We start from the raw sequence: 138993 nt of genomic DNA, 5'->3' as shown, positions 1-138993 counted from the left end.
GCTTTTGCACAGCAAAGGATACAGTCAACAAAACTAAAAGACAACCTACAGGATGGGAGAAGAGATTTGCAAATGACGTATCAGATAAAGGGCTAGTTTCCAAGATCTATAAAGAACTTATTAAACTCAACACCAAAGAAACAAACAATCCAATCATGAAATGGGCAAAAGACATGAAGAGAAATCTCACAGAGGAAGACATAGACATGGCCAACATGCACATGAGAAAATGCTCCGCATCACTTGCCATCAGGGAAATACAAATCAAAACCACAATGAGATACCACCTCACACCAGTGAGAATGGGGAACATTAACAAGGCAGGAAACAACAAATGTTGGAGAGGATGCGGAGAAAGGGGAACCCTCTTACACTGTTGGTGGGAGTGTGACCTGGTGCAGCCACTCTGGAAAACTGTGTGGAGCTCCTCAAAGTGTTAAAAACAGACCTGCCCTATGACCCAGCAATTGCACTGCTGGGGATTTACCCCAAAGATACAGATACAGGGAAACGCCGGGACACCTGCACCCCGATGTTTATAGCAGCAATGTCCACAATATCCAAACTGTGGAAGGAGCCTCGGTGTCCATCGAAAGATGATGGATAAAGAAGCTGTGGTTTGGGATCCCTGGGTGGCGCAGCGGTTTGGCGCCTGCCTTTGGCCCAGGGCACGATCCTGGAGACCCGGGATCGAATCCCACATCGGGCTCCCGGTGCATGGAGCCTGCTTCTCCCTCTGCCTGTGTCTCTGCTTCTCTCTCTCTCTCTCTGTGACTATCATAAATAAATTTAAAAAAAATTTAAAAAAAAAAAAGAAGCTGTGGTTTATGTATACAATGGAATATTCCTCAGCCATTAGAAACGACAAATATCCACCATTTGCTTCGACGTGGATGGAACTGGAGGGTATTATGCTGAGTGAAGTAAGTCAATCGGAGAAGGACAAACATGATATGGTCTCATTCATTTGGAGAATATATAAAATACTGAAAGGGAATAAAGGGCAAAGGAGAAAAAAATGAGTGGGAAATATCAAAGAGGTAGACAGAACTTGAGAGACTCCTAACTCTGCAAAACGAACTAGGGGTGGGGGAAGAGGAGGTGGGCGGGGGGTGGGGGTAACTGGGTGACAGGCACTGAGGGGGGCACTTGATGGGATGAGCACTGGGTGTTATTCCATATGTTGACAAATTGAACACCAATAAAAATAAATTTAAGAAAAAGAAGTTTCCCACTGGAAAAAAATAGTTTTTTAGTGTTTTCATTAGATTTTTCCACATGGTGGATGATGTCATCTGCAAATAGAGATAATTTTACATCTTCTTTTCCATTATGGCTGACTTTTATTTCTTTTCCTAGTTTTACTATACTGGGTGGAACCTCCAGTACAAGGTTTTTTGTTTGTTTGTTTGTTTGTTTGTTTTGTTTTGTTTTTTTAGTTTGATAAGTTCTTTATAGATCTTAGATACTAGCCCTTTATTTTTTTTATTTATTTTTTATTGGAGTTCAAATTGCCAACACATAGCATAACACCCTATGCTCATCCCATCAAGTGCCCCCGTCGGTGCCCGTCACCCAGTCACCCCCACCGCCCGCCCACCTCCCCTTCCACCACCCCTTGTTCATTTCCCAGAGTTAGGGGTCTCTCATGTTCTGTCTCCCTCTCTGATATTTCCCACTCATTTTTTCTCCTTTCCCCTTTGTTCCCGTTCACTATTTTTTATATTCCCCAGATGAATGAGACCATATAATGTTTGTCCTTCTCCGATTTACTTATTTCACTCAGCATAATACCCTCCAGTTCCATCCACGTCGAAGCAAATGGTGGGTATTTGTTGTTTCTAATGGCTGAGGGATATTCCATTGTATACATAGATCACAGCTTCTTTATCCATACAACTTTCGATGGACACTGAGGCTAGAATACAAGTACCGACATCCTTTGTTTGTTTCTGGACTTAAGGAAAAAATTTCAGCCTTTCATTATTAAGTATAATGTTAGCTGTGAGTTTTTCATTCATGTACTTTATAATGTTGATGAACTTCCTTTCTATTTTTTAAAACATTTTGTTTTAAAGTAATCTCTACTCCTAACAGGGGGCATGAACTCATGATCTGGAGATCAAGAGTCACATGCTCCACCCACTTCGCCAGCCATGCACCCCTATTTTTGGGTTGGTGAGTATTTTCATCATGAATGGTGTTGGATTTTGTCAAATGCTTTTCCTGTGTTTATTGAGATCGTCATGTGATTTCTCTCCTCCATTCTATTGATATGTAGTAAATACATATATGTCTTGAGCTGAGGACCAACTGAGTATTTGAGGCCCCTTGTTGTTATGAACTAAATTGTGACCCCCCTTCCCAAAAAGTGCTCAATTCTAACCCCTGTTACCTGTGAGTATGACCTTATTTGGAAATAGGGTCTTCGCAGATGTAATCAAGTAAACGCAAGCTCATGCTGGAGTTCGGTGGGCCCTAAATCCAATATGACTGATATCCTTATTAGAGAAGAAGACGGGCACATGAGTGGCACATTTGGTTGAGGGTCTGACTCTTGATTTCGGCTCAGGTGTGATCTTGTGCTCAGAAGATCATCCCCATGTTATACTCTGCACTCAGCGGGAGTCTGCGTGGGATTCTCTCCCCTGCCCCTCCCCATACATGCACTCTCTATCAAATAAATAAATCTTTAAAAAAAGAAGAGAAGAAACATAGACACAGACACAGACACAGGAATGCCACATGAAGGCAGACAATTAATAAGGTAAATAGTATATTAAATGGCAATGATCACTAAGGGAAAAAGTGCATGGAAAAAAGATAAGAGATGGGGGTGGGGGTTCATTGTGGATATAGGGGCCAGGGAAAACCTTGTTGAGAAGTAGGCATTTGGAATCCCTGGGTGGCTCAGCGGTTTGGCGCCTGCCTTTGGCCCAGGACATGATCCCAGAGTCCCAAGACTGAGTCCCACATCGGGCTCCCTGCATGGAGCCTGCTTCTCCGTCTGCCTCTGTCTCTGCCTCTCTCTGTGTCTGTGTGTCTCTCATGAATAAATAAATAAAATCTTTAAAAAAAGAGAAGTAGGCATCTGAGGAAAGACTTGAAAGAAGTGAAGGAATAAACCACATGGATATTTGGTTAAGAAAATATGAACAGGGATCCCTGGGTGGCGCAGCGGTTTGGCGCCTGCCTTTGGCCCAGGGCGCGATCCTGGAGACCCAGGATCAAATCCCACGTCGGGCTCCCGGTGCATGGAGCCTGCTTCTCCCTCTGCCTGTGTCTCTGCCTCTCTCTCTCTCTGTGACTATCATAAATAAATAAATAAATAAATAAATAAATAAATAAATTTTAAAAAAAAGAAAATATGAACAAATCTTTTTTTAAGATTTTATTTATTGGGATCCCTGGGTGGCGCAGCGGTTTAGCGCCTGCCTTTGGCCCAGGGCGCGATCCTGGAGACCCGGGATCGAATCCCACGTCGGGCTCCCGGTGCATGGAGCCTGCTTCTCCCTCTGCCTGTGTCTCTGCCTCTCTCTCTCTCTCTGTGACTATCATAAATAAATAAAAATTAAAAAAAAAAGATTTTATTTATTTATTCATGGAAGACACACACACAGAGAGAGAGAGAGAGAGAGAGACAGAGAGACAGAGAGAGAGAGACAGAGAGACAGAGAGAGAGAGAGGCAGAGACACAGAGGAGAAGAAGGCTCCATGCAAGGAGCCCCACATAGGACTGGATCCCAGGTCTCCAGGATCACAACATGGGCTGAAGGTGGCACTAAACCACTGAGCCACACGGGCTGCCCTTGAACAGATCTTTAAGAGGAAATAGATTGAATCCACTAAAAGAATTCCTCAGTGAATGCAAATACATGACCGAATGGCTTCCTGGAGAATTCTATCAAACATTTAAAGGAGAATTAACAAATTCAAAAAACAGAAGAGGAGGGAACAGGTAACCCACTCTATGAGGCTAACATTACCCTGATCCCAAAGCCAAATCAAAGACCACAAAAACAACTACAGATCACCATCCCTTATGAATATATATGCAAAAATCTTCAGCACAATCCTAACATACTGAATCCAGTAACACGTTAAAAGAATTGCATGCAGGAGTGCCTGAGTGGCTCAGTTGGTTAAGTGGCTGACTTGATTTTAGCTCAGGTCAGGTCATGATCTCAGGGTCCTGAGACAGAGCCCCATGTCAGGCTTCCTGCTTAAGGATTCTCCCTCTCCCTCTACCCTTCCCCACCAATCACATGCATGCTCTTTTAAATACATACATACATACATCTTTTTTAAAAAAGACTCACACACAGAATCACCAAGTGAGATTTGTTCTAGGAATGCAAATGTGGTTCCATATGTGAAACCTACCAGAGAATCAATAAAACAAAGGGAAAAAACCAATCATCTCAATTGCTAAGATACAGTTTCTGACAAAATCCAACACCCTTTCATGATAAAAACATTAAAAAACCCTAAGAATTGAAGGGAACTTCCTAGATAGGATAAAGGGAATTTATGAAAAACCGACAGCTAACATCATACTCAGTGGTAAAAGACTGAAAGCTTTCCCTGTAAGATCAGGAGCAAGAAAGGATGCCCACTTTCAACACTGATTTTCTTTTTTAAAGTCTTTATTTTATTTAAATTGAACTTGCCAACATATAGTACAACACCCAGTGCTCATCCGATCAAGTGCCCTCCTCAGTGCCTGTCACCCAGTTACCCCATCTCCCCATCCACCTTCCCTTCTGCAACCCTTTGTTTCCCAGAGTCAGGAGTCTCTCATGGTTTGTGTTCCTCTCTAATTCTTCCCCACTCCGTTTCGCCTCCTTCCCTCTACCTTTTCACTACTTCTGTATTCCACATGAGTGAAACCATATAATTGTCTTTTTCCTATTGACTTATTTCACTCAGTATCCACATGGATGTAAATGGTAGGCAATCATCCTTTCTGATGGCTGAGAAATATTCCATTGTATACAGAGACCACATCTTCTTTATCCATCATCTTTCGATGGACACCGAGGCTCCTTCCACAGTTTGGCTACTGTGGACATTGCTGCTAGAAACATCGGGGGGCAGGTGTCCCGGCGTTTCACTGCATCTGTATCTGTGGGGTGAATCCCCAGCAGGGCAATTGCTGGGTCGTAGGGCAGGTCTATTTTTAATTCTTTGAGGAACCTCCACACAGTTTTCCAGAGTGGCTGCACCAGGTCACAGTTCCACCAACAGTGCAAGAGGGTTCCCCTTTCTCCATATCCTCTCCAACATTTGTTGTTTCCTGTCTTAATTTTATCAATTCTCACTGGTGTAATGATATCTCATTGTCGTTTTGATCTGTATTGCCCTGATGGCAAGGGATGTGGAGCATTTTTTCATTTGGTCATTGGCCATGTGTAGGTCTTATTAGGGGAAATTTCTGTTCATGTTTTCTGCCCGTTTGTTGACTGGATTCTTTGTTTTTTTGTGTCTTGAGTTTGATAAGTTCTTTATAGATCGTGGACACTAGGCCTTTATCTGATAGGTCATTTGCAAATATCTTCTCCCGCTCTGTAGGTTCCCTTTTGGTTTTGTTGACTGTTTCTTTTGCTGTGCAGAAGCTTTTTATCCTGATTTAGTCCCAATAGTTCATTTTCACTTTTGTTTCCCTTGCCTTAATAGATGTGTCTGGCAAGAATTTGCTGTGGCCGAGGTCAAGGAGGTTGCTGCCTGTGTTCTCCTCTAGCATTTTGGTGGACTCCTGTCTCACACGTAGGTCGTTCATCCATTTTGAGTTTATCTTTGTGTGTGGTGTAAGAGAATGGTCCAGTTTCATTCTTCTGCATGTGGGTGTCCAATTTTCCCAGCACCATTTATTGAGGAGACTGGCTTTTTTCCGGTGGATATTCTTTCCTGCTTTGTCAAAGATGAGTTGACCACAGAGCTGAGGCTCAGTTTCTGCATTCTCTACTCTGTTCCATGGATCTGTGTGTGTCTGTTTTTGTGCCAGCACCACACTGTCTTCATGATCACAGCTTTGTCATACAGCTTGAAGTCAGTCATTGTGCTGCCCCCAGCTTTGGTTTTCTTTTTCAACATTCCCTCAGCTATTTGGGATCTCTTCTAGTTCCGTACAAATCTTAGGATTATTTGTTCCAACTCTGTGAAGAAAATGCATAGTATTTTGAGAGGGATTCAATTGAATGTGTAAGTTGCTTTGGGTAGCATAGACATTTTCAATATTCATTCTTCCAATCAATGAGCATGTAATATTTTCTCATCTCTTTGTGTCTTCCACAATTTCCTTCAGATGTCTTCTGTAGCTATTAGAATACAGATCCTTTACCTCTTTGGTGAGGTTTATTCCTTGGTATCTTATGGCTTTTGGTGCAATTGTAAATGGGATCAATTCTTCAATTTCTCTTTCTTCAGTCTCATTGTTACTGTATAGAAATGCCATTGACTTCTGGGCATTGATTTAGTATCCTGCCACATTGCTGAATTGCTGTATGAGTTCTAGCAATCTCGAGGTGGAGTCTTTTGGGTTTACTATGTCCACTATCATGCCATCGGCAAAGAGGGAGAGTTTGACTTCTTGGCCAATTTAAATGACTTTTATTTCTTTTTGTTGTCTGATAGCTGAGGTTAGGACTTCCAGTACTATGTTGAATAGCAGTGGTGAGAGTGGGCATCCCTGTCCTATTCCTGACTTTCAGGGGAAAGCTCTCAGTGTTTCCCTATTGAGAATTATATTCATTGTGGGCTTTTCATAGATGGCTTTTATAATATTGAGGTGTGTTCCCTCTCACCCTACACTGTGAAGAGTTTTAATTAGGAAAGGATGCTGTATTTTGTCAAATGCTTTCTCTGCATCAATTGAGAGGATCATATGGCTCTTGTGTTTTATTACTGTAATCTATTACTTTGAATAATTTATGAATGTTGAACCATCCTTGCATCCCAGGGGTAAATCCCACTTGGTCTTCAACCCTGATTTTCAACATTGTACTAGAAGTTCCATCTGGCACAGTCTGGAAAGAAGAGATAAAAGACACCCACATTGACAGGAAAAAGTATAACTATCTGTATTGGCTGGGGACACAATCTTATATAGAAATCCCACAAGGTCAACTAATATTCGATAAAGGAGGAAAGACTATCCACCGGAAGAAAGACAGTCTCTTCAATAAATGGTGCTGGGAAAATTGGACATCCACATGCAGAAGAAGGAAACTAGACCACTCTCGTTCACCAGACACAAAGATAAACTCAAAATGGATGAGAGATCTAAATGTGAGACAAGAGTCCATCAAAATCATAGAAGAAAACACAGGCAACACCCTTTTTGAACTTGGCCACAGTAACTTCTTGCAAGATACATCCACAAAGGCAAAAGAAACAAAAGCAAAAATGAACTTTTGGGACTTCATCAAGATAAGAAGCTTTTGCACAGCAAAGGATACAGTCAACAAAACTCAAAGACAACCTACAGAATGGGAGAAGATATTTGCAAATGACGTATCAGATAAAGGGCTAGTTTCCAAAATCTATAAAGAACTTATTAAACTCAACACCAAAGAAACAAACAATCCAATCATGAAATGGGCAAAAGACAGGAAGAGAAATCTCACAGAGGAAGACATGGACATGGCCAACAAGCACATGAGAAAATGCTCTGCATCACTTGCCATCAGGGAAATACAAATCAAAACCACAATGAGATACCACCTCACACCAGTGAGAATGGGGAACATTAACAAGGCAGGAAACCACACATGTTGGAGAGGATGCGGAGAAAAGGGAACCCTCTTACACTGTTGGTGGGAATGGGAACTGGTGCAGCCACTCTGGAAAACTGTGTGGAGGTTCCTTAAAGAGTTAAAAATAGACCTGCCTTACGACCCAGCAATTGCACTGTTGGGGATTTACCCCAAAGATACAGATGCAGTGAAACGCCGGGACACCTGCACCCCGATGTTTCTAGCATCAATGGCCACAATAGCCAAACTGTGGAAGGAGCCTCGGTTCCTTCCATTCATCGAAAGATGATGGATAAAGAAGATGTGGTTTATGTATACAATGGAATATTCCTCAGCCATTAGAAACGACAAATACCCACCATTTACTTCGACGTGGATGGAACTGGAGGGTATTATGCTGAGTGCAGTAAGTCAATCGGAGAAGGACAAACAGTGTATGTTCTCATTCATTTGGGGAATATAAATAATAATGAAAGAGAATATAAAGGAAGGGAAAAGAAATGTTGGGAAATATCAGGAAGGGAGACAGAACATAAAGACTCCTAACTCGGGGAAACGAACTAGGGGTGGTGGAAGGGGAGGAGGGCGGGTGTTGGAGGGGAATGGGTGACGGGCACTGAGGCGGACACTTGACGGGATGAGCACTGGGTTTTTTCTGTATGTTGGTAAATTGAACACCAATAAAAATTAATTTAAAAAAAAAAGAAAGAAAGAAATCCCGCAAGGAGTTCACAAAAAACTGCTAGAACTAATAAATGAATTATGTAAAGTTTTAGGTTACAAGATCAACATGCGAAAATCAGTTGTTTTCCTATACACTAGCAATGAGTAATTTGAACATGAAATTAAGACAGCAATTCCACTTACAATAGTCTCAAAAAAATTAAAATACTTATAAATTTAACCAAGAGAAATATACATCAAAACTACAAAACATTGATGAAAGACATTAAGGATGACCTAAGTAAGTGGAAAACATCCCGTAGGCTGCTGATCCACCTTGATTCAATTTCTGGAACGTTGACTATATTGGACCCCTTCCCTCATGCAGAGGGCAGCAAGTCTTCGTCTCTGAAATGCAGGCTTTTTCGATATCTGTACCTGCCCTCCGTCCTGGCAGGGTTTGGCCAGCAGTACCATCTGTGGACATACGAAAGTCTCATTCAGCATCGCAATGTCCACACAAAGGCTCTGCTGAACTGGGTTTGTGGCCATTCCCTGGCCATGTGGGGCTACCTGTGCTCTGGAACCAATAAGCTAGAGGAGGTTATTGTGCTGGTCAGGGAGAGGTGTCCTGATGATCCAGAGGACAGAGAATGGCTGCTCTGTATTGGGGTTGGGGAGAAGTGTGCCTGAGACCCAGACAATTTGAGGGGCACCCTCCTAGTGATGCCATGCAGGAAGGTCAGATTTAATGGAAGACGACAGCAAGTCCTTATGGACAGAGCCAGAAAGGCTCAGCACCCTTAATGATGGGGGCAGGGGTCACCTCATCCTCATCAGCTGGGAAGTCGGCTGAGGGCAAAGGGAACAGAGAGGGAATGGATGCAGATGAAAGAAATGAAAAAGGCCAACTGGGGCCTATGTCTAACATAGAGATACTCATGCCTATTTTATTTCTTTGTCATTTTACACATGTTTTAATTTGTATTAGCCAATTTTCTCCTATGCCACATTCCCCCTACTATTTTATTCCAGTTAAGTCGGTGGAAGTGACCTTTATCATGTAGCCCATAGCTTCCAGGACATCCACATGATTTTACAAACAGACTAGAGATGCAACAAACATCACCCTGAGATGGATGGGTTTGGAGTCTCTGCTGCTGTGGAGGGAGTGAGTGTCCTTTTATTTGTTTAAAGGACAGTCGCATTATGGTGGGCAGGAGACCGTTGTTGCTATTATTGCCCGAACACTTACATGAGGGATTAATGTATGTAAAGCACTAGAAAGAGTGGAACGTACTAAATGTTAGCCCTTAGGCCATCTTATGAGATGAGTATGAGAGTATGTGAGAAAAGTACATTTGGACGCCAAGCAGCACAGGGAAGGTCAGTGGTGGAGTCTGTGGCTTGGCTCCACACCACCCACTGTAACCTCCCTCTGGTGACCTTCTTCTCCTGTACAATTGCTCTTACCTATGTCACTACAACCTGATAGGAAATTTCTGGGGAAAGCATGAATCTAGACATCCTCCTGGGTTCCCAGGGCCAGATAAGCAGGGGAGAGAGAGGCATCGCCCGGGTCCCCGCAGGCCAGCAACAGAGCCAGCCAGTGAGGCCTGGATAGGAAGAGGGGAGCTGGGGTGGCCCCACACTGGCAAGGGGCAGCTGGCGCCTGGGCCTCTCCCCCCGTGGGAGGGAAGGCTCCTGGGCTTGGGCGTGCAGGGGGCTGGGCCATCCAGCCACAGGTGGGGATCCGGGGGCCTGGGTTCGAGGACCTGCGCCCTGCTCCGGCCCCGGGACCCTCCCGTTGCAGCAGTGGTCCCTGGCAGGGGCGCCCCTTCTCCCCCCACACCCCACGGCGGCCATCACCCCCAGCCCTGCCAGCCTCTGGCCGTACCTTTCCCGTCGACTTGACCCCCTTCCAGACACAGAAGTAGACCAGCACCCAGCAAGCCAGCAGACACAGGGTCACCTCCCAGTTGAGGGCCCCCGGCACCTCCAGGCCCCCGGAGAGCCCCAAGACTTTGTTCCTGGTGGAGGGAGGGTCCGTGAGGGGTGCAGGCAGCGGGCAGAGCAGCTGGGGGCGGCTCCGGGGGCAGTGCACCCCGTCCAGCCTCCCACCCTCCGGCCGCCTGGGCTTGGCCCACGCCTGGGGCCCGGAGGTGCTGCAGTGTGTGAGCTTGAAGCCCGGGCGGCCCCGGCCCGAGGCCATAGGGCTGGGAGCCCGGCCCCGCAGCACCCACAGCACCCACAGCACCCACAGCGTGCCCGGGAGCCACCCCCTCCCAGGCTGGCGGACACGATGGAGTGACAATGCCTGGGAGTGAGACATGAAGGATCCAGGTCCACCCATTCTCGCTCCTCTCGGGACTGTGCTGGTGGCTCCCCGAAGACAGGCCGGGCCCCAGTGTACACAGACTCTTGCCATATGTGGAGCCCAGAGCGGGGGACAGGCAGGGTCTGGCAGCAGGGACTTGCCTGATGGCTCCAGATGCTCGTGGACCCTGAGCAGGTGATCAGCGGGCTGGGGACATGCTGGGGGGCGGCTCAGGCAGGAGCTGGGCGGGGAGGGAGTCAGGTGCCAGCGGCCTCTAGCTGAGGGGCTCAGGGCAGGGGGGTAAGGGCAGCAGGGCTGAGGAGAATGAAGGAAACCCTGAGGAGCTATGCAGGGCACAGACAGAGGTGCAGGTGGTGTGGCCACCAGTGCAGGGGGTCAGGGAGGCACAGGTGGCCCTGGGGGCACAGGTGGCCCTCAGGATGCAGCTGTCCCGGTGGAGGTGGTGAGGGAGAGGTGAGTGCTGCAGCCATCGCAGCGCCGCAGGTGACGCAGGCAGCACAGGCTGCTGGCCCGGGCGGAGATGCCCTGCCGGGACCTGGGGCACCTGCTGTGGCAGGGCCCAGAACTCCCGCTGGGTGACACCCAGGGCACGGGCTGCTCCAGGGCCGGTTGCACAGCCGGGGAGCCAAGAAGCCAGCCGCTCCAGCTGTGTCCTGTCTGAAAGGTGGCTGGGGGCCAGGGGAGGAGACCTGAGGAGCTCTGGGACAGGGAGGGCAGGGGGACAGCCTTGGGGTGCAGAGGAAGGAGGGGCAACAGGGTACAGGAGGCCTGGAGGGGCCGGCCTGGTGCAGGGGGGCATCGGTGAGTGGCAGAGATGGTGGGAGAGAGAGTCTGATGCCCCAAAAGCAGGGGGCAGGCCTGGGGCGCACTGAGGGCTGAGAGTGGCCAGAGGGGAGCAGGCCCTGGAGCCAGGAGCCATCAGGAGGCCTGATGCGCAGACGAGATTGGTATGGGGGGGCCTGACCGAATGTCCATCAGCTTCCTCACGGTGCCTTTCCTGCCACCCGTAGAGGCAGAGGTGCCCCCAGGACCTCGCTCCACGTGTCCCGCCCCAGCAAGGGCCCCTTGGAAAGGAGTTCGTGGTATCCGGGAACATAGTCACTGAGTTGGTTCCCAGAGGGCCGGGGTGCGGGTGGGGGTGCAAGGGGGCTGGGGACAGTCCCTGTTGTGCCAGGGGATTGGAGACTCCCACAGTGTCGGTGCCAGGAGGTACACGTGGCCCACGGGGCAGGCCCCACGTGAGGGGGCAGACACACATAGGGGCAGGAGGACCCCATTTCATCTGATCTGCTTGCTCGATCCCTCGCGTGAGGCCGACTGGGGGCCGAGGACCCTGGCCACCTGCACATGGGCATGGCCTCTGTCGTGAGCAGCTTTCCCTGCTGGTGCGCACCAGGCAGCCCGTCGGGCCCCACTTTGTCCATAAGCCGAGGCTGGGAGAGGGGGCTCCCACCGACCTAGTGCCCCTCCTGGGCGGTGGGTCCTTCCCCAGGCACTGAGTCCTATGCCAGTGGCCCCTGGATTGTGGCCCTGAGGGCTCGTCCTGGGCACTGGGCCCTGTGGGCCCCGTTGGTTCCCCGGGGTTGGAGGGCAGGGGCTGCTTGCTGTTTGTTTCCTCGGGAGCCATGCGGGGAGGGGCAGAGGGGGAGAGACTCTCAAGCAGGCCCCACGCGCCACGCGGAGCCTCCCACGGGCTCGACCTCGCAGCTCTGAGATCCTGCCCTGAGACGAAAGCAGGAGTAGCGTGTCACTGAGTGAGCCACCCAGGCCCCGTGGACGAGGGTGTTTCTTAAGGTCTGTCACCACACAAAATAAAACTTAATCGCCTCGGACTTTATGTTCCGCTACTGCGTCTCCACGTTCTCTCTGCCCTGCCCGTGCAGCACCATTGCCTTCTGGGGAGGCCTCCTGCCTGAGGGTGTGGAGAGAGAGGAAGCGAGCTCCCAGGTGCCTGTTCCTCTTCTCACAGGGACACCAGTCCTGTCGGAGTAGGGGCCCACCCTTAGGACTTCGTTTAACCATAATGACTTCCTTAAAGTCCCTATCTCCATCCAGATGCAGGCCCATTAATGATTGGGATTTCAAGACAAGACTTTGTGGAGGCAGAGAGATACAGCTCAGCCCATAACCTACCCCAAACACGGCATTTTCAGTCTTTTAAATCTCTGCCCATATGCTCACTAAAATCACACCTCAATATGGTTTCACTTTCTTTTGATCTTTAATGTGGCTTGACAACCAGTCATATGACGTTGAGCCAGGGGTATCTCCTCTTCTGAGAACTCTCCATTCATACCATTTATCTGTGTTTTTAAATTCAAATAGGCACATTTTACTTATTGATCCGTGAATGCTCTTTACATATTAAAGATACCATATCTTGTCACCATTTGAAAACACTTTTCTTCCTCATTGCTTCCCTGCATCCTTGTTCATGTCTTTTCTACACAGAGGGTCTTAAAATTTTGAGATGCATTTCAGTGAGAGATTTTTTCCCATTATGATTTCTGTAGTTTGTGTCCAATGGAAAGACTTACCCAGTGTAAAAGTGTAAAATTTGTCATCCAAAACATCTTTTTTTACTTTAAAATGTTGGTACAGCAGGAGTTTATTTTGGTGTGAAAATTGCCATTGGTCTAACTTTGTCTCCTCCCCTGCCCAAGGTTAGTCTGGTGTCTCAACATCATTTATCACATAATCCATATATCCCTACTGAACTGAAATGTCATCTTCACCAAAGTCTAAGCCCACATCTGACTTTATTCTTGCAAATGTATTTCTCTGTCCAGTTCATGTTGAGCGCTGTGGGATGGCCTCCCTCAAGAATGGCCTGAACGATACTGTAGAGAAAATTGGGATTGGTATGGGAGAAGAGAGAGAGACAGAGACGGAGGAAGACACACAGACAGAGAGACTTGATCGGCTCAGCTTGGATGCCTTGGCAAGGGTGCAGGGGGAAACCTGAGGACAAGAAGGGGATGAGAGAGAAAAGGTTGGGGCCTCAGTGGGTAGATTAGAGGCCTGTAGCATTGGGGAACAGCATTCCCCTTCCTTCTTCTTCCTCCTCCCCTTCCCCCACCTCCCCCTTCTCCCTCTTCCCCGTCCCCCCTCTGCCCCTCCTCCCTCTTCCTCCTCTGCTTACTTCCTCTTCCTCCCCCTTCCTTCCCACCCCTCCTCCCTCTCTCACCCCTCCCCCCCTTGGAAGGCCTGAGGCCAAGACATTCAAAGCCACAATCAGGATGCTGTGCCCTCAGGCTTCTAAGGTGTCCTGTACTGTCACCGCCCCTGCCTGCAGCTCAGGTCTAACCTGCCTGCTTTATCAGTAGGATCCTATGGATGTAAAAAAGAGTCAGGGATGCAGGTCACTATATCCTGGGGAAAAACCTGCAACGATGCACACGAAACTGTTCCTCGTGGTTACCACAGACCCTGAGGTGATGAGGCATTTTTGCTTTCTAACAACACGCCTTGGTGTAAGGCATGAATGGTTTTATAGTGAGTGTGTATCCTAGTGGGCAAAACTGCAACATGTCTAAGCACCGGGAAGCATGAACACCCTGTGATTCGGGTTTTGCTGTCCTCCCTGGAACTCTGCACGCTCATACCTTCGTAGTTCCCAAAGAAGCCTGTAAGCTCCCAGCAAGATGTTCCCAGGGGTCTCTCTGGGTGGTGAGACCCCAGAGGGCATATTCCTGGTGTCACCTTATAAGTCTCTGGAAGTGCACTGCTCAGCCAATGACCGTGTTTAGCCTCCGTAAATAGGAAACAACGTCTTAGGATCAAACACCAGGACGGAAATGCGCGATGCGCCCTGCAAGGAGGGAGACGCGGCCCACAGAGAACACTCAGTGCACGGGTGGGCCACATGCCAGTCCAGACTCGTGCGTGACTGGAGTGACCCCAAGGCGTCAAGCCACCCAGCCTCACCCCAGAAGAAGGAAGGCTGCGGGCTGGCGAGCCGTGTGCCCTGGAGGCACGCTCTGGCCTGTGGGTGTTGAACGAGGCCCTGTTCACCTCCTTGTCCCTCATGCTGTAGCCGAGGCGGTGGGCACGGGAGTAAGCGCCGCTCAGGGCACAGAGAGCACCGGCCCCGCGGGCGGGCGGGCGGAGCCGGGGAGGATGCAGCAGAGGAGCCAGGAGACAGAGGCAACGCCCCCGGGGTGAACCGAGCAGCCAGGTGGAAAGGGCCTCCTTCGGCCCCCAGCGCAGCGAATCCTGACAGCGTGGCCACGACACAGGCATAAGGTCACAACCAGGGCCTGGGGTGCGAGGGCCACGGCAGAACTGAAGAAGAACAGGGCAAGCCTCGTGGCCCACATGCAGGAGCAAGAGTGCTGGGTCGGTGCGGGGAGGTCCCATAGACGTGGGCGAGGAGTTGAGGTCCGTGGAGCTGGAGCAGAGCGGCCAGGGTGCTGTGGGTGAGCGCTGGCCAAGGCGAGCAGGCAGGCGGTGGCGGCCAGCCCCGTGCGGGTTCCGTGGCCCATGAGGACTCGGTAGTGCAGTGGCTGGCAGAGGGCCGCAGAGCAGTGCGCAGGAAGCACTCCCAGGGGCCAGGACTCGGAGGAAGAACATCTGGGTGAGGCAAGCTCCGTGGAGCACAGGCCACACTGCCGCCAGCAGGCGTGCCAGCCCCGAGGCACTGTGTTGGAGATATAGGCAACGTCCAGCAGCGTCAGGTTGGCTAAGAAGTACATGCGGGGGTAGAGTCGGGAGTCCAGGACAGTAAGGCTGACGATGCCCAGGTGCCCAACCACAGCCTAGATGTAGACCAGCAGAAATATCTTGAAAAGCAAGGGCCTCGACTCTGTGCCAGCCAGCCCTTCCAGAAGAAACTGGGACCCTAGGGTGTCACTCCCCATCCGCATGGAGCCAAGCACAGAAACGGTAGAGTCTGACTCAGAGTCACATGAGGATCTAAGTCCCGAGATTCCAATTCACTAGAGGGAGTGGGGACGAGGGAAGGTCCAGAGACGAAGAAGACAGGTTCCAAGCTTAGGACAATGAGACTTGGAATGGAAGGACTGAGGTTAGGCTCGGGAGGCCGGTGGTGAGGTGAAGGCCAAGGGAGCAGGAATGGTAACCCCACACCCAGAGAGGTGCGTGACCTGGAAGCCCCGGTGTGCCCTCCTCCCGTGAGGGTGTCAGGCAATCCCCCAGAAACGCCTATCCGAATGCGGAGCCTAGACCCTGTAATCATCCGCAACGGTCCCCTTACTTCCCCAGCGCCCACCCAGCAGAGCCCCAACCCGGGATCAGTGATAACACATGCGTCGGGTCCCTCCATCTCCTGCTCTGGACCTCCCGGTACCTCCCATGTCACTTGGGGTCAAAGCCACAGTCCTGCCCGATGCGCCCTGGGCCCTCTGTGATACACTCTCTCCTCTCCTCTGTCATCAGGCAACAACTCCGGCAGCTCCGTGCCCCGAATCACATCTGCACATGGACACGCAGCAGAAGACACCCTGGCCCGTTGCCTGCCTCCGCAGGAGACGGCTCTGCCCTCCCGCCTGCGGTGATCTGACCCCGTTTCTCTGGCTGCTCTCAGGGTGCCAGCCCTGCTAGGCAATCGTTTCACATGTGAACGTACTAAATGCCACGGAATTTTCACTTAAAATGGCTTATTGTGTGTTAAGTCTTCTTGTAAGTTAATGGCTTATTGTATGTACAATACAATACAACAGTCCACCACCCTCAACAAAAAGAGAAGGCAAAATAAAGGTTTTCCCCACATACAGAAGCTGAGATCCTTTGTTGTCAGCAGAAAGCCTGCACTACGAGAAATGCTAAAGAACATTCTCCACGAGGAAGGGTGATACCAGATGGGACCTTGGATCTATGGGCAGGAACGCACAGTTCCAGACTTGGAAAGTACGTGGGTGAATATAAAATATGTTTTCTCTCTTTAAAATTTCTTTCGACCATAGCAAACCATTTAAAGCAAAAGTATTCACCACATGATGTGGGCTTTGTAACCTCCAGAGGGAGTGAAATGCACGACAGCAATAGCACAAAGCACAGGAGTGGGTAATTGGAGGTATACTGTTGTCATGTTCTCATCTTATATGGGAAAGGATTGGGAATTATTTTAACGCAGTCCATGATAAGGTCAAATATGTGTTAGAAAACCTAGAACCTTGGATATAAAATCTATACATATATAGAGAAATTCTAGAAATTACTCATCTGAAAGAAGGCATGTAAAGATGGAGAGGGGAACACAGAACACATGGGACAAAGAGAAGGTAAATAGCAGGATGGCAGATTTAAACTCAGCCGTGTCACTACTTACATTTCTTGCGAATGTCTACATGGTGCAACTAAAAAGCAGAGATTGCCAGACTGGATAAAAAAGGCAAAGCAAAACTATCTGCTAAGCATAAGAAATGTGCCTCAAATGTGAAGCACGATACAAGGAAAAAGATGGATAAAGTTATACAGCGACTCTCATCATAAGAAAGTTTGAGTGGCTGTACCTATAGGCAGAGTAGGCTTCGGGACAAGGGAGATGACGGGATGGAGGACGTTTGCTAATGATAAAGGGGCACTTTGTGAAGAAAACCTAAAACTCTAAATATGTGTGCACTACTAATAACAGGGCTCCAAAATACATGAAACAAAACTCACAGAAAAGAAAGGAGAAATAGATGAATCCACAATTGGAGAAACATTTTCAGACTCCTTTTACATAATTGACAGAACAATATTGCAGAAAATTAGACATAGAAGAGCAAATTAAAATCTAAATACATAGCGGGAAAGAAATAATGAAGATAGGAGCAGATGTGAATAAAATGTTAAATGGACAAACAATAGAGAAAAATCCATGAAACTGAAAGCTTTAAAAAAAATACCAAATATCTTCTCCCCTTCTGTAGGTTGTCTTTTAGTTTTGTTGACTGTGTCCTTTGCTGTGCAAAAGCTTCTTATCTTAATGAAGTCCCAATAGTTCATTTTTGCTTTTGTTTCTCTTCCCTTCATGGATGTATCTTGCAAGAAGTTACTGTGGCCGAGTTCAAAAAGGGCGTTGCCTGTGTTCTCCTCTAGGATTTTGATGGAATCTTGTCTCACATTTAGATCTCTCATCCATTTTGAGTTTATCTTTGTGTCTGGTGCAAGAGAGTGGTCTAGTTTCATTCTTCTCCATGTGGATGTCCAATTTTCCCAGCACCATTTACCTGAAATTTGGCATCAACATAAGAAGTTTAGCACAGCAAAAGAAACAGTCAACAAAACTCAAAGAAAGGGCTGGCAGGATATATTCAGGGTCCTAAATGAGAAGAACATGCAGCCAAGAATACTCTATCCAGCAAGGCTCTCATTCAGAATAGAAGGAGAAATAAAGAGCTTCCAAGATAGGCAGAAACTGGAAGAATATGTGACCACGAAGCCAGCTCTGCAAGAAATACTGAAAGGGATTCTGTAATACAGGAAGTTCAAGGGAACAATCCACAAAAACAGGGACTGAATAGGTATCATGATGACACTAAACTCATGTCTTTCAATAGTAACTCTGAACGTGAATGGGTTTAATGACCCCATCAAAAGGCACAGGGTTTCAGACTGGATAAAAAACAATGGCCATCTATTTGCTGCTTACAAGAGACTCATTTTAGACATAAGGACACCTACAGCAATTATATGGTTTCACTCATGTAGAATATAAGACGTAGTGAAAAGGACTAGAGGGAAGGAGGGAAAACCGAGTGAGGAACAATTAGGAAGACAAACCATGAGAGACTCCTGACTCTGGGAAACAAACAAAAGGTAGCAGAAGGGGAGGTGGATGGGGTGATGGGGTAACTGGGTGACGGGCACTGAGGAGGGCACTTGATGGGATGAGCACTGGGTGTTGTACTATATGTTGGCAAGTTCAATTTAAATAAAATAAAAAATTATTAAGGAAAATCAGTGTTGAAAGTGGGCATCCTTTCTTGCTCCTGATCTTATAGAAAAAGCTTTCAGTCTTTTACCACTGAGTATGATGTTAGCTGTGGGTTTTTCATACATTCCCCTTATCGTCTCTAGGAATTTCCCTTAAATTCTTAGGGTTCTTTAATGTCTTTATCATGAAAGGGTGTTGGATTTTGTCAAAAACTGTATCTTACCAATTGAGATGATTGGGTTTTTTCCTTTGTTTTATTGATTCTCTGGTAGGTTTCACATATGGAACCACATTTGCATTCCTAGAACAAATCTCACTTGGTGATTCTGTGTGTGATTCTTTTTTAAAAAATATTTATTTATTTATTTATTTAAGCATGGACGTCATTGGTGGAGAGCAGTAGAGGCAGAGGGAGAATCCTTGAGCTGGGAGCCTGAAATGGGGCTCTGTCTCAGGACCCTGAGATCATGACCTGACCTGAGCTAAAATCAAGTCAGCCCCTTAACCAACTGAGCCACCCAGGCACCCCTGTATGCAATTCTTTTAATATGTTACTGGATTCAGTTTGCTAGGATTGTGTTGAAGGATTTTGCACATATATGTTCATAAGGGATGTTGATCTGCAGTTTTTTTGTGGTCTTTGATTTGGCTTTGGGATCAGGGGAATGTTAGCCTCATAGAATGGGTTATCTATTCCCTCCTCTTTTGTTTTTTGAATTTGAGAAAGATCAATGTTAATTCTCCTTTAAATGTTTGGTAGAATTCTCCAGGAAGCCATTCGGTCACGTATTTGCATTTACTGGGGAATTTTTTTAGTGGATTCAATCTCTTTACTCTTAAAGATTTTTCAAGGGCAGCCCAGGTGGCTCAGCGGTTTAGCGCCACCTTCAGCCCAGGGTGTGATCCTGGAGACCCTGGATTGAGTCCCATGTCCCTGCATGGAGCCTGCTTCTCCCTCTGCCTGTCTCTCTGCCTCTCTCTCTCTCTCTCTCTCTCTCTCTCTTTCTCTGTGTGTGTGTGTGTGTTTGTGTGTGTGTGTGTGTGTGTGTGTGTGTGTGTCTTCCATGAAGAAATAAATAAAATCTTAAAAAAAGATTTGTTCATATTTTCTTACCCACATAACCTTCACTTCTTTCAAGTCTTTCCTCAGATGCCTACTTCTCTTTTTTTTTAAAGATTTTATTTATTTATTCATGAGAGACACACAGACACATAGAGAGAGAGGCAGAGACAGAGGCAGATGGAGAAGCAGCCTCCATGCAGGCAGCCCGATGTGGAACTCAGTCTTGGGACTCTGGGATCAAGTCCTGGGCCAAAGACAGGCACCAAACCGCTGAGGCACCCAGAGATCCCAAATGCTTACATCTCAGCAAGGTTTTCCCTGTCCCCTATATCTATTATGAACCCCCAACCCCATCTCTTATCTCTTTTCCATGCACTTTTTCCCTTAGTAATCATTGCCATTTAATATTCTATTTATTTACCTTATTTATTGTCTGCCCCTATACAAGAATATAAGCTCCATGAGGCAGAAATCCCTGCATGGATTCTTCACCACTGCAAGCCAACTGCCTAGCAATAGCAGATATTCAACTAATATTTGTGGAATAAGTGTATCAATATATCAATATAGCTGGAATTCAGTGAGGGAACAATTCCTGGATGAGGTGGAGCCTTATAGGTCATAGTAATGAATATGGATTTTAGTTTGAAGTGACATAGAAGGCATAGGAAGGTACCAAGAAAGGCAGTAAGATTATCTTATTTATGTTTAAGATCAATCTGGAAAATATATTTGAGGGGGACTATGTTGAATTCAGAAACCATTAACTTTATTGTCAATAGGTTTCAGGAGAGAGATGAAGATGCCTTGAAGTAGGATTTCAGCAGTGGAAATGGAGAAAAGTTGATGAATTCAAGACATATTTTGAATATAAATGAGACAGAACTAGTAAATGGATTAGATATGAAGGGGAGAAAAATGGGTAGGTGACAATGATCATCATTAAAGCCATCTTAGATGTTTTGGACAAGACCAGCCAGCAGCTGAATATCACCAACTCACAACACTTGATAGCACAAAGAACAGAATTAGTCAGGTGAGCCTTAACCAAATTTCTGATGCAAAATATTGTAAAATACAATGCAATGATTATTGTTTTAAGCCAGAATATTTTTAGGTAGTTTATTACACAGATCAGCTCATCAAAACAACACTCTCATCAAGAACAATTAGAAAAGCTAGTGAATTCTAAAATCATATTTTTAAATGCATGGACCTTCAGAAGCAGTAAGGATTAGAAGGGGTAAAATTCCAGAGAGGGGAGTACTATATGCTGAATATCTGTGTCCCTCCTAAAAGTCATATGTTGAAACCTAATTCCCAACGTGATGATATTTGGAGGCCGGGCCTTTGGGAGGTCATCAACCCATACGAACTAGGGGTGGTGGAAGGGGAGGAGGGCGGGGGGTGGGGGTGAATGGGTGACAGGCACTGAGGGGGGCACTTAACGGGATGAGCACTGGGTGTTATTCTGTATGTTGGCAAATTGAACACCAATAAAAAATAAATTTATTATTAAAAAAATGTCATAAGGGTTTAAGTCCCATGAAAGGGATTAGTCCCCTTATACAAGAGACCATAAAGAGCTCCCTCAGCCCCTCCACTATGTGAGGACACAGCAAGCCGATGGCTGTCTGTGAACAAGGAAGCAGGCCATCACCAGATACCAACCTTGCCAATACCTTGATCTTAGATTTCCAGCCTTCAGAACTCTGAGAAATAAATGTCTGTTATTATAAATCACCTGGACTGTGGCATTTGGTAATAGCAGCCTGAATGGACTAAGACAGAAATTAGTACTGACAAGTGCCGCTGTAACAAGTTATCTCAAAAATATGGAAGCAGCTTTGGAACTGCGTGATCAGTAGGGAATGGAAGAGTTTTGAAGTGCGTACTAGAAAAAGCCTATATTGCCACAGACAGACCATCAAGGACAATTCTGTTGAGAGCTCAGAAAGAAAAGAGGAGAACCATGGAGAAAGCCAGAGTCTTCATAATCCTGAGCAGGATATGGGTAGAATGTGGATAATAAAGGTCATTCTGATGTGGTCTCAGACAGAAATGGGGAATATATTATTGGGCACTGGAGGAAAGGCCATCCTTCTTATAAAGTGTCAAAGAGCCTGGCTGAATCACGTCCTAGTGTTTTGTGAAAGACAGAATTTACCAGCAATGAAATTGGATATTTAGCCGAAGAAATTTCTAAGCAAAGTGTTGAAAGGGCAGCTTGGTTCCTCCTGATTGCTTAGTAAAACTTGAGAAGAAAGAAGTGGTTTAAAGACAATTATTAATCAATAAGGAAGCATAAGTTAAAGATTTGGAAAATCCGGGCACCTGGGTGGCTCGTGGTTGAGCATCTGCCTTCAGCTCGGGTCATGATCCCAGGGTCCTGGGATCGAGTCCCTGCAGGGAGCCTGCTTCTCCCTCTGCTTATGTCTCTGCCTCTCTGTGTGTGTCTCCCATGAAGAAATAAATAAAATCTTAAAAATAAGATTTGGACAATCCTCTGCTTAACAACATTGCAAAAAATGACAACACTAAGAATGTGGCCAAGTGACCATTTGATTCGGAAATGAGTATGGATTAGCGATCTCAATATAAGCCAAGCACTATTCTTTAAGACAATGGAAGAATGACTTCAAGGGTGCTTCAGAAATCTTCAGGACTAACCCTCCGATTACAAGCCCAGAGTACAGGTTTGGGGGGCTTGACTGCTTCCACCTAGGATTTATTTTTTAAAGATTTTATTTATTTATTCCAGAGAGACACAGAGTGAGAGAGGCAGAGACACAGGCAGAGGGAGAAGCAGGCTCCATGCACGAAGCCCGATGTGGGATTTGAATCCGGGACTCCAGGATCACGCCCTCGGCCAAAGGCATAGGCTCAACCACTGAGCCACCCCGGTGTCCCTCCCCCTAGGTTTTAAAAGACAAGGTTACCCAGAACAACCTCAGGCATGCAATCCCAGCCCAGGGGAGCTTCAGGGCCCCAGCAGAGAGCAGCTGCAGGGCCATCCCACCAAGCGACGTGGTGACACTGCCATCCCAGTGGACCTGGAAGACAGAGCATCAAGCTAAAGATTATTCTTGAGCCTTAAGGTCTACTGGAATTTGCCCCAAATTTAGTGCTTTGGGCTTACTTGCAATCTGTCAGTCTTTTCTTCATTCCTATTTCTCCCACTTAGAATGAAAAGGTCTATTTTATGCCTATCCCACCATTGTATTTTGGAAGCACACAACATGTATAGTTTCACAGGTTCACCGATGGAGAGGAATTTGCCTCAGCTCATACTTTGAGTCTTACCCACATCTGATTTAGGTGGCATCTACATAAGACTTGGCCTTCGACTTTAGAGTTCTTGCTGTAACTGGTTAACATTTTTGGGGCAACTACAATAGAATGAATGCACTTTGTGTGCAAAGAGGGACATGAATTTCGAAGAGCCAGAGTAGAATGCTATGGTCTGAATGTTTGCGTCCCCCCAGAATCCATATATTGATCCCTAATTCCCAATGTGATAGTATTAGGAGGTTAGGTCTCTGAGAGATGATTAAGTCATAAGGGTGGAGCCCTCATGAAAGGGATTAGCGCCCTTATGGAAGAGACCCCAGAGAACACCCTCGTCCCAGCTGCCATGTGAGAACACAGTGAGAAGATGGTCATCTATGGACCAGGAAGCAGGCCCTCGCCAGACACTGAATCTGCCAGCACTTGATCTTGGACTTCGAGCCTCAAGAGCTGTGAGAAATACACGTCTGTTGATTATCAGCCACCCAGTGGGTGGTATTTTGTTAGAGCTGCCTGAACAAACTAAGACAGGGAGAAACGTTTAGATGTGAGCTGAGGAACTGCACCTGGTTTTTGCTTAAAGGATATGCTGGCTCTAGTTGAGGGAGAGATGCTGAGAATCTGAACTAGACACATACAGAAACCTACTGCTTAGGTTCAGAAGAAACATGAGACTTTCGGGTCCTCAAACCAAGAGCTGCTCTCCCCCAAGGCATGTGCATAGTTCTCAAGCTGCACAGGGTTAGAGGCTACAGACCTAAGCTGAGCAGTGGTGGGCATTTTCTGTAGTGTCACTGTGCTTGGGAAACAACGGCCTGCTAAGTGAGAGGCCCTGAAACACAACAAACAGAATTGAAAGCCCTGGAAGGAATGATGAATTTACACTGTGCATCGGCAACCACTTTTTCCCCAGGAAAAATTTCAGATCAATGCAGATAGAGGCTGACGGTTGCTGTTAGTGGGTAGAAAAATCAGCAGAACTTTAAGTGGTCAAGTGGAACTGAAGTGACAACATTGGAGAGTTGGAGGATATATTAGTTTGCTAAGGTGCCGTGACAAAGTACAACAAACTTACTGTCTTATAACAATAGAAATTGATTCGCTCACATTCCACAAGGTCAGAAGACCAAAATCAAGATGTCTGCAGGCCATTCTCTCTGTGAAAGCTCTAGGAAATGATCTGTTTCATGCCTTTCTCCTAGTTTCCGATGGTTGCCAACAATCCTTGACATTCCTTGGCTTATAGATGCATCGCTTCAATCTTTGCCTCCATCTTCACGTGGCCTTCCTCTTTCTGTGTCAGTGTCTATGTCTCTTCTTTTTTTTAAGATCTATTTATTTGATAGAAACTGCATGTAGGGGGAGGGGCATAGGGAGAGAATCCCATGCAGAGTCTCCGCTGAGTGCCGAGCCTGACATGGGGCTGAATCTTGTGAGCCCAAGATCACAACCTAAGCCGAAATCAAGAGTCAGACCCTCAACCAATGTGCCACTCACGTGCTCCTCTTCTTCTCTAATAAGGGTATCAGTCATATTGGATTTAGGCCTCACCATACTCCAGCATGAGCTTGCCTTTACTTGATTACATCTGCAAAGACCCTATTTCCAAATAAGGTCATACTCAGAGGTAATAGAGGTTAGAACTTGAGCATATTTTTTGGGAGGGGGGTCACAATTTAGTCCATAACAAGGGGCCTCAAATACTCAGTTGGTCCTCAGCTCAAGACATATTTATATTTACTACATATCAATAGAATGGAGGAGAGAAATCACATGACGATCTCAATAAACACAGGAAAAGCATTTGACAAAATCCAACACCCTTCATGATAAAAATACTCAACAACCTAAAAAATAGGGGTGCCTGGTGGGCTAAGTCGGTGGCCATGTGACTCTTGATCTCCAGATCATGAGTTCATGCCCCACGTTAGGCGTAGAGATTACTTTAAAACAGAACGTTTTAAAAAATAGAAAGGAAGTTCATCAACATTATAAAGTGCACGCATGAAAAACTCACAGCTAACATCATACTTAATAATGAAAGATTGATGGGATCCCTGGGGGGCGCAGCGGTTTGGCGCCTGCCTTTGGCCCAGGGCGCGATCCTGGAGACCCGGGACCGAATCCCACGTCGGGCTCCTGGTGCATGGAGCCTGCTTCTCCCTCTGCCTGTGTCTCTGCCTCTCTCTCTCTGTGATTATCATAAATAAATAAAAATTTTTTAAAAATCTAAAAAAAATAATGAAAGACTGAAATCTTTTTCCTTAAGACCAGAAACAAATAAAGGATGTCAGTACTTGTTTTCTATTAAACACTGTACTGGAGGATCCAAGCCGTATAGTCAAGCTAGGAAAAGAAATAAAAGTCAGCCATAATGGAAAAGAAGATGTAAAATTATCTCTATTTGCAGATGACCTCATTCAGCATGTGGAAAATTCTAAGGAAAACACTAAAAAACTATTAAAGCTAATAAATGAGTTAATAAATTTATTTATTAAAATAAATTTTAAAATTTATTTAATTATTAAATAAATAAATTGCAATGAACAATCTGAAAATTATATGGGAAATCTATTCCATTCACATACCATCAAAAACCTTAAAATATTTATGAGCAATTGAGGCACCTGGATGGCTCCCTTTGTTAAGCATCCAACTCTTGATTTCAGCTAAGTTTATGATCTCAGGCTTGTGAGATCAAGCCCCATATCGGGCTCCGTGCTGGGCATGGTGCCTGCTCAAGAGTCTCTCTCTCCCTCTCCCTCTGCCCCTCCCCTCTGCTCTCTCTTTCTCTATCTCCAAAAAAATATATGAGCAAATTTGTCAAATTAAATGAAAAACTTACTCTGAAAACTACAAAATACTGTTGAAAGGAAGTAAATAAGATCTAAATAAATTGACATCCTATGTTCGTGAAGTGAAGGACTTAATACTGTTAAGATGGCCATACGCCCCAAATTAATATAGGCTTCAGTGCAATTTTTATCAAAATGCCAGCTGAATTCTTTGCAGAAATGGACAACTGATTCAAAAATGCATATGGTGACTCCTGGGTGGCTCAGTGATTGAGCGTCTGCCTTCAGCTCAGGTCATGATCCTGGGGTTGTGGGATTAAGTCCCACATTGGGCTCCCTGCATGGAGCCTGTTTCTCCCTCTGCCTGTGTCTCTGCCTCTCTCTCTTTCTCTCTCTCTCTCTCTGTTTCTCATCATTAAATAAGTAAAATCTTTTTAAAAATTCATATGGTAAAGAAACCAAGAGTATCCAAAACAATCTTGAGAAAGAACAATGTGGGGACCCCTGGGTGGCTCGTGATCCCGGGGTCTAGGATTGAGTCTCGCATCAGGCTTCATGAGGGGAGTCTGCTTCTCCCTCTGCCTATGTCTCTGCCTCTCTCTTTCTCTGTGTCTGTCATGAATAAAAAAATAAAATATTTAAAATAAAATTTGGTTGTTTGCAGGTGCCTGGCTGGCTCAGTCAGGGGAGTGTGGGACCCTTGATCTTGGGGTTGTGAGTTCAAGCCCCATGTTGAGAATAGAGCTTATTTAAAAAAAGAAATCAAATTTTTCAAAAAGACAATAACAAATGTTAGCTAGGATAAGGATCAACTGGATCCCTCATGCATTGCTGGTAGGCGTATTAAAGGTGTGTCTCTCATGAATAAATAAATAAAATATTTTTTAAAAAATCTAAAAAAATCATTTGGCAAAATTCAACATCCTTTCATGATAAAAAATATCTCAACATATTATGTTATACAAGGAATGTACTTCAACATAATAAGGGTGATCTATGACAAGCCCACAGCTAGTATCATGCTCAGTGGTGAAAGGTTGAAAACTTTTCCTCTTAATATCAGAAACAAAACAAAACAAACAAAAAGAAAAAGATGCCCACTCTTAACAATTTTTTAAGACTTTACTTATTTATTTGAGAGAGAGAGTGAGCATGAACAAGCAGGGGGAAAGGCAGAGGGAGAGGAAAACGGAGAAGCAGACTCCCCACTGAGTGTGAAGCCCTATGTGGGGCTCAATCCCAGGATCCTGAGATCATGACCTGGGCCAAAGTCAGAGGCTTAGCCGAGCCACCAAGGCACTCTCCAACTCTTCCATTTCTATGCAACATATTACTGAAAGTCCAGAGCAATTAAGCAAAAAAAAGAAATAAAAGGCATCCAAATCATATAAAAAGCAGTAAAAGTATCCCTAAAGACCACCCTAATTATCCCAAAAACTGTTAGAACTAATAAATGCATTCAGTGATGTTGCAGGATACCAAATCAACACTACAAAATCTGTTGTTTCTATACGCAAACAGCATACTATCCAAAACATAAATTAAATAAATAATCCCACTTACGATCACATCAGCATGATAAAATACTTAGAATTAAATTTAACTAAGAAGGTGAAAGATCTGTACAGTGAAAACTATCAAACATTAATGAAAGAAATTGAAGACAACACAAATAAATGGGAAGATGACCCACGTTCATGGATTGGAATAATTAATACTGCTAAAATGTCCGGACTACCCAAAGCAATGTACAGATTTAAAGCGATCTCTATGAACTCCAATGGTATTTTTCACGGAATTAGAAAAAAACACTCCTAAAATTTACATGGAACTACAAAAAAGACCCCAGATGGCTAAAGCGATCTCGATCAAGAACAAAACTAGAGGCATCACACTTGCTGATTTCAAATAACATTACAAAGCTATAGCAATCGGGAGTCCCTGGGCGAGTGGAGAGTGTCAGAGGCAGAAGCAGAAGCAACCAAGATCCCGGAGCTTCTCCAAGGCTTCCCTCTGGGTTGCCTGTTCGGCCACCCCTTCCCCGCCTGGCAAAGGCACTGGCTTCCAAATTCCCACGCACGCAGTCATCCTTGGGCCACCCAGCTCTGGCCAGGGCCCCATGTGCCACAGGAGCGCTCAGAGCTTTGGCCTCTAGCATCTCTCCAGCAGCCACTTCTTGCAGGAGAACATCAAAGCCTACACCAAAGTTGGTGACATGGCAAAGTAGTACATAGAGGGAGCTTTTGTTGTTCCAGATCACGTGAGCACACATCTAATGATGTCGGAGCTGGAGCATAGGTGCGGCCAGCACTGGCTCCTGGATGGTTTTCCTAGGACATTAGTTCAGGCTGAAGCCCTGGACGAAATCTGTGAGCTGGATCTAGTGATCACTTTAAACATTCCATTTGAAAAAATAAATAAATAAATAAATAAACATTCCATTTGAAACACTCAAAGATTGTGTCAGCGGATGTTGAATTCACCCTCCTAGTGGAAGGGCATAGCCCCTGGATTTCAGTCCACCTTATGTACATGGGATTGATGACATCATGGGGGAGCCATTAGTCCAGCAGGAGGATGATAAGCCTGAAGCAGTGGCTGCCAGGCTAAGGCAGTACAAGGATGTGGCAAAGCCAGTCATTGAATCACATAAGAGCCGAGCAGTGCTTCACCAACTTTCTGGAGCAGAGACTAACAAAATCTCACCCTATGTTCATGCGTTTTTATTGAGCAAGACCACACCTATTCAGTCCAAAGAAGCACAGTGAGCCCACCCGGTGGAAGAGGCGGGAAAATGTTGTTCATTCCATTGTATGTGTAGTATTGGTGCTGTGCCCAAGTGAGAAGCTCCTGGGGGTTGCTGCAGTGTCGTTTCTAGTTTAAATGGTGAACTGAAACGAAAACGAATGAGGAGGATGAGTTCCCGAAGGGGCTGTTCTCTGCCTTTTACAAGAAGGCAGTCAGCCTACATGCGTCTAAGATGACTCTGCGTGTCTCCCACCCATCACAAGAAAGCAATACAGGCTGGATTTCAAATGGAATCTAATTCAGTAGCCTTTTCACACGTGACGGTGTCGGCTTCTGGTTCCCCCGTACCCCGAAGGCTGTTGAACCACAGCACCAGGAGGCTTGTCCCAAGTTCTGTGGTAGGTGCCCTTCCTGGTGACCATGCGATCGAAGCCAGTTGTTCTTTGTGGTTGCTTCTCTGGTCTTGAGTGACTATCCTCAACTTATTTTTTCTGTTAGGAGTGATACCTCTTCTGCATCCATGCACCATAGAATCTCTCCTTTGCAGACATCCTGGGATGAAAGGATTTGGCTTCTACTATTTTTGTCAGAGTGTATTTTTTTATATTTGTTTTCTCCCTTCCTAGGCTATGAAGTAATACAGATAGTTACTGCTTTTATCCCTCTCAGGTTCCTTTCTAATAAGAGCTGAGAGTGAGGGGAGGGTGTCAAATCGCTTCCTTTACCAGGAACTGAGTCCTGCAAAGGGTCTACTTACGTAGTTGGGATGCCTCTCATGAGTTGGCACTGCCTTTTTCTTTTATTGTGAAAAAAAATCCTCAAAGTCTTTGGGAGTCTTCAAAAAAATGGGGCTTACCTACATAAATGTTAAAGGATTGTGTCGTGTGTCTAGAAGCAATAAGAACATATGAAATTCCTGCACTAAAAGAATAGCTTATTATTCAAGACAAAAAAAATGTCTTTTGAAAAGCTGCTAAATATTGATGCTGGCAGTGTTTTTCTCCTGTGCGTGCCCCAATGATATTATATAAATAGTTGGTAAAGGGAAGGGAGCCAGTGGGTTGAGGAAAATGTTGCACTAGCTGTGCCCACACTATGACAGCTTGATGATTATGGGAAAACAAATTCTTAAAACTTTTTTTCTGGGCAGCCCAGGTGGCTCAGCGGTTTGGCGCCTGCCTTCGGCCCAGGGCGTGATCCTGGAGGCCCGAGATCGAGTCCCACAATCAAGCTCCCTGCGTGGAGCCTGCTTCTCCCTCTGCCTGTGTCTCTGCCTCTCTCTGTGTGTGTGTGCCTCATGAATGAAGATGAATGAGATGCTTTCTATGCGGTGGCCATTAAGTCTAGAAATATGGATAATACAATCTTGTCATTCTTTGTAATGTAATATCAATAAACCATTTATTAAAGAAAAAGCTATAGCAATAAAATAGTACGTAGTTTTGACATAAAAATCAACACATAGATCAATGGAACAGAATAGAGAGTCCAGAAATAAACGCCCATCTCTATGGCCAATCTTTGACAAGGGTGCCAAGAACACACACTGGAGAACGAATGGTCTCTTCAATCAGTGATGTTGGGAACTGGAGATCTACAGTCAAAAGAATGCATTTGACCCCTGTTGGATCCACCATACTCAAAAATCAACTCAAAGTGGATTAAAGACTTAATCATAAAACCTGAAACCATAAGACTATGAGAAGGAAATGTAAGGGGAATGCTCCCTCACATTGCTCATGGCAACAATTTTTTGAATGTGGCACAGGGAACAAAAGCAGAAATAGACAAGCGGGATTAGATCAATCTAAAACAAACCCTGCACAGCAAAGGAAACAATTTTCCAATATCCCCAATTATCCCTTTCCAGGGATCCCCAATAAGTGTTTTTTTAAGGCAATACAAGGAAGAGGAGAAAAAGAGAACAATGAAGAATTATTATACAATAGTAGATGATTAAAACAGGAGCAAAACTAAAAAAAAGAAAAAGAGTAACATAAAAGTCAGGATGGAGGATCCCTGGGTGGCTCAGCGGTTTCGTGACTGCCATTGGCTCAGGGCACGATCCTGGAGTCCCGGGATCGAGTCCTGTGTCGGGCTCCCTTCGTGGAGCCTGCTGCTCCCTCTGTCTATGTCAGGTTTGGGTGGCCCAATAGGCTTCCCCATTCATGTCCTTAATCCCATAATGACACAATTTCACATTTTATGTGATTGAATTTCTTGCAAGCTCTCTCCGACATTATGGCCGGGTTTTATATCGCTCCGGTTTATCCGTTCTGCTGTTGACGGGCATTTGGATAGTTTCCAGCCCTCGGCTATGATAAACGAAGCTGCTATTTAATTACCTAATTAGATCATCGTTAATTTCATGTTTTGTTATTTTCAGCTGAGAAGCTTGTACCTCCTTGGCTAAATTCATTCCTAAGTATTTTTGCTCTTTTTGGTGTTATTTTAAATTGAATTGTTTTCTTAGTTTCATGTCAAATTGTTCTTTGAGCTCCCTCTAGCTGTTCCCAAGAAGGCAAAATCCCACTCTCATGGGATTTTATGGGTATGGACGCTGAGGCTGCAAAAGGTCCAGTAAGGAGACGTCACATCCCCTGACACATCGGACGCCAGACAGCACCTCCGTCAGCAGACAGGACACCCCCCTCCTGTAGCACGTCACCCTTCAGTCAGCACATCCCACAGCAGAAACGAATTTCCCAGTCACACAGCACATCCCTCAGCGGACAGCGCATCACTCGTCGGACATGGCATCCCCCAACAGACAGCCCATTCCCCATCAGTCAGCACATCCCACATCAGACGGCACATCCCCTGTCATACGGGACATCCCCCGTCAGCACATCCCCCGTCAGACAGGTCATCCCGTCAGACAGCGCATCCCTCGACAGACAGGTCATCCCCCGTCAGACAGCTCATCCCCCGTCAAGTCATCCCCCATCAGACGGCATATCCCCTGTCAGACAGCACATCCCCCCACAGACAGGTCACCCCCTGTCAGACAGCACATCCCCCCTCAGACAGCGCATCTCCCGACAGACAGGTCATGCCTCGTCAGACAGGTCATCCCTTCAGACAGCGCATCCCCCGTCAGGTCATCCCCTGTCATACGGGACATCCCCCGTCACACAGTGCATCATCCCCCGTCAGCGCATCCCCGGTCAGACAGGTCATCCCGTCAGACAGCGCATCCCCCGTCACACAGTGCATCCCCCGTCAGGTCATCACCCGTCAGATGGCACATCCCCCATCACACAGCACATCCCCCGACAGACAGGTCACCCCCTGTCAGACAGCACATCCCCCCTCAACAGCACATCTCTCGACAGACAGGTCATGCCTCGTCACACAGGTCATCCCTTCAGACAGCACATCCCCCGTCACACAGCACATCCCCCGACAGGTCATCCCCTGTCAGAAACCCATTGCCCGTCAGGCAAAACATCCCCCGTCAGACAGGTCATCCACCATCAGCGCATCCCCCGTAAGAGAGCTCATCCCCTGTCAGAGAGCACATCCCCCATCAGACAGGCCATCCCCTGTCAGAGAGGTCAACCCCCGTCAGACAGCTCATCCCGTCAGACACCACATTCCCATTAGCGCATCCGCCTTCAGACAGCACATCTTCGGACTGACGCTTCCCCCGTCAGACAGATCATCCCTGACACACAGCGAATCCCCCGTCAGACAACATATTCCCCGTCAGACAGGTCATCCCGCATCAGACAGCGCATCTCCCGACCGACAGCGCATGCCCCGTCACACAGCGCATGCCCCGTCAGAGAGTTCATCCCCCGTCAGTCAGAACAGCCCCCACAGACAGCGCATCCCCGTCAGTCAGCACACCCCACATCAGACAGCACATCCCAGTCAGACATCCCCCGTCAGACAGGGTATCACCCATCAGGCAGCACATCCCACGTCAGTCAGCAGAACCCCCATCACACAGCACATCCCCGTCAGACAGGTGTTCCCCCGTCAGACAGCACATCCCTGTCAGGCAGCACATCCCCAGTCAGAAGGCACATCCCATCAGACAGGTCATTCCTCGTCAGCCAGAACATCCCCGTCAGACAGGTCATCCTCCGTCAGCTCTTCCCCCATCAGAGAGGTCATCCCTCCTTAGACGCCGCATCCCCCGTCAGACAGTGCATCGCCTTCAGGCAGCACATCCCCAGCCAGACAGCACATCCCCCGTCAGACAGGACATGCCCCATCGGACAGGTCATCCCCCATTAGAAAGGTCATCCCCGATCAGACAGCGTATCTCCCGTCAGGTCATCCCCTGTGTGACAGCGCATCCCCCATCAGACAACCCATCTCCCGTCAGACAGCACATCCCCCATCGGAAAGGTTATCCCCCATCAGACAGTCCATTCCGCGTCAGGGAGGTCATCCCCCGTCAGACAGTGCATCCCCGGTCAGAAAAGTCATCCGCCATCAGACAGCATATCCGCCGTCAGACAGGTCATCCCTCATCAGACAGCGCATCCACCATCAGTCAGCACATTCCCCGTCAGAGAGGTCATCGCCCGCAAGACACCACATGCACCGTCAGTCAATCCATGCCCCTTGAGACAGGTCATCCCCCATCGGACAGCGCATCCCCAGTCAGACAGCATATCCCCGTCAGGTCATCCCCCGCCAGACGGCATATCCACCGACAGACAGGTCATCCCCTGTCAGAAAGGTCATCCCACATCAGACAGCATATCCCCCGACAAACAACACATCCTCCGTCAGACAGGTCAGGCCCCGTCAGAAAGCATATCCACCATCAGATAACACATTCCCCATAGTCAGCACATCGCCCGTCAGACAGCACACCCCCTTCAGACAGGGCATCTCGCGTCAGACCGGTCCTCCCCCGTCACACAGCACATCCCCTGTCACACAGCGAGTCCACTTTCAGTCAGCAAATCCACCGACAGACAGTGCACCCCCATTAGACAGCGCATCCCCCGTCAGACAGCACATCACCCTTCAGTCTGCAAATCCCCCGTCAGCACATCCATGGTCACACAGCACATCCCCGTCGGGCAGCACATTCCCCTTCAGTCAAAAAATCACCCGTCAGACAACACATCCCCCATCAGAGAGCTCACCCCCGGTCAGACAGGATACCCCCCGTTACGCAAGGCATCCCGTGTCACACAAGTCATTCCCCGTCAGACAACATATCCCCTGTCAGGCAGCGCATCCCCCGTCAGACAGCACATCCCCCATTGGTCAGCACACCCCCCGTCAGAGAGGTCATCCCGTCAGACAGCACGTCATTCCCCGTCAGACAGCACATCCCCTGTAGACGGCGGCGGGGCTGCGGAGGACACGCTGGCGTAGACGGAGGGGAGGCAGGAGCCAGAAAGGCAAATCCCAGAGCACCAGAGGCTGGGCCCTGCCCTGCTTACGACAGGAAGGCTCCATAACGGTCGGTGACACGGACCGCGAAACCCCCCGTGGCGTAGGCCACAAACGTGGATGTTCTCATTGCTGCAGTTTCTTGTTTGTTTGTTTCTTTCTTTCTTTCCCCGCGGGCAGTATGAATGTCTCCCCTATTATTGGACTGAGGAACCAGGGTCTGATCCATTATTGAACCCCCTGCCATGACCTGACAACTTGGCCTCCTTCACCTCAAGGGAGACATGGGCCTGTTTCCTTGCTAAGGGATCGGCTCCCTGCCAGTCAAGGCACATTATGGTAGAAAAGGAGAAAAATGAGTCTTTTGTGTGTAAGACTCCAAAGGAGAAGGGGAGGGACAGCACAGGGCAGATGCAGGAGAGGGACAAGAGGAAGGGCCACCCGTTTCCAGATAGTGTTTCCAAGATTGGCCCAGAAGCGGGCCGTTGGGTGGACACGGAGAAGCCCACGGCCTCCACGGTATTCTCAGCGGCTGCACCACCTTCCGCAGAAGGTACGTCCCACGGCTGTGCTAACCGGTCTCCTGTAGGTCGGCCTCCCTCTAGGTTGTTTCTAATTTTCAGTATCATAAACTCTGCTGGGAGAAATGAATCACCGGGACATTTGTTGCTGTGTAACGTGTGACTTACAGTAGATTTTAGGAGGGGAAGTGTTGGGTCAGGGAATAAGCCCTTTGGTTTTCTCCCTCTCCTTCTTCTCGTCTTGTTTTGTTTTTGTTTTTTTGTTTTTTTTTTTTTACTTCTTCTCCTCTTAAATAAACTCCACATTCAATGTGGGGCTCAAACTCACTACCTCGTGGTCAAGACTCCGCCGCTCTAGCACCTGAGCCGGCCAGGAGCCTCGGGGGAACGGCCTGTGAAAGCATCTGACGCGTATGACCGAATTCTCCTCCAAAAAGCTAGCGCCAGTTCGACTCCAACCAACTGTGGAGGCAAGTGTCCACCTTCTGACCTCCCCCCTCCCTGTATTTGTCAGCTCAGGCCGCCATGATGAAAGACCACACGTTAAGTGGCTTAAACAACAGAAATGTATTTTCTCTCAGTTCTGGAGACTCAAAGTCCAAGAGCAAGGTGCCAGCACCATTGCTTTCTGGGGAGGCCTCCTGCTTGAGGGTGTGCAGAGAGAGGAAGGGAGCTCCCAGGTGCCTGTTCCTCTTCTCACAGGGACACCAGTCTTGTCGGAGTAGGGGCCCACCCTAAGGACTCCGTTTAACCCTAATGACCTCCTTAAAGTCCCTATCTCCATCCAGATTCAGGCCCATAAGGGGTTAAGATTTCAACACAGGACTTTGTGGAGGCAGGGAGATACAGCTCAGCCCATACAGGGACATTTTTAGTCTTTTAAATCTTTGCCCTTATATTCACTAAAGTCACACCTCAATATGGTTTCACTTTCTTTTGATCTTTAACGTGGCTTGACAACCAGTCCTAAGACGTTGAGCCAGGGGTATCTCCTCTTCTGAGAACGGTCCATTCATATCATTTATCTGTGTTTGTAAATTCAAATAGGCACATTTTACTTATTGATCCGTCAATGCTCTTTACATATTAAAGATACCAAATCTTGTCATCATTTGAAAACACTTTCCTTCCTCATTGCTTCCCTGCATCCTTGTTCACGTCTTTTCTACACAGAGGGTCTGAAAATTTTGAGATGTATTTCAGTGAGAGATTTTTCTCCCATTATGATTTCTGTAGTTTGTGTCCAATGGAAAGCCTTACCCACTGTAAAAGTGTACAATTTGTCATCCATAACATCTTTTGGCACTTTATTTTTTTTTTCTTTTGGCACTTTAAAATGTTAATAAACCAGGAATTTATTTTGGTGTGAAATATGCCATTGGTCTAACTTTGTCTCCTCCCCTGCCCAAGGTTAGTCAGGTGTCTCAACATCATTTATCACATAATCCATATATCCTTACTGAATTGAAATGTCATCTTCACCAACGTCTAAGCCCACATCTGACTTTATTCTTGCACATTTATTTCTCTGTCCAGTTCACGTTGAGCGCACTGGGATGGCCTCCCTGAGGAAATGGCCTGAACGATACAGTAGAGAAAATTGGGATTGGTATGGGAGAAGGGAGAGAGACAGAGACGGAGGAAGACACACAGACAGAGAGACTTGATCGGCTCAGCTGAATTGCCTTGGCAAGGGTGCAGGGACATACTGGAGACAAAGAAGCAGATGAGAGAATAAAGGTTTAGGCATCAGTGGGTAGATTAGAGGCCTTTTGCATTGGGGAACAGCATTTGGGTTTTTCCTTTACTTCTGTTTTTTAAATAAAAAAGCCTTTATTAATAATGCTGTTATGAATTTTTTTTTGAATATTTTGTTTCAAGAGATGGCATACACACAGATATGGGCAACTATACACAGTCCTAGTTTTAGTGGTGATAGAGATTTCAGGTTATTGAGCTCCTAATATTGTAGGGACTGTAATTCCTCCACGGCATATTTATCCAGATTTCTGTGACGAGAGCATATTACCTGGTTAAGGGATGAGGGAACATTCCTCTGCTATACAGTAAAGTGAAAGATAGGAGGAGAAAGGCCAAGATAGGGGGCGGCAAACTTGATGTCCAAAATCAAACGCAGGACCCATGTTCTCATGGGAAGGGAGGGTTTATCAGCCAGGACATAAGCACTGTTCAAAGGAGCCAAGGCTAAAAAAAACAAAAAACAAAACAAAACAAAAAAAAAAACAAAGGAGCCAAGGCAGAGATGTGACTGGTGAAAAAGATGTAAAACTAAGAGTCAGGAGCCAGAGTGAAACCAAGCTTGAAGGTGTCCATAAGGAGCCCCTGAGTGGTTCACTTGAGTAAGCATCCGACTCTTGGTTTGGCTCAGGTCATGGTTTTGGGGATGTGAGATCGAGCACCACATGGGATTCGGCATTCAGCGGTGGGTCTGCTTGATGATTCTCTCCTTCTCCCTCCCCCTCAAGCAAATACATAGATCTATTTTAGAGAGAAACAGTATGTAAAGAACAATGGTGAATTTATTGGAATTATTCAAGTCAGAAGAGAAAGGGAAAGCTGGTCTTCAACTTGCTTTTTACAGAAATATAAATTTCCAAAAGAATCAAAGCTGAAGTTGGAGAAAAAAAATGAGAGCACACAATTAAATAGGAAATATGAAAGCATTAAAATAAAGGGAGAAAACACTGATGAAGAAATGTATGCAGGAAACAAAACCCAGAAGCCACGTGTGAACACAAATGAATCAGTGTCTGGATCCAAGGAAGTGTCAAGTGATTTGTGGTAGAGACACCACAGAAGCATCCAACTGGGACTCAGGTGAGCAAAGCATTCATGAGTCAAATAGTAAATAGAGCAGGATGCAAAATCCAGAAACAAAAATCGAATAAACAACAAAGAACACCAATGTCTGATTTTACACAAAGGTGCTGAGCTCTGTTATGGATGGAAACATGATAAATAAGATAAACTACAAGCAACAAGTCAGGAAAACGTCAGTAACCCAAATGGTAGACTAAAGCTAATGCCTTTAAAATGCAAATATCTCCTAGAAATAAAGACAGAAGAAGACCAAGAGCCCAGCAGGAAGTTGTACAAATGGTGGGAACCAGGAATCCGCGGGAAAAGAATCAGAAGCAGCCAATTCGGGGCACAGTATTCCTGCAGGTGGGGGAGTCTGCCTTGTCTGCACTAGGGTCTCGGTTTTCGGATCCCCCAGGAAAGAGTGACAGGAGGACCCGCGCTCACAGAAAGCCAGCCGGAAGGAAGGTGACAGCACAAAGGAGCTTATTAAGGACAGCACAGTCTCAAGGCGGGAGAGGAGGCAGGCCCTGAGCCGGTGACTGCACCCGGGCTGGCGGGGGGGGGGGGGCTTTCTTTGTATGTATGGAGAGGTCACGGGTCATGGCTGGTGGCGGGGTCTCCGACCGAGGTTGCGTCCCATCATCTGAGGGGATCCTACCAGGTGGGGTGGGGGTGAAACCCAGTGTACATCTGTGGTAATGAAGCCATCAGTGACCCTGGCGCCGAGGTGGAAGAGGAGAGCACAGGGCCTGCACGTGTGGCTCCTGGTCTGTCAGCAGCCCTCCCCCTCCCCTCCCCCCCTTCCCCCTCATCCCCTTCCTCCTCCTCCCAGTTCCTCTGACTCCCCTCCTGCCTCTCCCCTCCTCTCCCCCCTTGGAAAGACGGAGGCACGACCTTCAAAGCCACAATCAGGATGCTGTGCGCTCAGGCTTCTAACCTGTCCCCTACTGTCACGGCCCCTGCCTGCAGCTCAGGTCTAACCTGCCTACTTTATCAGTAGGATCCTATTGATGTAAAAGAGTCAGCGGTGCAGGTCACTATATCCTGGGGAAAAAGCTGCAACGATGCACACGAAACTGTTCCTCGTGGTTACCACAGACCCTGAGGTGATGAGGCATTTTTACTTTCTAACAACACACCTTGGCGTAAGGCATGAATGGTTTTATAGTGAGTGTGTATCCTAGTGGGCAAAACTGCAACATGTCTAAGCACCGGGAAGTGTGAACACCCTGTGATTCGGGTTTTGCTGTCCTCCCTGGAACTCTGCACGCTCATACCTTCGTAGTTCCCAAAGAAGCCTGTAAGCTCCCAGCAAGATGTTCCCAGGGGTCTCTCTGGGTGGTGAGACCCCAGAGGGCATGTTCCCGGTGTCACCTTATAAGTTTCCGGAAGTGCACAGCTCAGCCAACGACCGTGTTTCACCTCCGTAAATAGGAAACGTGTTCGGATCAAACACCAGGACGGAAATGCTTCCAGGGCACAAGCAGGGCCCGGGGCGTGACGGCCACCGCAAAACTGAGGAAGAACACGGCAAGGTCGGTGGCCCGTGTGTGGGAGCAAGAGAGCTTGGACGGCAGGGGAGGTCCTGGAAGAAGTGGGTGAGGGGGCCAGCCCACGGAGCTGAGCTTTTCTACCACAATGTGGCTTGAACGGGACGGAGCCGATCCCTTAGCAAGGAAACAGGCCCATGTCTCCCTTGAGGTGAAGGAGGCCAAGTCTCAGGTCATGGCAGGGGGTTCAATAATGAATCAGATCATGGTTCCTCAGTCCAATAATAGGTGAGACATTCCTACTGCATGTGGGGAAAGAAAAAGAAAGAAGAAAGAAAGAAAGAAAGAAAGAAAGAAAGAAAGAAAGAAAGAAAGAAAGAAAGAAAGAAAGAAAGAAAGAAAAAGGAACCCAAGAAATCTGGCAGCCCCGGGTGGCCCAGCAGTTTAGCGCCACCTTCAGCCCAGGACATGATCCTGGGGACCTGGGACCAAGTCCTATGTCGGGCTCCCGGCATGGACCTGCTTCTCCCTCTGCCTGTCTCTCTGCCTCTCTCTCCCTGTGTCTCTCAGGAATAAATAAATAAAATTATAAAAAAAAAAAAAAAAAAAAAAAAAAAAAACAAGAAACCGAAGCAACGATAACATCCAGGTTTGTGGCCGTCGCCACAGGGGGATTTCCTGGGTCTGTGTCACCGAAAGGTGTGGCGCCCTTTCTGTCTTCAGGCAGGGCAGGGCCCAGCCTCTGGTGCTCTGGAACTCGCCTTTCTGGCCCCAGCCTCCCCTCCGTCTACACCAGCCCGCCCTCCGCAGTCCCGCCGTCTCCAGACAGTCTTTGGTGACCTCAAACAAGGTCAGTAAGTGCCACATTCCAGCCCCAGTGTTTTGGGGCCCTTGGAGCTTCCCGTGCAAACCCGGTTCTATCTTGGGAGGAGTCACACCTGCTGGCTCAAGGAGGCGGGGAAACTAGAATTCCGGTGGGGGGGGCTGCTTTCTGGGGGGCAAGCGGGGACCCTAGACCCACGGCCTTGAAAACGACCCAGAAAAGTACATTCTGGACTCAGCGACTGCACCTGGTGGATCCGGCTTGGTTCGGGCGAGACTGACCCCGAATTCCCCGGGATCCTGCCTTCGGTGGAGAAGAGCCTAAGCGTCCAGCAGTCACAGCCGAGTCCTTCTTTTGTGCGTCCCATGTCCCACCGCTGAAGGGTCTTCAGGAAGAGGACGACCTCGGGTGTTCAACGAAAAGAATTCAGAAAGCATGGAGCGGCGAGCTTCCGGGTGGGACCTCAGCCTTGGCGGCCGGCGCCTCCACCAGAAGGGGACCCTGAAGGCCGACCCTGTGCCCCAGGCTGGGGAGTGGGGGCCCAGCGACAGGACACCGTGCGGCTCCTCCCGTCGGGGCCCGTCTGCACCCGCCCGGCGCGGCTCCTGGGGTGTGTGCGCCCCGGGCCTCCGCCCGCACGGGCAGGGCAGAGAGAACGTGGAGACGCAGTAGCCGAACATAAAGTCCGAGGCGACTAAGTTTTATTTTGTGTGGTGACAGACCCTGGGAACCGCCCTCGTCCTCGGGGGCCTGGGTGGCTCAGTCGGTGACGCGCAACTCCCGCTTTCGGCTCAGGGCAGGATCTCAGAGCTGCGAGGTCGAGCCCGTGGGGGGCTCCGCGTGGCGCGAGGGGCCTGCTTGAGAGTCTCTCCCCCCTGCCCCTCCCCGCATGGCTCCCGAGGAAACAAACAGCAAGCAGCCCCTGCCCTCCAACCCCGGGGAACCAACGGGGCCCACAGGGCCCAGTGCCCAGGACGAGCCCTCAGGGCCACAATCCAGGGGCCACTGGCATAGGACTCAGTCCACGGGGAAGGACGCACCGCCCAGGAGGGGCACTAGGTCGGTGGGAGCCCCCTTTCCTGGCTTCCACTTATGGACAAAGTGGGGCCGACGGGCTGCCTGGTGCGCACCAGCAGGGAAAGCTGCTCACGACAGAGGCCATGCCCATGTGCAGGTGGCCAGGGTCCTCGGCCCCCAGTCGGCCTCACGCGAGGCACCGAGCAAGCAGATCAGATGAAATGGGGTCCTCCTGCCCCTATGTGTGTCTGCCCCCTCACGTGGGGCCTGCCCCGTGGGCCACGTGTACCTCCTGGCAGCGACCCTGTGGGAGTCTCCAATCCTCCGGCACAACAGCGACTGCCCCAGCCCCCTTGCACCCCCACCCGCACCCCGGCCCTCTGGGAACCATCACAGTGATGATGTTCCCGGATACCACGAACTCCTTTCCCAGGGGCCCTTGCTGGGGCGGGACACGTGGAGTGAGGGCCTGGGGGACCTCTGCCTCCAGGGGAGACGGGAAAAGCACCGTGACAAAGCTGATGGACATTCGGTCAGGCCCCCCCATACCCATCTCGTCTGTGCCTCAGGCTTCCTGATGGCTCCAGGGCCTGCTCGCCTCTGGCCACTCTCAGCCCTCAGTGCCCCAGGCCTGCCCCCTGCATCTGGGGCATCAGACCGTCTCTCCCACCATCTCTGCCACCCACCACCAACCTTGCCCCAGGCAAGACCCTCCAGGCCGCCGATACCCCTTTGCCCCTCCTTCCTCTGCACCCCAAGTCTGGCCCCCTAACCTCTCTGTCCCAGGGCCTCCCCAGGTCCCATCCCCTGGTCCCCAGCCACCCCTCAGACAGGATACAGCTGGAGTGGCTGGCTTCTTGGCTCCCTGGCAGGGTACCCGGTCCCGGTGCAGAGCGTATACTTGTCATCGCCTGGCGGGAGCCCCTGGTCCTGACGCAGCAGGTGCCGCATGTCCGGGCAGGGCATCACCGCCCGGGGCAGCAACCTCTGCTGCCTGCGTCACCTGTGGTGCTGCGATGACGGTAGCACTCGCCTCTCCCTCACCACCTCCATCGGGGCCACCTGTGCCCTCAGGGCCACCTGCACCCCCGGTGCCTCCTGTTCCCCCCAGGCCACCTGTGCCTCCGTGACCACCTGCACCCCCAGGGTCATGCAGGCCACCCTGACCCTTACACTGCTGGCCATGCCACCTGGGCCTCAGTCTGTGTCCTGCATGGCTCCAAGGGTTTCCTTTAGCCTCCTCAGCCCTACACCCCTTACCTCCCTCCCTGAGCCCCCCAGCTGGAGGCCCCTGGCACTTGACTCCCTCCCAGCCCAGCCCAGCCGGAGCCGCCACCCCGTGTGTCCCCAGCCCGCTGATCACCTGATCAGGGTCCTCGAGCATCGAGAGGCGGTCGGGCACGTCCCCCCACCAGGGACTGCCTGTCCCCCGCTGCGGGCTCCACATATGGCCAGAGTCTGCGTGCCCTGAGGCCTGTCCTGTCTTTGGGGAGCCCCAGCACAGCCCCTAGAGGAGCGGGAACTGCTCCTTCATGTCTCAGTCCCAGGCATTGTCACTCCATCATGCCCGCCAGCCTGGGAGGGGGTGGCTCGTGGGCACGCTGTGGGTGCTGTGGGTGCTGTGGGTGCCGCGGGCCCGGGCTCCGAGCCCTAAGGCCGCGGGCCAGGGCCGCCCAGGCTTCAGGCTCACACCCTGCAGCACCTCGGGCCCCAGGTGTGGGCCGGACCCAGGCGGACAGAGGGTGGGAGGCTGAACATGTTGCACCGTCCCAGGGGCCACCCACAGCCGCTCTGCCCACTGTCCGCACCCCTCACGGGCCCTCCCTCCCCCAGGAACAAAGTCTTGCAGCTCTCCGGGGGCCTGGAGGTGCCGGGGGCCCTCAACTGGGAGGTGACCCTGTGTCTGCTGGCCTGCTGGGTGCTGGTCTACTTATGTGTCTGGAAGGGGTCGTCGATAGGAAAGGTACGGCCGGAGGTTGGCAGGACTGGGGGTGATGGCCGCGGTGGGGTGTGGGGGGAGAAGGGGCGCCCCTGCCAGGGACAACCACTGCAACGGGAGGGGGCACGGGGCCTGAGCAGGGCACGGGTCCTCGAACCCAGGCCGCCGGATCCCCACCTGTGGCTAGATGGCACGCCTCCCCCCCCTGTACGCTCAAGCCTGGGAGCCTTCCCTCCCTCGGGGGAGAGGCCCAGGTGGCAGCTGCCCCTTGCCAGTGTGGGGCCACCCCAACTACCCCACTTGCTATCCGGGCCTCGCTGTCTGGCTGCGTTGCTGGCCTGCGGGGACCCGGGCGATGCCTCTCTCTCCCCTGCTTATCTGGCCCTGGGAACCCAGGAGGATGTATAGATACATGTTTTCCCCAGAAATTTCCTATCAGGTTGTAGTGACATAGGTAAGAGCAATTGTACAGGAGAAGAAGGTCACCAGAGGGAGGTTACAGTGGGTGGTGTGGAGCCAAGCCACAGACTCCACCACTGACCTTCCCTGCGCTGCTTGGCGTCCAAATGTACTTTTCTCACATACTCTCATACTCATCTCATAAGATGGCCTAAGGGCTAACATTTAGTACGTTCCACTCTTTCTAGTGCTTTACATACATTAATCCCTCATGTAAGTGTTCGGGCAATAATAGCAACAACGGTCTCCTGCCCACCATAATGCGACTGTCCTTTAAACAAATAAAAGGACACTCACTCCCTCCACAGCAGCAGACTCCAAACCCATCCATCTCAGGGTGATGTTTGTTGCATCTCTAGTCTGTTTGTAAAATCATGTGGATGTCCTGGAAGCTATGGGCTACATTATAAAGTTCACTTCCACCGACTTAACTGGAATAAGATAGTAGAGGCCATGTGGATTGAGGAGAAAATTGGCTAATACAAATTAAAACATGTGTAAAATGACAAAGAAATAAAATAGGCATGAGTATCTCTACGTTAGACATAGGCCCCAGTTGGCCTTTTTCATTTCTTTCATCTGCATCCATTCCCTCTCTGTTCCCTTTGCCCTCAGCCAACTTCCCAGCTGATGAGGATGAGGTGACCCCTGCCCCCATCATTAAGGGTGCTGAGCCTTTCTGGCTCTGTCCATAAGGACTTGCTGTCATCTTCCATTAAATCCGACCTTCCTGCATGGCATCACTAGGAGGGTGGCCCTCAAATTGTCTGGGTCTCAGGCACACTTCTCCCCAACCCCAATACAGAGCAGCCATTCTCTGTCCTCTGGATCATCAGGACACCTCTCCCTGACCAGCACAATAACCTCCTCTAGCTTATTGGTTCCAGAGCACAGGTAGCCCCAATGGCCAGGGAATGGCCACAAACCCAGTTCAGCAGAGCCTTTGTGTGGACATTGCGATGCTGAATGAGACTTTCGTATGTCCACGGATGGTACTGCTGGCCAAACCCTGCCAGGACGGAGGGCAGGTACAGATATCGAAAAAGCCTGCATTTCAGAGACGAAGACTTGCTGCCCTCTGCATGAGGGAAGGGGTCCAATATAGTCAACGTTCCAGAAATTGACTCAAGATGGATCAGCAGCCTACGGGATGTTTTCCACTTACTTAGGTCGTCTTTAATGTCTTTCATCAGTGTTTTGTAGTTTTCATGTATATTCTTCTTGGTTAAATTGATAAGCATTTTATTCTTTTTGAGACTATTGTTAGTGGAATTAATGTCTTAATTTCATGTTCACATTACTCATTGCTAGTGTACAGGAAAACAACTGATTTTTGCATGTTGATCTTGTAACCCAAAACTTTACATAATTCATTTATTGGCTCTAGCAGTTTTCTGTGGATTCCTTGGGGGATTTCTATATAAGATCGTGTCCTCAGCATATACAGATAGTTATACTTTTTCCTTTTCAATGTGGGTGTCTTTTATCTCTTCTTCGTGCCTGACTGCTCTGGATGGAACTTCTAGTACAATGTTGAAAATCAGGGTTGAAGACCAAGTGGGATTTACCCCTGGGATGCAAAGGTAGTTCAACATTTATAAATTAATCAACATGATAGATCACATTAATAAAAGACAAGAGCCATATGATCCTCTCAATTGATGCAGAGAAAGCATTTGACAAAGTACAGCATCCTTTCCTAATTAAAACTCTTCACAGTGTAGGGTGAGAGGGAACACACCTCAATATTATAAAAGCCATCTATGAAAAGCCCACAATGAATATAATTCTCAACAGGGAAAAACTGAGAGCTTTCCCCTGAAAGTCAGGAACAGGACAGGGATGCCCACTCTCACCACTGTTGTTCAACATAGTAGTAGAAGTCCTAAGCTCAGCAATCAGAAAACAAAAAGAAATAAAAGGCATTCAAATTGGCAAAGAAGAAATCTAACTCTCCCTCTTCGCAGATGACATGATACTGTACATAAAAAACCCAAAAGACTCCACCCCAAGATTGCTAGGACTCATACAGCAATTCAGCAATGTGGCAGGATACAAAATCAATGCCCAGAAATCAGTGGCATTTCTATACACTAACAATGAGACTAAAGAAAGAGAAATTAAGGAATTGATCCCATTTACAATTGCACCAAAAGCCATAAGATACCAAAGAATAAACCTCACCAAAGAGATAAAGGATGTGTGTTTTAATAACTACAGAACACTTCAAAAGGAATTGAGGAAGACACAAAGAGATGGGAAAACATAGATTGGAAGAATAAATATTGAAAATGTCTATGCTACCCAAAGCAACTTACACATTGGATCGAATCTCTATCAAAATACTATGCATTTTCTTCACAGAATTGGAACAAATAATCCTAAGATTTGTACGGAACCAGAAGAGACCGCGAATAACCAGAGGAATGTTGAAAAAGGAAACCAAAGCTGGGGGCATCACAATGCCTGACTTCAAGCTGTATGACAAAGCTGTGGTCATCAAGACCGTGTGGTGCTGGCACAAAAACAGACACACATAGATCCATGGAACAGAGTAGAGAATGCAGAAATGGACTCTCACCTCTATGATCAACTCATCTTTGACAAAGCAGGTAATAATATCCACCGGAAAAAAAGCCAGTCTCTTCAATAAATGGTGTTGGAAAAATTGGACACCCACGTGCAGAAGAATGAAACTGGACCATTCTCTTACACCACACACAAAGATAAACTCAAAATGGATTAAAGATCTAAATCTGAGACAGGAATTCACCAAAATGCTAGAGGAGAACACAGGCAGCAACCTCTCTGACCTCGGCCACAGCAACTTCTTGCCAGACACATCTATTAAGGCAAGGGAAACAAAAGCGAAAATGAACTATTGGGACTTAATCAGGATAAAAAGCTTCTGAACAGCAAAAGAAACAGTCAACAAAACCAAAAGGGAACCTACAGAGCGGGAGAAGATATTTGTAAATGACGTATCAGATAAAGGCCTAGTGTCCAAGTCTATAAAGACCTTATCAAAGTCATCACCCAAAAAACAAACAATCCAGTCAAGAAATGGGCAGAAGACACAAACAGAAATTTCCCCAAATAAGTCCTACACATGGCCAACAAGCAAATGAAAAAATACTCCCCATCCCGTGACATCAGGGAAACACAGATCAAAACCACAATGAGATATCACTTTACACCAGAGAGAATGACTAAAATTAAGACAGGAAACAGCAAATGTTGGAGAGGATGTGGAGAAAGGGGAACACTCCTGCACTGTTGGTGGGAATGTGACCTGGGGCAGCCACTCTGGAAAACTGGGTGGAGGTTCCTCAAAGACTTAAAATAGACCTGCCCTACGACCCAGCAATTGCACTGCTGGGGACTTACCCCAAAGATACAGATGCAGTGAAACGCTGGGACACCTGCACCCCGATGTTTCTAGCAGCAATGTCCACAATAGCCAAACTGTGGAAGGAGCCTCGGTGTCCATCGAAAGATGATGGATAAGGAAGATGGGGTCTGTGGATACAATGGAATATTCCTCAGCCATCAGAAAGGATGATTGCCTACCATTTACATCCATGTGGATACTGAGTGAAATAAGTGGATACTGAGTGAAATAAGTCAATAGGAAAAAGACAATTATATGGTTTCACTCATGTGGAATATAAGAAGTGGTGAAAAGGACTAGAGGGAAGGAGGCGAAACCGAGTGGGGAACAATTAGAGAGGAGGACAAACCATGAGAGACTCCTGACTCTGGGAAACAAACAAAAGGTAGCAGAAGGGGAGGTGGATGGGGTGATGGAGTAACTGGTGACAGGCACTGAGGAGGGCACTTGATGGGATGAGCACTGGGTGTTGTACTATACGTTGGCAAGTCCAATTTAAATAAAATAAAAATTTTTTTAAAGAATATCAGTGTTGGGATCCCTGGGTGGCGCAGCGGTTTGGCGCCTGCCTTTGGCCCAGGGCGCGATCCTGGAGACCCGGGATCGAATCCCACGTCGGGCTCCCGGTGCATGGAGCCTGCTTCTCCCTCTGCCTGTGTCTCTGCCTCTCTCTCTCTCTCTCTCTGTGTGTGTGACTATCATAAATAAAATAAAAAAAAAAAGAATATCAGTGTTGAGAGTGGGCATCCTTTCTTGCTCCTGATCTTACAGGGAAAGCTTTCAGTCTTTTACCACTGAGTATGATGTTAGCTGTGGGTTTTTCATACATTCCGTTTATCATGTCTTGGAAGTTCTCTTAAATTCTTATGGTTTTTAAATGTTTTTTTTTTATCATGAAAGGGTGTTGGAATTTGTCAAAAATTGTATCTATACCAATTGAGATGATTGGGTTGTTTCCGTTGTTTTATTGATTCACTGGTAGGTGTCACATATGGAACCATATTTGCATTCATAGAACAAATCTCACTTGGTGATTGTGTGTGTGATTCTTTTTTTAAAAAAAAGATCTATCTTTCATCTATCTATCTATCTATTTATGAGAGCATGGACGGGATTGAGGGGAGCGGTAGAGGGAGAGGTAGAATCCTTGAGCTGGGAGCCTGACATGGGGCTCTGTCTCAGGACCCTGAGATCATGACTTGACCTGAGCTAAAATCAAGTCAGCCCCTTAACCAACTGAGCCACCCAGGCACCCCTGTATGCAATTCTTTTAATATGTTACTGGATTCACTTTGCTAGGATTGTGTTGAAGATTTTTGTACATATATATTCATAAGGGATGCTGATCTGCAGTTTTTTTGTGGTCTTTGATTTGGCTTTGGGATCAGGGTAATGTTAGCCTCATAGAGTGGGTTACCTGTTCCCTCCTCTTCTGTTTTTTGAATTTGTTAATTCTCCTTTAAATGTTTGGTAGAATTCTCCAGTGAAGCCATTCGGTCATGTATTTTCATTCACTGGGGAATCTTTTAATCAATTTAATCTCTTTACTCTTAAAGATTTGTTCAAGGGAAGCCGGGTTGCTCAGTGGTTTAGCACCTCCTTTGGCCCAGGTCGTGATCCTGGACTCCTGGGATCAAGTCCCGCCTCAGGTTCCTGGAATGGAGCCTGTTTCTTCCTCCTCCTGTGTCTCTGCCTCTGTCTCAATCTCTCTCTCTCTCTCTCTCTCTCTCTCTCTCTCTCATGAAAAAATAAATAAATCTTTTTTAAGAAAGATTTTACCCATTTATCCATGAGAGACACACACACAGAGAGAGAGGCAAGGACACAGGCAGAGGGAGAAGCAGGCTCCATGCAGGGAGCCCCACGTGGGACTCAATCCTGGGACACCAGGATTAGGGCCTGGGCTGAGAGTGGCACTAAACCACTGAGCCAACCGGGCTGCCCTCCTTGTACTTTGTCATGGCACCTTAGCAAACTAACATATCCCCCAACTCTCCAATGTTGTCACTTCAGTTCCACTTGACCACTTAAAGTTCTACTGAATTTTCTACCCACTAACAGCAACCTTCAGCCTCTATCTGCATTGATCTGAAATTTTTCCTGGGGAAAAAGTGGTTGCTGATGCACAGTGTAAATTCATCACTCCTTCCAGGGCTTTCAATTCTGTTTGTTGTGTTTCAGGGCCCCTCACTTAGCAGGCCGTTGTTTCCCTAGCACAGTGAGACTACAGAAAATGCCCACCACTGCTCAGCTTAGGTCTGTAGCCTCTAACCCTGTGCAGCTTTAGATCTATGCACATGCCTTGGGGGAGAGCAGCTCTTGGTTTGAGGACCCGAAAGTCTCATGTTTCTTCTGAACCTAAGCAGTAGGTTTCTGTATGTGTCAAGTTCAGATTCTCAGCATCTCTCCTTCAACTAGAGCCAGCATATCCTTTAAGCAAAAAGCAGCTGCAGTTCCTCAGCTCATATCTAAACGTTTCTCCCGGTCTTAGTTTGTTCAGGCAGCTCTAACAAAATACCACCCACTGGGTGGCTGATAATCAACAGACGTGTATTTCTCACGTCTTCGAGCTCTTGAGGCTCGAAGTCCAAGATCAAGTGCTGGCAGATTCATTCAGTGTCTGGCGAGGGCCTGCTTCCTGGTCCACAGATGACCATCTTCTCACTGTGTTCTCACATGGCAGCTGGGACGAGGGTGTTCTCTGGGGTCTTTTCCATAAGGGCAGTAATCGCTTTTATGAGGGCCCCACCCTTATGACTTAATCATCTCTCAGAGACCTCACCTTTTAATACTATCACATTGGGAATTAGAGATCAATATATGGATTCTGGGGGTACACAAACATTCAGACCATAGCATTCTACTCTGATTCTTCGAAATTCATGTCCCTCTTTGCACACAACATGCTTTCATTCTATTGTAGTTGCCCCAAAAATGTTAACCAGTTACAGCAAGAACTCTAAAGTCGAAGGCCAAGTCTTATGTAGATGCCACCTAAATCAGATGTGGGTAAGACTCAAAGTATGAGCTGAGGCAAATTCCTCTCCATCGGTGAACCTGTGAAACTATACATGTGTGTGCTTCCAAAATACAATGGTGGGATAGGCATAAAATAGACCTTTTCATTCTAAGTGGGAGAAATAGGAATGAAGAAAAGACTGACAGATCCCAAGTAAGTCCAAAGCTTAATGGGACAAATTCCAGTAGACCTTAAGGATCAAGAATAATCTTCTTTGGCCTGATACTCTGTCTTCCAGGTCCACTGGGATGGCGGTGTCACCACGTAACTTGGTGGGATGGCCCTGCAGCTGCTCTCTGCTGGGGCCCTGAAGCTCTCCTGGGCTGGGATTGCATGACTGGGGTTGTGCCGGGTAACCTTGTCTTTTACAACCTATGTGGAGGGACACCTGGGTGGCTCAGTGGTTGAGCGTATGCCTTTGGCCGAGGACGTGATCCTGGAGTCCCAGGTTCAAATCCCACATTGGGATTCGTGAGACACTTAGCAGGATGAGCACTGGGTGTTATGCTATGTGTTGGCAAACTGAACTCCAATAAAAAATAAATAAATAAATAATAAAGGGCTAGTATCTAAGATCTATAAAGAACTTATAAAACTAAAAAAAAAAAAAAAAGACAAATATTGTACTGGAGGTTCCAGCCAGTATAGTAAAGCTAGGAAAAGAAGTAAAAGTCAGCCATAATGGAAAAGAAGATGTAAAATCATCTCTATTTGCAGATGACATCATCCAACATATGGAAAAATCTAAGGAAAACACTAAAAGACTTTTTTTTTTTCCAGTGGGAAACTTCTTTTTTTTAATTTATTTTTTATCGGTGTTCAATTTGCCAACATATAGAATTACACCCAGCGCTCATCCCATCAAGGCCCCCCTCAGTGCCCATCACCCAGTCACTGCCACCCCCCGCCCACCTCCCCTTCTACCACCCCTTGTTAGTTTCTCAGAGTTAGAAGTCTCTCAAGTTCTGTCTCCCTCTCTGATATTTCCCACTTATTTTTTCTCCTTTCCCATTTATTCCCTTTCACTAATTTTTATACTCCCCAAATGAATGAGACCATATCATGTTTGTCCTTCTCCGATTGACTTATTTCATTCAGCATAATACCCTCCAGGTCCATCCACATCAAAGCAAATGGTGGGTATTTGTCGTTTCTGATGGCTGAGGAATATTCCATTGTATACAGAGACCACAGCTTCTTTATCCATCATCTTTCGATGGACACCGAGCTCCTTCCACAGTTTGGCTATTGTGGACATTGATGCTAGAAACATCGGGGTGCAGGTGTCCCGGCATTTCATTGCATCTGTATCTTTGGGGTAAATCCCCAGCAGTGCAATTGCTGGGTCGTAGGGCAGGTCTATTTTTAACCCTTTGAGGAACCTCCACACAGTTTTCCAGAGTGGCTGCACCAGGTCACATTCCCACCAACAGTGCAGGAGGGTTCCCTTTTCTCCGCATCCTCTCCAACATGTGTGGTTTCCTGCTTTGTTAATGTTCCCCATTCTCACTGGGGTGAGGTGGGATCTCATTGTGATTTTGATTTCTATTTCCCTGATGGCCAGTGATGCAGAGCATTTTCTCATGTGCATGTTGGCCATGGCCATGTCTTCCTCTGTGAGATTTCTGTTCATGTCTTTTGCCCATTTCATGATTGGATTGTTTGTTTCTTTGGTGTTGAGTTTAATAAGTTCTTTATAGATCTTGGAAACTAGCCCTTTATCTGATGGGTCATTTGCAAATATCTTCTCCCATTCTGTAGGTTGTCTTTGAGTTGTGTTGACTGTATCCTTTGCTGTGCAAAAGCTTCTTATCTTGATGAAGTCCCAATAGTTCATTTTTGCTTTTGTTTCTCTTGCCTTCGTGGATGTATCTTGCAAGAAGTTACTATGGCCAAGTTCAAAAAGGGTGTTGCCCGTGTTCTCCTAGAGGATTCTGATGGACTCTTGTCTCACATTTAGATCTCTCATCCATTTTGAGTTTATCTTTGTGTCTGGTGCAAGGGAGTGGTCTAGTTTCCTTCTTCTGCATGTGGATGTCCAATTTTCCCAGCACCATTTACTGAAGAGACTGTCTTTCTTCCAATGGATAGTCTTTCCTGCTTTGTCGAATATTAGTTGACCATAAAGTTGAGGGTCCACTTCTGGGTTCTCTATTCTGTTGCATTGATCTATGTGTCTGTTTTTGTGCCAGGACCACACTGTCTTGATGACCACAGCTTTGTAGTACAACCTGAAACCTGGCATTGTGATGCCCCCAGCTATGGTTTTCTTTTTTAATATTCCCCTGGCTATTCGGGGTCTTTTCTGATTCCACAAAAATCTTTTTTTTTTTAATTTTTTTATTTATTTATTTATGATAGGCACACAGTGAGAGAGAGAGAGAGAGGCAGAGACACAGGCAGAGGGAGAAGCAGGCTCCATGCACCGGGAGCCTGATGTGGGATTCGATCCCAGGTCTCCAGGATCGCGCCCTGGGCCAAAGGCAGGCGCTAAACCGCTGCGCCACCCAGGGATCCCCTGATTCCACAAAAATCTTAAAATAATGTGTTCCACCTCTCAGAAGAAATTCCATGGTATTTTGATAGGGATTGCAGCACGTGACTGGCTAGACCCGGAGCAGCTCGGAGGGGCTCAGGCGGCAGCTCCGGGGAGGGGGCTGCCTGGCCGGGAGCGCGAATCCAACAGCGCAGGCCCGGGAGCACAGGGCGCCGGGGACACAGCCCGGGATCCGGCCTCCCCGGGGGACAGGCAGAGGCCGGGAGGGCCCAGGACAGCAAGGACGCTCCTGCCCCGAGCTGAGCAGATCAGCAGCCCTGCCCCAGAGCCTCCAGGCCCTGCAGACAGAGAGCTCTGTAGCTACTGTGGGAGCTGACTCTAGGGCTGAGGAGCTGGCCGCCGCCACTGGGGTTGTTCCTCCTGGGGCCTCACGGGGTAAACAACCCCCACTGAGCCTCACAGTGGCCTCACAGGATAAACAAGAGAAACAACTCCCATGATCCGTGCACCAGGCACGAGGCTGAGCAGCTCCCCCAGGTGCTCACACCTGAGAATCAGTACAGCAGGCCCCTCCCCCGGGAGACCAGCTAGACAGTTGGGGGGGGAAAGCAAGTTATTGACCACGAGGCACTGGAAAGTTCCAGGGGAAGTCGAGGGATTTACCATATATAGAATCAGAGGATACTCCCCCTTGTTTTTTGTTTTCTCTTTGCTTCCCCCCCCTTTTTTTCTTTTCCTCTCTTTTTTCCTTCTTTTTTTTTCTTCTTTCTCTTCTCTCTTTTTCTCCTTTTCCCAATACAACTTGTTTTTGCCACTCTGCACTTAGCAATATGACTAGAAGGAAACACCTCAAAAGAAAGAAGCAGAAACAGTCCTCTCCCACAGAGTTACAGAATTTAGATTACAATTCAATGTCGGAAAGCCAATTCAGAAGCACAATTATAAAGCTATTGGTGCATCAAGGAAAAAGCATAAAGGACTCAAGAGACTTCATGACTGCAGAATTTAGATCTAATCAGGCAGAAATTAAAAATCAATTAAATGAGATGCAATCCAAACTAGAGGTCTTAATGAGGGTTAACGAGGTAGAAGAACGAGTGAGTGACATAGAAGACAAGTTGATGACAAAGAGCAAAACTGAGGAAAAAAGAGAAAAACAATCAAAAACTCATGAGGATAGATTAAGGGAAATAAATGACAGCTGCAGGAACAAAAATCTGTGTTTAATTGGAGTTCCCGAGGGCACTCAAAGGGACAGAGGTCCAGATTTTTTAACAAATCATAGCTGAGGGATCCCTGGGTGGCGCAGTGGTTTGGCGCCTGCCTTTGGCCCAGGGCGCGATCCTGGAGACCCGGGATCGAATCCCATATCGGGTTCCCGGTGCATGGAGCCTGCTTCTCCCTCCGCCTGTGTCTCTGCCTCTCTCTCTCTCTGTGACTATCATAAATAAATAAAAAAAAAATTAAAAAAAAAAAACAAATCATAGCTGAAAACTTACCTAATCTAGGAAGGGAAACAGGCATTCAGATCCAGGAAATAGAGAGATTCCCCACCCCCTAAAATCAATAAAAACCACTCAACACCTTGACATTTTAATAGTGAAGCTTGCAAATTCCAAAGATAAAGAGAAGATCCTTAAAGCAGCTACAGAAAATAAATCTCTAACTTCTATAGGGAGAAATATTAGATTAACAGCAGACCTCTCCCCAGAGACCCGGCAGGCCAGAAAGGGCTGGCAGGATATAGTCCGGGTCCTAAATGAGAAGAACCTGCAGCCAAGAATCCTTTATCCAGCAAGGCTCTCATTCAAAATAGAAGGACACACAAAGCTTCCAAGATAGGCAGAAACTGAAAGAATATGTGACCACCAAACCAGCTCTGCAAGAAATACTAAGGGGGATTCTGTAATAGAGGAAGTTCAAGGGAACAATCCAAAATAACAGGGACAGAATAGGTATCATGATGACACTAAACTCATATCTTTCAAAAGTAACTATGAACGTGAATGGGCTTAATGACCCCATCAAAAGGTGCAGGGTTTCAGACTGGATAAAAAAGCAGGACCTATCTATTTGCTGTCTACAAGAGACTCATTTTAGACAGAAGGACACCTACAGCCTGAAAATGAAAGGTTGGAGAACCATGTACCATTCAAATGGTCCTCAAAAGAAAGCAGGGGGAGCAATCCCCATATCAGATAAATTAAAGTTTATACCAAAGACTGTAGTAAGAGATGAAGAGGGACACTATATCATACTTAAAGGATCTATCCAACTAGAGGACCTAACAATCATCAATATTTATGCGCAGATGTGGGAGCTGCCAAGTATATCAATCAATTAATACCCAAAGTTAAGATATACTTAGATAATAATACACTTATACTTGGTGACTTCAATGTAGCGCTTTCTACAATCGACAGGTTTTCTAAGCACAACATCTCCAAGAAACAAGAGCTTTAAATGACACACTGGACCAGATGGATTTCACAGATATCTACAGAACTTTACATCCAAACGCAACTGAATACACATTCTTCTCAAGTGCACATGGAACTTTCTCCAGAATAGACCACATACTGGGTCACAAATCAGGTCTTAACCAATATCAAAAGATTGGGATCGTACGCTGCGTATTTTCAGACCATAATGCTTTAAAATTAAAAAAATTTAAAGCTAATAAATGAGTTCAGCAGGATAGCAGGATACAAGATCAATATACAAAAATCAATTATATTTCTATACACTTGCAATGAACAATCTGAAAATTATATAGGAAATCTATTCGATTCACATACCATTAAAAACAAAAAAATATTTATTTATGAGCAATTGAGGCACCTGGGTGCCTCCTTTTGTTAAGCATCCAACTCTTGATTTCAGCTAAGTTTATGATCTCAGGGTTGTGAGATCAAACGCCATATCGGCCACCGTGCTGGGCATGGTGCCTGCTCAAGAGTCTCTCTCTCCCTCTCCCTCTGCCCCTCCCCTCTGCTCTCTCTTTCTCTCTCTCCAAAAAAATGTATGAGCAAATTTGACAAAGGACATAAAAAACTTACACTTTGAAAACTACAAAATATTGTTGAAAGGAAGTAAATAAGATCTAAATAAACTGAAATCCTATGTTCATGAAGTGAAGGACTTAATATTGTTAAGATGGCAATACTCCCCAAATTAATATAGGCTTCAGTGCAATTTTTATCAAAATGCCAGCTAAATTCTTTGCAGAAATGGACAACTGATTCAAAAATCCATATGGTGACTCCTGGGTGGCTCAGTGATTGAGCGTCTGCCTTCAGCTCAGGTCATGATCCTGGGGTTCTGGGATAGAGTCCCACATTGGGCTCCCTGCATGGAGCCTGTTTCTCCCTCTGCCTGTGTCTCTGTGTCTCTCTCTGTTTCTCATGAATAAATAAGCAAAATCTTTTTAAAAATTCATATGGTAAATAAAGAAACTGAGAATATCCAAAACAATCTTGAAAAAGAAGAAAGTGGGGATCCCTGGGTGGCTCGGCGGTTTGGCACCTGCCTTCGGCCCGGGGCGTGATCCTGGGGTCCCAGGGTCAAGTCCTGTGTCAGGCTCCTTGCGTGGAGATTGCTGCTTCTCCTGCCTGTCTCTAACTCTCTCTCTGTCTCTCTCTCTCTCTCTCTCTCTCTCTCTCTCCCTCTCTGCCCCCCTGTCTCTCATGAATAAATGAATAAAATCTTTTTTCAAAAAAGAAAAAGAACAAAGTTAGAGGACTAGGTACAGTAATCAAGACTGTTTGGTACTGGCATAAGGACAGACATGAAGATCAATTGGAACAGAATTGAGAATCCAGAAATAAACCATCATATTTATGGTCAATTGATTTTCAACAAGGATGTCAAGACAATTCAATGAGGAAAGAACTATCTCTCAACAAATAGTACTGGGGTAACTGAATATCCACATACAAAAGAATGAACTTGGACCCCTACCTCATACCATGCACAAAAATTAAATCCTAAATGATTGTGGACCAAAAATTTAAGAGGCAAAACTATAAAACTCTTAGAAGAAAACAAAAGTGTAAAATCATGATCTTGGATTGGATGATGGTTTCTTAGATTTGACACCATAGGTACAAGCAAAAAGAAATATAAAATACACATCATCAAAATTAATAATTTTTCTGCTTCAAGGGACATCATAAAAAATGAAAATACAATCTACAGGATGGTGGATCATCTTGCAAATCATATATCTAATAAGGGTCTACTATACAGAATATAAAGAACTTATACAACTCACTTTTAAAACAATAAAATGACCTAATTAGGTTTTTTTAGTATTTTATTTTAAGTGATCTCTACACCCAATGTGAGGCCACTGACTGAGCCAGCCAGGTGTTTCTGTTATTGTCTTTTTAAATATAGCCATATCGATGGATATGAAGTGGTATCTTGATGTGAGCCAAGCTATTCATGCTGTTTGACAAAGTCCAGGCATGAGGGTTAATCCTGAAAAATCGGGAGAAGCCACAGCTGGCTCCCACTGATTCCTTTCACTTTGTTTTGGGCCATCTTCAGCATCATTATAATATTATTGGGGAATTTTCATAAAATAAATGTCGAGTCTTAAAATAATCAAAATCTCTAACGTCCTTCTTATAATAAAACCCAATGTCCCCAGCTCTATAATTTCTCTACTATGAGAAATGCTGAGTTTTTTAATCAGTTAAGGGTAAAAGAGATCTGGGAACCTAGCCCAGTTAAAGCTGTCACGGAAGAAGTCCTTCAGGCACCTCTTAAGCGTCAAGACAAGGAGATGACAGTTAATTAACCAATGGAACAAATATTTTGATAAAATAGGTTGTAGGTGGGTTGTAGGCATCGTAAACTGACAAAAGAAAGTCAAACACTCCTGCATATGACCTCTAGACTATACTAACCCATTTCACGTAACCATAGTACCATAGACTTGTTCTTCCACTAGAGTAGGTCACGCTCTGTCTAGCACCTTTGTCTTTTGTGTTGCGTTCACTGCTTTCTCAAGAAATCAATAAATGTCATGTTAATTATAGCAGTAGAAGCTGAAAAGAAAAACATTACGTATGAAAAAGAGGTTTAGAATGATCTAAGATGCTTGAGATAAAATGTAAAATGTAATTACCTACTAACTGGGAAAACAAGGCAATGTAAAATGATAGAAATAGAGCCCCTCCGAAATGATCCAGAGGAGACGTATGCACCCTGACTGTGTGTGTGTGTCTCCTCACTCACCGACACTGTCCTTTCCTTCCAGAGACCCACCCCAGTTGGAGCTGGACTCCGGCAGTATCTGATTCTGGCTTTCATTTACATTTCTCTGACGTCTAGTTATTTGGAGCATCTTTTCATGTGTCTATTGGACATTTGTAGGTTCTTTGGAGAAATGTCTATTCAGACTTTTTCCTCCATTTAAAATTAGGTTGTGGAACACCTGGGTGGCTCAGCAGTTGAGCATCTGCTTTTGGCTCAGGGCTTGATCCTGGGGTCTAGGAACCAGTCTCGAATCAGGCTTCTTAAGGGAAGTCTGCTTATCCCTCTGCCTATGTCTCTGCCTCTCTCTTTCTCTGTTTCTCTCATGAATAAATAAATCAATATTTTTAAAATAAATTCGGTTGTTTGGGGGTGCCTGGCTGGCTCAGTCAGGGAAGTGTGGGACCCTTGATCTTGTGAGTTCAAGCCCCATGTTGGGAGTAGAGCTTATTTAAAAAAGAAATCAAATTTTTCAAAAAGACAGTAACAAATGTTAGCTAGGATAAGGATCAACTGGAACCCTCATGCATTGCTGGTAGGCATATTAAATAGTGCAACCACTAATGGAAGACAGTTTGGCAGTTTCTCAATAAGTTGAACACAGAATTACCATATGGCCCCCAAATTTCACTCCTAGGTATATACTGAAAATACGTGGAAAGAGATACTCAAACAAAAACTTGTATGAGAATATTCATGCAGCACTATTTACAATAGCCAAAATGTAAAAATACCTCAAATGTCAATTACTGATGAATGATAAGCAATATGTAGTATATCCATACAATGGAGTATTCTTCAGCCATAAAAAGAGTAGAGTATTGATATATGCTGCAATATAGATGGATTTTGAAAACATCATGGTAAGTGAAAGAAGCCAGACACAAAGGGCCACATAGTATATGATTCCATTTATATGAACTATCCAGAACAGATAAATCCATAGAGATAGAAAGCAGATTAGTGGTTGCTAGGAGCTGGGAGGCAGGTGGAAGGAAATGGAAAGTAACTGCTTAATGGATATAAGGTTTCCGTTTAGAATAATGAAGAAATTCTGGAAGTAGAGAGTGGTAATTATTGCACAACATTATGAGTATACTAAATGCCACTGAATTGTATACTGTAAAATGGCTAATTTTTTTTAAATAGCAGAGCCTGCTTCTCCCTTTGCCCGTCCTGCCACTCATACGCTCTCTCTCCCTCTCTCTCTCTCTCTCAAATGAATAAATAAAAATTTTTAAAATAAAAAATAAAACTTTTTTATTGGGGATCCCTGGGTGGCTCAGTGGTTTAGCGCCTGCCTTTGGCCCAGGGTGTGATCCTGGATTCCCGGGATTGAGTCCCAATATAGGACTCCCTGCATGGAGCCTACTTCTCTCTCTGCCTGTGTCTCTGCCTCTCTCTCTCATTCTGTTTCTCATGAATGAATAAATAAAATTTTTTTAAAAAATAAAACTTAAAAAAAAAAAGTAGCCGAGGAGAAATTCCTACAGTCTTGTCAGTACTGTGTAGTCAAAGATCCATACCCACTAGACCCACTAAGGCTGTCAATTGAAAGCCCTAGTGACCCAGAAGTAGACTGCAACCTGGCATCAACATAGACCAGTCCTTGATTAGAGAGAGTATGGTGATCAGCCCCCAAATTCTATCTACCTAGGAGAAAAAAAATGCTTAATCCTTTCTGGTGAAATATAAATTCATTTTGAGCATCTAGAGTATTTTTATACATGTTTGAGGCTCAATTAAAATTACTAGCCATGAGAACTGACAAGACCACATGACCAGATAACCAAGAGGAAAAACAGATAACCAAGAGAAGCAAACGTAGGGGTGACCCAGGTATTAGAATGAGCAGAAAAATGGCTTTAAAAGAACTATCACTAATATGTTCAGAAAAATAGAGAAGAAGGAGATTTTCACAGAGAGTTGGATGATAAAAAAATTAAGTGGGCATCCTAGAACTGAAAATGCCAATATTTTAATTTGAAGTCAATGGATTGGGGCGCTTGGGTGGCTCAGTTGGTTGATGTACAGCTTTTGATTTCAGTTCAGGTTGTGATCTCAGGGCCCTGGGACTGAACCCTGTGTTGGCTCAGTGCTCAGTGAGGTGTCTGACTGAGGATTCTCTCTCTCCCTGTCCTTCCCTTGCTCTCTCTCTCAGATCCTTCCCCTTGCTCACACTCTCTCTCTGAAATAAATAAATATTTTAAAAAGTCAATGGATGACTGGCCAAAAGAAAATATCTAAACTGAAACACAGAGATTTGATTTTGGAAAAACTGGAACAGTGTAAAAGACATGTAGGACATGGTTAAGAGGTCTAATATACATGTAAGTGGAGTTACAGAAGAAGAGGAAGATAATGGAGCAGCATCAATATTAGAATTCAGATTTTTCAACCTCTGAAACTAATAATACGTTAAATGTTAATTAATTGAATTTAAATTTTTAAAAAGAGGGCAGCCCGCGTGGCTCAGCGGTTTAGTGCCACGTTCGGCCTAGGGTATGATCCTGGAGATCTGGCATCGATTTCCATGTCAGGCTCCCTGCATGGAGCCTGCTTTTCTCCCTCTTCCTGTGTCTGTGCCTCTCTGTGTGTGTGTCTCTCAAGAATAAGTAAATCTCTTAAAAATAAATAAAATAAATAAATTTTTAAAAAGAATTCAAATTTTTCAAATTAATGAAAGATATCAAGTCACAGATAAGAGAAAGGTCAGTGAAGGTCAAGCAAGATAAATACAAAGAATATGATATCTAGGCACATTGAACTAAGACTGCTAAAATACAAAGACAGGGCAGCCCAGGTGGCTCAGCTGTTTAGCGCTGCCTTCAGACCAGGGTATGATCCTGGAGTCCGGGGATTGAGTCCCACATCCGGCTCCCTGCATGGAGCCTGCTTCTCCCTCTGCCTGTGTCTCCGCCTCTCTCTCTACCTCTGTCTTTCATGAATGAATAAATAAAATATTCTTAAAAATAAAATGCAAAGACAAAGAGAAAATCTTAATAGCAGCCAGATGAAAAAAGAAGGGGAAAAAAACACTAAAATGAACAGCTGAATTCTGCACAGAAACAGAAGCCAGAAAACAAGAAAATCATGCAAAGTGCTAAAACAAAATCATTTCCAACCTAGAACTCTATAGACTCAGTGAAAATATCCTTTAAAATAAAGGTGATGTATGTGGAATCCCCAGTATGATGAAGAGGTTGACAAATCCTGTCCACAAAAATCAAGTACAAACTAGACAATATTATCAAAAATATTGCCAGAACTATTGCAGGGTTCTGAAAAGCAACCAAAGGGAGACAACAAACTATTACAACTTCAGTTACAAACAGAGGAGTCTGCAGCCTTCTTGCCCAGGGCCACTCTCAATCTCTCATCCCTTTAATTAGGCAGTTGTGGTGTCACATGAGATGGTCTTAATTGGGGGAAGGGAGCAAAAGTCAAGGTTTTATTGGATGAAAGTGGAGAATTTGATAGGAAACCAATGGGAAAACCCAGAGTTTGAATAACTTTGTGATCATGGATAAGATGAGCAGGGAGCCACCCAGATATTTAACAGTCCTAAAAGGTCAAAATAAGATTTCACTCATCCCTAGTTGACTAGGAAATTACATACATGAGCCGGGGAGATCCACGGGAGCCCAGCAGAAAGTGAAAGCTACGGGAGATTTGAAAGCTGTAAAGGGGCACCTGAGTGGCTCAGTGGTTAAGCATCCTACCCTTGATCTCAGTCATGGCTTGATCTCAGGGTCATGAGTTCAAGCCCCTCACTGGGCCCCACATTAGGCATGGGGCCTAAGTAAAATAAGCCACATACAGAAAGACAATTACTATCTGATTTCATATGTTGATCTGAAATAGTCCCACTCATAGAAGCAGAGAGTAGAACAGTGGTTGCCAGGGCCTGGTGGGAGGGGGAAATGGGGAGATGATGGTTAAAGGATACAGAGTTTGAGTTATGTAAGATATATTCTGGAGAGTAGGGACACCTGGGTGGCTCAGTGGTTGAGATCCCAGGGCCCTGGGATTGAGTCCCTCATCCGGCTCCCTGCAGGGAGCCTGCTTCTCCCTCTGCCTCTCTCTCTGTGCCTCTCATGAATAAATAAATAAAATATTTTCAAAAAATCCGAGACTATAGCTAACAGTACTGTATTATATACCCAAAATTTGCTCAGAGGGTAGATCTTATGTTAAGTTGTCAACACACACAATAATGACGATGATGATGATGATGATGATGATGATGACGATGATGATGATGGTGATGGCAGAAGGAAACTTTACAGCACAGATTTGGTGATGGTTTCACAAGTATACTTGTCCCCAAACTCAATGGGTTGCATACATTAAAGATGTACAGCTTTAATGTCAATTATACTTCAATCACTGTTTTTTTACGGCAATAGAAGGAATAGGAGAAAAAGACAATAATGAAGAATTATTACACAATAGTACGTGATTAAAACAGTAGCAAAACTAAAAAAAAAAAAAAGAGTAACAATAAAAGTCAGGATTGGGGATCCCTGGGTGGCTCAGAGGTTTAGTGCCTGCCATTGGCTCAGGGCATGATCCTGGAGTCCCGGGATCGAGTGCTGCGTCGGGCTCCCTTCGTGGAGCCTGCTTCTCCCTCTGACTGTCTCTCCTCTCTCTCTCTCTAACTCTCTCTCTCTCTCTCTCTCTCTCTCTCTCGAATAAATAAAAAAATAAAATCTTTAAAAAAACTTCAGGATGGTGGTTACCTCTAGGAAGTGGAGTCATGATTGGGACAAGGTACAAGGAGCTTTCTGGAGTTCCGACAATGTTTTACTTCTTGCCTAGGGTGAGGGTTACTCTGGTGTTATAACAAGGTATTAAGTTGTACATTTATGTTTGTGCACCTGGCTGTGTGTTGTATTTTCACAATACAAGGCTAAGAAAGAATCAGCCAAGCTGGTGTGCGTATCTCAAGTTCATTATTTTCACTGCTGCACAACACTCCAGAAACTGCTAGCACAGGAGGATAAGCAGGAAACACAACCTGATCACACAATTAGACCTGAAGCAGCTGAAAGTCAGACGTAAGCCAACTGCTCACGGCCTTTCCTCCTCTGTCCAGCCTCCAGTCTCCAACAGAGGCGGACTAAGGTTTTTACTTTCGACACGAGCTCATGGAAGGGAGGGGAAGGCCAGGAGTCGAGGCACATATTCCTTCCACCAGGAAGCCAGATGGAGGGAGGGTCTGCCCCGTATTCTCCACACCCAATATCCCCAGATCAAGTCATTAAAAGTCCCAGCTATCTGGGAGATCCCGGATTACTGCCCCTGTCCTGGAAGTCCGCGCCATGGAAGCCGGGATCTTGATGCCAGAGCAACAGCTGCCTCTCAATGGCGCCAAAGCCCAGCCAGGATCAGAACAGGTTTGGGTGGCCCAATAGGCTTCCCCATTCATGTCCTTAATCCCATAATGACACAATTTCACATTTTATGTGATTGAATTTCTTGCAAGCTCTCTCCGACATTATGGCCGGGTTTTATATCGCTCCGGTTTATCCGTTCTGCTGTTGACGGGCATTTGGATAGTTTCCAGCCCTCGGCTATGATAAACGAAGCTGCTATTTAATTATCTAATTAGATCATCGTTAATTTCATGTTTTGTTATTTTCAGCTGAGAAGCTTGTACCTCCTTGGCTAAATTCATTCCTAAGTATTTTTGCTCTTTTTGGTGTTATTTTAAACAGAATTGTTTTCTTAGTTTCATTTCAAATTGTTCTTTGCTAGTGTCTACAAACAACTAATTTTTGCACGTTGATCTTGTATCCTGCTACTGTGTGGAATGTATTTATTACCTTTAACAGTTTTTTTGTGGATTCCTTAGGATTTTCTACATATAAGATCATGCCATCCGCAAAGAGATGGTTTCACCTCTCTGCCAAATTATTTATTTATTTAGGGTCTCATTGCTGTGGCTAGAACTTCCAGTACAATGTTGAATAGAAGTGGTAAAAGTGCGCGTCCTTACCTTATTCCTGATCTTAGTGAGAAAGTCATTGAGTACAATGTTAGTCATGGGTTTTTCATAAATGCTCTTTAACATGTTGACAAAGTTACCTTCTATTCCCAGATTTCTGAGTGCTCTATCATGAAAGGGTGTTGGATTTTGTCAAATGCTTTTTCTGTCAAGGATTTTTTGGATCCACATTCGTAAGGGATATTGGTCTAGTTTTCTTGTGATGTCTTTGTCTTGCTCTGGTATCAAGGTGATGCCCATGGAATAAGGTAAAGAAACGCCTCCTAGAGTGGATTAGGAAGTATTTCCTCCTCTTCTATAATTGGAATGAGCTTAGGAAGGATTGGTGTCAATTCTTTAAATGAAGCCATCTAGTCCAAGACTGGTCTTTCAGGATGTTTTTAATCACTGATTTCTGTGGTCTATCTGAGCTGCTTTAACAAAATGCCGCAGATGAGTGGCTTATAAACAACAGAAACTGTTTCTCATTTGTTCTGGAAGCTAGAAATCTGAGACCACAGTATGAGCATGGTCAAGCGAGACCTCTGTTCCTGGAGGCAGACTTCTCGTGGTATCCTTAGGTGATGGAAGGGGCAAGCAAGCTCCCTGGTGCCTCTTTTTTAGACGCAGTAATGCCACTCATGGATCCCATCCCAATCACTTCCCAAATGCCCAACCTCCGAATCCCATCCTGTGGGGAGGGGGAGGTCAGGATTTTGACATATGAATTTTAGGGGAACAAAAATATTCAGATCATAGCAACGATTCAATCTCTTTACGCATGAAAGGTCTGTTGAGTTTTTCTATTCCTTCTTGAATCAATTTTCGTAATTTGTGTTCCCAAGAATTTGTCCATTTCATCTTAGTTACCTAATTTGTTGGCATACAACTATTCATAATATTCTCTTAGGACTCTTTTTTGAATGGGGGAATTCGAGATAATTTTATTAATAATCACAGTGTTTATACCTTACCAATAAACATATATTAAGGATGACAATTTAATACCACCGCAGATATAAACAAAAATACATATTCTCTTTTTTTTTTTTTTAAATTTTTATTTATTCATGATAGTCACACAGAGAGAGAGAGGCAGAGACACAGGCAGAGGGAGAAGCAGGCTCCATGCACCGGGAGCCCGACGTGGGATTCGATCCTGGGTCTCCAGGATCGCACCCTGGGCCAAAGGCAGGCGCCAAACCGCTGCGCCACCCAGGGATCCCAAAAATACATAGTCTCAAAGGAAAGAAAAGGCTTGAGACAGAGATTAAGATCTCAATAGTAAGAGTTGTACATTCTGTAGGGACAATAATAAATATTCTCACAGCTTTTCTTTTTTTGCTTTTATTTTTTTAGTAATCTGTACAAGCAACCTGGGGCTCAAATTCATAACCCCAAGATCAAGTGCCACGTGCTCTGAATGTACCCTCCAGGCACCCCCTCACAGCTTTTCTCTCTCAGGTGTAACAGGCTTAGGGTCTGCAGTGATGTCTTCTCAATTCTCCAACATCCGCATCACACTCAGGAGGCTCCACATAGCCCAGAGTGAGGCCCTAATAGACGGTCTTTTGGGACAGAGCACAATGTGGACTTCCATCTTCCGTCATTAGATCCCAATGTCCTAGGAACCATGTCTCAAATTGAGTTTGCTCACCATGAACTATTTGATTAGAAAACCAGTAATGGGATAAAGCTGAAATAAAAGCATTCCAACTGGATTTCAGGGGAAGTGACAGCAGATTGGAAAGAGATACAAAGATATTTCAAGAGTCTTGGAAATTCACAAAGTCATTTAAAAAGAAAATACAATTTACTCGATTTCAGAAAAAAAATCCCAGACTCCTCTGACTCCTGGTCCAGGCATAAATATTATCCTAAGATATTTCCTTTGTTGAAAGAGGAACATTGAAGCTTAGGAAAAGATTTCAAGTATTTTCCTAGCTTTTCATTCCCTCTTGTATATATACTCCAGTTAAATGTTAACTGGTAGCTGGTCATCCAGAAGCACAGACTGTCGTGGCTGTTACGTCCTTCGTGTGCCTTCCTAAATATCCACTTGTCAACTGCATCTTTAAGCTCACAAGTAAAAACTGACTGCTGTAAAATGTAAACTCACCGGTAAAAACTGATCTTCAATCAAATAGATCATGGAAACATCACGTCACTTCCACTGCCAACATAATACATACTAAAGAATCAGGGCATTTTTTAAAAAAAGAATCAGGGTATTTCAAATTTTTATTTAGTTTTTGAGGAGCGGGGGCAGAGGGAGAGAGAGAGTCCTATGTGGGCTCCACCCTGCGCATGGAGCTAGACATGGGGCTCGATGTCATAACACATGAGATCATGACCTGAGCAGAAACCAAGGCAGCTGCACAATCAAATGAGTCCACCAGGTGCCCCAGGATTCTATTTTATTTCTTTCTAAAGATCCCATCCATCCACTTGAGAGAGAGAGACCATGAGCATGACATGAGTGGGGGGTAGGCAGAGGGAGAGGGAGAAGCAGGCACCCCACAGAGCAGGGAGCCCACTGCAGGGCTCGATCCCAGGACCCAGACATCGTGATCTGAGCCGAAGGCAGACACTGAGCCAACGGATCCCCCCAGGTGCCCCCCAAGATTTACTGTGAAGTGATCTCTACACCCCATGTAGGGCTCAAACCTACGGCCCAAGACCAGGAGCCGCCTGCTCCTCCGCCTGAACCAGCCGAGCTCCCCAGGACGGTTTAAGGAAGCCTCGTGACACCCTTCCCTTGAACCCGTAGCGCACCCCGACCTACCCCACCACACTCACTTCAGCAATTCCGACCCGCTTGCGTTGACACCCCGGGCTGGTTAATGCTCGCAAGAACAGGACGGCGGGTTGTTTCCCTCCTCCACGAGGACTTCCAATAAGTGACAGGGAGGGGATGAAGTGAGAGAGGGAAAGGAGAAAAGGAGAAGAAAGTAAAGGGGGTGGAGCCTGCCCGATGTCTATTAACACACACGGTCTCTCCTCCGGAACCACAGGCCATATAATAGCAGCTCGGGAAATGCGGAGCGACGGCATAAACCAGCACTCGGGGCGCCCGGGGGCCCAGCGGGTCAGCGCTGCCTTGGGCCCAGGGCGCGATCCTGGAGGCCCGGGATCGAGTCCCGCGTCGGGCTCCCTGCGTGGGGCCTGCTTCTCCCTCTGCCTGGGTCTCTGCCTCTCTCTCTCTGTGACTCTTGCGAATAAATAAAAAAAATCTTTTAAAAATAAATAAAATAAGAACATACAATGTTTGTCCTTTTCCGATTGACTTACTTCACTCAGCATAATACCTTCCAGGTCCATCCACGTCGAAGCAAATGGTGGGTATTTGTCGTTTCTAATGGCTGAGGAATATTCCATTGTATACATAGACCACATTGTATGTTCTCATTCATTTGGGGAATATAAATAATAGTGAAAGGGAATAAAAGGGAAGGGAGAAGAAATGTGTGGGAAATATCAGAAAGGGAGACAGAACATGAGAGACCCCTAACTCTGGGAAACGAACTAGGGGTGGTGGAAGGGGAGGAGGGTGGGGGGTGGGGGTGACTGGGTGATGGGCACTGAGGTGGGCACTTGACAGGATGAGCACTGGGTGTTATTCTGTATGTTGGCAAATTGAACTCCAATAAAAAATAAATTTATTATAAAAAAATAAAGGTGGTACCTTATTAATAAGCTCTTGGCATGTCTTTGAGGTGGATTTCAGATTCAAAATAGACTTTACCACACTGCTAACTTGTTCACTCGGTACTTATCAATAACTTAGAGGCTTCATTCAAGAAGCTTACTGAGTTATAATTACCTGAAACCCAAGGTGAATCAAGGTCTTGTGGGGCCTGAACCTCATCTACTTTGGAAAATCCTGTGTAATAAAAACATGCAAAATCATGAGTATAAATATTGCTAGGACTCCTCTCAAGACCTTGGAAGGGGCCGATGGAAGTGGGGTGCCCTGAAGTTCAAGCTTTGGTCAGTTCAAAATAAATCCACCTCAGCTAGGGCCTATAAATTTTACAGACTTCTTTAATGCCAGAGAAAATATTGTTTCAACTTATAAACACCTTCGTAACATGTCACACAGGTAATAACATGACTAATTCAAGGGGTGGCATCTTCCCTTGGCAACTTGCCTTTGGAAAGAAATGCAATGAAGTTTATATTTCACTATGGCAGAGATTTCCTAAAGAGGACTAGCTTTGTCTATTAGAAAAATTTGGCTCCAAACAAAAAAGGAGCCTAACCCCCAGTACACACTTACTGTATTGTGATAATCTTTCAGAAGGAACTAATTCAGAAGGAATTAGTTTTCGAACCTCTATTCAAGTCACATGACATGAGTATTAATTTATTATCAATACTGGCTAGGGTATCCCTGGGTGGCACAGTGGTTTAGCGCCTGCCTTTGGCCCAGGGTGTGATCCTGGAGACCTGGGATCGAATCCCACATCAGGCTCCCGGTGCATGGAGCCTGCTTTTCCCTCTGCCTGTGTCTCTGCACCTCTCTCTCTCTCTCTCTCTGTGACTATCATAAATAAATTTATAAATAAATAAATAAATAAATAAATAAATAAATAAATAAATAAAATGGAGATGGACAGGGAAATACAAATCAAAACCACAATGAGAAAAAAAAAACACAATGAGGTCCCACCTCATACCAGTGAGAATGGGGAACATTAACAAGGCAGGAAACCACAAATGTTGGAGAGGATGCGGAGAAAGGGGAACCCTCCTGCACTGTTTGTGGGAATGTGACCTGGTGCAGCCGCTCTGGAAAACTGTGTGGAGGTTCCTCAAAGAGTTAAAAATAGACCTGCCCTACGACCCAGCAATTGCACTGCTGGGGATTTACCCCAAAGATTCAGATGCAGTGAAATGCCGGGACACCTGCGCCCCGATGTTTACAGCAGCAATGTCCACAATAGCCAAACTGTGGAAGGAGCCTCGGTGTCCATGGACAGATGATGGATAAAGAAGATGTGGTCTATGGGGGTCCCCGGGTGGCACAGCGGTTTGGCGCCTGCCTTTGGCCCAGGGCACGATCCTAGAGACCCGGGATCGAATCCCACGTCAGGCTCCCAGTGCATGGAGCCTGCTTCTCCCTCTGCCTGTGTCTCTGCCTCTCTCTCTCTCTCTCTATCATAAATAAATAAAAATTTTTAAAAAATTATTAAAAAAAAAAAAGATGTGGTCTATGTATACAATGGGATATTCCTCAGGCATTAGAAACGACAAATACCCACCATTTGCTACAACGTGGATGGACCTGGAGGGTATGATGCTGAGTGAAGTAAGTCAATCGGAGAAGGACAGTGTATGTTCTCATACATTTGGGGAATATAGATAATAGTGAAAGGGAATATAAGGGAAGGGAGAAGAAATGGGTAGGAAATATCAGAAAGGGAGACAGAACATGAAGACTCCTAACTCTGGGAAACGAACTAGGGGTGGTGGAAGGGGAGGAGGGCGGGTGAATGGGTGACGGGCACTGAGGGGGACACTTGACGGGATGAGCACTGGGTGTTACTCTGTATGTTGGCAAATTGAACATCAATAAAAAGAAAATAAGAAAGCACACCCCCGGCAGGCCATCCCCGTGAGGCAGCGCTTCCGCGCACAGGGCACAGCCTAGTGCTCTCTTTCCCGGGGGATCTCGGCAGCTCCTCTCGGTGGGTCGCGAAGCGCATAGGACTGGTGGCAGCTCCGTGCATTTGGCTGCCGCCTGCTGCAGCTCCCAGTCATTGGTCAGCGGCAGCTCGGCCTTGCCCCCCGCCCCACGTCCACGTGTCAGGGAGCAAGAGCAGCCCTTTGCCCTGAAGGCCGCTGGGGCACAGCCGCCCGCCGTGTCAGGCCCCTGTCAAGCAGGGCTAGTGTACAAGGGGGTTGGGCTGACGTGTGTCCCTCCCTCCCCACGGACTGCGGACCCCCACGCCCCAGGGCCTCCTGGGAGCCGCGGCCTTCCCGAGGGGCCTGCTGTCCGAGGTCGGGGGGCTGCACCCCGGTCCCACGGGCCGCCTCCTGACGTCACGGGGCCCCCTGGACCCCGAGGTTGGCCACGGGCAGACGCAGGGCGAGGACCGCCGCCGGCGAGCCAGGGACCCAGGCCCGCACGGCCTCGCTCTCAGCCCGGAGACCCCTGCGCTTCCGGCCGCGGCCCCGGAGGGGCTATGTGGCAGGTGCTCGGCCACCGGGGCCCCGTGTCGCAGTCACCTGGACGGCGAGGTGGCCGCGCTCCCTGCTGGGCAACGGCAGCCCCACCCCCGCGGCCGCCTGCCAGGTCGAGGCCACCCACGCGCTACCACCACGGTCACTGCTGCCAAGGCCGGCGGCCACGTGGACTCGCGTGCGGCCCGGGCCGTTCTTGCACAGCCACGCTTCACCCGGCCTGTGTCTGCGGGCTGCGGGCGGCACACCCCGGAGCTTGGCTCCCCCGAGCAGGGCTCCCGCCAGCAGGGCTCCCCCAAACAGGGCTCCCGCCAGCACAGCTGCTCCGAGTAGGGCTCCCCCGAGCAGGGCTCCCGCCAGCAGGGCTCCCCCGAGCAGGACTCCCCCAAGCAGGGCTCCCCCAAGCAGGGCTTCCCCAAGCAGGGCTCCCCCGAGCAGGGCTCCCCCAAGCAGGGCTCCCCACCGGCCCGCACATCAGCAGAACCCGCAGGCGCCACCACGGTCACCCCAGGCCCGGGCGGCCACCACCCCCTCCATCCTGCCACGCCGGCCCCCCGGCCCCCCGGGGGTCTCCCTCTGTGCCTGGCTCACAGCCCCCTTCGCCTGGTTTGCGTGTTTCAGGTACAGGTCAGGGCCGGCAGCGTTCTCATCAGCGACTTTATTGCTCACCTGGGTTTCTCTTAAGCACCGACGAGCGGGTAACAGAGGGCACGCGTGTGCGAGCAACAAGAGGGGACACAGGTACAGCGGGAGGTGCTTCTAGCTGTCTCTATCGGCAAGGCCAGGGCCAGGAGGGTCAAGGGGCCGCAGCGAAGGAGGCAGGCAGGCTGCTTCCCCCGCAGGAGGGATCCAGACACTTATTCTGGAAGCCCGATCTAGGGAAAGCCAGAAGGGAAGAAAGCGGAACCCCCACTTCGGACTGAAAGGTCTGGCTTAAAGCCCGCGCCGCCCGAGGCACACCGGGTCACACGGGGTGCCATCAGCAGCAGGCAGGGAGCAAGCGCACCCAGGAAGGGAAGCTTCGGAAGACCCGTGGCGCCCAGCCGCTGCCAGGCCCTGCCCCCAGAGCGTGGCTCCGCCAGCCGGGGCCCAGGCACGAAGGGCTGCACAGCTCCTGGCGGCTGCTGCGTGGCTCGCGTGGACGTCACAGCCGGAACCCCAGGAAAGTCACTGTCTGCCTCTCTCACTGCGCCTGCGTCTCATCTTCGTCCTTTCAACTCCCGTTCAGAGGAGGAAGCCAGAGGAGGACTCGAAGCCCAGCCCTACACCGCTGGCGGCTGTCACCCAGGGCCCCAGTCAGTCCAACTGCTCTGTCCTATTGCAGGCAGCCTGCACCCTTCCTTCTGCCTGCGGCCACCGGCCCTGGCCGCGGTGTCCAGCAGGAGACGGGATGTCCCGAGGAGCGGCAGTCCCCACACCTGCAAGGGCCTGCCCCACACCACACCAGCTTTCCTTCCCACGGAGCGCCAAGTGCCTCTGCAGCCCAGCAGCCACCCTCACCCCAGGGGACAAGCCCCCGCAACGGAGCTGCCGGTCCTGGAGACACCGGTCCTCAACTGCACCTGCCCTAGTCTGTGGGCCCCAGGAGATATCCCTGTGCCGGGCCGAATGGTGGCCCGAAAGACATATGCATGTCCTAAGGCACAGAATTTGTGATTATGACCCTATTTGGGAAAAGTCTTTGTGGATGTAATGAAGTTAAGGACCTCAAAATGACGTTAACCTAGATGACGGAGGTGGGCCCTAAACCCACTGACTGGTGTTCTTGTCAGGGACAAGAAGAGAAGATGCAGTCAGGAAAAAGAAGAGGCCACGTAACCACAGAGGCAGAGAATGGAGTGACACGTCTACCGGCCCAGAATGCCACGGGCCACCACCCATGGAGGCTGGGAGACAAGTCTGCAGCTGATCTTTCCCTGAGCGCCACCAAAAGAAACCAACCCTGCTGTCACCCTGATTTTAGAACCATGAGAGAATGAATTCTTGTTCTAAGCCAAGCTGGTCATTTGTCACAGTGGCCACAGGAAATAAATATATCCCCCGAAACTGAAGTGCTAATGCAGAAAACTGCAGGTCAGGACTGAAACACAGCACGCGGGAGTGGGGAGCCTGTCTGCGCCTTTAACGTTTTCCCAAAGTCAGTCATCTGCGAGGAGACATCCGGGCTCCGGGAACCGGAAAAGGTGCTCCTGCTGCTGTACACGCCAGGCGCCCCCCGGGCCAGTCTCGTCTCCAGAACGGGCTGCCGGCCAGGCTGTCTTCGGCGACACCCCACTCCCGACCAGGGGAGGCCCGGGCATTCTTCCTCCACTTCCGATGTCCTTTGCTGACAACTGCGGGCTTAACGCCCTTGGCTTTGGCATCCGAGGAAACAGCCAGAAATCTTGCAAAGCAACAGTAAGGGGCCCTCTAGCGTTCAGAACCTGCCAATTGTCACCAAGTGGCTTCCCTTCACAAGGCTGGGGCATTTGGGGCTGGTGTGGGGAGCAGCATCACAAGCTTCTGCAACGTGATGAAAGGCCGCCACCACACAGAGCAGCAACACTCTCCGGGAGGACAAGAGCACGCGGTGGTGGTCGGTCGGAAAAGGAAAGGACAAGTGCACATGTGGAAGCACCTCCCTGTCAAACCGTGAGCCTGTCACAACAATGGTAAACCCAAAGCAGGGAAGGGAAGGTGCACAGACATGGCCACGCAAGGATGACCAACTTCAAGCCCAAAACACACTCACACACAGTCAGAGGAAGAGAAGACAGTGGCAGTTTCTATCATACACAAGAGCCCATCCCACCAGTGACCAAAGAGCTCAAACCCACTGAGGAACAAAAGACTTACAGCCCAACAGAAAAATGGGCAAAACGTACAAACGAGCCATTAAAAGCAGAACTGGAAAGGGTCCTTCCAGCTCCGCAAACACGCTCAGGCTCAATAGAGAGCGCCGTGCCCGACAGAAGGCAAAAGCCCGCAGGCCGGGCGGCCCTCGTGTGGGCAGGACTCAATGCTCAGCAGTGCTGCTTCTAAGACCCTGACCCAAAGAGACGCATAAGTGACGCCCAAGGATGTTCAGTGCAGCATCGTTTGTGACAGTGAGTGGCGAGGGCCCAAGTGTTCATCCGAAGCTGACTGGTTAAATGGGCCGGCGGTGCAGCCTCCAAATGGAATACCACGCGGCCCACGGGGGCGCTGGGGCCACGGTGTGCGGGAGCGTGGGCAGGAGGCAAGGCTTCTGCCCATCTTGGCTCGAGAAGTTCTCTGAGAGCCCTGGCCTTGATTCTTGAGTTCCCCGGTGGACGTGGAAACAGAGGGAGCCCCGGGGCAAGCAGTTCAAGCGGACAGAACGAGCGAAAGGAGCAGAGCATCAGGCCTAACCGGGGTTCCAGGGGCCCTAAAAGAGGCAAACCAGCAGATGGGGGAGCTGAAGCATAAGGTCCTAGAGCTAGCTCGTGGGGCGCACAGAAGTGGCCTGTTCTGTGTCACCTAGCCCGTAACTCTGGACCGGGCAGGCAGGAGAGCTCGCACCGGGCCGTCCTGTGCTGCTTACTGGCAGGCAGCCCTACTCGATGCACTCCATGACGTGTATCTGCAGGGTGTCCATATCAGGGGCCTGATACTGGCACTTGGGGCAGCAGAAGTCCGGCGGCTCCTCAGGGGGGCTTCTCCTCTGGATGGACACGGGCACGTGAAAGGAGGCGTGAACTGGAGAAACAGAGGAAGCAGCAGAGAGGACTGAGACTTGCTAGGCCTGTCGGGTCGGCCACTGGGGTCACCGCCACTTGCGCCTTCCCTCTCGGCCCGCCCCGTCCCCAGGAGGGGACTGCACTCGGGACAGTGACTCTGGGGAGGCGAGATGGGCCCTTCTCTGGCACCCTGCCCTCTCCATCCTCCCTCCGACCGCTCACTCACCTGGGGTGACAGGTAAGGGAGCCTGGGAGACCTCCACGTGCCGCTTCCTCAGATCTTCAATCCTTTGAGAAGAAAAACTGTCAGATCAAAAGTATGCACGGAGGGGATCCCTGGGTGGCTCACTGGTTGGGCGCCTGCCTTCGGCCCAGGGCCTGAACCTGGAGTCCCAGGATAGAGTCCCACGTCGGGCGCCCTGCATGGAGCCTGCTTCTCCCTCTGCCTGTGTCTCTGCCTCTCTCTCTCTCTCTTTCTCTCATGAATAAATAAATAAAATCTTAAAAAAAAAATATGCACGGAGCCAACGGAAGGACGGGGCAGGACAGGGCAGGAGAGGGAGAGCCGAGAGGGAGGGCAGGCTCAGCCTAACCTGACACATGCAAGCGGTCACCACCGGGACCCCCACACCCAGTCCCACCCCCCGTGGGGCAGGTCCTCCGAGGCCCACCTGGCCGACTCCTGACAGCTGGCCTTCAGCCTGCTGTACTCCCTCTGCAGCTGCTCCAGCTGATCCTGCAGGATCTCCTTCTTCTCGGCCAGCTTCTCCCGGGCCTGCCTCTCGGCCTGGAAGTCGGCCTTGTAGATATCCGCCTGGCAAAGCCAAGAGAGGGGCACGCCCGCCAGCTGTGGGCCATTCACTGCCTGCTGGGGGATCGGGGACAGCCGGCTCCCACCCTCCCAGAGCCGGGGCACAGAGAGTCACCGCCAAGCGCAGACAGATCAAGAAAGAGCAAGGGGCTCAAAGGGCTTCCGTGAAGCCACCACAAAATGACACCAGGGACATACCAGGTCCCAGGGCCCAGCAGGCCCAGTCGGCTGACCGCACACGGGCCACAGAGAAGTGCCCTCACCTGAGCCTTTAGCACAGGGACGGTCTCCATCACGATCTTGTGCTGCTCAGCCTCTTCCTTCAGCTTGTCGATCACTTCCTGTTTGGCCACCAGGGCCTCCTCGGCCTGCTGGAGCTGCTGCTTGAGATCCTCCAGCTGCATTCCCTAGGAACGGGCAAGGGGCAACTGCGGGAGCCCAAACTGGCCCACGGCAGGCACCAGGCCGCCACCAGGCCGGCTGCTGCTCCAGGTGAAAACCAAAAGCAATGAATGAAAGATGGGCCCTGGCTGGCCAACGCTGGAGTGGCGGAGAGCACAAGATGACAGGGCGTGCAGGGCACAGGAAAGGCAAAGGCTACAGGGAACCTCTGACGTCATGTGGCACAACTTCCCACCCAGGCCAACACTCCCTTCCCAGAATCCCCAGCCGGACAGCCCACCTCTAACCTTTCAGCGGACAGGGCCATCCTCCCTCCTGAGGCCATCCCCTCCACGCTCAGCTGCTCTCCTGTGCTAACAGTCCACCACATGCCGCCACGAAGCTGAGACCTGTGGGTCCTGCCACCCTGCCAACCTACAAAGGTCTGCTGCTCCCTCCCAGATGCCCCCAGCCCCCCATGCACGCACGCAGATGCATGCACACACAGACACAGCCACACACGCCAGCAAGCCTTCCTCCTGCAGCTCGAAAGGCCACAGTTGTGTAACTAACTCTTCCTGGTGTGGTCGGTGTCAGGTGTTACCCTTACAAGCCTTAGAGATGTCCCCTGGGTACATTCGGGTTTGACAGCATCCTTCTTAAAATGCGATCACTTGACATTGCACCCAGCACAGTTCTGATGAAAACCAACCAGAAAAGGGCTCCCAGCACCTTTATTAGTGTGATGAAGTGTCCCAGGCCTCACCTCGGCTCTGGGATCTCTGAGCCAGGAGCCAAGCTGGTGGGAAGGACTTGGCCACAGAGACCAGCATGTTCCCAGGCCACACACAGCACCGCCAGAGGCCCGGCCCAGGGGACCATAGGCCACAAACGGCACAGCCCTAGGATCCCAGTCTCCCACCACCCGCGCTGAGCTGTCACACTGCGACCTTGACAAAGGTCTAGGACAAGTCAAACATCCCCCCCAAAATCAAATTCTGGCAAGTGTTCAAATAAGAACTCGAGCTCCCATGGCCCTAAATCAGTGGCAGCAGGTCCCGAGCTCTGCTGTTTCTAGGCGGCAGGGAGAGGAAGCGAGGCAAAGTCAGTCCTACAGTCCGAGCGACAGCCCCACCATACTCACTCGGTTTCGCTCGCTGCTCACCATGCTGCTCTTGATGTGGTTGTCATACTCCTGGAAGAGCTGGTGATAGGCCACCTGTAGCTGGGCCAGCTTCCGCCTAAGGAAGAGGAGCCTTTGCTGGAGAAACCACCTTGTCCTGACCCCGCTCCACGGTCCTCCTCCTCATGTCCACAGACCAGAAAGGGGCTTGCTTGCAGGGTGCGTTTGTGCCTTCAAGGCCAGCAGCCCTAAGACAAGCTTTACTAAATGCTTAGTATCCCTTTGCTTAAGGCTAACGTTTTTAATAAGAACCGTCTATAATAAGGTGGAACAGTCCTGGGCTCTTCAAAAAAGTGAACTCTGTGAAAAACACAGAGATGCGGGAGAAGTGTTCTAGATTAATGGAGACTCCAAGGCACACCAACGGATGCAATGCAGGGCCTGGGACCAGACGCTGTCGCCACGTGGGCCCAACGGGGGTGTCCGGACGTGGACTGGAGAGCACATACCATCGCATCAGAGATGGATCGTGTAGGTGTGATGACGGTAAGGGACGGCCCGCAGACGGGCTCGCTGACAGGCAGAAAGCCCCCGATGGCCCTCTGGTCTCTGTCCCCCCGGGGGCAGGAAGCCACTCACTTCTCCTCCGAGGCAGCCTGGCGCTCCATGCGCAGGGCCGCCTCCACGCTCTGGCTCTGCATGCGCAGCTGGTCCACCTGCACGCTGTGCTGCTGCTGCAGCGCCTCCCGCTCACTCTCCAGCTGCCGGGCCTGCTCGCTGGCAGCCCGGGCCCTGGCACGGGGCAAGGGGGAGGTCACAGGAGGGCCTCGGCAGGAGTGGGGGGCAGGGTGTGGGGGCGCTCACGGGATCCCCGCGGCACTGAGGAGGAACTCGAAGCCCGACGGCCCTGGAAGCTCTGTGGCCTGCAGGCAGAGCGCCGTCACGGGGGCAGGAGTTGCTCAGAACATCCTGCCAACGCGCAGCCGATCTGCCGTGAGAAAGGACGCGGCTCTCGGATGTCAGGAGGGCGGGGGGACACACGGTTACCAGAGATGGGACAACCACAGAGAGCCAGCTTGGGGGCGACTCTTTCCCTCCCAGTCACTGTTCCAGAAGCGGCAAGAAGGCAGCTGACCCACCTCCACGGCTCAGCTGCAGTCCCAAATGCATCCGCCTGCAAGAGGAGCCTCCCCAGCGTGGCTGGGTGACAGCAATGGTGCCACAGCTCATTTCTTCTCACCAGGCCCTCCATGCTCTAAGCCCTAGCACCCCCTAGCCCCCAATCTCCCATCTCTAGTCTCCTATCTTCTCACAGCTCCCCAGATCTCTAACCATGTCATCCTGCTGGCCCCAGGCCCTGCATGGTCCCCACCCCACCGCAGAGGCGACAGGGGCTGCTAGGGCGGGAGGGGGTGGGGCCTGCTGGGGATCATAGCTGGTCTCGCTGTTTCTCCACACCTGTCCAAACACACTGAGCGTGTTTCCATCTGTGAGCTGACGTGGTCATCACCAGGTGGGCCCGCTGCCTGCCCAGGGCGCGGCACAAGGGTGAGTGCCACTCCCGCAGGACAGACCCCAGGCTCGGGGGACCTCTGTGTGTCAGAAGCATGAAGCTCTTCAAAGGGCCACACGGAAGGACCTGAGACACCAGCAGGGCTGTGAGGCCGAGCTGTCCAGCTCACCATCTATATGGCCAGCCACAGGGGGTGGGACACAGAAGGACACTGCCTGGGAGCCCACACTTGCTGACGTCTGTGCATGGTCACTAATGGACCAAAGTTGCCCCCAGTGGTTTTTTTTTTTAAGATTTTATTTATTTACTCGTGAGCAACACATAGAAGAGGCAGAGACACAGGCAAAGGGAGAAGCAGGCTCCCTGTGGGGAGCCCAATGTGGGACTCGATCCCAGGACCCCGGGATCACGCCCTGGGCCAAAGGGCAGACGCTCGACCACTCAGCCACCCAGACGCCCCACCCCAGCGGTTTCTTTCACGTACACAGAAAACAGGCAGAAAGGACACCAGATTGTCCTAAAAACGACACATGGGACTGTAGACACCTGGAGGCCGGGGCGGGGGGGTGGACACAGGGGCAAACAGCAACGCGACAAGCCCAAGGTGAGCAAGCACAACCTTGTGACACCTTTGCTCACACTCCGATTTCTAGATGGAAGCACGTCCACAAGGTCCCCCCAGCGCAGACAACGGCCAACACCGTCCTGCCCCCTCCCCTGGGGGGAAGGCAGCCCTGCCGCCACCACGGGGGTCCACCTTTCTCTCTGGAGGGCAGCACCCGGGGCCGTGAGAGCCGAGGAAGCACCGGTGCCTCAGACTCGGGGAGCCGCTTATGGGAACCCCGCCGCGCAGAAAAGAGCAACTGGCCGGCCGCTGGCTTCAGCGGGCCACTTGCCAAGTTGGCCCTCGGGGGGCACCTGGGCGGCGGGCTGTGGCGAGTCCCCTACGCCAACGTGACACCCGTACCGCAAAGGATGGTCCCTGTGCCCGGACTGTTCGCACGACAGGAGAGTTTGTGCAGAGCGCCTGCTCTCCCGTGGGAGGCCCTGGGGTCCCTTTCCCGGGATCATTACAGCTGACCTGACCCTCGCGGACGAGGCCGCCAGACGCCCCTCAGCTGCCTCTCTCTTCTCGGGCACCCCAACGGCAGCCCCGGGGGGCGTTCCCGTCCCACTCACCTGCCCTCCAAAGCCTGCCGCTCCTTGGTGGCGGCCTCCAAACGACTCTGGCTCTCCTGGAGCTCCCCCAGCAGGGACGTCACCTGGGCTTTCACGGAAGCCTTGTCTTCAGCCATCTGCTGCATGAAAAAAAAAGCCACTTCCTGTCAGTGATGCTTTCTTGCCAGCTGCCACCCACCCCCGACATCCCCGAACCCCAGGGCAGCCGGCAGGTACTAAGACATGTCACCTGAGGGCTTCTGTCCTGCCCCCGACACCACCACCCGTCTCACCACTCACCTCTGGAAGCTCCCCAGGCCCCCGCAAGGAACCGTCCCATGACCCCACACTCCCCAAGCCCTCCTCATGCCTGCAGACACAGGGGCGCAGAGCTGCCTCGAGTCCTATGAGGCTGACGAGCAGGCTGTGAAGAGGGAGTCCAGCAGGACGTGGTGCCGAGGGAGGTTAGACCTCATGGGTCTAAACACACGCTCCAGGGGCGCCCGGGTGGCCCAGTGGTCGAGCGTCTGCCCTTTGGCTCACAGCGGGATTCTGGGGTCCCGGGATCGAGTCCCGCATCGGGCTCCCTGCGGGGAGCCTGCTTCTCCCTCTGCCTGTGTCTCTGTCTCTCTGTGTCGCTCATGAATAAATAAATACACGCTCCACTCCGCAGGCCAAGGCCACCAGGAGAGAGCCAGCCTGACACTTTCCAGGAGGCCGCTCTAGCAGTGACAACACTCGAGTTATCCGAACTCCCCGATGCCTGGTCCGCCTCATCCAACCATCCAGACCCGGTCCCTGGCGACCTCTGGCCACTCGGCCCAGAGTGGGCGCCCAGCCCCCCGCATCCAGACCCCTCGGCAGCAAGGGCCACTCCTGGCCCCCGAGCCCCTGCCGCGGCCTCCTGTGCGCGCACACACCATGCCGGCCACTCCCTCCCTGCCCTGCGAGCGCAGTCCCAAGGCCCCGGCCCTCGTGCCAACGTGCCTGGGTGTGCTCTCGACGCCTGCCGTCCCCTGCAGGCTGACAGCTTCCAAAATCACACCTCCAGGACAGATTCCTGCCGTGCGCCCCGGCCTAGCTATGCCCCCTGCCTCCACAGCTGTGCCTTCAGTAGGCCCTGAGGTGCGGGCCCACCCTGCTCAGAGGCCCTCGCCAGGAGCTGCAGTGACTCCCACCTGGGCTCCCTCCACTCCTGGGTCATCTATAAAGAATCACGGAGTGGGGAGCTCGAGACACTAACATAGCACGTCCCGGTTTGGGAGGCCAGAAGTCTGAGAGCAAGGTGTGGGCAGGGCTGGTGCCTTCTGAGGGGTTGCGGGGTGGGTGGGACATCTGTGCCGGGGCTCCGCCAGCCTCCTGGAGGCTGCCAGCGATCCCTGGCGCTCCTTGGCTCGTGCGTGCATCACCCCAACCTCTGCCTCCATCATCACGTGGCTGTCTTCCCTGCGTGTCTTTGCGTCTGTCTCTCCTCCAGTAAGGACAGCAATTGCTGGATTTAGACCCAGGCTAATCCACTACGACCACATCTCAACTTCGTTACCTCTGCAAAGACTCTCTTTCCAGAACACATTCTGGGGTACAGGGTTTAGGATGTGGACTTTTTTTTTCGTGAGACACCATTTAATCCCGTAATGCCCCTGCACACTCTGTAGCCTACAGGAAACCACATCAGGTCTCACGCTATCATAGCAGCCCCCACAGTCTCTGTCACGCTGGAGTCAAAGCCTCACTCCTTCCACTGGCCCTACTAAGCCCACATAACCAGCTCCTACCATGACTCTCCCCACCCACTCTTTAGCCACCTCCACACGGCTTCCAGCCATGTTTGCCTCTTTGGTGTTCCCTGAAAATGACAGGCGTGTCCCCGCCTCAGGACCTTTGCACATGCTTTCCCATCCCCTAAAACATGCTGCCCCCAGATACCCCTCACTGTGTTCTGGTCCTTACTAGAATGCACTTCAGCAAAGGTCTCCCCACTGACTAGTGCAAATACCACCCAGCACCTGGCCTGTCACATCAATGTCTCCACTTGGATATTTAGTAGTGCTCTCAAGACTGCACGCCTGGGACGCCTGGGTGGCTCAGTGGTTCAGTGTCTACCTTGGGCTCAGTGCGTGATCCCAGAGTCCTGGGATCGATTCCTACATCGGGCTCCCTGCAGGGAGCCTGCTTCTCTGCCTATGTCTCTGCCTCTCTCTGTGTGTCTCTCGAAAATAATATTTTTTTAAAAAACTGCAAGCCTGGCAGACCCCAAAAAGCCAGTTCCACTCACAGCCCTCCTTGTCAGCTGAGAGCAAATCCATCGTCCAGCTACCAGGAGAAAAACCTCGGAGTCCCTCCTGACTCCGCTCTGTATCTCACAGCTCACATCTAACGCATCGGGAAATCCTGTCAAAATATACTGATGGCACGATATGGTGTATCTATTTGATGACGCTAAATGATCAACGTTAACTGTTTGAGGTGAGATAGCGGTTTTGCAGTTAGTCTTTTTTTTTTTTTTAAGACTTTTTTTTTAAACCTTTTTATTTATTTTTTTTTAATTTTTATTTATTCATGATAGGCACACAGAGAGAGAGAGAGAGAGGCAGAGACACAGGCAGAGGGAGAAGCAGGCTCCATGCACCGGGAGCCCGATGTGGGACTCGATCCCGGGTCTCCAGAATCGCGCCCTGGGCCAAAGGCAGGCGCCAAACCACTGCGCCACCCAGGGATCCCCCGCAGTTAGTCTTTTTTAAATCCCTTCTTAGAGATGTACGCTGAAATTTTCACAGATGAAATCATGGTGTCTAGAACTTGCTTCAAATTAAAGGGGGAATTCCTAGATATTTACCTGATAATGAAAACACATGTCCACACGCAAATATTCATAGCGTTACTGGGGGCGCCTGGCTGACTCAGTGGGAGAGGTAGGAGAATCCTGAGCTCGGGGTCATGGGTTTGAGCCCCACACTGGGTGTAGAGATTACTTAAATAAATAAAACTTAAAAAAAGAAACACAGAGGCCCGATTGGTTAAGAGTCTGCCTTTGGCTCAGGTCATGATCCCGGGTCCTGAGATCCTGCTCAGTGGGGAGTCCGCTTCTCCCGCTCCCTCTGCCCTCTGCTCATGCACCCGTGCTCGCTCACTCTCTAATAAGCATAATCCTGCAACAGCTAAAGAGTGGAAATTACCCAAATGTCCACGAACTGGTGAATAGCTAAACAAAACGTGGCCTCTCCATACACTGGACCAGGATGCCACCATAAGAGGGAAGGACGTGCTCCTACAGGCTACAACACGGATGAACCTCGAAGATATTTATGCTGAATGAAAGAGGCCAGATGCGAGGGGCGCGTACTGTATGATTCCATTGGTACGAAATGTCCAGAATAAGAAGCCCACAGACAGAAAGCAGAGTGGAGAGTGCAGGGGCTGAGGGAAAGGGCGCAGAGTGCCTGCTAATGAGGATGCACTTTCTTTGGTGGGGGCAGAGGTGGATGTTTTGGAACTAGGGAGTAGCAATGGTTATACAAGTCTGTGAATATACTAAAAAGCCCCCGAATTCTATACTTTAAAAGAGTGAATTCTGAGGCACCTGGGTGGCTTAGTCAGTGAAGTGTCTTCCTTCGGCTCAGGTCATGGCCCCAGGGTCCTGAGACGGAGCCCCACGTCCAGCTCCCTGCTCGGCCGGGAGCCTGCTTCTCCTTCTCCCCCTGCTCCTCCCCCTGCTTGTGCCCTCTCACTCTCTCAAATAAATCTTTTTTAAAAAAATAAATAAATAAAAGGGTTATTTTATGGTGTGTGAATTCTATCTCAGTAAACCTTTTTTTTAAAAAAAAAAAAAAAACCTCCAGGGGATCCCTGGGTGGCTCAGTAGCGCCTGCCTTTGGCCCAGGACATGATCCTGGAGTCCCGGGATCACGTCCCACGTCGGGCTCCCGGCATGGAGCCTGCCTCTCCCTCTGCCTGTGTCTCTGCCTCTCTCTCTCTCTATGTCTATCATAAATAAATAAAATCTTTAAAAAAAATAAAATAAAAAAAACTCCAACCTATGGTTCTACTGGCTTCCCAGTGATGGGCACTTGCATGGTGCCTGGGTTGTTGTGCCAGTCAACATGGAAGAGCTTCTCTTAGAGGTGCACCTGGGCTGAGGCTGCTGAATCTGCAACCTGAAGACAAAATGCTCAACAGTTTTTCAAAGTAGTGGCGCCGACTGCCACTGCCACCAGCAACATGAAGCCGGGTCCCCTCCAATAGCCGCTACTGCCAGGCGTGTCAGCCAAGAAAGAGCTCTGCGGCAGCGGCGGTCCTGATCCCTGCTCTGCTCTGAAACCAGCATCCCATCCCGGGGCCGCACGGACAGATGCCCTGAAGGCATTTAGCAGAGAGCACGGAGTCCACCTGTTCAAGGCTGGGATGGGCCGAATGGTGGCCCCCAAAAGATACGTCCGGGTCCTAACCCCCAGTACCATAGATGGGACCTGATCTGGAGACAGGGGCTTTGCAGATGCAATCAGGTCACGACCAGTCATGCTGGAAGAGGCGGGGGTGGGAGGTACAGTGACTGTGGAGAATTACAAAAGAAATCCGCACAAAAGACTTGGATTCCTTCCAAACCCCCGCGCTCGGCGACCTGACCACGCTTGAACACGGCTTCTAGCAGCCAAGGGCCGCGATCCTGGGAGACCCAGCCCCCCACAGGCATGTCCACCTGGAAAAGTTCAACGATGCCAAATCTGACCGGTTCAGCCACCACCGGACACAGGGGCCCGCCCCTTCCCCGGAGCATTTGCTAAGAGGGCTCCCAACTCGGAACCCTTCTCCGTGCCTTTGAAACGTCTGTGTACCTCCTACAACCCGGGAGGGTCTTTCTCAAGGACCTGAGAAGCCCTCCTTTGAGCTGGACTCCCCATGAAGGACAGAGCCCCAGAAGCCCAGGCCCCACAGCCAGCTCGCCTCCCATTGACGCTGACCGACCCTCTGCGAGTTTTCGCTTCAGCACCTGCTCCCGCCTCCTCCGCCTCCTCCCCCTCGAGAATACAAGTCAACATGGAATGGAGCTCAGCTCTTTCCCCTGCTGTCAGTAATTACCAAATAAGACCTTTTCTCACCACGGTAACTACGTCCAGCTGGATCTCTTCAACGCTGGCGTCTCTGTAAGAGGAGAGACGCACGGACACGCAGGGAGAAGGCGCTGGGATGACTGACTGCGGAGGTGGAGCGACGTATCTACAAGCCAGAGGAGGCCAAAGACGGCAGGCAGAGCCCAGGCTGGGAGCATTCTTTTACTCAGGAGCAGGTTCTCCCTGGGGGCATCCAGAATGTACCGACCCTGCCTGTATCTTACTCTTGGACCTCTGGCCTCCAGAACTGGGAAATAATATGTTTCTGTTTCTCAAAGCCACCCAGTTTGTGGTCCTTTGTTATGGCAGCCCCAGGAACCTGGCACACTCACCAGGAGCCTCCCAAGTGCGGAAGGTGTAATTCCTTGGCGGGGGGGGGGCAGGGGGGACAGACCTCTCGGCTTCACGTCTGGGGGGCAGGGCCTGGGTATCCCAGGTCACCCCGCAGGAGCTCCAGGTCTCCGGGCCCGACCCCACACCCAAGGCCCTGGACACCAGTACCCCGTGCAGGTTGTCACACATCACTGTGGGAGACGCCGCCCCTGCTCTCTCCCAGACCCTGACCTGAGCTCCTTTCGTCCTTGCTGGTTCCAACCCGTGTGCTTTCACCATGAGTGACCACAACCACCGTAACTGTGAGCCGATCTACAGCTCTTCTGAGTCCTGGGAGCCCCCCTGGTGGAGCACCGAGCCTCAGGGTGCGCTCGGGGAGCCCAGAGCGTACTGGGACCCCCGTGGTTTTCAGAATGTAGGTGGCCGGTGTGACAGGCGGCCAGAAGCCCCGGCTGCCGGGGAGGGACCCAGGCCGCCCCTCTGGCTACCTGCTGACATCGCTTCAGGTGTTCCACCTCCTGCAGGGCCTGCTCCCTCTGCGTCCTCAGGTCGAGCTTCTCCAGACTCAGTCTCTCCACCAGTTTCCTGGCTTCCTGGAACTTCTGCATGAGGAACTCCTTCTCCTTCCTCTGGCTGCCCTGGAAACGCTGCAGCTCCTCACAGCGCTCCCGGAGCATCTGGTTGCTCTGCCGGATGGCATCTGTGGCAGAGGAGATGGGAGGGAGGTCAGAATCGGCAGGCGGGCCCATCACGGCGCCCTCCCTACTGCGCTGTGCAGCCTCTCACACAGAGATGGCCTTGAAACACTTCTTCCTATTTTGCAGAACACTTTCAAAGTTATTTATGGCACTGATAAAGCCCCTAAGTTTCTCCAGAGAGACTGAATACAACAGCTTTGTTTACAAGTGTGTGCCAATGGGACACCTGGGTGGCTCAGTGGTTGAGCGTCTGTCTTTAGCTTGGGGCGTGATCCCGGGGTCCTGGGATCGAGTCCCACATCGGGCTCCCCGCAGAGAGCCAGCTTCTCCCTCTGCCTCTCTCTCTGGATCTCTCATGAATAAATAAGATCTTCAAGTCAGATAAAATATAAAAGTATATGCCAAGTGCCACTTTCTTTGTAAGTGGCTCAAACCCATTGGTATCTTGGCCAGGTCCAAGGCTCGCCAGCCTGCCCTGGGGCGCTCAGGCATCCCCTTCAGAATCAGGAAACCCCAGGCTACCCACAGACTCAGGGAAGGCCACCAGGGCAAATGGCCCCTTGGCATCGCTGGCCACAGCCTGGAAGGACCAGAAGGCTCGAAGTGCCCCAGTGAGTGGCCTCCCTGAGCCTCACCGTCCCCACCTGCATGTTCAACAGAAATAATCACACCCACCTCACAGGATCACAAGAGTTAAATGAAAAAGCAAAGTGCTCTGGGCACAATGAACGTTCGAGAAACCACCAGTCCCCCCATCACCAAGCTGAAGGATGAGTATGTGCCAAGGCCACGCAGTCAGCAGAGGCTGAGGAAAGGAGAGCCACACACTCAGGGATACCCTGGGCACCAGAAGACCATCGAGGGGTGACAAAACTGATCGGTGACACACAAAGGTTCTCACAACTACAGAACTGTGTAAGATCAGAAAGAGCAGTAGCTTCATGTCACTCTCTAGTCAAAACCCTTCACTAGCTAACTAGTGCCTGTTGACAGAACATTCTTTTACTCAAAAGGCAGTAGCAGTGGCTTCTGAACCCAGCTCACTCTACTGCCCCCATGTGACCCCCCCTGCAGGGGAGGCAAGCTGAGCGTGGCCCTTATACAGGGTCTCCTGCCTCAGGCATGCTTCTGCCACCCACCTCCACCCTCCCCCACCAAGCCTCAACTCATAGGCAACTACTTTTTCTATCAAGGTAAAATTCGCATAACCCCAAATTCATCATTTTAAGTATTTTATAGTACACAGTCATTCAGGGGTTTCTGTGTACTCACAAAGCTATGCACAATCACCTCTAGCTAGTTCCAGAACATTCCCATCACCCACCCCCCCCCAACAAAAAAACCTGAATCCAGTGGCAGTCACTTCCCCATCACCTCCAGCCTCTGGCATCCACTTAGCGGATTCTCCGGATCTGCCTCTCCTAGACACGTCTCATCAACAGACTCCTGTACTAGGTACATGCAACTTCTTTCCTAACGTCCCCCCGAAATATTGCAAGCAAAGTCTACATCCACTCCCCTGCCCCCTCCTCCCTAGGCACAATCATCAGCATTGTTGGGGGTGGACACCCTCAGGGCCCCGGGGGGTTTAACCCAGGGCCTGACACATGGCACCCATTTGAGAGAGATGTGCAGAGCCAACACTGTGTGGGGCCAACACACTGGACAATCGAGAGTCAGGTAGCGCAGCTGGAGGCCATGCAGCTTCAAGGTCTCCATGGGCTACTAAAGCCTCAGCTCCCTGCATGGGGAGCTGGTGGTGCCGTGATCCCTCTACAACCAACCTACCACACTCTTGTCCCCAAGTCTCCCTTGCCGGAGCACCCTCTTACAGCAGAGGCTACACACAGTCATCGAGAGAGTGCGCCCTCCCCACCTCCAACCTGACTCCCAGCTCTATGTGACCCCAAGACAGTTGACATTAGGGACACCGTTGGCTGTCATAACCGGAAGAGTGCTATTGGCATCTAGTGGGTAGAGGCCAGGGATGCTGCTCAACACCATGCAGTGGCCAGGACAGCCGTAGATGTCTAAGCATGATGACAAGGTGGGGGGCGGGTGAGGGCGGGCACAGATGTGGCCCACGCAAAGGCCGCCCGCCGCCCCCCTGGGAACCGGAGAAGCTGCCCGCGCCCCATCCGCGTAAGGACAAGGCAGGTGAGTGCGCGGAGGTCGAGGTGGGGACGGAAATGGGACCCCTGGCCCCAGCACCGCGGGCACGCAAACCCTGACCCCGCCTCCTGCCCGGGGCGGCCACGCCCCTTCCCAGGGCCGGCCACGCCCCTTCCCAGGGCAGGCCACGCCCCCTCCCCAGGAGCCGCAAGGCGGTTCCCAGAACGGCCTGGCGCTTAAGGGACCGGGATGGAGACACAAGAGCCCGGCCACGGTGGCCCCAGTGGGGCAACTCGCAGGGCTCGCTGCAGCCCCTGAGCTCCCTGCAGGGTCGGCGGGCGCTGCAGTCCCGCTTCTTCCCTGTCCTCTCCCTCCCTTCCCGTCCCCAGCGGGGGTCTGAGAGCACTCCAAATAAAAACTTCCTGGACGTCAATCTATACCTCAGAGTCCATTTCCAGGGAATCTCTCCTGAAACAAGCGGGAAGGTGGTCGAGTTTGAATCACCAGCTGGCTCTCAGGTACACCCCCACCCAGACCCAGTAAAAGCAGACACAGATGAATAGACTAAGCCTCCCCCACCCAACAGGGCTGGGATCTCTGACCTTTCACCCTGCACACTTGCTGCCCTCCTCACCTCGGAGCTCTTGATTCTCCTCCAGACAGCGTTGGTAGGTCTCAGGAGTGCCCTGCTCAGAAGGTAGGTGGAGCATAGCTGGCTTCCCCAAAGAAGACTCTTCACCCAGCACGTCCTGGTCCCCGGCCGGGCCGCCACTGGGCTGCACCATCTCACTTGGCTGACTCTTCCAGGGGGCCCTGCTCATCCAACAAGTCAGGGTCTGGAAGAGAAAGGCAGCAGAGGAGTCACATGACACCCCCGCAGAATTCCCTTACCTTGCAGGACAAGGGGTGCAGTCTGTGGAGTCCTGGGGCTACACTTTAAGCAGAATGCTGAGCACTTTATCAAGTGTGATAGAAAGCTAAAACAGGCTTTTCAGTCCACAAGGTGGCATATACTCTCATTCCGAAGGGAGTTGCAGCCCCATATGTGGGGTCAGAAAGGCCATGCTGCAGCACTTGTTAAAAACTACCAAGCACCAGTCTCCAGGCTGCAAACTAAAATTAAGAATTTCACAAGAGAACGGAAATTAGGGAGAGGGTTATTTTCGTAGGGAGGTGTCAGTGTGCTGTGGATCCTACCTGCTACATACACCTCCAAGCTGGAGTGAAGAATGCTAGCCCCCATCTCCTGTAGTACCTTGAATCCTGACCCCCAAAACCTGTGAATGTGACCTTATTTGAAAAAAGGATTTTTTTGCAGGTCTAAGTAAGTGAAGGATCTTGAGATGAGATCATCCTGGATTAGAGTGGCCTTAAATCCAATGACAAGTGTCCTTAGAAGAGGCACAAACACGGAGGCCACATGACCACAGAGATTAGACTGACAGTGGCCACAAGCTAAGGAAGGCCTGGAACCACCTGCAGCTGGAAAAGGCAGGAAGGATCCTCCCCCTGAGTCCGCTGAGGGAGTGTGGCCCTGAAGACACGTTGATTTCAGACTTCTGGCCTCCAGAATTGGAGAGGATAAAGGTCTGTTGTCTTAGCCACTCGGCTTACACTCATCTCTCACGGCAGCTTTAGGAAATTAATCCACGTAGGATGAGGGGCTTCAAGGACACCACTCAGAACCTGATGAGTGTTTGCTGGAACTGAGGGCCTGAAGGGGATATATAGTATCTGATACGTGCCAAGGAATCTAAAAGTGGGGCAGCCTGGGTAGCTCAGCGGTTTAGCGCCGCCTTCAGCCCAGAGCGTGATCCTGGAGACCCGAGATCAAGTCCCACATCGGGCTCCCTGCATGGAGCCTGCTTCTCCCTCTGCCTGTGTCACTGTCTCTCTCTCTCTTTCTGTGTGTGTGTCATGAATAAATAAATAAAATATTTTTTAAAAGGAATCTGAAAGTGGGAGCTGCCCAGCCTAAGACAGCAGGGCAAAGACACACGCAGAGCTGTTTGCATTGTCCTATAAACTACAGAAGTTGGCCATGAGGGACAGCACTAGCCTAAAGGCCTTTTAAATTCTGCCCAAGAAGACTACCTGGAGGAGGAGGCCGATCCTAAGACAAGCTTGCAGGAGCAGGCCCTGAGCTGAGAGAGGATGGCTTTAATGCCATAAACTGTTACATTTATACCGCTCCACTGGATTCCACTGAACTCCCCCCACGAACCCATCGGCGGTATCTGGAGAGCCACTGATCCTTCTCTGAGCTTCCAGAAGAGCCCACTCCCTGGTTCTCCCCCTGCCTCACTGGCTGCTCCTGCTCAGACCCTTTCACTGGATCTTCCTCACTAACCCAGCCCATCATGTTGTGGTGCCCCCCAAGCTCTGTTCTGGGGTCTCTCCTCTACCTAGAGTCACTCCAGTACACAGTTCATTCAGCCTCACAGCTTTAACCCCCACTCTCATGCTGACGATGCTCCAAATTACACCTTTCCTCAACTCCAGACACCTAGAAAACTCAACATCTCCACTTGGTTAGCTGGCATTGCTCTCAAACTAACCTTAAAATCACACTCCTGACAGCCCCCCAAAGCCACTTCCACCCACAGCCCTCCTTATTGTCACCTGATATCCAGCTACAGGACAAAAACCTCGGACTCCTGTGACTCCTCTTGACTCCTGTGTCTCTCAGCTCACATGTAATGCATCAGGAAATCCTGTCAAAATGTATCCCAGAACCTACTTGATGACACTAAGCAATTATTGTTAAGTATTTTAAGTGTGTCAGTGGTGTTGTGGTTGTTTGTTAATTCTTTCTTAGACGCGTGCTGAAACATTTACAGATGAAATGATATGGTGTCAGGAACTTGCTTCAAATAACGTGGGAACTTCTAGGTATCTACCTGAGAAAAACGAAAACACATGTGTACACACAAATGCTCGTAGCAGCATTATTCACACCAGCCAAAGCATGGAAATGACCCAAATGCCCATCAACTGATGAGTAAACAAAATCTAGTACATCCACATGCCACAAGATGGACAAATCTTGCAAAAATTATGGTAAAAACAAAAGCAAGTCATAAAAGCCCGCATATAATATTATTCCATTTACATGAAATGTGCAGAAGAGGCAAATCCATAGAGGCAGAAACATTGGTGGATACTTAAGGGCTGGGAGAGATGGGTTAATGGGGTGATAGCTAAAGAGACACCGGGTTTTTTGGAGTCCTGAAAGTGTTCTGAAATGAGATAGTAGTGATGGCTGCACAACCCTGAATATACTACAAACCAACGAACTGTACACTTTACATGGGTGAACTGTGTGGTTTGAGAATTAGATCTCAATAAAGATGCTATTGAAAATAATAAAGGAAGAGGATTGTGAGGGGTATAAATTAAACAAAATTAACATTGAGTTGACAACTGTCAAAGCTGGAGAGTGAGGACATGAGATTCACCATACTATTCTTTCTACTTTCGAACATCTTTGAAATTTTTCATAATAAAATGCTCAAAGCATTTTGAGCATCCACCCATCTGGATTACTGCAGTGACATCTGAAAGGTCACCCTGCTCCTATCGTTGTCCCCTATAGTTTGTTCTCCCCACAAGGGCCAGATCAGCCTAACAGGGTATTCCGATCATGTCCGTCCTCTACACTGTTCCCTACCACAGTTCCTCATTGTCCCGCGTGTAAAAGCCAAAAGTTCTAAAATGGCCCGCAAGCTCTGAACGACGTTGTCCCTCATTGCTTCCTCGCCGAGTATTCTCCCCTCACTCACTCTGCTCCAGCTATAGTGGTCTCCTTGCTGTTCCTCGAACATACCAGGAGGGCTCATCCATCCTCGGGTCACAGAAAAGGTCTGAGCTCGGGTAAACATTAATCATTTTTGCAAGGTGAGTAAACTGAGGCACATGAAGATATGTAATTGCCAAACTACATCTGAGACCTTTTAGAAGAATTTAACAAGCTCTTATGCAGTCAAGTTTGATGAACAGAAAATGTCTCCAAACTATAGAAGAGTCACCCACGAAGCAGGGGTGTGGTCAGACTCCGCGACGGCGGCGGGAGAGGCAGAAACAGCCCCAAGGTAACCCGGCTCCTGCATCGGGCCAAGGCGGGCTCTATAAGCAGGCGGCAGAAACGAGCCAGGGCCCAACAAGAGGGGGAAGCAAGGACGTCCGAGCGAGTGTCGGAGGCGGCGGAACGCCCACCAACAGTACCCTGTCTTCGGGAAGAAGACCACACCTGTCAGCAGCGTCGGTCCGACGTGAAAAGGGCAGGAACGGCGAGCCTCGAGCACTCCTCGGACCCTGGCGTTCCGAGAAAGTCCGAGAACCCTTCCCTTGTCCCGCTGCCGAAACTCACACTTCCGGCTTCCGGTGTCGTAGCTGTGAGATCCGGAAGTAAAACACACAAGCCCCGCCCCTGTACGGGAACCGGCGGAGGCGTGCAGAGGCCGTGCCGGAGGGGAGCCCGAGCCCGCCAGCCCTGGGCGGCCCGCAGGACGTTCCTAGTGATTTGTAGCACCTGCTACTTTTCGGGGGCGTCGCGACCCAATGTCCAACTCGTCTCCCGGGGGCTAGGCCGCCCCGCCCCCAGCCAGGGGAGGAGCTAATAGAGCCGCACGGGCTGTAGGAGGCCCCGCCCAGGAACAGGGTCGAGGAGGCGTGGCCACACCGCCGGCGGAAGTGGAGCCCTCCGCGAGGGCGCAGGGCCGCCCGGGGCGGGCTAGAAAGCTGGACCGTAGGGCTGGGCCAGGCCAGCGATGAGTACGCGGGCGAACGATGCAGAGCTGCACGAGGACGCGCGAGGCACCGAGGACGCGGCGCAGAGGGAGCGGGAACGGAAGGCACCCGGCGGCCGAGCGGCCCGCGCAGGTGCCCAAGGGGCGGGGCGGGCCGAGGGTGGAGGCTTTGCGCGGTGGGAGGGCGGGCTTTCCCCTCCGCCCCAGCGCGGGCTGCGCGCGCACCTCCCCGCGCCTGGGCTCGGCCCCGCCCACGGGGAGGGGCCTGTTGCGGCCCCGCCCACGCGCCTCGCCTGAGGCGGGTCAGCTCAGCCCAGGCGCCCGCCCCCGCTGGTTAAATGAGCCGGCGGGGCGCAGCCCCCGGAAACGGCCGGGAATTCCGGGGCTTTGAGCGCGGCGTTCGACGGCGGCGGGGCGCAGGTAACGTAGTGGCCAGGCGCCGGGCCAGCGGAGGGGCGTGCGGTGCCGTCAGGCCCTTTGATTTGCCCAGCTTGGGAGCGGAGCAAAATCGAAAGGGCTTATCTGATCCCAGTGTCCCCCCCCATCCCTCCGTTGGCCCCCTGGGGGGACTGAGACACTTCAGAGGGGCCGCGACCTGCCGGCGACTCCCAGCTTAGCAGGAGGAGCGCCGGAACTGCCCTCCGGCATCGCCCGGTCTAACGTGCTCCAGCTCATCGTGGAGTTTGCGCTGGAGTTTGGGGTGAGGTGGTCCTGGGCAGGTTGTGCAATGCTCCAGCAGTTCCACTTGGCCCTGCAGAGCCTCCAGCCGGAGTCCACTAGTGCTCTGAGTAACTCCGTAAAGTACGCCGTGCAACAAAGCCGCCTAGAGAGTATGGTGGGAGCCCAAATCCTGCAGTTCCTAATCCCCCAACCATCCTGTTCCCAGGCCACTCAGTGAGCTGTTTTAATAATCAGGCATCACTGGGTGAGACCCCAAAGGACCCCTCCAGAAGGGGGCCAACTTCCCCATGCTCTCCTGTTCTGGTGTGTCAACAAGCCTTTCTTTAACCAGAGAGCATCATGGCAGAGCAGGTGGCCCTGAGCCGGACCCAGGTGTGCGGGATCCTGCGGGAAGAGCTGTACCAGGGCAATGCCTTCCATCAATCTGATACCCATATCTTCATCATCATGGGTGCATCGGTGAGTCTCCCCCAGGCCCCACATCTCAAAAGCCAAGCTCAGAGTGTGCCATTGCCTCATGTCCCTTCCTGCTGGGTGCCTGGACTTTCCCAACTGATTGTCCTGGGGCCCCAAGGGCCCCGCTCGGTTGGTCTCTCCCTCTTGGTCCTGCCTGTGTGCCACTATCATCCCAGTACCGCCCAGTATACGTGCACTGCCAGGCCGTTCTGAAATCTGTTTGTGGCCATTAATTGTAGACCCGTGTCCTGGAGCTGGGAGGGCCGTCAAGACTATTTGGTTGGACTTCTTCTTTCACAGGGAAAACTGCAAAAAAAAAAAAAAATACTGTATCTTTTTCAAATTTGTTAGTAACTTGGTAGATGTTACACGTTGATTAATTGCAAAGACAGGATCTGAGGTGTGAGCTCCACCTTGTCTGTCCCTACCCCAAGTTCCGTGGGAAGAAACACTCAACCTTTCTGTGAATACCATGTCATTACCCCAACTTCCAAGGCCTGCCCAGGAGCTATGACCTGTCCCACCCCACCATATACCCTGGGGAACTGCCATGTTCTAGAAGATCAAAGGGTACAAGCAGAAGCAGAGGTATAGCACATGGACCGGAGGTGAAGGAGGGTGGGACAAGAGAGGGAGAGTGGGTCCTAGTGGAGCCGTGACCCCCAGACTAAAGCAGCCTGCTGGTGCGCCACATGGAAACAGGATCTGTGGGGCGACAAGATGAGCTGCCAGGGTTTTGTCTCCAAGTAAAAGCTTTCGCTCTTTGCTTTCACCCTGGGCAGGACCAACAACCTGTTAACTGTCTTGTGACGTTTCTGCTGGTAACTTGCTGTATAATCTTAAGGAAGAATTCCACCGAAACTAGCTATCTGTGGACAGGGGAGGCATCGTGTCTCTGCACCCATGTCAAGGTGCCCTTAGCCTTGGAGGAACTTGCTTCTTCGTGCATCAAGGTGCCACTACCTTTGCCTTTGCATAGCCTGCTCTCTGCCAGCTGTTGGGAGTCTGATCAGAACTCTGCAAAGGAGAGCAGGAGGCTGGAGACAGTGCTGGGGGTGGAGATAGGGCTCTGCCAGAGGCAGGGACGGCGGGCCACCCCAAGCGCTGTCCTCTGACTCCGTAATCCCGAGAGTAGAGGGACCCAGAGACATGGGGGAGGGGAAAGCAGGCTTAGTCTCTACCCTGGCCCCAGCATGTTCTCTTTAGAGGAGCCATGCCTGTGTTGGCCACAAACCCTCATACCTAGGATTCTGACCATGAGTTCCAAGAAACAGGTTAGAGGAGACATTTACTTGGGATTATTACTCCTCTTCCTCCCACCCCCATAGCAGGCCGTCAGAGGATGCTCCCCCAGAGAAGCCCAGGCCACAATAAATGACTTAGGACCCCAGGCTCTCAACTGTCAGGTAGTTTCTTGAGAGCATCCAAGCTTGCTGTGTGACCGGCAAGTGTCTTTCCTTCTCTGCACCTCAGCTTTTCTTAGGAGCCAATGAGGACTTTTGAAACAAATGCCAAGGGACCTCGGGCTGAGCCGATTCTGTGACTGCTCACTGCCTTCGCCTGTGGCCAGCTTGGGGTTGGGCAACTTTTGTTTGCAATTGGTAGGGTTCCCCTTTGCTCTCCTCTGCTCCAAGAGTGACAACCAGATGCTCAGAGCAGAAATGGGAAGTGCTCATACAGCAGGGTGGGGTGGGGGAGGACCCCTTGTCCGGGAGTTGTTTGCTCCGGAGGGTTGGGGCCGGGCAGGTGGGCAGGTGGGCCTCCCGTCCTCAGGCAGCATCTGGAACAGCTCCCACCCTCCAGCCCCTGAGGCTTGCTCCTGCCTGTTAGGAGGTAGACACAGTGGTGCTGAGGGTGCGCTGTCCCAGAACCTACCCCTCTGGGAACCCAGCAAGCTCACTGCTCATTCGTCCAACACTCAGTGATCAAGTGCCTCCTCTGGAAGCTGGTGAGCGTCGGCCCTGCCTTCCCTGTGTGATCTGGGTGGTGAGGGAAGGGACCCAAGGGGAGTCAGTCACCCAATAAGAGCTCGTAGTGGCACATGTGACAGAAAACAGAACCGGGCCCTTGGGCCCCGCCACCTCCAGCACACAGGTCCCACGAGGAGAGCCTGCGGAGTGAGATGTGCAGAGCCAGGGTCAGGGAGCATTCCGTGCAAAGAGCAGAGCAGACTCAGAGCCCTCAGTGGCTGGCAGATGCCCCCGGGGCAGGCTGGGCCCACATGGCCCTCCTCTGCCCCTCCTTCCTTCCTCACCTGCTTACCTAAGCCTGGTTCTCAGGCCCAGCTTCCTCCCTGAGAGTGCCCTGGTGCTGGCTCATGGTTACCCAATAGGCTTTGAGCTGCTCTCTGTTCCTCCTATGTGGCCACTTACCACCTCCTCGGGACTCCTGCCCCCAGCCAGGAAAGGAGTAGAGAGACTTACCGTCCCCATCTGGAAAGCTCTGGAATTAAAGAAACCAGTTTCTCCTTACAGACCAGTATTGGGGGCAGGGGGCAACCCTGGGCCTGGCGGATCCTGGCAGATCCTGGCCTCCCCCATCTGATAGGACCTCGGGTGGGCTGAAAGACTCTTCCTCCAACGGGGGGTGAAGGAAGGAAGGGAGGGCTGGGCAGAGACTAGGATGGGGAGTTGGGGGGGGGGGGCAGGATGGGCTCGCTGCAGGCTGCTCAGCAAGCCCCTCACCCCCCTGGACCTCAGTCTCCCCACCTGGAGCACAAGGGCCATGGACTTGATGGGTGTTCAGGCCTCCTCCCAGTTTGCGCCCAGACAAGGGGTGACCGAGCTATCTTGGCCCCTCACTTTTTTGGGGATATTTCAGGGCCACTTTTCCCACCTTGGGTCGATAAGATTCTTGCTGTGTCATGATGACCTTGGCACTTCCCCAAAGGCCTGATGATTCATGAGCCCCAGGGTGGAGGAGGGAGCCTACATCAGCAGCCCCCAGGCTCTCTCTCCCCAGTTGCCAGGAGCCAGCTGGGCCCCAGCCAGGGCCCAGGCCCCACCCCAGGAGGCCGGGCAGATCCTTGACCCCGTGACCCTCAGGGGGACTGGGCTGGCCCACCCCTCCCAGGCCTACAGCTGGCCGCCAGCCTCCGACGCCCTGAAATCCTCACACAAAGGTGTCGCCAGTGCTTGGGGCTTGTACAACTGGCAGCCGAGGTCAGAGCCAGGCGGCGACAGGCAGGCGGTGGCCCAAGGCCCTTTGCCCCAGCCGGGAGGGATACAGCGGCTCGGGTCTTCCTGAGGTCCTGCTTCTCCTGCCTGTGACATGTCCCCTGCGGCTCTTCCCCACTGTGCTCCCCAGACAAAGTCAGGAGGTGTCCCACTAGCATGTCGCTCGCATGTCACCCGCTGTGCCTGCGATTGCCGCCCTCAGCTTTGCTCCGTCTTTCCGTGTTGGTTCTTGCAAGTGTCTGGCGTAGGCTGGCGGGAGGCAGGCCGCCCCACTTCCCCAGTGCAGGCCCCCTCCCAGGGGCCCCCTCCCACCGCCCCGGGGTGCACGTCCCCCTCCCCCGATGACGGGGATGCTGCGGCGCTGAGCTGAACAAGGCAAGCAGGTTCTGTCGGTAGTTAATCCCGAGGGGAGCAGAACAAACAGCTGGGGTGTTGGGCTCCGTGACTCAGCAGAGGGACACTAGGCCCCTGCTACGGGTCCTCTGAGCCCCTGGAATGTGATCGGAAGCAAACATTACCTGCCACAAGGGAGGTGAGGACGTGTTTGCAGGCCACGGTTCTGGTGGTTTCTCCGGGGTGCTTGTCCCCAGCAGGCCGGTCCTCCCTGGAGCTGCGGGGCTGAGGTGCCCTGAGCAGGGGTCTCCCTCCAGCCCTGCGATGGGAGAAGCCCAAGGCGGGCACGGGCAGTCTGCCGTAGTGGGGGCCTCTGGACAGTGAGGGTCGCGGGCAGGGAGCCAGCTCGCTTCCCAGGCTGAGGCTTGGAGTCACACTGAAGGGCCAGGAGGGCAGCCACGTGAAGGTGGTGGTTACCACAGGGACCCACTCCGGGTCCTTGGGAGGTCAGTTGTGAACAGCAGAGTGAGCCAGGGCGCCAAGCCTGGGGACCAGAGTTTGGAAACCACCCGCTTAGGGCATCCAGGGTCCCAGGGGAGCCTGGAGATGACCAGCGGACACTTGACTGTGTGGGCCCAGTGCTCACTAGGGTCTCTGCAGGGACAGACTCCTGGAGGGGTCCCCCTGCGGGTCCCCACCTACAGCCCCGGGGGAACATGGGCTCACCCAGGGAGACTCGAGGTGAAGCAGACGACAGGAGGGAGCTCGAGCATTGAAGGCACAGGCCCCCCCCGAGCCTGCACCCCCCCCCAGGGGATGGATCTCCCATCCCAGAGCCCCCTGGGTGCTGTCCTAAGTGCTTGTCTCTGGGGGGCACTGAACCAGGCAGGAGCTGCTTTCGTTCTGGTCACGATGCTTCCGTCGTGCAGTCGTTCATGGAAATGAACTTATCCGGTGGTCACATTGCTTCCGAAAGGTCACTTCGTGTTGAAAATTCGGGTCCTCATCTGTGGATTGAGCTCTGCCCACGGCAAGTCCAGTCCACCCCAGCCTGGCCCATTGTCTCCCCGCCGATTGGCAGAGCTTGGCGCCGCGCGTGGGTTTGCACCCCAGGCCCATCCCACGCTGTAATTACGGGGTGGGCAGATGAAAGGGCCCCGGCCTCCTGTTCTTCAGCAGCCGGTGACCTCTCCCGCCCCCTCCTCTTCCACCTGGAGTACAGTGCCCTTGTCAGGTTGCAAAATTACAGCATATTGCGATGGCGGCAGTGACCGAACTGGAGCTCGGGGAGAAGGAAGCCTGTGATTCTCTCGAGGGAGCCCTCTGTTGAATCTGTGGGCTCCGCCGTGTTGTCACTAGAAGCTGCCATATGTTCACACCCTTTTATTTTGGGAAATTTCACACATCCACGAAGTTGACACAATAGTGCGATGAGGGACGCCTGCACGGCTCAGTCGGTTGAGCCTCCGACTCTTGGTTTCGGCTCAGGTCGTGATCTCAGGTCGTGGGATCGAGCCCCGCATCGGCTCCGCGCTGGGTGTGGAGCCTCTTGGGATTCTCTCGCTCCCTCTCCCCCTACCCCCTGCTCGCTCACTTGCTCACTCTTAAAAAAAAAAAAAAGAAAGAGTACAACGAATGGCCGCTGTCCATTACCCAGTTCCCACGACATTCCGCCTCTCGTTTCGCCCACTCCCCACTCTCTGCTCAACTGTTGTTTTTGTTTTTCAGGGTTTTTTTCTTGGACAAAACTGAAATGTATTGAAATGCGCGAATCCTAATGGTGCAGGTTAAACACCTTTATCACAATATAGGACCTTTTGGGGCACCCGGGTGGCATAGTTGATTAAACATCCGATTCCTGGTTTCAGTTCAGGTCATGATCTCAGGGTCCTGGGATCCAGCCCTGCGTCGGGCTCCACGTTCAGTGACGAGTCGCTTGAAATTCCCTTTCTCCCTCTCCCTTTGCCCCTTCCACATGTGCGGTCTCTCTGTGTCTCTCCTCTCTCTCAAATAAATGTATTCTTTTAAATTAAAAAAAAATCAACATAGGACTTTTCATCTCTGCAGAAAGTTCTTAGACAGCCACCCCAGTCAGTCCACCCCAAACAACCTGCGATGTAATCTCTACCAGAATAGATTCGTCTTGCGTATCCTAGAGCTTCACTTACAGCTTGTCCACCTCCTGGAGCCTTTGAGTTGTCTCCCGCGTGGGGACACTGAGTTGAGGCTGCTGTGCACGTGCACGTGTAGACGTGTGCTCCGCATCCCCTCCAACACTAGGTGTGCTGCTTTCGTTTGCATTTTCCTGACAACTGAAGATCTTGAAAACTTTCTCGTGTGTTTGTTAGCCATTCATTTCTCTTCCCCGCAAAGTATTTGATCAGCTTCTTTTTCTTTTTTTTTTTTTATTTGATCAGTTTTTAAGTGGCTTTTTAAATTTTTTTTTAATTTTTTTTTAATTTTTATTTATTTATGATAGTCACACAGAGAGAGAGGCAGAGACACAGGCAGAGGGAGATGCAGACTCCATGCACCGGGAGCCCGATGTGGGACTCGATCCTGGGTCTCCAGGATCACGCCCTGGGCCAAAGGCAGGCGCCAAACCGCTGCGCCACCCAGGGATCCCGTGGCTTTTTTAATTTTGCTGCAGGAGTAGGTTATGTTTCCGGGTTGCAGACAGACTCTGCCTCAGAAGGGAGTTCCATCTTTCTGGCTTTGTGGCAGCCCCCCCCCCGCCCGCCCCGGGAAAGCGTTCTAGTGCCAGGGTCGTGTTGCCACTGCCTTGGTGGAAAGGTTTGTGGTCACAATCCAACTTCCGTCATGACCATTGCCCACTCGGGTCCCTGCCTCTGTTTGGGTAGGTGGCATTTTTTTAGAATTTTGCCCATTTCATTGAAGTTGTGTTTTCCTGGTTGCACTTGTATTCTGTTGCACCCCTAATTCCTGGCACCTTTTAAAAAGTCTCGCCAGAGGGTTGTCCGGTTTTCTTCAGCTCTTTCAAACACCAGCTTTTGGATTTCTTGATATTTTCTTTTGGCTTATTTTCTATTTTATTTATATTTTTTCATCATTTCCTGCCTTGTAACTTGCTTGGCTTTGGCTTTCTAATCCTACTCTTGTCTGAAAATTTTTTAAGAATTTTATTTATTTATTCACGAGAGACACAGAGAGGGAGGCAGAGACCCAGGCAGAGGGAGAAGCAGGCTCCACGCAGGGAGCCCGATGTGGGGCTCGGTCCCCAGGATCATGCCCTGGGCCGAAGGCAGATGGTCAACTACTGAGCCACCCAGGCGTCCCTCTGTGACTTCTTAAATCGGACACTAATAAGCTCATTGGCCCCGACCTAGAGGCAGCAGCCCAGGGCACACCGCATAGGTTTTGCTCTTTGCTATTTCTGTTGCCGTTCAGTTCTAGACTCTTCCTTCAGATTTTCTTCAGCCCGTGGGCCTTCGGAGGTGGGCTTTGGGGCCTGGCTGTGCTTTCCTTGCTTGCACTGTGACCAGGGACCGTGGTCCGTGTGATCCCAGGGCCTGCAGGTCGGGCAACAGGCCTCCTGGCATGAGGCCCGTTCACCTCGAGGTGGCTACTGCGGGACGCGGGCGCTGTCACCTGAGTCAGGGTGAAGTGCCAGCGCAGGCTCCCATTCGAGCTCCTCCTGCTGCTTGCACGGCACGACAGGCCCGCTCGCGGCCCAGTAGGGACCCTGGGCAAGTGCCCAGGTTGAAAGGGAGCAGACCGTCGAGGTCGTGCCACGCTTCTCCTAAGCACCCCGTTCCCTCTGCTGCAGGGCGACCTGGCCAAGAAGAAGATCTACCCCACCATCTGGTAAGCCGCGCCCGCCCGCGAGTCCCCGAGTCCCCGTGTCCCCAGCCCTCCCCATCCGGCGGCCCGAGTCACGCTCTGCCCTCAGGTGGCTCTTCCGGGACGGCCTCCTGCCTGAGGACACCTACGTCGTGGGCTTCGCGCGCTCCCGCCTCACCGTGGCCGACATCCGGAAGCAGAGCGAGCCCTTCTTCAAAGTGAGCGGCTGCCGGGGGTGTCCGTGAGGGCGCCGTCCCCTGCCTTGGTGGAGGTGCTCCCGCCTGGCGCTTCCCGCCGCCCCCCACACGCCCCGAGCTCGCGCGCTGCCCACAACCCGCACAGCCGTGCGCCGCCGCTCCTGCCACTTCTTTGATGACCCACGTGTCGTGGAGCCCGGCGCGGGGACCCCGCCAGCTTGAGGCCCCCGTTCCCCGGCGCTCCCAGGGTCCTCCCTGCCGTGCCCCCCACTCCGTCCCCCCGCCAGGGCCAGGAGCTGAAACAGCGTCTTCCCACAAAAATCACAGCTGCCTCTTGCCCGCACGCCAGAGGCCGCCGGTGTGGCTTCAGGGAGTCCCGCCGGGTCACGCTTCCTGAAGTGTCACCGCTGTGTCGGGGCCCAGCCTGGGAGTGCTGGAGCCCGTGCCCCGCCGCGGGGCTGCCGCGGCCAACCCCGTGGGCGCGCGCAGCCGATGGGAGGGGGCCCGTGGGCTGTGCGGCCAGAGGGAGGGCCGGGCCGCGTCCCTGTGTCCATCTTTCTCACGGTCTCAGGCCACAGCAGACGAGAAGCCCAAGCTGGAGGAGTTCTTTGCCCGCAACTCCTACGTGGCCGGCCACTATGACGACGCGGCCTCCTACGGGCGCCTGCACAGCCACGTGAACGCGCTGCACCAGGGGCCGCACACCAACCGCCTGTTTTACCTGGCGCTGCCCCCCACGGTCTACGAGGCGGTCACCAAGAACATCCGCGAGACCTGCATGAGCCAGACGTAAGGCTCGTCCTCGGCCCTCCTGCCTCCTAGGCGCGCCCTGGCCCGCCCTGGCCGCCGGCCAGCCCCGGGGCGGCCGCGTCTGCGGAGTCCGCAGCAGGTGGCGACCCCTGTCTGGCTCTACCTGCGTCAGCCTCCGAGGCGCAGAATGGGGTCCCCGTGGGGGGACGCCCCCCCCAGGCTCCCTCCTGGCCATCCTGCGGCCCTGCGCTGGGAGTGCCCCTTCCCCCAGCTGCTCCCTTGAGGGGGGCGGGGGGGGGCGGGGGGGGCGCTGTTGCTCCACGAACCTGGAACCTGCTGCCGGCGCTCGGTCCTTCGGGCGGCGCTGGGTGCCCTGGCGGCCGCGAGGTGGCGGCGGCGGCGGCGGCGCTCGCGGGATTCCGCTTCCTCCAGCCCTGGCTCCGGCTAGCCCTGCTTTTTTTTTTTCTTTCTTTCTTTTTTCTTTTTGTTTCTCTTTTTTTTTCTTTCTTTTTTCTTTTTTTCTTTTTTTCTTTTTTTCATTCTTTTACTCCTTTTTCTTTTCTCTTTTTTCTTTTCTATTTTTTCTTTTTTTTCTTTTTTTCTTTTTTCATTTCTCTTTTTTTCTTTCTTTTTTCTTTTTTCTTTTTTTTCATTCTTTTTCTTTCTTTTCTCTTTTTTCTTTCTTTTTTTTTTTTAATTAATTTTTATTGGTGTTCAATTTACCAACATACAGAAAAACACCCAGTGCTCATCCCATCAACACCCAGTGCTCATCCCGTCATCTTTTCTCTTTTTTCTTTTCTTTTTTTTCTCTTTTCTTTCTTTTTTCTTTTCTCTTTTTTCTTTTCTTTTTTCTTTTTTTTGTTTCTTTTTTACTTTTTGTTTCTCTTTTTTCTTTCTTTTTTCTTTTTTTTTCATTCTTTTTCTCTTTTCTTTCTTTTTCTTTCTCTTTTTTCTTTTCTTTTTTTTCTCTTTTCTTTTTTTTTCTTTTTTCATTCTTTTTCTCTTTTCTTTTTCTTTCTTTTCTCTTTTTTCTTTTCTCTTTTTTCTCTTTCTTTTTTTTTTCGTTTCTATTTTCTTTCTTTTCTCTTCTTTTTTTTTCATTCTTTTTTCTTTCTTTTTTTCTTTTTTTCTTTTTTTTATTGGAGTTCAATTTGCCAACATATAGCATAACACCCAGTGCTCATCCCATCAAGTGCCCCCCTCAGCGCCCGTCACCCTGTCACCCCCACCCCCGCCCACCTGCCCTACCACTATCCCTTGTTCATTTCCCAGATTTAGGTGTGTCTCATGTTTTGTCACCCTCACTGATATTTTCACTCATTTTCTCTCCTTTCCCCTTAATTCCTTTTTACTAGTTTTTACATTTGCCAAATGAATGAGACCATATAATGTTTATTCTTTTCCGACAATGGAATATTACTTGGCCGTGCTTTTCTCAAAGCCACAGTCATGTTTCACTTCGCCTCAGGTTTTGGGGGATTTTTTTCTTTTTTTATTTTTTTATTTTTTTATTTTTTTAATTTTTTTTTATTTATTTATGATAGTCACAGAGAGAGAGAGAGAGAGAGAGAGGCAGAGACACAGGCAGAGGGAGAAGCAGGCTCCATGCACCGGGAGCCCGACGTGGGATTCGATCCCGGGTCTCCAGGATCACGCCCTGGGCCAAAGGCAGGCGCCAAACCGCTGCGCCACCCAGGGATCCCCTTTTTTCTTTTTTTAAAAGTATCATCGACATTTATTTTTTTTCTGGAGAACACTTTTTCTTCAGTCGTTAAGGACTTACCTCCTTACGTGGACTTCGGTGGAGGTCGTGGGGCAGCACCCACGGGTCTAAATCGGAGTGGGGGGGGGGCTCGGTCCTTCCGCGCTTCATGAGAGCGATTCCTGACTACCTTGGTGTGAGTGGCACAACTCAGGCAATAATAGAGCTTCACATACAGCTTGGGAAGCACATAGGTGTCGAAGACACTTCGGAAATGTCCCTAACGGCGGCGGCCTCCACTATGTCCCGAATAATGAACTTTTTTTTAAGATTTTATTTATTTATTCATGAGAGACACACAGAGAGAGAGAGAGAGGCAGAGACACAGGCAGAGGGTGAAGCAGGCTCCATGCAGGGAGCCCAACATGGGACTCGATCCCGGGACTCCAGGATCACACCGTGGGCTGAAGGCGGTGCTAAGCCGCTGAGCCACCCGGGCCACCCAACCAAATAACGAACTTCTTAATGGCCTTGTCCTTGAGCACACAACAGGCACAGTCGGTGCAGTGGATGGGCTGCATGTGCCGCGGCCTTTTTTGGCACAACCATTATTCCTTCTTCTCTTGGTCATCTTGGCCGCGGGACTGAGAGCTGTCCCACGTTTTGTTTTCTTACATTTTTTAATTTGAATTCAATTTGCCAACATGCAGTCTAACGCCCAGTGCTCATCCCATCAAGCGCCGTGCTCAGTGCCCGTCACCCAGTCACCCCAGCCCCCCACCACCTCCTTTTCTGCAACCCTTGGCTTCCTAGAGTCAGGAGTGTCCTGGTTTTGAAGGCAAAATGCCACGTTAACTGCCTGCGGGGAGCAGCAGAGAAAGGCTCCCCAGCTGTCCCGCCCGCACCCAGGCCACCTCTGACCGAGGACCCTGCACGGGGCTGGAAGGGAGTGGAGCCCCCCAGGGGCAGCACCAGCCGGTCGGGCAGGGAGGCTCCTGAGCAAGTTGTCTGCGCGGCTCTGACTGGGGGACACGAGGTGCCGGGGGTGCGGAAGGGCCCACCCAGCAGGGCTCTGCTGGGCACCTCAGGACGCGCAGGGGCAGGGAAGGCACTGCCTCTTCTCGAGGAGGGGGACTTACGGGGTTCGGGGCCCTGCTGCCCAGCGAGGGTGTGGGGTGACATGGCGCTGGGCCCCCGCAGAGGCTGGAACCGTGTCATCGTGGAGAAGCCCTTCGGGAGGGACCTGCAGAGCTCCGACAGGCTGTCCAACCACATCTCGTCTTTGTTCCGCGAGGACCAGATCTACCGCATCGACCACTACCTGGGCAAGGAGATGGTCCAGAACCTCATGGTGCTGAGGTGCGGCCCGGCCCGGCGGCGGACAGAGGGGCTGGGGCCGGGGTGGGGGCCCGGGGGGCCCGGCACCACCCTCCGCCCTGCCCCTCCTGCAGGTTTGCCAACAGGATCTTTGGCCCCATCTGGAACCGAGACAACATCGCCTGCGTCATCCTCACTTTCAAGGAGCCCTTTGGCACCGAGGGCCGCGGGGGCTACTTCGATGAATTTGGGATCATCCGGTGAGAGCCTGTGTCCCCTTCCTGGGGAGTCAGCACGAGCGACGGGTGCCATCCTCCCGTTCTGCAGGGTCACCCCTCCCTGTTCTGGGGGGCTCCTTCCACACCAAAGTTCAGATTCGTGGGTGGGTGTGAGTGCTCGGTGGTGGCTGTGAAGGGAGGGGTCCCGGCTCTTGCCTTCCCCGAGGGGACCTCCAGGGCCAGACACAGCTCAGGAAGCAGGTCTCACAGCTTGTTGCTAGAAAGCCCCACTTGAGGTACTGAGTCCCCAGAGCCTGGCCAACAGGGCCGGGGCCGGGGTGAGCCCTCCTCGCTCCTTCCTCACCGCCCGAATGCCCCCCGAGCCGAGTTCCACCCACTTCTCTCTCCGCAGGGACGTGATGCAGAACCACCTTCTGCAGATGCTGTGTCTGGTGGCCATGGAGAAGCCTGCCTCCACGGACTCAGACGACGTCCGCGACGAGAAGGTGGGCAGAGGCGCACCCTCCTGGGCCCTGCTGCCAGGCCTGTGGTGGCTGTTGGGGGACCCCAGGCAGACTCATGGCATCTAGCTCTCAGCCTCCCCTTCGGGGGGGTTTCCAGGTGGTCCCACAGAGCCCTTGGGTAGGAGGGCCGTGGCCGTACCCTCAGGAGGGTGAACACGCTGACTGGCCGCCGCCCCCTGCCTGCGCTGACCCGTCGCCCACCTCCAGGAAGCCCACCCTGCTGGGTCCCGTGCGTGGCTGCTCCACCCGGTTACCCACAGACCCCGTCTCCTGATCCTCTTCCAGGTCAAGGTGTTAAAGTGTATCTCGGAGGTGCAGGCTGACAACGTGGTCCTGGGCCAGTACGTGGGGAACCCCAGTGGAGAAGGGGAGTCCACCAAAGGGTACCTGGATGACCCCACAGTGCCCCACGGGTCCACCACTGCCACCTTCGCAGCCGTCGTCCTCTACGTGGAGAACGAGAGGTGGGATGGTATGTGGACGGGACGCCGCCGGGCCTGGCGGGCAGGGCCTCGGGGGCCCCGTGGAACCCTTGCCCTCCGGTCCGAGCCCCTCCCAGGAAGGGATGCTGGACTGGAGAGGCCCCGGGTCAGGGGGACGTGGCCACGCGTTGCACACACACGTGCGCACACACCTGCACGCCTGTCCCCACGCTCTGTCCCCACGCTCCGTTCCCTGCCCCTCCCACCCTCGGGGAGGCACCGCGGGGCCTGACGCCAGCCTCGCCCACCAGGGGTGCCCTTCATCCTGCGCTGCGGCAAAGCGCTGAACGAGCGCAAGGCTGAGGTGCGGCTGCAGTTCCGCGACGTGGCCGGCGACATCTTCCAGCAGCAGTGCAAGCGCAACGAGCTGGTGATCCGCGTGCAGCCCAACGAGGCCGTGTACACCAAGATGATGACCAAGAAGCCCGGCATGTTCTTCAACCCTGAGGAGTCCGAGCTGGACCTGACCTACGGCAACAGATACAAGGTGGGCACTCGGCCCGGGGGCAGGGGTGGCTGCGGTCCGCGTGGACAGGCGGCCTCACCCCTCCTCCTCGCAGAACGTGAAGCTCCCCGATGCCTACGAGCGCCTCATCCTGGACGTCTTCTGTGGGAACCAGATGCACTTTGTGCGCAGGTGAGGGGCACCCGTGTGCCCTGTGTGTGCAGGGGGACCGAGCTGGGCTCCAGGTCAGGGGGCAGCCTTCTCCCTCCCTCGCTCCCCCCGTACCCCCCAGAAGCACCCCCCCAAGCCACACCGTGTCCCCCTCAGTGACGAGCTCCGGGAAGCCTGGCGGATCTTCACGCCACTGTTGCATCAGATCGAGCGCGAGAAGCCACAGCCCATCCCTTACGTTTACGGCAGGTGAGGGGCTGAGCGGGGAGGGAAGGACGGGACCCCGGGGCAGGGGGGGGCACGGGAGCCCAGGGCCTCCCTCACATCTCTCCTCTGCCTGTCACTCTCCCAGCCGAGGCCCCCCGGAGGCAGATGAGCTGATGAAGAGAGTGGGCTTCCAGTACGAGGGCACCTACAAGTGGGTGAACCCCCACAAGCTCTGAGCCCCGGGCCCCAGGTCCCCACCCCACCCACCTTGGCCCCATCCGTCTTTGTTCATCCCACTTGCCTACCACCCTAACCCCACGTTGGGAGGGCTTCAGGACCATAGGCCTTAGCGTCACATTCCTGGTCCCTGGTCACCTCGGGCCTAGCTACATTCCGCAACCGCCAAGCACTCGAGACTCGCGCCGTGACCATCCCTAGCTGCCACTGGCCCCTCCTGAGCCAGCCTCTGCCCCCAGGACTGAACCCCAACAGAAGCAAGTAGAGTGGCTTCTCCACTTGTCCTGGGCTCCTCCACCTAGGACAGGAGTAAGGGGTGACGTTGGGGGTGGGGAGGGGGCCAGTGGCCACCCCACACTCCTGCTGGCTGTGGGCAAGGACCTCGGAACTGGGGGGAAGGGGTCAAGAGCTCTCACAGCAGTCTCTGTGCCACTCGACATTCCTGGTCACCCGCTGGAAGGGACCTCCATGCTGCCCAGCAGTCAGTCCCCTGTGTCTTGAGCCCCCTGAATGTCCCTCTGCCCCACCAGCTCCCCCACCACCCCAGCTCTGCACTCCATGGCCCGCCCACCTCAGCGCACCTACAGGGGACCCCTCGCCACCGGAAATGCAGAAACAGCAAGTGGCACGTCCCATCTCAGCCCCCTGCCATTAAATCCACAAACAGACCCACCTGTTCCCTGGTTGTTTCCTTCCTGCCACTTGTAACCGTGGAGGAGGCCGCCTGTGCCTGAGGCCGGCCCGTGGCCGCCTGACTCCCTGACCACCCATCCCTCACCCGGTCTCCCCCCCCCCCCCCCCCCCCCCCCCCCCCCGCTCCCAGCGCGGGCGTGGCAGTCGGGGCCGCCTTCACCCTGACCCCACGTCTAGGCACCACTGAGTCCCGCCCCCCACGTGGGCTCTTCACTCTGCTCCACTCGGGGGTTTTCGGCACAAGACCACGTAGGGGTACGAGATGGGGTCACGTTGATTCTCCCCTTCCAGCATTGCTTCCACTGCACGCGCTGCCCACGTGGGCCCCCACCCCAGGCCCGTCCCTGCCACAGCGAGGTCACATCACAGAATCGCTGAGGGCATTACACTCCTTGCCAGTCCGTGGAGGCAAGAAGTATTTAGGAAGGAAAGGCAGCGGGCTTTTGTGACCAACCTTGGCGTGGGGGGGGTAGCTGGACAAGGCACCGCGTGCGGGGGACAGGGCGTTTAAGGCAACAGTCGTCCGTCCTCCCCCGGCTCCAGAGGCGAGAGGTGAGAAACCCAGGCGTTGGCAGGCGGAGCTCCTCCGAAGGCTCTAGGGGACCTGCTTGCCTCTTCTCGCGGCGGGTCGTGGCCAGCGTCCTTGGCCTTGCTTGGCTGGTAAACAGCGCCCCGGTCTCTGTCTGCCGTCTGCACGCACTGCCTTGTCTGTCCGTGTGTGTCTCCTGGTTTGTCTTCTCACGACACCAGTCACGGTGGATCAGGGGCCCGCTCCGCTCCGTCACGCCAGGCTAACTTACCTTGATTATCTCTGTAAAGTCTATTTCCAAATAAGGCCACGCTCCAAGGACCCGGGCGCACACAGATGGGGTCACTGCTCACCCCAGCACGGCCCAACAAAGGCAGCAGCCCCTGAGTGTCTGTCCTGCCCTCCCCCAGCTCTGCTCAGCTGAGCTCTGGGGACACAGCAGGAGCCTGGGTCCCCAGCACCAGAATGGTCAGACGGTGGTACATTTTACGGAGGGAACCAGCAACCCAGAGAATCACCAGGGTGGGGAGGCTCTGCCCCTGGTGAGGTGGCGACTTAGCCCGGGGCCCTGCGGTTGTCAGGGCCCAGAGGTACAGGATGGGGAAGGCTGGCGGGCTGTTAGCAAGGACTTGGCCGCCACGAGTCCTCCCTCCAGCCTGTCCCTGGGCCCCTCTGGTCCCCCAGCCCTGCTTGGGAACCAGTTGCCCAGAGCTATTTGCTCCAGCCATCCAGGCCTCTCAGCCCGCCACTGAACGCCAGCTGGGCTCCTGCGCTGTCCCCTTGGGCTGGGATGGCAACAGCTGGGGGGCCTGGTTAGGGGGACGAAGGCCAGGGTGTACCTGGCTGGCTGAGCGCCGGCTGTGGGGGTGCAGCGGGGTCCCACCCATGAGCAATACGTGGGTGGAGGAGAGACTAACGGCAGGTGGTCTGTTCCCGTCCCGTGTGTCACCCTTGTGCACACAAGTTGCACCCCTGGGTGCCACCTCCATTCCCCCGTCCCCTCCTATAGCCAGGGGAGGTGGTGCCCCCAGATTAAGGAAGGAGGGAGAGGACCAAGTTCACCTGAAGAGGGAAGGAAGGAGCTTGATGGGGTAGGGACGCATCCCACACCCTCGAGTGCGGACTTTGCTCGGTGGGATGTGGACTCAGGATCCCACCCAGCCCGGGGCCACGCGGAGCAGCAGAGAAGACTCCCGCGTGGCCAGGATGGGAGGCCGGGCTTCGGCCCCGGGGCAGCGGCCTTGGTCCTTCCTGGTGCCCATCGCCTCTGGGGAGGGCACCGCGGCAGATGCCCCCAGGGGCCGGTGGGACCAGCGGGACCAGCTTGGGACTCCCGGGCCTCCCGCGTAGCTGTAGAGGGGCTTACCCTTGACTGTGGTGCGGCCACATGCTCTGGACGACACAAAGGGATGGTGGCCCAGAGTGGGGTTGCGGGGGGGGGGGGGGGGGGGGGGGGGCACGCCATTCCCTGCTTGCCACCAGAGGGTGCTGTTCTGCCCACGTCGGGCTGGGGGCCGCCTCTGTTCCCAGCAGCTGTGGCCCGTGTCCTGGAACCTCCCATCCTCGGGCTGGGGACCAGAGGGTGACTTCAATCCCCTGGGGGTCGGGAAGAGCCCTTACTGACCCTGGCAGCTGTCTTCAAGCTCAGAGTCCTTTCCAGAGCCCCACAGACATCCGTGGGCCCTGGGGACCCAGCAGGGCTGTGTTCTGGGGATGGTCGTCTCGGGTCCCCAGGGAACCTGCTGGCGTGGCATCACCAGGGAGGATGCCCATGAAGGTGTGGGGGGATCCATGTAAGGGGGGCAGCAGGAGCCCAAAGTAGGAGAGGGACCCAGCTCCCCCGGGGTGCCTAACACGTACTGACCACGTGTGAGTGGGGAGGGAGGAGGGTTGGGACCTCCCGGTCTCCTGCTTTGAGGGTCCCTACTGTGGCAGGCACAAGGACCCTGGTGAGGGCAGTCAGCTGACACCTTGGAACTGGGTGCCACCCTGGGGCATACACATAAGGGCCCTGGTGATGCCACTCAACTGTCACCTGACCCCTGGGTGACTGAGGAGCAAAGGCAGAGGGACCCCATGAGGACAGTCAGCTGTCAGCTCTAGGAACCTACGATGGAGAAGAGGCATGAGGTCCCAGGTCACGACGATCAGCTGTCCCCTCCACGATGAGGTACAAGCATGAGGGGCCAGGTGAGGACAGTGGCTTGTCACCTCAGCTCGCTCTCAGTGAATACAGTCTGACACACAATGTAGGGCCTCGCTGAAGTGAGACAAGTGACACCTCAGTTCTGGAGTCCTACAGACCCAGTGAGGAGACATGTCTGTCACCTCGCATCCCTGTGTTTACAGCAGGCAGATGCAACGAATCCCAGGTGAGGAAAGATGTCTGTCACCTCAGCTGTGAGGCATGAGGGCTCTGAACTGGCTCCAGATCCCTGCATGGGGACGGGACAGGAGGGCCCCTGCGAGGACAGCCCACAGTCCCCTCAGCTCTGGGTGCCCACGCCGGGGTAGAGGCCCTGGGCCCGGTTCAACATTCAACAAACATGTAACTCCTGGATGCCAACGCCAGGGCAAGGCCTGGGGCCGGGAGGGGAGCGTTCCCTTAGGGGTCAGCTCCTGGTGCCTCACCTTGGGCGGAGGGGTGAGGGCCTTTGACCATGAGTTCGGACCTGGGCTCCTCCAGAAGCCAGGCCACCGTGCCCGCCCGCTGCAGCGGCGCCAGCTCCCCAGGAGCAGAGGCTGGAGCCACATGACAGGGCGCTCGGGCCTCCCCCGCCCTGTGTGGCACATGAGTCCCAGACGTGAGGGCCTCGGGGCCCGGGTCCCAGTGGAAGGCCAGAAAGGAGAATGGGGCACTAGGTAGACACACGAGGGACCTGATGACGACAGTGACATGAAAACGACATTTTGGTGCCTGTCCTGGAAAGCAGGATGAGAGGTCCTTGAGGTCATTCCAGCTGTCATTTAAGCTGTGGGCCGTGAAAGGCAGAGGCATGAAGGACCGGGTGGGAGAAACCAATTGTCACCCGAGGTTTGGTGGCCTAGAGTAGAGGCTAGCTGTGCGGGGGCCTACTGAGGCACAGGCATGCAGGCCTATACCATCCCCTTTGACTGACAACCCACTTCAGTGTCTACACTGAGAGAGGCAGATGAGATCCTTTGGGGACAGCCAGTGGCAGCTCAGCTACGGGGGAGTACACGGGCCCAGCGGAGATGAGTGCCACCTCAGGCTGCGCGGGCAGGAGGGACCTGAGGCTGTGATCTTCTCTTCGTCCTTATTGAAAACAGCCCCGGGGACAATAAGGGACTCCTGCAGGTGGGGCCCAGAAGGCCTGACTGGATCCCATCACTTCTGTGCTGCCTGTGGGGACGCGGATGTGCCAGTGGACCCTCAGGAGGACTCATTAAGCCGATCTTTCCGAATTGCCTGCTCGGAGCCAGATGTAAACACCGCGAGCTCCGAGCTCCGGTCCGGCCGCGGCCCGTGCGCGCGCAGCGGCTCCCTCTCCTGGGCTCCGCCGGTGCGGCGCGCGGACCGGAGCCACGAGCGTGTAAGAGTTTGACGGGTGGCCCGCTTAATCTCCCATCCCAAACTCCACGAAAAAGAGAGAGAGGGAAAAAAAAAAAAAACGAAGCCCCGATTGCAGCAGTAGAGACCTGAAACCGGTTACGTCGATCTCGAAGTTGCGTCTGCCAACGGGGAGGCTCCTGGAGTCTAAGCGGAGCCGTCGGGGCCCTAGAGCTCTCTCTGCATTTTAGATTCTTTCCTTACAAGGTCCCTGTGGGAGGATCGCTGGGTCCCAGGGTCCCAGCCGCCCTCCAGACAGAACGGTGGGCCCCGTGACGGCAGGGCAGCGCTCGGGTGCCGCCGGTGGTGACGGCGCGTCGGGTGGCGGCAGGGGGACCTTGTGGACGTGTGAGCAAAGGCGTCACAAGGCCGCGCTTGCTCGCCACGGGCTCGTCGCGTTCCGTTTGCCCCTGTGTCCCCCCCACCCGACCCGAGCCTCCCAGTGTCTACACTACACACCTCTCACTTCGCAATCACTTTCTAATTACGCCTCCAGATCGATCCACTTCGTCCAGGCCTCGGAACCCCGACCGCAGGCCACGAGCGCAGCCCCAGCCCCGGAGGCCGAGGAAGGCCGGCATCCGCCGCCTTGGGGGAGCCGGAGGGAGCCCCCGCGGGAGCCTACGCGGGATCCGGCCGGAGCCGCACGGCCCCTCCTCTGCGGCGGCCGGGGGCGGGGCCTGGGCGGGGCCTGGGCGGGGCCTCGCCGCGTCCCGTCCTCTGAGCGCCCGGCGGCGGGGCCCGGGCGGACGGCGGGGGTGGGGTCTGCGGGCCGTGGCCCCGCCCGGGCCGCCATTGCCGGGCCTGCCGGGCAGCGCTGCGCACCTCCCTCGCGTCCTCTCGCCGAGCGCAGCGGGGCGGCCGGCCTGACGGGGCTGCCTCAGCCCAGCTTGCGCCCGCCCCCACGGCGGGGCAGCGCTGCACCAGCCAGGCCTGCGGGGTGACGGCCGGCCCGAGCCCAGGGCCCCCCTCGGAGGAGGCCCGCGTCCGGGAGAACCGCCTTCACTTCCCCGCCCGGAGGCTCCGGTGGGCACGACCGCGAGCCGACGGGTTCCCGAGGACCGTCCTGTCCTGGCAGCGCCCCTGTGCGCGTGCCCGGGGGCCGGCCCGCTGCTGGGCCGAGCTCGCGGCGCAGCGATCGCCAAGCCCCCGCTCATCCCTGGGTCCCACCCAGCGCTGCGCTGCTGCTTTGCGGGCCCCGGAGCGCACCGTCCCCAAGCAGCACACCTGCCGGCGACAGCGGACATGAGGTTGGCAGGTGAGTGACTTCCACGGCGAACGGGAGGCAGCTGGAGAGCGGACCGCACTGGAGGCCCACGGGGCCGCGGCGCCCGGGTGGACCACGGAGTGTGGGTTTGGGAACGGAGGGCGCTGCTCACACGCTCTCTGTGACCTTGAGCGAACCCGTTCACTTCCCAGGACTTCCACAGCTGGGAAATGAGGATTCCCGCAGTCGGTATTTCCCAAGCCGGGTAACCGGCGGCTGTCTGGAAAGGAGGACTTGTGGGGAGGCTCCTGGGAGCGCGGCGACGAGGTGGACAGGGGGGCGGGGTGTGGCGGAGGGGCGTGGTCTCGGAGGAGAACCCGACCGGAGTGGCTGGACCGGGCTGGGTAAGAACCGGGGCCAAGCCCGCGGCCGCTCCACGGCCACAGACGGCTGGGCTAGGGAGGGACAGGGGCGGGGGGCGGGTGGACGATGCACAGCAAAACTCAAGAATTGCCGGTTTGCACCTGCTGATGTTGCACTTCGTAAAACGTATCCCAGTAGAGCTGACCCACGAGGAACTGGCTGCGAGGATGTGGCCTCAAGATCAGTGAGGGCTCAGAGACCTGGGTGGCTCAGTGATTGAGCTTCTGCCTTCCGCTCAGCTTATGATCCCAGACCCTGGGATCCAGTCCCGCATCGGGCTCCCCACAGGAACCCTGCTTCTCCCTCTGCCTCGGGCTCTGCCTCGGGCTCTGTGTCTCTTATGAATAAATAAATAGAATCTAAAAAAAAACTCAATGAGGGCTGGAGCGAGAAAACCCTCACTGCTCTGTGGGTGAATTCAAGGCCGGGAGCAGAGGAGATCACCTATAGGGAGAGCACATTGCACGCAGAGAAGGCAGCCTGGGATGGAAGCCAGGGCACATCCAACTTTTCAGGGGAGAGTAGAGGAGGACGATGTAAGCAAGGAGGAAGGGGAACTGTCCACCCAAAGGGGTTAGAACCTGCTGTCACAGAAGCCACTAGGGAAGTGTTTCCAGCAGGGGGACCTGCGCAGCCAACAGAGAGGTCAGGAAGGTCAGGGTCCACAGGTGACCCAGGAAGTTGGCCCCAAGAAGGTCAGACGTGGCCTTGGCCACATGCTGCTTCACTGGGGTGATGGAGACAAGGCCACACTGGAGTACATTGGGAGAGAGTGATGGGGAGACTGGGAGCAGCAGACGGAGAGGAGAGGGGTCAGTGGCTGCATGGGGATGTGATTAGAGGAAGGGCCGCTCCTGTGCTTTCTTAAAATGGGAGGTGTTGCAGGTAGAGGCGAACGAATGAGAGAGGACGGTGATGGCTGGGAGGAGAGCCCGGGGTCCAGCTCACAGCTTGCACTTTGTAAAACGTATCCCAGTAGAGCTGACCCACGAGGAACTGGCTGCGAGGTAGGGATCCCATCCTCCGTCCCAGCAGGACAAAGAGAGGACAGGCCAGGTGGGATCTGCCTAGGTTGGTAGCCACAAAGGCAGGAAGTTAGGGGGCTCCTGAAGGATGCTTGGTGCATCTCAAGCAGTGAGGTCTGGAAGGCTCCTCCACATCTGCCACAGAGGACCAAGCCAAGAGCCCTGGATTCAGTGTCCCCCTTCCACCTACCTGGGAGCTCACATCCCCCTCTCAGTCCTGCTGGACGGTGCCTGGCAAGTCGCCACCTTCCTGTTCTCTGCTCACTTCTTCCCAAGCGGCAGAGAGACTCAGTCCTAAGAGGCCCCTGGGTCATCCAGGAACTCACTGGCAACCGAAGTGGCCTTGCCCCTGTCTGTCTGCCTCCAGGCCCCCTCCGCATTGTGGCCCTGATTATCGCCGTGGGCCTCACCTGGATCGTGGTCAGCATCCTCCTGGGTGGACCTGGCAGTGGCTTTCCTCGCATCCAGCAACTCTTCATCAGTGAGTGTGGGACACTTCCTTGCTCTGCTGTGGAGGCCACCAGGGTGGGCACTGCAGGCCTTTGGTCAGAGGCTCAGAGTGCGGTGGGGGTGGCCTGAGTTTTCTGTATCCTGGCAGGCCACGTCTAGCTGCCCCCAGTCTGCCTCCTGGCACCCAGCCTGGTCTTCCCCCTCCCACCCTGTTGCATCAGCTGGGAACTCCCATCGCTGCTGAATAGGACTCTGTGCCTTGTTGGAGTCAGAGTCTGAGTGAGGGACAGGGGGGTTCTGCTGAGCTTTAGGGACGGCGACATCCCAGCTGTTCCCTGCAGGCCTCAGTGGACTCTGGGATGGGGAGGGCACTCCGTACCTTGATGTTAGTAGCACTTTGGCCAAGTACTGTTGACAGTTGCACTTGACCATTTTCCTGGAGCAGGGGCTTGCGTCTGGCTTAGGCCCTGGGCCCTGGGCCTGACTGGCTCTCCACGTTGACTTCATGGTATGGGGCCAGCCCCTGGAAGCCTCCACCCTAACATAAACAACTCTCTGTACCCACAGGCCCAGACAACTCAGCGACCCCAGGTAAGGCCCCCGCCACTCCCCCGCCCCGCCCCGTACCCAGCCCTCACACCGCCTCTGCTCTCCATTCGTCCCTCCCCACACTGGCCATCACAGCCCACTGGAGCTGCTGGCATGCTGTGAACCTAGAAAACTAGTTACCTGCTGTCAGGATACACTGATGAGACAAGTGTAGAATAGACATTCCCTGGGAGGAATGAAGGGGTCACCGGTCCCCGCCAGTCTGAAACCCAGCAGGACCAATGCCATCAGGATTCAGGGCCCGAGAAGAATCATCTGGGCCCGTGCCAACCCTGCCCTCTGCAGCCACTGCTCTGCCCTCATAGCACTCCTTGCTTCTTTCCGTCCTGTTTCTGTCCCTGTCGGCCCACGATGGCAGCGTTGCCGCCGGTATAAAATCCTCAAAAACCTCGTTGTTGTGTTGTGCGATTCATGAGGCGCTCAGCCGTGAGACAGGCGGGCCCTGCAGCTCTCTCGTGGACGCTCCCGCTCGATGCCCGGCCCTCCAACCACAGCCTTGCTCTTTTATCCAGAGCCTGCTTTCTCGCGTTTCGCACTAGCGCTAGACCGAGTGTTTTCCAAGTGTTCACGTTCTGGTTCCTCTGTGCTTGGCAATTCTGTTTTCAACGGCTCTTCCTGGGAGCAAGCGGGAGAAACCAGGCTGCGCCCTCAACGCTGCGTGGGGAGGTGTCCTCACCTCACCTAAATAGCCAAGTTCCGCACTTACAAGTCCCGTTCTACACGGAACATTGGAATAGGATGTGGCCGAGTCGTTGGCCCCCTCCTGACAAGGCCCGCCTTGTCCGTCCGTGTTGTGCCGGCAGTCCCGTGAGGCAGTCTCGGCCTGGCCTAGCTGCCCCTCGGAATCCTGCAGCCATTTCCCACGTGGGGGACCTGTAACGGCAGCAGCCCCCAACACTCGCGGTGAAGATCTATCTCCGTTTCCTGGGGCAGCTGGGATAGCCTACCACACACCGGATGGATTAAACGCCACACATTTCTTGTCTCAGGAATGTTCGGGAAGCTGGAAGCCTGAAATCTAGCTGTTGGAGGGTCACAGCCCCTCTGCAGGCTCCAGAGGAGGGTCCTTCCTGCCTCTTCGGGCTTCCGGGGGCCCCGGGGGATCCTTGGCTCGTGGCTGCATCCCTCCCGTCTGCGCCTCTGTCTGCGCCCAGTCCTCTCTGTCTCGATGTCTTCTTTTCTGCCTCTTATAAGGACCCTTGTCATTGGATTTCGGGCCACCCTGATCCAGGATGAGCTCATTTTAACAAATCATATCTTTAGTGACTCTATTTCCAAACAGGGTTATATGCATAGGTGCTAGAATTAGGACCTCAACACGTGTTTCGTGGGTCACAGTCCAACCTGTGACAGAGGCCACCCTCCTCCTGCCCTGCCACCTCTGCCTGTGGGGGTCAGGTGCTCTCCTCGTCACCGCATTCCTGCAGTTGCCCTCCCAGCTGCTCCCTTCCCCACCTCTGCTCTGTTCCTGCCAGGGCCACAGCCAAAGCCAGCCTTCCTACCTCTTGTCTCCCGCCAGTGGCAGAAAAGCCCCCCTGAGGTCCTGTCGCCTTGCCCTGAGGCCAGCCCCAGGAGGATGCGGTGTCGGTGGAAGTATCCCTGTTCTGTGGCCACTCTTACCCACTGTGGGCCGGTCCTGACCTCCCCCCTCTCAGATCTCAGGTGACCCGGGGCCAGGCCCATGGGTCACCCCTGCTGTCCCTGCCCAGAGCCACGAGCCCGGAAGTACAAATGCGGCCTGCCCCAGCCATGTCCCGAGGAGCACCTGGCCTTCCGCATGGTCAGCGGAGCTGCCAATGTCATCGGACCAAAGATCTGCCTCGAAGATAGGATGTGAGCTCTGTGGGCTGGACGGGGGATGCCGGGGCGGGGGGGACCAGAAGCTGGATCTGTGAGGGAGAGTGGAGCGAATGTGCCATCTGAGGGCCCTGCCTCCCCGCTCCCCGCTCCCCCCGCTAGGCTCATGAGCAGTGTCAAGGACAACGTGGGCCGGGGACTGAACATCGCCCTCGTGAATGGTGAGTCCCTGTGACGTGGGATCAAGGTTCAGAGCACAGAAGCAGAGCCGGGCCATGACCTGCCACCCTGCCCCCGCCCCGTGCTCTCCCCGTGAGCAGGTGTCTGGATATTTGCCTTGGTCTTCCCCCCGCCTCCCTGCTGGGAATGCCCAGGGAGGCCTGGGAAACGGTCTGTGCCAGCAGAAGCTTCCCCAGAAGAAGTGACCCAAGAAACAAAAGCACAGTATCCCTAAAGAACCAGAAGCTTCCAAGAGGTTGGAGGTGCTTCCTAGGGAGCCCCTGGAGAGCCTCAAATGGCACACAGAACCGGCACAGCCTTGGGTGGGCTGCAGCTGTCCGAAGAAGGGGGCACAGTGGGCATGAATATGGAGGCGTGTCTGAAAAGCTTCCAGAAGGTCTACACCAGTGGCCACCGCTGGGTCCTTAGCTTCACCTCAGGGGGCTGAGGTGGTAGGGTGGAGCTGCCCTGGCGGCTCGCCCAGCAGGACCCGTCTCTCCCTCTCGACCCAGGGGTCAGTGGTGAGCTCATCGAGGCCCGGGCCTTCGACATGTGGGCAGGAGGTGAGTGGCCGCCATGGCCTCCTGCTTTTTGCCTGTGCTGCAGAATGACCGAGCATCTCTCCCCTGAAGCGCCGCCCTCTGTCCATTCACTGTGGCTTGAGCACTTGCCTGGGTTTGGGAAAGGCAGGGAGAGGGACAGGCGTGTGGTCAGAGGGATGGCCTGGCCTCTTACACCAGTCGGTCCCTTCACTTACTTGGTGACCCTTGGTGGGTGTGTCCCTGGCCCGATCCCTGCTTTAGTTTCCTTGTTTGGAGAACGGGTTGGTGGGGAAGGGGTGCTCTGTGGTGCCTGACGCTCCGTGTTCCGTGGGACCCGTCGCCCCAGATGTCAATGATCTGCTGAAGTTTATCCGGCCACTGCATGAAGGCACCCTGGTGTTTGTGGCATCCTACGACGACCCGGCCACCAAGTAAGTGATTGCTAAGGCCAGCCTCAGCCTCACCCTCCCACGGCGACTGCTTCTATCTCTTCCTTCTGTGTGGCAGGATGAACGAAGAGACCAGGAAGCTTTTCAGCGATCTGGGCAGCAAGAACGTGAAGGATCTGGCCTTCCGGGACAGCTGGGTGTTTGTGGGGGCCAAGGGCGTGCAGAACAAGAGCCCCTTTGAGCAGGTATAGGCGCAGAGCCTGGCACCCCCACTTCCCAGCCCAGACCAGTAACTCGGACCCCTCCAGGGTCTGTAAATGGCAGAGCTTTCACGGTGGCAAGACTCACAATTAAGAAAGCTTTCTCCCACACACCCTCAAGACGCTCGGTCCTGTCCCCGCTCCCTGCCACCCAGTGCCCCGATTCACACTGCACTTCCTTGTCTCACCAGCCCCTGCTGCCCTCTCGCCCCCTGCTCCTCCAGAGCCACACTTGTCAAGCCCCATGTGAGGGGCTGGGGAGCCCCAGGCACCATCCTCATGCTTGGGAGCCTGCTAGCCTGGTGACAGCCACGCTGCCCCCTCAGCCCCACCCCCCACAGCAGAACCAGGCAAATAGGCTGTTCCAGTGCTTTCTGGAAGGCGTTTTTTGTGCTCTGTCACAAAAGAGCAACTCAGCACCCTGAGAATACATGCTCCCTCAGGCCTGGTTCTCCCTGAGGCTTCTAGCGCTCCCGGAGGGCCAAGTAGGGCAGGAACGTACGCGGTCCCTCCTTACCTTCCCGGTGTGTGCGTGCTCACACTCCACCCGTGAGGGACACAGGCCTGTGCGGCGATCGCCGTTGTGTGGATGAGAAAACTGGGTGCTGGGGCAGACAGGGTGAGTGCCCCGGGCCTGCAGGCTTGCGTGACAGCAGCGCAAGGGCACTGACAGTTCTGCCCGTCCCTTACACCCGAGGGCTGAGCCATGACTTCCGCTCCCCAAACCCCACAGCACGTGAAGAACAGTAAGCACACCAATAAGTATGAAGGATGGCCCGAGGCGCTGGAGATGGGAGGCTGCATCCCGAGGAGGACCGTGGCCGGCTAGCTGCCGAGGCGAGGACCAGGCTGAGGGAGGCTGCGTGTGCCAGGGCCAGTGCACGGTGAGGCCTGAGCCCACGCCCAGCCGGGAGCACCGTCCTGCTCCACCACATCGGGGCTTCGAGGCAGTGACCGGGGACCAAGTGTGACAGGTGCTGAGGGCTGCAGGGGCCAGCCCCGGCTCACTTTGCCAGGGGAAGCCGGGTACCCATCTCCTTTGTCCAAAGCTGCTTCCCCGGGGGGAGCCCTAACCTGATCCCCAAGCCCCCGCAGCCACGCACGAGGGCCCGGGGTGCTCGCCCGCCTCGCTGCACAGACGTGGTAGCGGCTCTGCGGCAGGTTGGGACACCTTCCAGAATCTCTCCATCCCAGAGCCACCCGCTGCTCTCTGGGCTGATCCTGTTTCCAGTGTGATTCCTTCCGATGCGCCACACCCGGTGGCCGTGTCGGGAAGCCGGCCGACTGCCTGGCTCCTGCCTGCTCCTGCCCGGCTCCTGCCTGGCCCCTGCCCGGCTCCGCACGGGAGGGGCCTCGGCGCCAGCAGCGAGCCTCATCACCATCCTTAGCGCAGCAGACGACGGTTCCTGCAGTTTGCCGGGGGGCCCGCCTTCTAGATGACCTCTGAATAAATGAGTGGCCCCAATGGAGTCAAGTGCGTTCAGTGGGGAGCGGGCTGGCGTTGTCCTGGCGGGGCGGGACATTTCCTGGAGGCTTGGCGGACCTGCTCCCACAGCCATCGTTTGCAGGGCTCCTGCCACGGACGGGCACGGGGACACTCCCCAGCTGGCATTCCCACGGCCTTGCCCGGGAGAGAGGCCTTTGCCCTCCAGGGATGCAGGAGACCCACCAACTCCCTCAGACACCTCCAAGGCCGGAGGAGACGGGGGTGAGGATTCCCACCGACCCGGGTGCTCCCCCGCTCCCCAAAGCCTCCCCCAAGAGCTCGGGGTCTACCTGCAACACTTTGGCTTCCAACGCCTTAGAGATCAGGAGATCAGGGCTTCCGAGCTCAAGTGATACGAGCTTCTTGGCATTTCTTGAAGATTCTGGCTGTTTCCCTTCATGAAGTGGGAAGCAGCAAGAAACCAGTGCTGCAGGAGAGGCACATCCAGGGGCAGAGGGCCGGCCTGCGGTCAGAAAAAGGAGGCAGGCCACTTGGAAGGCCCTCGATGTGGGGAGGCCAGTGCTGCCAGCGTGTGAACGAAGTGTCGAGAAAGGAGAGTATCGAGGGGGGAAGCCGAGGAGGAGTGAGAGGCCCAGGGCCAGGCCGGGAGGAGAGGCTGCAGGCATGACACCGGGCCCCCAAAGGTCAGGGACGCGGAGGCACGAGGAAAGCCCAGGTGCTTGCCCAGGAGCTGGTGGTCGTAGAGGTCAAGTCCCAGCCTCACCCCGACCCAAGGGCTTTATGCACATTCATTACCTATAGACTTTCTTAGAACAGTTTTAGGTTCACGGAAAGTTGAGCAGAAAGTACAGAGGTCCCACGTCCCCAGCCTACACCAACCCATTGTCATCACCCAGACTTGAGTTGATATTCGAGTCCCCTCCTGTATTACGCAGTCTGTGGGTTTGACAAACGGTTAATGACATGTGTCTACGACTGCGGAATCCTACGTGTATTCCCTTTTAAACCTTTTATTATAGAACATTTCGAACGTCCCCCGAAGTTACAACAGTACCTACTGGGCCACAGTGAGCACCATGTGGCCGCTATTCCATCTGCACCCCCCACGGCACCTCTCACCTTAATGCTGCCACTGTCATCCCGTCACACGTTCCCTCCCCTGGCCTCAGGATGACCCTAGCAGGAAAGGCCTCTCCCCATCCCCATTTATGGGACAGACCAAAGTCCCTGGCGGGTTCTAAAGAATTTCCCTGGGACCGGAAGGTTAGAAGCCAGTAAGTGGGGTTCCCCAAGGTTGGTAGCCTGTCCCCCGTGAAACAAGCTCACTGAAAGTCCACACTGCGAGGCCGGGAGGCGGGGGCTCCACTGTGCCTCTCACGCTACTGCTGCCATCGCCCGGCCTTCCCCAAACCTCCACCACGGCCCGGCTCTGGACTGGGTTACATACTGGGAGCGAAAGAGGGAGCCCCACTGACGGTCCCTAACTCCTCGGGGGGCTGTGCCCTCACCGGGAGTTACCACAGTCACACACATGGAAACAGCAAACCAGCTCTATGGTCCACTTGGCCCAAGCCGGGCTAGGAAGCCGGTGGTGGTGTGGCGCGGGCTGCCCGACCTTCCCAAGCAAGTAAAGCTTTGTCCTGCGTCCCCGTCCACCAGGGAGGTGCCCCTACCCCCCCCCACACACCACACACACACCCTGTACGAGTTCTGTCACCTTTGGTCATGGGTGCCAGGATCCCAACTCCAACTGACTTAAGCAAAAATAAGTAATGACAGAGGAGGGGGCCCTCAGCGGTCCCATAGGGGACCCCAATGCTCCCCGGGGATTCTAGCCCCAGTTACGTTATCAGGACATGGGCTCTCTCCGTTTCTTGGCTCTACTTTTGCCTGTATTCGCTTCATTTTCTAGCATGCTGTCTCCCCCACGGAGGGGGAGCAATAATTCAGTGAAGAAAGAGCCCCCACCTTCGCGACAGTCCTCGTACAGGGCCCTGGGAATGGAGTCTCGTTGGTCCAACTGCATCTGGGCCGATCCTTGTATCGGCGTGGCTGGCTCTGACTGGCTACCCCAGGCGTGTGCCCACCCCGAGGCCCGTGCGGGGTGATCCACAGGCAAAGCTTGTGTACTGAGTGTGGAGGAGGGTCGGTTCCTGCCACCAAAATTAAGGTGCTGTCACCTGATGCTGGGCAGGCCAAAATGACAGTTGTCACTCCTTCTCAGTCAATACCCAATGCGTGCCATACTTACCCTCATATAGAACGTGCCCTCCGTGTGCCGATTATCACGTAGAACTCCTGGAGACCAGGATGTCAGCGTATGTCCCAGGGTCACCACTGTGCCCCTATTCCGCGGTCCAGTGGCAGGTCGGCCTTCTGAACTGTGTCTCTGTTCAGGCTGTCACCATCATCTGTTCTCTATGTTCCCTCTGTCCAGATGACTTTTCTTCTGGAAGTGGGCATCCTTGGCTGGTTTGTAGAGCCCTTCCTCCTCCTCCGGGGTAAATGATTAGTCCCGTAAACCAACTAGGAACATTCTCTTCCCTTTAATTTTCACTGTCCTTTTTTTTTTCCTGAAGGGGCCCCCGAATTCCTGCATGCCAGACACCTCAGCAGCCCAGTGCGGCTTTTCCGGGAGGGCAGAGGCGATTGGCAGTAACGGGGAGCAGCCTCCTAAGTACATTTGCTCCCTTTGACCCCTGGCACCAGTTTCCATTTAGCTGATTACAACAGAAGTTTGTCCAGGGCCAAGTCTTCAGGGTTGCCTTCCCCAGCTCTTCTGGGTGACCCATTCCCCTCTCCACGTGGCCCTAGTAGCTGGTCCTCACGCAGCCACACCCGCACTGCTCTTTTGCAAACTGCACTGTTCCTTGCTGCGCTGTGCCCAACGCAGGCCTCTCGCCTGTGCTAGGCTGCTTCCGACCCCCCCAATGTCATTTGGCAGGGGTGGTAAGGGGGATGTTCTGAGACCCAGAGTCCACACACACCGATGGCTTATGCCTTACCTGCCCTCTGAGGCTACAGAAGAGCCTAGAACTAGGGCCTTGACTGTGTTTCATCACCTACATCAATCAGCGTCTTGCACATATTCCCCCGCTGCGTGTCTGTGTGCTTATGTATGACATGCACGTATTCCTGTGAACTTCATAAAACAATTTTTTAAGATTTTATTTATTTATTCATGGTAGAGCGAGAGAGGCAGAGACACAGGCAGAGGGAGAAGCAGGCTCCGATGCAGGACTTGATCCCGGGACCCCAGGATCACGCCCAGGGCTGAAGGCAGGTGCTGAACCGCTGAGCCACCCAGGGATCCCCCATAAAACAATTTTTTTAAGCAAAATATGTCTAAGGTTCATCTAATAGGCTTTTACTAGTTATTATGTGTCTGAAAAGTGAAGTACGCTGCACGTGCTAGTTTGTTTCATTTTCGGTCGCAGGGAGGCGTCTTCAGCTCCTCCCGCGGGCCAGTGCCTGTGACTCAGGACCACGAGTCCCCGTCGCAGCCGGGACAAGGTTTTGCCGAGCAGCGGGCGGCCACCGTCCCCGCGGGCGCACTGCAGGCACCTGCCCTGCAGCCGAACGGTCGGGACATGCCCGTCCCCTTACACTGAGCCGTCGCTTGTCTCCCGGTGTCCCGTCCACATCCCCAGCGCCTGTGTGCACAGCTCGTGCCATCTGTTCGCATCCCTTTCGGGGAGGCCTGCACCCGTGCGAGCGGCGCCAGTTGGGAAAGGCGGACACGCCCACCCGTGTGCCCCGGGGTGGGAGACCCTCGGTCAAGGCCGGAGCGAAGGAACGTGGGCCGAGGCGGAGCCCGAGCCCGGGCCCCCGGCCCTGCTGCCAGCTCAGCCGGTGCCCGCACCGTCCCGCGGCCGTAGAGCGCGCACGACCGGCGCCGCGCCCCGGAACGCCCCGCCGCGCGAGGGGAGCCGGGCGCGCACCCCACCCCGACCCGGAAGGCATCGAGCTCCGGGTCCCGACGCTTCGCTCCCGCAGCCGTCACATCCGCTCGGGACCGGCCCCTGCGGCGAGAGGTGAGGCGGCTCCCGCGGGGGGCGGGGCCTCGGCGGGGCGGGGCGGGGCCTCGGCGGGGCGGGGCGGGGCGGGGCCCCGGGGCGGGGCGGGGCCCGGCGGCCCAGCTTGCAGGCGTCCGCCGCCGGGCAGGCGCTGGCCGCGGCGCCGAGCTCCCGGGCCTAGGCGGCAGGTGAGAGCGTGGGGCCGGAAAGGGCGGGCGGAAGGCGGCCTCCGGCCCCGGCCCGGCGCCGTGCTCGCCTGCCCGGGCGGCGGGGCCCGGCCGGGGACGGGCGCGGCCGCGGGGCCTGGGAGTGGCGTGAGGGCCCCGAGCGCGATCCGGGGACCTCGGGGGCCGCCCGCCCGCCCGCCGACCGCAGGACGGCAGCACGAGCCCGGCGGCGGTGCGGCGCTCCCTCCTCGGTTCGCGCCCCGGCCCCGTGCCCAGCCCGGCGACTTCCGCACCCCCGGGCGGGGAGGAGCCCCGGGCCGGCATGCCCGCTGCCCTAACCGCGAACGCGCGGCCGCGGTGCCGGTGCCGAAGCGGCCGGCCCAGGGTTCCCTCCCTTGCCTGGGGGTGGATCGGCTCAGACTCTTCCAGCCCCCGAAGCAGAACCGGTGTGGGATCTGGGCCAGAACCCTCTGGCAGTGACTCAAAGCCGCCAGCCGTACCGCAAGGACAGGGTGGATGGCCCCTAGCCTCCTCTCCCTTCTGAACTGGTTCTCACCACCCCGGCGGCTTCAGGCCCGGCTGCTGTCATCTTTTCCCTGTGACTCCCCTCCGCTTTGCTTCTCATTCTCCCTCTGGTTTGCCTGCCTCCCTCTTCAGCGGTGGGATGCTAAGCTGGACCAAGGCCTCCCGGGTAAGTGACCCGAACTCCAAACCAGCAGAGGCCACGGCATGCGGGCGTGGGAGAACTTTCCCAGGGCTGACCTTTTGGCTTAACCTGCCCTCCACCCCCTACTTCCCCTGCCCTCCAGTCTCACGTGAGGTGGACAGGACCAAAGACTGATAGGATCCGGAGAGGCAAGGGCCTCCTCCAGCACTGGGACACTGCAGATAAGCACTGTGCGGCAGCCACCAGTGGTGATGACAAACCGCTGTGTCCCCGTCCTGGTGGCCCCAGGCCCAGCAGCTGATGGTGGCTGCCCAGATTGACAAGTGGAAGCGGACGAACCTCTGAGGCACCCTCCCCACACCACAAACACTCATGGTCCCACCGGAAGTTCTGGGCTCTGGTAGAGCCACATGTGAGCATGGGGAGGAGCCCCTGGACCCCAAGCAGAGCCTCTCACATGTGACACAGTGCTTCTAGAAGCTCACATTCCAGGGGCTGCCAGGGGAGGCAGAGCTCGGACAGGAGGAAGAAAAGCACGCAGCAAACACGTGGTCCCATCTGAACCCCCCTCCCACTTCCCCTTCGAGCAGTTTCCCTGGGAAGAGAGGACCTGCTCCCCGCCCAGGACCCCTACCGCACACTGTCAGCAGGCAGCGGAGGCCAGGTAGCCACAGCAGCACCATTCACCACTGCATGGCGGTGCTACAGGTCAGCCCCCGAGGCCTCTGGCCGGATGGTTACCCGCTGCCCACACTACCTTGCCAGCTGCCTTCCGCCTGGCCGAGGACACCCAAACGCCCTGCTGGCCTCTCACAGCAGGCCCAAGCCAGGGTGTCAGCGGCCTTCAGCACCCAGCTCTCAGCAGGCTTGTCTCCTTGCCATTCCCATGCAGCCTTTCAGAGACGTCATCATGGCTGCAGTGTCACCGTGGCCCCTCTGTGTCCTTCCCTCGGAGCCCGTGGGGGGCAGGCTAGTGGTGACAGGACTGGAAAGATTGATCTGCTCAGTCTCTCGGTATCAGAACACTGGTGCCTGTTGGCTATGCCGGAAAAGGACAGGGAGAGGGGCAGGTGCCAGTGGCCTGACCTGGAGGTCCGGTCTGCCCGCGGCCCCTCGGGGTCAGGGATGGGAAACGAGGTGGATGTGCTGGGATAGGGGACAGCCAAATGGCTCTCAAGGGCCAGCACAAGGCACTGCCTTTCTGTTCCCGGCTTCGGGGCGAGGGGCTCTGCTGGGAGGCCGACGGGCTCTGCTGGGGCTCCCAGCCACGGGCTTGCGGATCCCATTGCTTCTGCATTCAACAGGTGCTCACCCTTACCAGCCACTTTTCTGTGTCCCTTCTCTCCTCAGGAAGAGCTCTGCCATCTGGGAACACAGCCCAGGGCCAGGCCCAGCCCATGGACCCTTCTCTGGGCAACCGGACAGCACCAGCGGGGCTGCTCTCCTGAGCCACAGAGGGCCTGGACACACGGTCCTCTGGGAGGAGCCATGGTGTTCAGGAGGGGCAGGGGCAGCTGTCGGTGGTGGCCTGGACTGGGAGTCGGGGGAGGTTGCCCAGGCCCCCTAGGCCTGCTCAGGGCTTCCTTGCTGCTTGTCAGCCTGCCTTTGGGGGCCCGGGGAACAGCCAGTGCCAACCTCAGCACAGCTGTGAGCCAGATGGTGCCACTGCCAGGGGGCCGATACTTGAGCATTGGGGACGGCTCTGTACTGGAGTTTGAGTTCCCAGAGGAGAGCAAGGGCATCATCGTGATCTCCAGCCAGTACCCGGGCCAGGGCAACAGGACAGGGCCCAGGCCGGTGCTGAAGGTCACCTCCTTGGACACAGAGGTGCTGACCATCAAGAACGTGAGTGCCATAACCTGGGGCGGTGGGGGCGGCTTTGTGGTGAGCATCCACTCAGGCCTGCCTGGGCTAGCCCCACTGCACATCCAGCTCATGGACCCCCGTGAGACCCCGCCCGTGCTAATTGAGGAACGGAGAGATTTCTGCATCAAGGTGTCACCTGCCGAAGACACCCCCACTGCCCTCGGCACTGACATGGTCCACTTCTCGGAGAACCCAATACTCTACTTGCTCCTGCCTCTTATCTTTGTCAACAAGTGTTCATTTGGGTGCAAAGTAGAACTCGAGGTTCTGAAGGGGCTCCTGCAGAGCCCCCAGCCTATGCTGCTGGGCCTCCTGGGCCAGTTCCTGGTCATGCCCTTCTATGCTTTCCTGATGGCCAAGGTCTTCATGCTGCCCAAGGCCCTGGCTCTAGGCCTCATCATCACCTGCTCGTCGCCTGGCGGCGGGGGGAGCTACCTCTTCAGCCTCCTCCTTGGAGGGGACGTCACCCTGGCCATCTCCATGACTTTCATCTCAACAGTGGCTGCCACCGGCTTCCTGCCGTTGTCCTCCGCCATCTACAGCCATCTGCTCAGCATCCACGAAACCCTCCACGTGCCCATCTCCAAGATCCTGGGGACCCTGCTGTTCATCGCTATCCCCATAGCAGCAGGTGTGGTGATCAAGTCCAAGCTCCCCAAGTTCTCCCAGTTGCTGCTGCAGGTCATCAAGCCCTTCAGCTTTGTGCTTCTCCTGGGTGGCCTCTTCCTGGCCTACCGCATGGGGGTCTTCATCCTGGCTGGTGTCAGGCTGCCCATCGTACTGGTGGGCCTCACAGTGCCCCTGGTTGGCCTCCTGGTGGGCTACTGTCTGGCCACCTGCCTGAAGCTGCCAGTGGCCCAGCGGCGGACGGTGAGCATTGAGGTAGGGGTGCAGAACAGCCTGCTGGCCTTGGCCATGCTGCAGTTGTCCCTCCGGCGCCTTCAAGCCGACTACGCCTCCCAGGCCCCCTTCATTGTAGCACTGAGCGGCACCTCGGAGATGCTGGCCTTGGTGATCGGCCACTTCATCTACAGCAGCCTGTGCTCAGTCCCCTGAGGCCGCTGGGTCGAGCTTTCACCACCCCTCGCCCCCCAGCCTCCAGCCACTGTCCCCACAGTTCTTGTGTACCAAAGGCCTTCAGCTCTCATGCACTATGCACTCAGAAAAAACGAAAAAATCCAGGCTTATTTTTTTTACTCGTTTTTTATTCTCCAGCTTTCAGTGCCAAAGAGGCCATGCTGAGTTAGGTAGGTGGGCACTGCTCAGAAAATATATTTCAATAAAAGAGAGAAGCAAGCTGTGGTGTCTGGCGGTCTTTGCCCTCTGGGGCCTGGGGGTGGGGTGGGAAGGCGCGGGCCGGCGTGGAGGACTGGGGTGCAGGACTGGCAACCTCTGCACCACAGTGTCTCAGCCCCCCTCCCCATGCATCCGCTGTCCTGCCGATCTAGAATGGGCGTGGGACGAGGAGGGCAGGGGCCGGGCGGCTCCGGCGATCCCGCGGGGGCAGTGAGCGGGCTTGGCTTGGCGGGGCCGGGCCGGGCCATCATGCGGACTCCCGAGCGCCCGAGGCAGGGCCGCCCCGACCTGGCCCGGCTCGCTCCCCGCCCCTCCCGCGGCCGGCGGCCCCGGGCGTCGGCGACGCGCGCTCCAAGGTGACTCCTCGGCGGCGGGCGGGCGGGCGGGGCGGGGCGGGGGCGGGGCCTGGGCGGGGCGGGGCCGAGGGAGGGGCGGGGCCGGGCGCGCCCCTCGCGCTGCTTCCGGCGGCGGCGGGCGGTTCCGGCGCGCGCCCGGGGCGGCGGCGCGCAGCGGGGGGCGGTTGGGGTGCGCGCCCGCCGCAGTGGACGCCATGCAGCTGACAGTGAAAGCGCTCCAGGGCCGCGAGTGCAGCCTGCAGGTAGCGTCGCCGGGCCCCGCCGCCCCGCCGGCCTGCGCACTGCCCCCGGCGGGCGCGGGGCCGGGCCGGGCCGGGCCGGGGAGGGGGAGGCCGGGAGAGCCGCCCTCGCGGGGGGGGGGCCGCGGACTCAACCCCGCCTGTACCCTCGGCCCGGCCAGGTGTCGGAGGACGAGCCCGTGTCCACGCTGAAGCACCTGGTCTCCGAGAAACTCAACGTCCCCGTGCGCCAGCAGCGGCTGCTGTTCAAGGGCAAGGCCCTGGCAGGTACCCGGGAAGCGGAGCCGCCCAGGGAGCCCCGCAGCTTTTCGGGGACGGGGTGCCTGGGCCGGGTGACGGATGGGGCGCTGGCCGAAGCCTCCGCGGACGGCCGCCGCAGACCCCGCCGCGGGGAAGCCTCCATCAGTCTTTCTTTGGCAGATGGGAAAAGACTCTCGGATTACAGCGTGGGGCCCAATTCCAAGCTGAACCTAGTGGTCAAACCTCTGGAGAAGGTGTTACTGGAAGAAAGCGCCGCCCGCAGACTCGCCGAGGCGCCGCCTCCAGCCGCCCCAGCCTGGCAGCTGGTCTCCAAAGTCTTGGCCCGCCACTTCAGTGCGGCGGATGCCAGCAGAGTCCTCGACCAGCTACAGAGGGTGAGAAGGGTAGCCGGGGGCATCCCCGCCCAGCCGCGCCCATCCCCTGCCTCCGGCACAGTGCACCCCCAGCTGCACCCCCTGAGTCCTTCTGGCCTTCTGTCCGCAGGATTATGAGAGGTCCCTGAATCGCCTGACGCTGGATGACATCGAACGCTTGGCGAGCCGCTTTCTGCACCCTGAAGTGACTGAAGCTATGGAGAAGGGGTTCTCCAAATAAGATCCTCAGAGCGTGGGGAGGAGCCTGGCCAGGCTGCAAGCTGCATGTAGCATTAAATGTGTTCTCTTGTTGCAATTTGACTCATAATAATAATAATAATAATAATAATAATAATAATGGCAGGTACCTGGGTACCCATACCTGGTTCTTGCTAGGTGCCAGGTACAGCTCAGAGCATTTGACGTGGGTTTGCTCCCATGCCTCCCGCAAAAGGTTAGACAACGAGGCACCCAGCAGTGAGGTGGGGGAGCCACCATCTGAGTGCAGTCAGCTTCTAGAAATGCCTCAGGGTGCAAAGGAAAGAGGGGGCTGTTTGGTCGGGTTCCAAGGGACGGCCTTTGGCATATCATGTTTAGCGCACTGACAATCAGCCCTCCAGCACCTCCTCTTCAGGCCTGAAAGGGGAAGCAGCTGGGCCCTGCTGCCCAGTCCTGTCACCCGACCTCTGACAGGTTTGGCATTGGTGGATGCCAAGTGACAGCCAAACCCTGGGCCCCCTCTCCCGGCTGCTGCGGCCAGTGTGCACTTGACAAGGGAAAGCAGGTTGGGGGGTCAGGGACCTCTGCAGTATGACCTTAGGCAATTCCTGGTGCCACGTTGGTCCCTGGTTCACTCTGCACAGTGGGGACCACTCTTGAAACCTCCCATTTCCTTCATCCTTACCCAGCCCGGGTGACAAGTCTGCAGCACCCGTCCCCTGTGATCCATAAGCACACAGGCCAAAACCCGATGAGTGGCCAAGCAAGCATGGCCCAGAGGGCGATTCCTGGCCCTTCGTGTCACAGCTCTTTGGGTTCTCCATTTGCTTGTGTCCCTCTGGGCGTGGGCATTTCTCACCTCTTAGGGATGACAGGTGACTGAGTCGAGGTCGCTCAGCCTTGGCCGGGCCCCCACACCCTGCGTTCACCCACAGTGTGGAAGTGGGCCCTTCCCCTGCCACATGGATACCGCCTTTCACGCCGCACACCCTTCACGGCCTGAGAGGAGGCGTCAGAGTGCTGGGGCGGGGGGCATGGGCTGCCAGCACCGATCCTCCCACCTCGCCTGGCACGTGGGCACTAGAGGTCATCTAGGCGCCTACTCCCTGGCGGGGGACACCTCGGGCTGCCCTCCCGCCCGGGCCTCGTGGGCAGAAGACTGTGAACAGGGGAACGCAGTGCCCGGCCCCCGCGCCCGGGAGCTGATGTGTCTGCCAACGTACAGGACGCTCGCCCGTGCGCTCATTTTATTTTGAGTCCGGAGAATTTTTGTTGCTCCAATTCTGAATCCCACTGAAGGTGAATGTGAGACTGACTTTGATCCAAACGGAACTTTGTTAGCCAGGCAGCTTTCGCTTTCCAATGGTTGGTCGGACCATGAAAGACATTGGTTGAAACAATAAAGGAAACACTGGTTCACAAAACTGAGAAGTCCCGGGGTCTTGGCAGCAGAAGGACCATTTCACCAAGTACCCAGTCTCTTCCTACCTCCCGTCGCGCTCGGAAGTGTCCCCTCCGTCCCGGGCCGCTGCCTCAGGATCAAAAGATGGCTCTTGGCAGTCTCCCTGGTTCACAGCCAGCAAGGTTAGGCCTCCCGTCCTGGAGTGTGGCTCCTTCCTCTGATGCCCCAGCAAATAACCGCTGGCCTCTTACTGGTCAGAATCAGCTCATGCTCCAATCACTTTGGCCAGGGCTGCAGTGGGTGGTGGGCCGGAGGGACGGAGAGGGCGATTCTCTGCAAAAGCCAGGACTCAGTGGCGACCCCAGGCAGCAACCGTTAGCTGCAGGGGAGCGACACACATGGGCATCCGACAGGCCCTAGACACGGTCGTCGAGTCCCTTGTGCCAGCGCCTCCTGGCCCACGAGTGACAAGAACCCTCTGGTGATGAGAAGCCATCCACGGGCCACTTGGACGTGGAGGTCAGGATGGACGTGGAGACAGGAGTGAGGTGTTCAGGGTGTGCTGGGAGCCTGATGGGAGAGCTGACCGGGCCCCCCGCCCAGCCAGTTCCAGAGCGCCGTGCAGCCTCTACAGTGACCATCAGGACTTAGGTGGGCACGGGATGTCCCAGAATCTCTGAGGGCGGATGAGGTGGCTTCCCCGGGAGTGCAGGAAAGAGAAGAGAGGACTGGGCCTGGAGGCAGTTTGCCTGCTGGGGACACGTAGAAGGCAAGGAGCTTCCTGACACTAGGCCACAGGGGGGGCTCGTATGAGAAGCCAAGAGCACCCCTCCAGAAGGGGGCGGGTGTCTGGTACTGCCAAGAGGCGTTGATAACAAGAAGGTCGTTGCTGATGTTGGGGAGCAAGAGGTGGCGGCAGGGTGGGGAGGGGAGGAGGCGGTGACGGGGCCCCGGGACCCGCGTTCTGGAAGCTTGTCTGCGCAGAGGCCGGTAGCTGTGGCTGGGCAGGACGGGAAGGCTGGGGGGGGGGGGTGCTGTGGGGCTGGGAGTGGGAGGCGCGGGGGCAGGGGGCCTGTGCTGTCAGGAGAGGAGCCGGGGAGTCCTGCTGAACCCCTGCGAAGCCCCTGCCTCGGCCCGCGCGCACCTGCAGGCTCCGCTGCGTCCGCCCAGGAGGAGGGAAGCGGCCGCCCGCTGGGCTTCGTACCCTGGCCACTGCGGCCAAGGCCCGCTGCCTGCCCCGAGGTCGGGGCGCGGTGGGGGCGCCGGTGTCGTCCTGCGGTGACACCAGGGGAGCACAGGAGCCCTGAGGGGCCCAGCTCCAGGGGCCTCTCAGACAGAAATGCTCTGGCACGGGGCTCCGATGCCTGTGGGGCCCTTTCCCAGGGGGCACACGGGACTAGGGGCAGATTCAGGACGGCGGCCTTTGCTCCGGGGTGGGGCTCGCGGAGTTGGAGGTACCCCAGCAACTGGGCGGTCCCCACAATTTGCTGGCGCCTTCAGGCTTCCTGCGCAGGCCTGGCCAAAGCCCTGGGCCTCGCCAGCTCTGGTAGGTCCAATAGGGGTGCAGCTCAGCTGGGCCAGGCGCTCCTGGGACTAGATCTGACCCTGTGGCCAGCCCCAGACCTCTGGGCCCCAACAGCCAGCCTTGCCCACCTCCCCGCTCCCGGGGAGCCGCCCTGTCTGCACGCCCCTTCGGGGTTCAGTCCTCCTCTGCTCCTTTGCTGGTTTCCTCTCCCCATACACCCGACCTCTTAATGTGGGGGGCTCCAGGGCCCTGTCCCCAGACCACTCCTCTCTGTGTCACTCCCCACGGGAGCTTGTGCACCCCCGTTCCCATTTCTGTGCGTCACCCCCTCTCTGCCGAGCTCCACACCGCATCTGTAGGGTGAGGCAGCTCCTGGCCCTCTGGCCGACACCTCGTCCATCCCTTCAGTACTCGTTCCTGAGCACCCAGCATGGCCCAAGTGCTGGCAACACGGGCCCCGGGAGACGCAGGGCCCTCCCCCATGCCCTTACGGCAGCCCCTCAGCGAGCACGTTGGCCCCACAGCCTGCCTCAGTGGATGGCAATAGCGCGCAGCCAGACTTCCCAACAGGAAGCAGAAGACCACCGTTGTCTCTCAAAACTCTCCCTTTTTGGGGGATCCGTGGGTGGCTCAGCGGTCTAGCGCCTGCCTTCGGCCCAGAGCAGGATCCTGGGGTCCTGGGATCGAGTCCCGTGTCGGGCTCCCTGCATGGGGCCTGCTTCTCCCTCTGCCTGTGTCTCTGCCTCTCTCTCTCTCTCTCTCTCTCTCTCTGTGTCTCTCATGAATAAATAAAATCTTTAAAAAAAAAACTGTCCCTTCTCCATAAGCAATCAAGCAACAATATTTTTGAAAGAGTCCAAAGGGCTTTCCTTGTAGAATGTTCCAGAGTCTAGATTTGCCTGATTCCTTCCTCGTTAGATTCAGCCTAAGCGCTCTGACAAGCTGCTGGGTCCTTTGCCCTCCTCACTCCAGCAGCTCCAAGAGGCAGTGGGGTCAGGCCTGCTGGGGAGGCTCAGATTGGTCACATGGTCAAGACCCTGTCTGTCGAGCCTCGCAAAGTTGCGTTTTTCTTTCCTAAAGCACAAGTAGTCTGGGGTAATGCCGTGAGGCCATCTGTGGGGGACTCTCTTAGTCCCCAACAACCTCAGTCTAGTGGTTTTCCCACGCAAGGATGAATCGCCCCGACGGCTCCACGAGGGGGGCTTGCTGATGCTTGCTTGCTTCCTGTGATTATCAGTGGGCAGCATTTCTCTTTCAAGAACTTTCCTTTTTCCCTGCTCTCTTTTCTTCATTATCATGGTGGGTGCATCAGGTTTCTTTTTTATTTTTTTTAAAGATTTTATTTATTTATCCATGAGAGACACACAGAGATTGAGAGAGAGGCAGAGACACAGGCAGAGGGGGAAGGAGGCCCCAAGCAGGGAGGCCGACGTGGGACTCAATCCCGGGACTCCAGGATCATGCCCCGGGCCAAAGGCAGGCGCTGAACCGCTGAGCCACCCAGGGATACCCCTTTTTATTTATTTATTTATTTATTTATTTATTTATTTATTTATTTAGGTTTCTTTATTCGACAACTTAGGGGGCACCTGGGTGGCTCAGCCAGTTGAGCATCTGCCTTCGGCTCGGGTCATGGTCTCTGGGTCCTGGGATCAAGCCCCACGTCCGGCTCCCTGCTCAGCCAGGGGGTCTGTTTCTTCATTTCCCTCTGCCCTTACCCTGCTGCTTGTGCTCGCTCATTCTCTCTCTCTCTCTCTCTCAAATAAATAAATAAAAATCTTAAAAAAAACCTTAGAATCTAAAAATATTGTTTTGGGGGCAATTTTATTGGACTATAGTGCATTAATCATGAGTGTACAGCTCAACGGAATTTAAAGTAAATACACCCATTTTCTGTCCCCCCCGGATCAAAATATAGAGCATCGCCAGCACTCCAGCACCTTCCCTGGCGCCCCCTTCCCAGTCACGCTCCTCCCTGAAAGGTCTAATATCCTTTCGGATAATCACATTGTTCTATGTGTGGTTCTTCCTACTTGGTTCCTGTGTCCTTTGCCATGCCTCATCCTTTTGGGTTTTAAGCCAAAAAAAAAATTTTTTTTAAAAGTAAGAAAGTTACTTTTTGGCACTGCAAAGTGCTCCGGGCTTATCTTGTATTTTCTCCTGCCCCAGCTCTGCCATCAGCCATTTCTCCAAGAAACTCTGGTTCCTTTTACTAGAGGATGGTACTGAGAAGCCAAGGTTTAGGTGTAAGGTGTGTTCATTGCTACCGAAGTGCTGCTGCTTCTAGACTCTTCTACCAGACAAAACTAGGAAATACATATTTCTGAAGTTCACACCACAATCCTCAATTCCAACCCAATATCACAGTCCTTCCTCACCTTCCACGGTGAGAATTCTGGTTCTTGACAACATCAATATATTTCTCATCTGATGCACCAGATAGTCTACCTGGAAGTACACCCCAAGTAGCTTTGCTGTAGCCTCATCACCATCATTTCTGACAGCAAACCTATGAAGAATAAGGTCGATTCTTTTGTCCTTAGAATATAGCCCATGAAGGGATGTACAAGCAAAAAGTTGAGTTAAAAGTCACCTGAACTGGGGCACCTTGGTGGCTTGCTCAGTTAAGGTCTGCCTTCAGCTCAGGTTGTGATCCCAGGGTCCTGGGATCGAGTCCCACGTCGGGCTCCCTGCATGGGGCCTGCTTCTCCCTCTGCCTGTGTCTCTGCCTCTCTCTCTCTCTCTCTCTCTCTCTCTCTCTCTCTCTCTCTCTATCTACCTATCTGTGTGTCTCTCATGAATCCACCCTCATCTGAAGGCGGATGCTCAACCGCTGAGCCACCCAGGCATCCCTGAATTATTTTCTCTGTGTAGTTTTATTATCATTTCGATATGCAGTTAGGCTAATTTGTTTTGTTTTGTTTGTTTTCATTTGGTTTTGGTTTTATTCAATTTTTTCATTTGATTTTTTTAAGATTTTATTTGTTTATTCATGAGAGACACACACAGAGAGGCAGAGACACAGGCAGAGGGAGAAGCAGGCTCCATGCAGGGAGCCCGATGCGGGACTCAATCCCGGGACCCAGGGGTCACACCCTGAGCTGAAGGCAGATACTCAACCACTGAGCCACCCAGACATCCCTGATTTTTTTTTAACTCTTTCAAATGTACTTTTTGTCCAAAACCAAAACTATACAAAATGGTGTGATCCAAGAAATCCTACCCCATCCTAACCCCCATAGGTGACTATTTTCATTAGTTTCAGGTTTCTCCTTCCTTTTTTAATTTCTTTTTTCTTTTTTTTTAAATTTCTAATAAGTGTGTGTCTGTTTCCTTTGTGCTTTGCCTTTTTTTTTTTTTTTACACAACAATATATCCTGGGAATAATTTCATTTTTCATTAGGGATTTTCCTTCTTTTTTTTTTTACTGCTGCCTAGGACTATTGTATGAATGCCCCATAGTTGATTTCACCAGTTCCCTGCTGATGGGCATGTATATTTTGTCCATTAGTTTTCTAGGACTAATTGTGTTACAGTGAGTGATTTTGTGCATATGCTGTTCCATATTTGTGAAGTAGCTGCCTATATGGAGGATTTCTGGGTCCAGGCAGTGATGACTTGTGTTTACTTAGGACTGTCTTTCATTAAACAAACAACAAACCACCTACCACAGAAATTGCACTCATGGGGGCGCTGAGGGGGCTCAGTCAGTTAAGCATCTGCCTCTTGATACTGTTGATTTCCACTCAGATCATGATCTCAGGGTCTTGACATCCAGCCCCACGTCAGGGTGGGGGTTCCCCGCTCAGCAGGGAGTCAGCTTCTCTGTGTCCACACCTCCCCCTGCTTGGGCTCTCTCTCCCTAAAATAAATAATCTTTAAAAAAAGATACTGCATAGAACAACAACAACAAAAGGAACCAGAGAGATATATGAACGATATAGAAGAAAACAAGATTATCATTTCAGATTATGATGAATGCTATGCAGTAGAGTGAAAAGGGCAAATGTACTGAATGGTACCTGGGGATAAAATATTAGATTGGTGACCCAGAAGGCCTTCTTTTGGCCTTAGAATATAGCCCCTGAAGGGATATACAAGCAGAAAGATGAGTTAAAAGTCACCTGAATTGGGGCACCTAGGTGGCTTAGTCGGTTAAGGTCTGCCTTCAGCTCGGGTTGTGATCCCAGGGTCCTCGGATCAGACCCTATGTCGGGCTCCCTGCTCATCAGGGAGTCTGCTTAAAGGCGACACTGGAGTCAAGATCCTAATGACAAGGAGGAGCCAGCTATGGGAAAGTTTGTGGACAGAGTCCTCCAAATAGAAGACAAAAGGCAAAGAGGTAGGGGTAGGCCACCCTTGGTCAGGAGCAAAGAAAAGGCCACACGGGGTATAGAAAATGTGGGAGCAGACAGCTGAGGGTAGAGGATGGACAAGCTGGGAACTCGGGTCACACAGAGTTGGGGTTTTTTGGAGATTTACTGATTCATTTTTGAGAGGGGGTGGGGGCAGAGGGGGGCGGAGAGAGAATCAGAATGGCAAGCGGACTCTCTGCTGAGCCTGGAGCCCTCCGCCGGGCTGGATCTCACCACTCTGAGATCATGACCTGAGCTGAAACCATTTAACCAAGTGAGCCACACAGGTAGCCCCCCAGAGAGATTTTCTAAATGACATCAAGGAGTTTAGATGTGATTCCAAGGGTAATAGGACATCATTCTAGGATGTTAAACAAGAATGCAATGTGCTGTGATTTATATCAAAAATTAAGAGGCAGGGCAGCCCCGGTGGCGCAGCGGTTTAGCGCCGCCTGCAGCCCAGGGCGTGATCCTGGAGACCCGGGATCGAGTCCCACGTCGGGCTTCCTGAGTGGGGCCTGCTGCTCCCTCTGCCTGGGTCTCTGCCCTTCTCTCTCTCTCTCTGTCTCTATGAATAAATAAATAAAATCTTTAAAAAAATTAAGAGGCAATTCTGTTGTGTAGAAAATAGGCTGTAGAGGAGCAAAAATAATAGAAAAGAGGTCAGGAAGCTGTTGAAGGAACTGAGGGAAAGATCGTGGCTTCCACTTGGGGCTTGCAATGGAGAGGGGTGGACGCGGTCGCCTCCAGGCTGTGTGGAGGGGCCGTCCAGCAGGATGATACAGGGCCGCGGCGTGTCCCCCGTCCTGATTCGCCAAGGAGGAACACAGAAAACGGACGCAACACTCCGCCACGGCCGTCTCGTGTCCCTTTACACACCCGTTTTGCCGGGCAGGGGCGCGCAGGCGGCTGGCAGGCGGGGGGGCGCATGCGACCCCTGGCCTGGGGCGCTGAGGTTCGGGCCCCCGTCGGGGGTAGAGCGTCCGTACAAACCCCAGAGCCCTGAACGTGCTGGCAGGTCACCGTGGGCCTCCGGGGGAGGGGGGAGCCCCAGGAGGCCTCCGACCGCTCAGGGGGGCACCTGCCAGCCCCCTGCACAGCGCTTGCCTGGGGACACTGCACCCCAGGAAGGGACGGGGACGGGGGGGGGGCAACGGGCCCCGAGCCCCGCGGGGAGGGCAGGCGCCCCGGGGCCGCGGCGAGCGACGAGCGGCGGGGCTGCGGGAGGGAGCGCGGCGACCCCGCGGCCCCCGCTGCTGCCTCCGTTTGGCGGGAAACGGCCACGCGCCTGTAGCCCCTCGGGTTGGTGTGCGCAGGCGCGGGGCGGGGCCGGGGCGGGGCCGGGGCGGGGCCGGGGGCGGGGCCGGGGCGGGGCTCGGGGGCCGCCTCAGTCCGTCGCGGCGGCGTCGAGGGCGGGCGGGCAGCGCGGCGTTCGGGGCGGAGTCGGAGGCGGGGCGCGGCGGCCATGCAGGCGGCAGACGCAGGCGCGGGAGGCGGCGCGGAAGGCGCGGACGATGGCGCGGACGGCCCCGGCTCTCCCGGCGGGGCGGGCGAGGCGACTGCTGCTGCCCTCGGCAGAGCCCCGCCTGTCACGCGGCCCCGGCACGCCCCTAGGCCCGGCGGAGACGCCGCCGCCACGGCTGGAAGGACGGGCGGCCGCACCTACGTGTTGTATCCTGCCCGAGCGGGGCGGGGGCGGCGGGGGGCGCGGCGGTGCCTGAGGGGGGGCGGGGGGTGGACGAGGGGTGCGGTGGTGCATGAGGGGCGGCTGGGGGGCGGCGGTGCCTGAGGGGCGGACGGGGGGCGGCGGTGCCTGAGGGGCGGACGGGGGGTGGACGAGGGGTGCGGTGGTGCATGAGGGGCGGCTGGGGGGTGGCGGTGCCTGAGGGGCGGACGGGGGGGCGGCGGTGCCTGAGGGGGGGCGGGGGGGGCGGTGCCTGAGGGGCGGTGGGCGGCTGGGGTGCGGCGGTGCCTGAGGGGCGGACGGGGGGTGGACGAGGGGTGCGGTGGTGCCTGAGGGGCGGCTGGGGCGCGGCGGTGCCTGACGGGTGGCTGGGGGGCGGCGGTGCCTGAGGGGCGGTGGGCGGCTGGGGTGCGGCGGTGCCTGAGGGGTGGCTGGGGGGCGGCGGTGCCTGAGGGGCGGCCGGGGGTGTGGCTGGGGGGCCGGGCCGGGGCTGCCGTGGAGGGAGCCAGCCCAGCACGTGGGGGCGCAGGACGCCCAGGAGGTGGCTGCAGGGGTGGGGGGAGGGGAGGAGGGAAGGGGGTGGGCGATCGCGTGGGGGGGAGGGGCAGGACGGGGCGGGGTGGCCCGGGGCGCCAGGTCTTGCCAGAGGTCCCTTGACTGATGCCCCCAGTGCCCTCTGCGTGCCTTTCCCGTCGGCCGTGGAGGCAGAGATCGCCTGCGGGTCCCTGGCCCCCGACGCCGAGCCCCACGGAGGGGTCGTCGAGAAGCAGCTCACCGTGAGGGGCAGCGTCCTGGCGGTGTAAGTGCGGGAAGGGGCGGAGGGACGCGGGTCCCCAGGACGGGCGCGCCGCTGGACTCACGGACACCCCCCGTGGGTGCCGCCTTCTTCCGGGGACCGGGCTGCGGTGCGGGCCTGGGCCGGGGGCGCCCTGGGCCGGGGGCGCTCGGGGGGTGTCCGCGCGCGGGGGGCGGCGCCTCCAGGTCCCACAGGCCGTGTCTGCTGCGCTTCCAGCCGCTGGAGAGCTACGAACCCCCGTCTCCTCCGAATCTCCATCATCAGTTTTCTGGACCAGCTTTCCCTGGTGATGCGGACCATGCAGCGCTTCGGGCCTCCCGCCACCCGCTGAGCCCGCGCGGGGCTGGGGCAGGGGCCTCACCTGCTGCCCTTTCCTGGGGCAGCCATTGCCAGAGCAGCACCCCCCCAGCCTTCTGTTGGTCCCACCCCCGCGGCCCCCGGGGTCCCTTTGTTTCATTGGGCGCCCCAGTGTTTGTGACAGCAGAAAATAAATGTGATGTTTGCTAAGATCCGCGCAGTGTCCCTTGGGCCCCGGCCCCGCCTCCGGGTACACCTCCCTTTGACCTCAGGGTTCGGAGGAGCCCCTGGGAGGCGGACACCCCGGAGCCGAAGGTGATGGGACGCAGCTGGGGCGGGGCGGGCCTGGCTCCGTGGGTGAAGCGGTTGCCTGGGCCCGGGGTCCAGCACCCCTTAGCGGGAGCTCCGCGTCTCGGCTTCTCCGCTCAGGCGCGGACCCTCGCAAATAAGTAAATCTCTTTAAAAAGACCGTTTCGGAAATCGGCAGCCCGTGGGCTGTGTCCTTGAGTATGGGCGGCTGCAGACCGACCTGTTGGGACGCGCCCTTGGTTTTACGCCCTTGGTTTTACCCCCGGCGCTATACCCACGCCCACAGGAATACGCGGCGTGCACTGTGTGCGTGTCCCCGGAGAGTCTCCGTCCAACGTAAACTTCTCCGTA

The 138993-nt window shown here is 53.2% G+C and overlaps 6 protein-coding genes and 2 pseudogenes across 20 annotated transcripts; 6 read left to right on the top strand and 2 right to left on the bottom strand.

Moving 5' to 3' along the window:
- Positions 1–14822: 14822 nt before the first annotated feature.
- On the bottom strand, positions 14823–24521 carry LOC140596144 (olfactory receptor 3A1-like; annotated as a pseudogene).
- Positions 24522–27998: 3477 nt separating this feature from the next.
- On the top strand, positions 27999–28551 carry LOC112912301 (adenylate kinase 4, mitochondrial pseudogene; annotated as a pseudogene).
- Positions 28552–69954: 41403 nt separating this feature from the next.
- On the bottom strand, positions 69955–90784 carry IKBKG (inhibitor of nuclear factor kappa B kinase regulatory subunit gamma). 8 transcript variants are annotated; one of them, XM_025988101.2, is made up of 10 exons: positions 90008–90784; positions 86860–87061; positions 83904–84115; positions 77996–78114; positions 75943–76095; positions 75325–75421; positions 74063–74206; positions 73660–73802; positions 73215–73276; positions 69955–73007 (listed from the first exon to the last, which is right to left on the bottom strand). In XM_025988101.2, exons 1-10 carry the CDS (start codon positions 90104–90106, stop codon positions 72865–72867), a joined length of 1374 nt encoding a protein of 457 aa, XP_025843886.1. In that variant the 5' UTR covers positions 90107–90784; the 3' UTR covers positions 69955–72864. The 8 variants fall into 8 exon arrangements, with proteins under 8 accessions (XP_025843886.1, XP_025843888.1, XP_025843887.1 ...); XM_025988103.2 differs by having other exon boundaries at positions 75346–75421; positions 90008–90673; XM_025988102.2 differs by having other exon boundaries at positions 77996–78111; positions 90008–90673.
- G6PD (glucose-6-phosphate dehydrogenase) lies at positions 90657–106342 on the top strand. Of its 2 annotated transcripts, none has more exons than XM_025988099.2 (13): positions 90657–91106; positions 91986–92113; positions 99407–99444; positions 99530–99638; positions 100189–100406; positions 103273–103431; positions 103524–103649; positions 104020–104113; positions 104417–104603; positions 104865–105100; positions 105174–105250; positions 105386–105478; positions 105582–106342. In XM_025988099.2, exons 1-13 carry the CDS (start codon positions 90995–90997, stop codon positions 105670–105672), a joined length of 1668 nt encoding a protein of 555 aa, XP_025843884.1. In that variant the 5' UTR covers positions 90657–90994; the 3' UTR covers positions 105673–106342. The 2 variants fall into 2 exon arrangements, with proteins under 2 accessions (XP_025843884.1, XP_025843885.1); XM_025988100.2 differs by lacking the exon at positions 90657–91106 and adding an exon at positions 91207–91393.
- Positions 106343–111299: 4957 nt separating this feature from the next.
- On the top strand, positions 111300–118856 carry FAM3A (FAM3 metabolism regulating signaling molecule A). Of its 3 annotated transcripts, XM_072743372.1 has the most exons (10): positions 111563–111724; positions 111886–112077; positions 113489–113602; positions 114139–114162; positions 115890–116013; positions 116140–116198; positions 116709–116759; positions 117085–117169; positions 117246–117372; positions 118121–118856. In XM_072743372.1, exons 1-10 carry the CDS (start codon positions 111712–111714, stop codon positions 118214–118216), a joined length of 885 nt encoding a protein of 294 aa, XP_072599473.1. In that variant the 5' UTR covers positions 111563–111711; the 3' UTR covers positions 118217–118856. The 3 variants fall into 3 exon arrangements, with proteins under 3 accessions (XP_025843829.1, XP_072599473.1, XP_025843830.1); XM_025988044.2 differs by lacking the exon at positions 111886–112077 and having other exon boundaries at positions 111300–111724; XM_025988045.2 differs by lacking the exons at positions 111563–111724; positions 111886–112077 and having other exon boundaries at positions 113491–113602; positions 115836–116013.
- Positions 118857–122952: 4096 nt separating this feature from the next.
- Positions 122953–126846, top strand: SLC10A3 (solute carrier family 10 member 3). 5 transcript variants are annotated; one of them, XM_072743366.1, is made up of 3 exons: positions 123307–123708; positions 123827–124392; positions 125035–126846. In XM_072743366.1, exons 2-3 carry the CDS (start codon positions 124378–124380, stop codon positions 126604–126606), a joined length of 1587 nt encoding a protein of 528 aa, XP_072599467.1. In that variant the 5' UTR covers positions 123307–123708; positions 123827–124377; the 3' UTR covers positions 126607–126846. The 5 variants fall into 5 exon arrangements, with proteins under 5 accessions (XP_072599468.1, XP_025843840.1, XP_072599467.1 ...); XM_025988056.2 differs by having other exon boundaries at positions 123459–123708; positions 124275–124392; XM_072743367.1 differs by lacking the exons at positions 123307–123708; positions 123827–124392 and adding an exon at positions 122953–123038.
- Positions 126847–127291: 445 nt separating this feature from the next.
- On the top strand, positions 127292–128371 carry UBL4A (ubiquitin like 4A). Its single transcript, XM_072743365.1, has 4 exons — positions 127292–127444; positions 127603–127708; positions 127862–128076; positions 128186–128371. Exons 1-4 carry the CDS (start codon positions 127397–127399, stop codon positions 128294–128296), a joined length of 480 nt encoding a protein of 159 aa, XP_072599466.1. The 5' UTR covers positions 127292–127396; the 3' UTR covers positions 128297–128371.
- An 8617-nt stretch (positions 128372–136988) lies between these two features.
- On the top strand, positions 136989–138545 carry LAGE3 (L antigen family member 3). The gene is made up of 3 exons (XM_072743142.1): positions 136989–137227; positions 137911–138039; positions 138253–138545. The coding sequence occupies exons 1-3, from the start codon at positions 137022–137024 to the stop codon at positions 138365–138367; spliced, it is 450 nt and encodes a 149-aa protein (XP_072599243.1). The 5' UTR covers positions 136989–137021; the 3' UTR covers positions 138368–138545.
- Positions 138546–138993: the final 448 nt, after the last annotated feature.

The sequence above is a fragment of the Vulpes vulpes genome, chromosome X, assembly GCF_048418805.1.
Source record: "Vulpes vulpes isolate BD-2025 chromosome X, VulVul3, whole genome shotgun sequence".
Taxonomy (NCBI): domain Eukaryota; kingdom Metazoa; phylum Chordata; class Mammalia; order Carnivora; family Canidae; genus Vulpes; species Vulpes vulpes.
This window is presented reverse-complemented; position numbering and strand designations above follow the sequence as displayed.

Coding starts and splice junctions, on each gene's coding strand:
- FAM3A (XM_072743372.1), top strand. Junction 113,603..114,138: donor CATCCAGCAACTCTTCATCA/GTGAGTGTGGGA, acceptor CTGTACCCACAG/GCCCAGACAACTCAGCGACC. Junction 117,373..118,120: donor ACAAGAGCCCCTTTGAGCAG/GTATAGGCGCAG, acceptor CAAACCCCACAG/CACGTGAAGAACAGTAAGCA.
- LAGE3 (XM_072743142.1), top strand. CDS start 137,022: ATGCAGGCGGCAGACGCAGGCGCGGGAGGCGGCGCGGAAGGCGCGGAC. Junction 137,228..137,910: donor GGCGGCCGCACCTACGTGTT/GTATCCTGCCCG, acceptor TGATGCCCCCAG/TGCCCTCTGCGTGCCTTTCC. Junction 138,040..138,252: donor AGGGGCAGCGTCCTGGCGGT/GTAAGTGCGGGA, acceptor CTGCGCTTCCAG/CCGCTGGAGAGCTACGAACC.
- UBL4A (XM_072743365.1), top strand. CDS start 127,397: ATGCAGCTGACAGTGAAAGCGCTCCAGGGCCGCGAGTGCAGCCTGCAG. Junction 127,445..127,602: donor GCCGCGAGTGCAGCCTGCAG/GTAGCGTCGCCG, acceptor CGGCCCGGCCAG/GTGTCGGAGGACGAGCCCGT. Junction 128,077..128,185: donor TCCTCGACCAGCTACAGAGG/GTGAGAAGGGTA, acceptor TTCTGTCCGCAG/GATTATGAGAGGTCCCTGAA.
- IKBKG (XM_025988101.2), bottom strand. CDS start 90,106: ATGTTTACCCGAGCTCAGACCTTTTCTGTGACCCGAGGATGGATGAGC. Junction 87,062..90,007: donor ACCACTATAGCTGGAGCAGA/GTGAGTGAGGGG, acceptor TTTCTCTTCCAG/ACCCTGACTTGTTGGATGAG. Junction 78,115..83,903: donor ACCTGAAGCGATGTCAGCAG/GTAGCCAGAGGG, acceptor TTTTTCATGCAG/CAGATGGCTGAAGACAAGGC.
- G6PD (XM_025988099.2), top strand. CDS start 90,995: ATGAGTACGCGGGCGAACGATGCAGAGCTGCACGAGGACGCGCGAGGC. Junction 91,107..91,985: donor CGGCCGAGCGGCCCGCGCAG/GTGCCCAAGGGG, acceptor TTCTTTAACCAG/AGAGCATCATGGCAGAGCAG. Junction 105,101..105,173: donor CCTACGGCAACAGATACAAG/GTGGGCACTCGG, acceptor TCCTCCTCGCAG/AACGTGAAGCTCCCCGATGC.
- SLC10A3 (XM_025988055.2), top strand. CDS start 123,682: ATGCTAAGCTGGACCAAGGCCTCCCGG. Junction 123,709..125,034: donor GCTGGACCAAGGCCTCCCGG/GTAAGTGACCCG, acceptor TTCTCTCCTCAG/GAAGAGCTCTGCCATCTGGG.